The sequence below is a fragment of the Astatotilapia calliptera genome, chromosome 14 (genome assembly GCF_900246225.1).
Source record: "Astatotilapia calliptera chromosome 14, fAstCal1.2, whole genome shotgun sequence".
Taxonomy (NCBI): domain Eukaryota; kingdom Metazoa; phylum Chordata; class Actinopteri; order Cichliformes; family Cichlidae; genus Astatotilapia; species Astatotilapia calliptera.
The window spans coordinates 10,918,133-11,036,395 of NC_039315.1; the positions used below are offsets into that span (position 1 = coordinate 10,918,133).

The 118,263-nt window shown below is 39.3% G+C and overlaps 12 protein-coding genes and 3 long non-coding RNA genes across 17 annotated transcripts in view; 12 read left to right on the plus strand and 3 right to left on the minus strand.

The window, feature by feature from the left end:
* Positions 1-794, plus strand: part of LOC113036388 (uncharacterized) — a 2,670-nt gene extending 1,876 nt beyond the window's left edge. Inside the window, exons 3-4 of the long non-coding RNA XR_003274445.1 lie at positions 245-409; positions 487-794. This is a non-coding gene — a long non-coding RNA (uncharacterized LOC113036388). The remainder of the gene's footprint in view (positions 1-244; positions 410-486) is intronic.
* Positions 795-1,433: 639 nt separating this feature from the next.
* On the plus strand, positions 1,434-2,880 carry LOC113035708 (dehydrogenase/reductase SDR family member 11-like). Its single transcript, XM_026191342.1, has 3 exons — positions 1,434-2,361; positions 2,455-2,523; positions 2,620-2,880. The coding sequence occupies exons 1-3, from the start codon at positions 2,227-2,229 to the stop codon at positions 2,698-2,700; spliced, it is 285 nt and encodes a 94-aa protein (XP_026047127.1). The 5' UTR covers positions 1,434-2,226; the 3' UTR covers positions 2,701-2,880.
* Positions 2,881-9,223: 6,343 nt separating this feature from the next.
* Positions 9,224-13,430, minus strand: LOC113035709 (uncharacterized). 2 transcript variants are annotated; one of them, XR_003274381.1, is made up of 4 exons: positions 13,398-13,430; positions 12,228-12,332; positions 11,348-11,502; positions 9,224-10,663 (listed from the first exon to the last, which is right to left on the minus strand). It is a non-coding gene; the product is annotated as an uncharacterized LOC113035709 (long non-coding RNA). The 2 variants fall into 2 exon arrangements; XR_003274380.1 differs by having other exon boundaries at positions 9,224-10,666.
* A 4,002-nt stretch (positions 13,431-17,432) lies between these two features.
* LOC113035704 (dehydrogenase/reductase SDR family member 11-like) lies at positions 17,433-20,657 on the plus strand. Its single transcript, XM_026191339.1, has 7 exons — positions 17,433-17,611; positions 18,096-18,305; positions 18,569-18,663; positions 19,756-19,885; positions 20,028-20,120; positions 20,206-20,271; positions 20,395-20,657. Exons 1-7 carry the CDS (start codon positions 17,480-17,482, stop codon positions 20,422-20,424), a joined length of 756 nt encoding a protein of 251 aa, XP_026047124.1. The 5' UTR covers positions 17,433-17,479; the 3' UTR covers positions 20,425-20,657.
* A 1,627-nt stretch (positions 20,658-22,284) lies between these two features.
* LOC113035707 (dehydrogenase/reductase SDR family member 11-like) lies at positions 22,285-29,825 on the plus strand. The gene is made up of 7 exons (XM_026191341.1): positions 22,285-22,506; positions 24,338-24,547; positions 28,173-28,267; positions 29,038-29,167; positions 29,287-29,379; positions 29,476-29,541; positions 29,657-29,825. Exons 1-7 carry the CDS (start codon positions 22,375-22,377, stop codon positions 29,684-29,686), a joined length of 756 nt encoding a protein of 251 aa, XP_026047126.1. The 5' UTR covers positions 22,285-22,374; the 3' UTR covers positions 29,687-29,825.
* Positions 28,274-37,842, minus strand: LOC113035710 (uncharacterized). The gene is made up of 3 exons (XR_003274382.1): positions 37,782-37,842; positions 37,316-37,374; positions 28,274-28,941 (listed from the first exon to the last, which is right to left on the minus strand). It is a non-coding gene; the product is annotated as an uncharacterized LOC113035710 (long non-coding RNA).
* Positions 37,800-41,626, plus strand: LOC113035705 (dehydrogenase/reductase SDR family member 11-like). Its single transcript, XM_026191340.1, has 7 exons — positions 37,800-38,079; positions 39,082-39,291; positions 39,524-39,618; positions 40,710-40,839; positions 40,982-41,074; positions 41,160-41,225; positions 41,349-41,626. Exons 1-7 carry the CDS (start codon positions 37,948-37,950, stop codon positions 41,376-41,378), a joined length of 756 nt encoding a protein of 251 aa, XP_026047125.1. The 5' UTR covers positions 37,800-37,947; the 3' UTR covers positions 41,379-41,626.
* A 3,246-nt stretch (positions 41,627-44,872) lies between these two features.
* On the plus strand, positions 44,873-53,038 carry LOC113035701 (dehydrogenase/reductase SDR family member 11-like). Its single transcript, XM_026191336.1, has 8 exons — positions 44,873-44,887; positions 46,839-46,983; positions 49,358-49,567; positions 49,786-49,880; positions 52,236-52,365; positions 52,498-52,590; positions 52,677-52,742; positions 52,849-53,038. The coding sequence occupies exons 1-8, from the start codon at positions 44,874-44,876 to the stop codon at positions 52,888-52,890; spliced, it is 795 nt and encodes a 264-aa protein (XP_026047121.1). The 5' UTR covers position 44,873; the 3' UTR covers positions 52,891-53,038.
* A 1,810-nt stretch (positions 53,039-54,848) lies between these two features.
* Positions 54,849-59,487, plus strand: LOC113035700 (dehydrogenase/reductase SDR family member 11-like). Of its 2 annotated transcripts, XM_026191335.1 has the most exons (7): positions 54,852-55,173; positions 56,697-56,906; positions 57,139-57,233; positions 57,921-58,050; positions 58,168-58,260; positions 58,344-58,409; positions 58,526-59,487. In XM_026191335.1, exons 1-7 carry the CDS (start codon positions 54,943-54,945, stop codon positions 58,565-58,567), a joined length of 867 nt encoding a protein of 288 aa, XP_026047120.1. In that variant the 5' UTR covers positions 54,852-54,942; the 3' UTR covers positions 58,568-59,487. The 2 variants fall into 2 exon arrangements, with proteins under 2 accessions (XP_026047119.1, XP_026047120.1); XM_026191334.1 differs by having other exon boundaries at positions 54,849-55,173; positions 58,344-59,487.
* A 6,048-nt stretch (positions 59,488-65,535) lies between these two features.
* Positions 65,536-69,412, plus strand: LOC113035703 (dehydrogenase/reductase SDR family member 11-like). Its single transcript, XM_026191338.1, has 7 exons — positions 65,536-65,827; positions 67,206-67,415; positions 67,764-67,858; positions 68,544-68,673; positions 68,938-69,030; positions 69,115-69,180; positions 69,295-69,412. The coding sequence occupies exons 1-7, from the start codon at positions 65,696-65,698 to the stop codon at positions 69,331-69,333; spliced, it is 765 nt and encodes a 254-aa protein (XP_026047123.1). The 5' UTR covers positions 65,536-65,695; the 3' UTR covers positions 69,334-69,412.
* Positions 69,413-71,534: 2,122 nt separating this feature from the next.
* On the plus strand, positions 71,535-74,699 carry LOC113035702 (dehydrogenase/reductase SDR family member 11-like). The gene is made up of 7 exons (XM_026191337.1): positions 71,535-71,787; positions 72,718-72,927; positions 73,080-73,174; positions 73,729-73,858; positions 73,967-74,059; positions 74,337-74,402; positions 74,517-74,699. Exons 1-7 carry the CDS (start codon positions 71,656-71,658, stop codon positions 74,553-74,555), a joined length of 765 nt encoding a protein of 254 aa, XP_026047122.1. The 5' UTR covers positions 71,535-71,655; the 3' UTR covers positions 74,556-74,699.
* A 3,833-nt stretch (positions 74,700-78,532) lies between these two features.
* On the plus strand, positions 78,533-86,145 carry LOC113036313 (dehydrogenase/reductase SDR family member 11-like). Its single transcript, XM_026192571.1, has 8 exons — positions 78,533-78,699; positions 79,669-79,815; positions 82,554-82,763; positions 83,312-83,406; positions 85,108-85,237; positions 85,356-85,442; positions 85,529-85,594; positions 85,724-86,145. Exons 1-8 carry the CDS (start codon positions 78,571-78,573, stop codon positions 85,754-85,756), a joined length of 897 nt encoding a protein of 298 aa, XP_026048356.1. The 5' UTR covers positions 78,533-78,570; the 3' UTR covers positions 85,757-86,145.
* A 1,539-nt stretch (positions 86,146-87,684) lies between these two features.
* LOC113036304 (dehydrogenase/reductase SDR family member 11-like) lies at positions 87,685-91,910 on the minus strand. The gene is made up of 7 exons (XM_026192552.1): positions 91,685-91,910; positions 90,346-90,555; positions 89,428-89,522; positions 88,415-88,544; positions 88,209-88,301; positions 88,057-88,122; positions 87,685-87,942 (listed from the first exon to the last, which is right to left on the minus strand). Exons 1-7 carry the CDS (start codon positions 91,814-91,816, stop codon positions 87,913-87,915), a joined length of 756 nt encoding a protein of 251 aa, XP_026048337.1. The 5' UTR covers positions 91,817-91,910; the 3' UTR covers positions 87,685-87,912.
* A 5,172-nt stretch (positions 91,911-97,082) lies between these two features.
* Positions 97,083-99,199, plus strand: LOC113036347 (glutathione S-transferase omega-1). Its single transcript, XM_026192645.1, has 6 exons — positions 97,083-97,104; positions 97,878-97,986; positions 98,087-98,309; positions 98,393-98,494; positions 98,688-98,794; positions 99,049-99,199. Exons 2-6 carry the CDS (start codon positions 97,928-97,930, stop codon positions 99,197-99,199), a joined length of 642 nt encoding a protein of 213 aa, XP_026048430.1. The 5' UTR covers positions 97,083-97,104; positions 97,878-97,927.
* A 1,337-nt stretch (positions 99,200-100,536) lies between these two features.
* Positions 100,537-105,249, plus strand: LOC113036205 (dehydrogenase/reductase SDR family member 11-like). Its single transcript, XM_026192374.1, has 7 exons — positions 100,537-100,793; positions 102,986-103,195; positions 103,517-103,611; positions 104,546-104,675; positions 104,775-104,867; positions 104,954-105,019; positions 105,100-105,249. Exons 1-7 carry the CDS (start codon positions 100,662-100,664, stop codon positions 105,136-105,138), a joined length of 765 nt encoding a protein of 254 aa, XP_026048159.1. The 5' UTR covers positions 100,537-100,661; the 3' UTR covers positions 105,139-105,249.
* The last annotated feature ends 13,014 nt before the right edge of the window (positions 105,250-118,263 follow it).

Below are 118,263 nucleotides of genomic sequence, written 5' to 3' on the forward strand. Positions count from 1 at the left end.
ACCCTGTTTTGATGCAGATTTCACTTGAAATCAGGCAAGAACTGGACTTATTTTTTATAATGTGTTCTTGTGAATTAATTGTGTATCGCATATGTTTGATTTGACTTTCTGCAAGACAACAGTCGTCCACTGGCCAAAAAAGTTTTCCAAATACCTCCACGTGATCTAGCCTGGATTTAGAAAAGAATAGCACAAAAAAATCTGCACCTCCTGCTTCAGATGAAATTTGTGTTTCTGTGTTCAGAGGCAGCGGTGAGAAGGGAGACCTCGGCTCATCCAGCTGGAGAGCCTGACCAGGACGAGTCGAACATTAACTCAGCTCTTCCAGGGCACCCTGCAGACTCGGCTGTTGGCAACAACGAGGGATGACGTGAACGCCAAACAGGAGTCCATCACAGGTCAACTGCAGGTATGCGAGTCAGACCTTCTGAGGAGGGTTTCACTTCTCTCTCTTCTTTATAATTGACTCTTTCCTCTCTCTTTCAGCTCCTTGTCTCAGAGTGGGAGGGGTTTGAAGCACAAAGGGAGGAACTTGTCGTTTGGTTGGCTGATATGGATGTCTGCCTGAGTGAGGTTGACCAGCTGACAGGAAACACCAGTGAAAAACTGAAACAACTGCAGGTGTGGGCTTGTTTTGATATGACATATATTTGATATGATACATACGTCAGAGACATTATCCTAAACTGAACTAACAAAGGACCATGAGTACAACATGAAACGTACATTACATAGCGTAAGGCTGAAGTTCATTGATCATTTTAATCATAAACTTGTTGAAATATTTTTACTGAACATGCAAACATCTGCTGATGAAAATGTGTTGATTTATTGGTCTGTTATGAAGCTATTGCTATTTCTAATGTGTTTTATCACTTTCTGATGTTTTATTAATTAAACAATACATGTATTATTTGTTGTGTTATCTGTAGCTATAGTATTTATATATATTTATTTATAGTATAGCAAATATATTTAATTATTACTGTTTAAAACACTAATATGTGACATGTATTAGTAGTGATGTTGTGCTGAGGGTTAAAATGCCTTTTTGTCTTTTGGTAACTACAAAATGACAATAAACCATTAATATATGTCTATGCTGTGCTAGTATTTATTTTGCCCTACTCAAATTCAATTTATGATGCATTTTATTTTGAAAGATTTAAAATGGTTTTTTAAAGAACCACTCAAAAAAGGTTCTTTAAAATGGTTCTTTTAAAGAACCATTTGAACCATTTTTAAAAAGGTTCTTTGAAAAACCATTAAAGGTGCCCCAAAGAACCATTTCTTGATGGTTCTTTGGGGCACCTTTAAAGGTTCTTCAATGAACCACTGAAAGAAATGGTTCTTTGAAGAACCATTGTTTGAAAGGTTCTTTGTGGCACCAAAAAAGGTTCTTCTATGGCATCAGTCTAAAGAACCACTTTTGGTTCCAGTTGGCACCTTTATTTTTCTGAGTGTAGAGAGGGTGTTGATTACAGACAGTGTTTTCTTTTTTTCTACTCTTGCAGGTGAGCATTCTTACATTGAGTTTCTGTGAACGTGAAGCGTATCAGTCAATGAAAGTAAGAAATGTGGACGATGGGCACATCATAAACATAAACAGGTGCAGTTTTAATTACCGAGGGACAGTAACAGACATGGTTGTGAAGCCTGTAGATATAATCATCAGGTAAATATCTTTTTATAGAATCTTCATCACGATTTAGATAACGATTATGAAGATAACTTTTGCAAACACTGTACAAAGACATTTCAAAGACTGAGGCCATGCCTCTTAACTGGAAGGTTGAATCGGGTTAAGCAGGGATTATACTTTCTTGCATCCGGGAGTCCACTAAGGCCCGCTGCAGTCACAGTCACGTGAATTTCGTCAGACAGCGTGAGGGTCCTTGTAGATGTCCATGTGGCTGCCTGTTTTTTGTGGCGTTACAGGCTGTGGAGAATTGACATTACAGTGCACCAAATATTCATGTTCCATACTTCATGTTTAAGACTTAAATAATTGATGATAAATTATATACACATTTTTGAGACTTTAGACCTGATACAGATTTTCTTGAATCATTCAGCCAGATACTATATGACTGCAATATTAAATAATCAATTTCAGTCAATTAGGCTTTCGTATTAAGTTCTGAGATCTGATCAGAATATGCTGATAAATGCTGATCTTCTTCTGTGGCAGCTTAAGTGGTCATAAAGTTTTTTTCTGCTGCTGATATGATTTTCTACAATGCCACCAAGTACGCTGTAACTGCTCTGACTGAGGGCCTGGGGCAGGAGCTGCATGCAGACTTTGTAGAGACAGAATTTGAACACAGCTCTACAGGGAATATCCTGATAAAGGAGCATAAGGTAAAAGTATTATTCCTACATGTAAGGTACTGTTAAGATGATTATACACATACAAAATATTTGTATTTTATACAAATACTTTTTACTTCTCAGACAGCCTATGAAAGCAATAGATATTGCCAGTGCTGTCATATACGTGCTCAGTGCCCCCTTCATGTTCAGGTTGGTCATTTTCTCTTACTGTTAACCTTTTTTATTGTGACAAATTTTATGTCTGTTATGTTTACTCATAATGAATTCATCAAATTTTTCTTTCAGGTTGGAGACATTCTGTTTGAAGGTGTGTTGCAGGTGAAGCAGAGTTTGTTACCCTGGCAACTACAGTGCAGGAACCCATAATAGCTTTACATTAAAGTGGTGTGATTGATTTGCCTCACTACTCAACTCTGCCAAATTGTAGTCAATTCACAGCAGACTGAAAAGAAAGAAACTCATCCAGCTGTTAACTCTTCTTCTCAAAGCCTCACCTGCTATCTGCTCAGAAGTGCTGTTGACCAACCAGGATTACCCAGGAAAACACTTTAATTAATGACAACTTCCTACTTATTATATTAAATCTTACTTGTTGGATAGTTTTAAACCAGTAAAAGGTTTGTTTTGTTGTTGTTGTTTTTTGTTTTTGTTTTTGTTTTTTTTTACAGTTAAATCAATGTTAACTGGTTAAAACCTTATTGGTTAGACACACACAGTGTGCATTTTCACATCACTGAGAAGAGGCTACTGGTATGAAAACCTTTCAGTCAAACCTAAAAAGTACTCTCTTGATTTGTGTGATATGCAGCAGACAGTGATATTTCGGCAGATAAAGGATATATGGAATATCCTCCATCAGAAATCATTTTCATAGCTTTTTCGTGCAAACTATTAGCAAGAGCTACAGTTACATTTTGGAGTTGGAGTTTTAAGTTGCAAACTGTAGTAGGTGTGTGAAAAGTAAATTTACATTGTGTAGCTGGTTAGATATTTTTGTTTCATATTTTGCCTTTGTCTTTTTTACACGACTGTACTACGACCTCTAGTGGTTAACATTATAATGGAAGTTAAAGCAGAGCTGGTTTGGTTTCAAAAACTGGCAGCAGAGTGCTGGCCAGCCCTTTCAAGTGTGACTTGACCAAATAGCAGGAAATTCTGTCCACGACTGTACTACGATCTCTAGTGGTTAACATTGTAATGGAAGTAAAAGCAGAGCTTTGAAATGCAAAATGATGATGAACTTCAGTGGTCTGTTTTCTTGGGACATTTGTGCTCTTCATTAACAACCAGCCATGGTTTAATTTCCATACATCAGTATTGCCATGTTTATACCAGTGTTATCTTATTATGAGTGAACTGCTTGTTTAAAATGCAATTAAAATGAAAGTTCAATAAGTCACAGTAAAAAACATGAAATAACAGAAAATCACAAATCTGAATATGCAGAGAGGCATCTGAGAAGAGAAAGAGCTTAGCCGTCATGATGTGTGTCGGTCTACCAATCTACAGACAAACTCGACATGTCTTTTCTCCACAAGTCTTCCTCAAACAGAAATCATATTTAAAATAAACCAACTACTACTGCCACAAATAATAATAATAATGATAAGGAGGTTTATTCTGCTGTGTCATGCTGACATGAGACCAAGAAACTGGGCGGGCAGCCAGTTTATCCTACTGTAAATACATTAATAAAACCGGTTAGTTACAATTCATCTTCCATTATAACACTGTAAACCTGACTATGTAAAATGTAACAATTTTTGGTGTAGTGTTTTATTTTATATGGGTTATTTATGGAAGCTCGTCCCCCGTCAAAAATAAAAACTACAACAAACAACAAACAACCTTCATGGTCCAAAATTCAACTTCCTCAGAAGTTTGGATTTATTGGAGTCACAATTCTGGTATAAAGTAATACCAAATAATGCCTTCTTTCCTTCTTTGTTGTTGAGCTGTGTAATGTGAAATGCTTATGACCTTCACAAGTTTTCCATTTCTGCAAATTCACTCACTTTAGTCTTTATTGTCGCAGTCACGGTGTATGGTGCATAGAAGGAGAGTGTGCTGACACAACTATGATATTTTAGTTTGAGATAATAACTTTTGTTTGATAAAGAACTTGCTTTGTAGCCAGTGATTCAGCTGAAATGAAGTGGTTAATCAGTCAATGCGTTCCATTCGTTGGCGTCCCGTGAAGTCTGCACCGGGACTTAAGACGTTCCAATATATATATCTATAGATGGATGGTTAACAGGCACAAGACAGTTGGCGCTCACTGTCACTGAGACTCCTCATCACTCTCTTCATACTTTTGGTGCTTTCGTCTGTGTAGCAGGTTACCGGTGTCTGTGATGGAGCGCTGGCGGGGCAGAGTAGCTCTGGTGACCGGAGCCTCAGTCGGGATCGGTGCGGCTGTAGCGGTAGAGCTGGTCCGGCTCGGCATGAAAGTGGTGGGCTGCGCCAGGGACGTCAGAAAACTCCAGGTTTGTTCTGAACTAACAAACTGGATTTCAACAGAGATTATTTAATGTAAAACTCTAATGAAAAGGAATTTTTAATATGAAGCTCTGTCAGGCAAACATCATATTGGGGCTGTCGAGCAGACAGACCCTTTGTTTTACTGTGAATAAATTATAAATACTTTAATTCTTAAAACAGGTGCATTAGTTTATGATAAAGACATTGGAGGGGAGTTATTATTTCCATCTATGCACCAAACCGATTTCAGCTGAAATGGATGGAGCAATAACAAATTGCATAAGGCAATCCTATTGATGTACGCTTCAAAGAAGAAGAGTTGAGAGAAGCAAAAAATAAAGAAACAAATAAAGAAAAACATAGTTTATGTGGTATATATTGGTCTATATGCATGGGTTTCATCTTGATGAATGGAGCTGTCCAAATCCACAAAGAGCAGTAAACCTCAGGTCAACAGCCACAGCACAGGTCAGCTGATCACAACCTGTACACAAAGAAATCTGCTGGAGCTTATTATGATTAATTTACTCATGCTGCAATGATATATATAAAAAAAAAAAAAAACACCCAGCACGCCCCTGTGGGCGGTTTATCCTTCAAGCTCGGGTCCTCTACCAGAGGCCTGGGAGCTTGAGGGTCCTGCGCAGTATCTTAGCTGTTCCCAGGACTGCGCTCTTCTGGACAGAGATCTCCGATGTTATTCCCGGGATCTGCTGGAGCCACTCGCCTAGCTTGGGAGTCACCGCACCTAGTGCTCCGATTACCACGGGGACCACCATTACCTTCACCCTCCACATCCTCTCGAGCTCTTCTCTGAGCCCTTGGTATTTCTCCAGCTTCTCGTGTTCCTTCTTCCTGATATTGCTGTCATTCGGAACCGCTACATCGATCACTACGGCCGTCTTCTTCTGTTTGTCTACCACCACTATGTCCGGTTGGTTAGCCACCACCATTTTGTCCGTCTGTATCTGGAAGTCCCACAGGATCTTAGCTCGGTCATTCTCCACCACCCTTGGGGGCATCTCCCATTTTGACCTCGGGACTTCCAGGTTATACTCGGCACAGATGTTCCTGTACACTATGCCGGCCACTTGGTTATGGCGTTCCATGTATGCCTTGCCTGCTAGCATCTTGCACCCTGCTGTTATGTGCTGGATTGTCTCTGGGGCATCTTTACACAGCCTGCACCTGGGGTCTTGCCTGGTGTGATAGACCCCAGCCTCTATGGATCTTGTGCTCAGAGCTTGTTCTTGTGCTGCCATGATTAGTGCCTCTGTGCTGTCTTTCAGTCCAGCTTTGTCCAGCCACTGGTAGGATTTCTGGATATCAGCCACCTCCTCTATCTGCCGGTGGTACATACCGTGCAGGGGCCTGTCCTTCCATGATGGTTCCTCGTCTTCCTCCTCTTTCTTGGGTTTCTGCTGCCTGAGGTATTCACTGAGCACTCGGTCAGTTGGGGCCATCTTCCCAATGTATTCTTGGATGTTCGTTGTCTCATCCTGGACTGTGGTGCTGACACTCACCAGTCCCCGGCCCCCTTCCTTCCGCTTAGCATACAGCCTCAGGGTGCTGGATTTGGGGTGAAACCCTCCATGCATGGTAAGGAGCTTTCTTGTCTTTATGTCAGTGGCTTCTATCTCCTCCTTTGGCCAGCCTATTACCCCAGCAGGGTACCTGATCACGGGCAGGGCGTACGTGTTGATGGCCCGGATCTTGTTCTTACCATTCAGCTGACTCCTCAGGACTTGCCTGACCCTCTGCAGGTACTTGGTGGTTGCAGCTTTTCTAGCGGCCTCTTCATGGTTCCCATTCGCCTGTGGGATCCCCAAGTACTTGTAACTGTCCTCTATGTCTGCAATGTTGCCTTCTGGTAGTTCAATCCCCTCAGTTCTGACTACCTTCCCTCTCTTTGATACCATCCGACTACACTTCTCCAGTCCGAACGACATTCCAATGTCATTGCTGTATAGCCTGGTAGTGTGGATCAGTGAATCGATGTCTCGTTCACTCTTGGCATACAGCTTGATGTCATCCATGTACAGGAGGTGGCTGACAACTGCTCCGTTACGTAGTCGGTATCCGTAGCCAGTCTTGTTAATGATCTCACTGAGGGGGTTCAGGCCTATGCAGAACAGCAGTGGGGACAGAGCATCTCCTTGGTAGATCCCGCACTTGATGGTGACTTGTGCTATGGGCTTGGAGTTGGCCTCTAGTGTTGTACGCCACATCCCCATTGAGTTCCTGATGAAGGCTCTTAGGGTCCCATTGATCTTGTACAATTCTAGGCATTCCAGTATCCAGCTGTGGGGCATTGAGTCATAGGCCTTCTTGTAATCAATCCAGGCAGTGTACAGGTTGGTCAGTCTGGTCTTGCAGTCTCGGCTGATTGTTCTGTCTACCAGTAGCTGGTGTTTTGCGCCTCTGGTATTCTTGCCAATTCCTTTCTGTGTCCCGCTCATGTATTGACCCATGTGCCTGTTCATCTTAGCCGATATGATGCCTGACAGGAGCTTCCATGTAGTACTGAGGCAGGTTATTGGTCGGTAGTTGGAGGGGACCGGTCCCTTCTTGGGGTCCTTGGGGATCAGGACCGTCCGGCCTTCAGTTAGCCATTTCGGGTGTCTCTCGTTAACTAGCAGCTGGTTCATTTGTGCTGCCAGACGCTCGTGGAGTGCAGTCAGCTTCTTCAGCCAGTAGGCGTGAACCATGTCGGGCCCTGGTGCTGTCCAACTCTTCATACTGGAGACCCTTTCTTGGATATCTGCCACTGTGATGGTTACTGGACCCTGTTCAGGGAGGTCGCTGTGGTCAGCCCTCAGATCCTCTAGCCACTGAGCATTGCCGTTATATATATATATAGCAAATTATATAGCTGATTTAAGCAGGAGATGCGCATGGATATATATAGCAAGTTATATATATATATATATATATATATATATATATATATATATATATATATATATATATACATACATGGTCTGTTGAGCTAGGGTTAGGGTTAGGGTAAGAAAATAAGAAATTCAGACATATGTAATCAATATTAAACGTCTCTGATGTGGGCCACTGTCCGCAGTGTTGGGAAATCCATACCAGGCTGGAACGAGTCAAGGTAGGTGAGCATCCACGAGAAGACACAGCAGATGCATCCTACTAATACTGACAGGACCAGGAGACTCCAGAAACCGAGCATCTTCTCTTCAGTGCCATCCTCTCCTGTCACCCTCTCTGCCCGCAGCTCTTTGAGTATGGGGTAGATAAGGGCGCAGAGAAACCCTTATTACTCATTTGTATTATAATTCAATTTTCATGAAATATTCATATTCAGTATCGGTCCTTTTATATTAATAACCACGGATCCACCCAGGCTCATGGTGGGGCAGGGCTCTGTCCTGGGATGCTTGAGTACAAGGTAACGTACACCCTGACCAGGTATCCAGTCTGTCAGAATTGTTTTCAATATTTGGTTCAAAAACATGAGTGACAACAAAAATCCAACTAGGATTCTTGCATATGATGAATGAAGTCTGTCTTTGACTGTATTGTCCAGCTGATCCATCAAACCCCCAGCAGGTGAACCTTATTCATGACATAACACGGCAACAATGTAAAAAATGAAACAGCAACAGTCTAAATGTAAAGTGCATTCTAAAGTCCTCTTCAATAAATCATATGCAAAGAGTCATTCAGGACTGTAAAACGTGAACTACAGAACCCAGAGCCTTCATCATTAAATCTCTGGTTGCTTCATTTTCCTATCCTATATCAGATACTTTAAGGTTAGGTTAGGTAAACTTGCATTCTCATGGTGAGGCAAAATGCTTTATGTGTGTGCGCGTGTCATGAACGGCTATAAAAGGCCTATAATTAAAGAACAAAGCGGGGTTTGAGTTCGAGTTGCGGCAGACTGTCACTACTTGTAAATGGAACGCAGCCTTCCTACGGCGGACAGCTAATAACAGGAATCGGACGCGGTCCAGCCAAGTCCACAGCAACCACCATAGCAACCGCCTAGCATGACCTTAAAAACATATTCTGTCTTCATAACTATCAAAAATGTGAAATGATTTGCAAAGTGTGAAAGTGTTACAGCTGCAGAGAGCTATGGTGGTATCTATGGAAGCTGTTTACATAGCTAATAATATACGATGTAACCATGGAGACAGTCACGTGAGCTAGCGGTGCATGTTTACTACAGTGAATAAGGTGATTGCGTGCACACGCTGCAGAGGGTAAAGACATTACTTCAATATTGTTTTATACTGATATATATTTCCCTTCTGTTGACCATCACCTCAGGTTCACCATTACAGTTTCAGCATACAGATGCACACTGTCTAAATATGAACACACTCAAAAACTCATGTCTCAGAAATAAGCACAGCTGTTCATGTTTGTCATTAGAGTTTTATTTGTAAGAAAATTATGAGCTTCATATTGTGCATCAAATAAAAGAACATTTCACAACTCTGAGTCAACAGAAACAGGTAACAGAAATGTCTCTAATGTAGACATGTACAGTGTAGTGTAAGCATTAAAAGATCATAAAGGAAACACTAACATTCATGTGAAACTAATTGTAATAAAAAAAATGAACAGGTGGTTTATAGATGTAAAAGAAAGAATCTGAAAACAACACTTTTTTGGTCTAAGTGATCAAAGTAGAAAACAGAACTGATGTTCAAAAACAAACCGTAGCTGCACTAATATTACACATCTCCATTGTTGTGGTGAACAGACATGTTGCTTTTAAAACCACATGCAGTGTGTGGCCATGACTGTTCACTGAGACCATGAACGCCACTTCGCTGAAGCCTTCGCCTTCTTCTTCTAAATTGGAAGCAGAAGGAGCACAAGCTGCTTTGATCTACTGAAATGAAAAAGCAGAACATCTGAGCTGAAATCATTAAGACAGGAACAAATTCAATGCAGTGTCTCAGGTGGCTTAGCCTGTTACAACTGTTGATACAAGCTAAATACGGTTAACACACAGTGTCAGGGAGCTCCAGTGTGGGAACTAGTGGCTTTAGGTTTGTAGTCATTTAACTTTCATCCATTCATTCATTTAATTCAGGAGGAAGAAATGCCAGGTTGGTGCAGGCTGGTTACATGCATTTGGTCCCATGCTGTCTTTAACTAAATGACTTGGTTCACTTTATGGCTGGGCTGTATGTGGGGTTATATCATGTTATTTGGGCAGGAGTACCTGTCCTCTGTTAGACTTAGAAAGTTTCTCCATAAGTAGAGTTTCTAACTCTTCTAGCACATCTGTGGCTGACAGCTTTTTGGTGGCTCTTTTTACCCCACACTGGTTGTGAGTGTGTAAATAGCCCCACTAGTTCTTTTGGGTTGCAGTTAACTTGGGAGGAAGAGGTGGGTCTGCCATGACTAGAGGAATAACAATTATCTGGGATATATAAATTTCATAATGCATGCATATATCTCTATAAACCTGGCCTGTGGGCTGCCATTTTTACATTCAGTTATTTCTTTGTTGAATCTAAATAATGAATGTGTTACAGTTAAACTGACACTGATCAGTGTAAATGGCTCATTGGGACACAGAAACCTTTAAATTAAACCTGATATCTAGTGTCAAACAATATCAAAGCTGTAAAAGATGTTTACATTCAGAATTTATAAAACTATGATTGTAAATAAATTCAAACAAGTGAGCTTTTCTCTTTGTGCTGAATATCAACACTATGATTTCTTAGACTGTAAGCGTTACTTTAGCACAACCAGTTGTAGAAGCCGTCACTCCAAATGTCTTTGATAACAAGAAAAAAATACCTTTTCAGTACACGGCCTGAAGTTCTTCTCCGACATCTTCTGCAATCGGCTTTGTCTGCTGGTTTGAAGACAATAAACCACAAAAAAGATGATTTAGTCACTTTGTCTGTGTCATGCAGCTCGAATGTGTCGTGTAACGATGTTGAATAGCCGTCGTTATCCCTCTGCTGTGTCAGTAGGATTGTACTGTACAGCATCTCATTGATATGTGAGGAATGCTAATGTAAATCTCCATTTGCACTATTTGCCTATTTTGCACCACTATGCCTCCTTACTTGAATATTGTATATTGTATATTGCATAGCTTTTTTTTTTTTGTTATACGTAAAATTGTATTGTATTTATTTAAATTTTTACTTTTAAATTATTTTATTTGCATTTTTCTAATCACTAGGGTTTGAGAGTAACGCAATTTCTATTCTCTGTATGTCCTGTACATGTGGCAGAATTGACAATTAAAGTTGACTTGACTTGACTTGAAACACGATAACAGACTTACATCATTAAAACATAAAGGACAGGAGATATTTAGATATTTTTATATTTATATTACATTTTATAGCTGACGGATATTACTAAATAGATAGAATTTACTAAATAGCTGGATGAACATGAAAAATATGGCTATAATAACAAATGACCATGAGAGCCAGTAGAATTAATTCAACTGGACACTTAAAAGATGTCCTTAAATGCTCTTTAAGTGGCAGAACAGATGAACAAACAGTTAATCGCTTACTTGAGATGAAATCTGCTCAGCTACTTTGAAAACAGCTAAGTGGTTCCTCCTTTAACAGGATGACTGCTCAGGGGTAAGGCCATCATGCAGTCCAGCAACCTTTATGGTTCTGCTTTGATTCACCAGGAACTATTAGGGAAACCTTCCAGCGCCTCCTGTGAAAGACACAGACATAAACACAAACATTTATTAACATGTTCCACAGTCTTCCAGTTTGATTTTCTCATCCTGTGGACAACAACGTACATGGATGCAGGTTTATTGTTAACTTTTGTAAGGTTTATTTAGTGAACATATCCAGCTGCAGCTCCACTGTGATCCTGGATAAGCACTTAAGGAAATGTGTCAATAAATGGACAAACATCAACTTACTATATTTATCCAAACAGATGGGACCAATAATGCTTCACTGAGTTAGAGACTTTAACGTCTCTTCTATGTAAGAATGTCTCGTGCTGATAGACCTGCAAACTTGACAACAAAGGTTTTTCAGACTGCATGTAGCTGTCCTCTATGTCAGCTCACACATTTACATTTATGTCACACTTATTTCTGCTTTCCCATTTTATAATTATTACTTACATTTTGATTAGATACCTTGAGTTTGTAAATGATCAGATTACATAATTGGAATACAATGTATCCAATTCAGGGTTGCGGGAGGATGAAGCCTATCCCAGCTGATACAGGACAAAGACAGGCTGCCAGTTTATTGCAGGGCTAACACGATATGTGTAACAGAAAATCCACTTAAATGTTTGATATTTCTTATAATAATCATAATTATGACTATTATTTAAAGGTTTCTTTATAAATACATTTTGATTTTTTATAACCTCTAAAACATAAACCTGAGCTGTTTCAGATTCTGATCTCTGACCTCAGTGACCTGGCTGTGTCCTCACTGCAGCTCCCTCTTGGAAGTACGTCTGCTTCTTGTCTACCCCCAGTGTTGACCGCCTGCCCTTGATATCACGTACTGTACCTGAGGAACAAAAAAGGACAAACACTTGCCTTCATTTAAGAAGTACATTCATACAGAGGTAATCTATGGAAACACACTAGTTCACCCTTTGGGAGAAATCAGCTCCTGTGAAACATTTCTGTAAATGAACATCATGTGGAAAATGAATGAAATGAGTTCTTCAGGTGACTCAGCAGTCCCACACTGACAAATGACATCTAGTTAAACTATTAAGCATATTTGCTCTTCTGAAATCTGTGTTAAACAACAACAAACATAAATTAGTAACAAAAATACAGCTGAGTAGAGGCTTTACAAACCACCAGCAGCCATAATGCTAAATTTTAATCTTCAAATGTTTCTGAGCCGTCTTCAACCTGCTTTTAACACATTAAAGTCCCACAGTCAATGCAGCCTGACTCAATCCTAGATGTTCAGCACAGAGACACAGAGGTACCGTTTAAAGTTTAGTGATAACCTGAGTCACTGATCATTTGCAGTATTACAGAGTCTGGCAGTCTTTGCATGATGTCCACGTCACTGTAAGTTTCTAGCTCACTCTCAGGCGTGACAGGTGTGCCAGCAGTAAAGAGTAATAATAGCCTGCATCCTGAGGTTTGTCATGCAGGATTAAAGGAGCCAGGCTTTGTTCACACAGCTAGGATTGTATTTTACACTGACCCTGGGTCAGTATAAGTATCATACAGTTTAAACGAAGCACTGAAACTTGCACATATTTATTATAGATGCACTGAAGCTAATCGAGATATTTGCTGTCAATCTGTGGCTGCGATTAAACACTTTACTGGAAACTTTATTAACTAGTAACTTCATCAGTCATGACAGAAGCTAATATTTCTGTGCTAACATCGTTTAACCAGTAACAGCTTTACTAAGCTAACGTTTACACCGTAACTTTAAGCTAGCACCATAAAGACGGTAAAACACGTAATAATATCTACAAATGCATCGTAAAGCTGTTATATTAGCACTCGGTGTATTACTAAGAGAACCACATTAACATTACTGACACTCGCTGACTTTTAATAGTCATTCTATAAATGCTGTCCGTGTAAATGGTCTTACCTGTAAACACTGCATATCCACCGGATTCCAGCCAGAGTGGATTCTGGAGTCTTCCACGCTCCTGTTAGTGATCCTCCATCTGGATGGATGAGAACAACCTTCTGAACAATCTAGCAGGAGATGGCCCATATCTATGGGACTGGTTTGTGCTAATAACGCCCATTGTATGGACTGATAACAGCCGAAGCGGGTGAATAAAGTCACCCAGTAGCTAGCTGTGCCATTACCCAGCATACATCACTCCCTCCGTAAATGCAATAAACGATACAAAAGCATCGTTCTACCTGTTTTTCAGGTAGTTGTTTACATTATATAATTTATTGTGTTCTGTATACGTCACTACAATGTGATTTGGAAAATGTCTAAATATACCGACAGCAGGCACTTCCGCAGCAATCTCTTCAATCGGAGGACCCTTCACGTCAATTCCCAACGCGAGAGGGGTACCCTGCGCGTCCATAAGTGCAGCAGAGGGAGCCTGACCATGCGTCACACGTTTGACGAGTTGGGAGTGAGAACGTGTTGTATGTTCTCATCCCTGAGGAGAAACTGTTGCATATTTCATTTGTAGCCTCCTTTCAAAACAGTCTGTGAAACATTTACCATATCTGTGTTTTTTTCATCTCAGTGAGAAGTTGCAGCATGTCACCTTAATGTACCTTAATGTAATTTTTACTGACTTTATGTACTCATGAAAACACTGTATAACATTTTACTGATAATTTTCACTAAGGAATAAAATAAAAGGATTTTCAGGGAAATTTCTTTCATTGCAGTGCTCTTGTTGTGGTAAAGGATTTTAATGTGCTGTTTGTAATAGGACATTTAAATAAAAATGTCCTGTGGAGAATATCCAGTACACAAATATTTATATAAGAATAAAAACAAAGAATATATTTAAGGTAAAAGCAAAATATCTGAAAAAATTACAACAATTTCAATAAAATTACTTAAATATATTGTAATTAAGGTAAGTATAATACATTTTTTTTTTTATATCTGCATAGACAAAACACCCAGAAGAATTACTATAACTAACTAGATAGCCAAGGAATTCCACCCTGTCTTTGGTTGAATACATATCAGAAAAACTGTTTCATTTCTTTCAGACACTGCTTACAGTACTTAGCAAATATAACATAAGCTGTCAAGGGGGGGTGGAAATCATGGAGCAACTGGGTAACTGGGAGGTATCCTGGGGGAACTCCCAGGTCTGGACCCCTGCATTACTGAGCTCCTGGACAGCCTGAGTTGCAACCTGGTGGCATCACATGGACAGAAATATATTGTCCCTGAAGTGTTCTGTTGGTTTTCTCTCAGGTGAATCTGGGGCCATTTGGCGGTATCAATTTATGCTCTTTATGTTCCTCCTTGCACAAAGGAGCAGATACCTGTCCAGCTAATGTTTTAAGGACCTACTGTCCTACTGTCTGTGCTTAAGGCTGTACACCCCGGGGTTTTGCTTTGCTTGTTTTCTGCTTTGTAATTCTCTTGCTAAATGTCTGTATGTATTTTTCCTGCTGTTCATATGATTCAGTGTATTAAACTCTGTTCCAAGAATTCTACTCTTTTCCAGAGCATCTTTTTGAGTGTCTTGATTTTAATTGGATCTAAAAGGGTTGGATCTCCACATCGTTGGTGGGAGAAGATTATCATGATGGCTTCAAAATTTGCGACCACAAAAGGTTTCCCTGAACAGAAACACCATAATTCACGGGTTGTTTTATCATTGCCGCTCTAGTGCACCTGTTGTTAATTAACACCAAATGAGATTAACTTACCAGATCTTATCACAGAGCGGTGTAGTTACAAACTCAGCTGCAGGGAGCAATACCAGATGAAATGACTAACATGCCTATTGTTTATTAGTTATTAACCTTTCCCCCTTTATGTACTAGGTGAAGGGGCAGTTATGCTGACGCAAACAGACCAAAGATGAAGAGCTGTTGTCAGCCTGTGAAGTTTTCAGGGACTAGCATTTGAGTTATTGTGGAAAATTTACCTACTAGGCAGTCTTTATGGAGAACACAGTATCAAGTTTATGTAGTGTGCATAGCAAATTCTGTTGGTGGGCTGTTTTGTATAATGAGATGAACCCACAGGTAGAGCAAATAACTGCTACAGTTATGTATGACGCCAAAGGTCATGAAGAAGTTACTCTCACAACTTGGCATCCATCCTTGCAACACTTCTGGTTACTTATTTGGGCAATTATTTTGAAGCAGTATCTAAATTAAAGTTAATTGTACTGGTCATAGGAGCTGCATGTATAGAATCACCAGTGAAATCTGATTGAAGAGGAAACAATGGTTGACTATGCTCCAAAATAAAAGATAAACTTCTACCACCATCTTTGCTGTTGAATAGATATCAATTCAGAGTTCCTTCAGTGCCTCATCTCTCTCTCATTCTGTGCTGATTTAAGCAGGAGATGCGCATGGATGACCAAATTAAACAGAGACTGATTTGCCATAAACATATTAAAAAGTAAAGTGAAGTTTTTCTGAATTTAAGAGCATATATAATGTGTGTTTGAATAATGTGTGTCTGTTTATCAGTCTACTCTTAAACTGTACATGTCTTTGTGTATTCAAAAAGAGATCTCGTTCTCAAAGACAATATATTTAAATGTCGGATTAAATACTCCTACTACTTCTACTACTGCTAATGCTATCATGATGATGGAGTTTTTTTCTGCTGTGTCATGCTAACATGAGAGAGAGACTGGGTGGGCAATTAGTTTGTCTTGCTGCAAAGAAATGAATAAACCAATTATTTACAATTTATCATCCATTTTTGTAAATATGACTCTGTGAAAAAGTTCACTGTTCACAACTGGTTTATAAATGACCAGGTTTATTCCAGTTTAAAACTACGGTGTTATGTTAAAACAGCATTTATGTGTTCAACTTTACAATGCAAGTCTTGTTGGATGTAGTTATTTATTTTTTGTTTACATAAAAACAAAACAAACCTTAGAAACTTGAATAAAGTTCATGCTCACAGGTGTACACACGGGTGATCACACCCACAAACTACACCCTTTTTGGCTCCTACCTCAAAGCACACTGTGTTCTGTTGATCTTATGTGCTGCACAATAATGTTTAATATTTAGTATTTACTGTCATATTCCCATATATCATTGTGATGTTGTTTATTCTATTACTCTTGTTCTCTTCTGCTTGTTTTCTTTTTTCTTTCTCAACAGGTGATCTAGGTGATTGATATATGCATTTTTTCTCTGCCCGTTCTGTTGGTTTTTGTCTTTTTCCCTTCTCCCCCGTCCCTCTTCTCAGCTGTTTTTCTTTCCCTCTTTCTTTCTCCCCTTCTTTCCTCCAGTCAAGTCTGTCCCGTATTCAGCAAGTGAAAATAAAATAAACAATAAAATGTGAATCAAATGGACCATTATGGCAAGGCTGGGATGGTCAATTTGGTAAAGTAAATCCGTTGGGCATCTTTCTTTGCCTTTAGACAATAATTCTGATGGCAAAAGAGCCAAACGGGACAGGCAAAAAAAAAAAGAAAAGAAAAGAAACTTGAATAAAAAACTAAACAATATTCAAAGCTCTTTCCCCTTAAATTTAAACTTCTACCACATTCTTTGTTGCAGCATAGATTTTGATTCAGGATTCTTTTAGTGACACTTTCTCAGTCTATGGTGTTAGAGAGGAAACACCGATGATGGTCACAAACACATTATTATCCATTTATTGGACATTAAAGTGAAGCAACAGGTATAACTTACTCTGTAGACGTTATTGTGGCAGTGCAAGGTACAAAGAACTGTGCAGGGAGTACTAAAACAAGTATGATATGGAATCTTGAGATAAGAGATTTTGTTTGATTTAGCTTGGCAGTGTAACGAATAACAAGTGTTTAATCAATCACTGCTTTCCATTCATTGGCGTGAAGGCTGCACCAAGACTTGCAACATCTTTCTGTAATATATATATATATATAGAGAGAGAGATAGCTCACTTTAAAGGACAGTTTGAGCTCAAGGGTGACTATCCTGGAGACCCAGCGTCCCTCTCTTCATACTTGTTTTTCTTTCTTGCGTGTAGCAGGAATCCAAGCTGTGATGGAGCGCTGGCGGGGCAGAGTGGCTCTGGTGACCGGAGCCTCGGTCGGCATTGGGGCGGCTATAGCCGTAGAGCTGGTCCGACTCGGTATGAAAGTGATGGGCTGCGCCAGAGATGTTGGAAAAATACAGGTTTGTTCTGAAGTGAAAGACTCATATAATTTTTGATATGCAAATCATTTTTAATTGTGTCAGGCTGGAATGAAAACTCAGACTTTCTGCGAGAGTGCAAAGTATATTTTACACAAGATCTTCCAGCTGTGTCAGGCTTACATAAGTCATTTTATTTAACTGTAATTAAACCTGTTTTACAACAGGTCAGTCATTGTCGCACGACAATACAGACTGTGTGTAAAACTTGATTATTGATAGATGATCAATAGATTCATTGATAGATGTGGCACAACACTTTCAATTTCAATTTACTCCATTGCAGAAAAAGAAGGCTGGACACAACTGAACTGATGACAAACATCTGAATTTCAGTTTTATTTTTTTTTCTCGTCTCTACAGTTTTCACTAGAAAATAAGAAATTAATAAAAACGCTGATTTTAATCTTAATTCTTACCTTTCTAATCTTAAAGCTTATCATCTGCCATTTCCTTTTGGTTTCAGACACTGGCAGCAGAGTGTAAGAGCGCCAGCCATCCTGGTGTTTTGGTTCCTTTCAAGTGTGACTTGACCAAAGAGGAGGAGATTCTGTCCATGTTTGCAGCGATCAAAAATCAGCACAAAGGCGTGGACGTGTGCATCAACAATGCTGGTCTGGCACAGCCAGAGCAGTTGATAAATGGCAAAAGCAGTGGATGGAAGAACATGATGGACGTAAGAGCTCAGATATTTTAGAAAACAATTATCTTGACTTAGACGTCAATAATATTTTGTGTGCGGTATGTGGAAATACATTCACTGGAATGTTTTCTTTGCAGAATATTGAATGAAATAAAATTATCACTTTTATGTAGCTCTAAAAGTTGGGGAATTATTCTGTTACAGCAGCAAAACACCAAAAACAATTTAGCCCATTAAAATAATAATAATAATTATAATAATTTTTACTTTTTATTTTTCTGCATGGTTTCTTGCAGGTAAACGTTCTTGCACTGAGCATGTGTGCACGTGAAGCTTATCAGTCAATGAAAGAGAGAAATGTGGATGATGGGCACATCATAAACATAAACAGGTGCAGTTTTATTTACTGATGATCAACGACGGCCATGCCTGTGAAGTCTGATGATTTAAACATCTTTCAAATATCTTTGAATATAATCATGCTCAGATTCAGATTGAGATTATGAGCTTCTGTTGGTAACACTAATGGCAAACAAAGAACAATCAAAAGAACAAGATAAAATATACAAACAATAAGTTCACAGCGAACATGCAGACTTGAACAGAGAGGTTTTAAGTTGAGATTTCAACTGGGGGAGAGAACCAATGTTTCTTATATCTGGAGGTAGAAAGTTCCACAGGCTGGGAGCAGAGCAGCTAAAAGCTCTGCTTCCCATGGTGCTGAGGGGGAAAGAAGGCAAGCTGGATAGAAGAAGAAGATCGAAGTGAGCGGGCAGAAGAGGTAGTGCTTGACAGGTCAGAAAGGTAAGGAGGAACAAGGTTATGAAGGGTCTTGAAGGTAATCAGATGAAACTTGTATGCCATTCAGAATTTCATAGGGAGCCAGTGACATTCCTGAAGGATATGGATGATGTGCTGGTATGCGGGCAGCGCAGTTTTGAACCAGTTGAAGCTTATGGAGGGATTTTTGGGGGAAACCATGCAAGAGAGAATTACAATAGACAGTGTGGGATGTAACTATACTATGATCAAGAAAGGATACAGACTGGGTGGAAAGAGAAGGATACAATCGGTCCGTGTTGCGTAGATGGAAATAGGCAGAACAAGTGAGATCATTAATGTGAGATTTATAAGATAGTGAGCTGTCTAGGATGATGCCAAGACTCTTAACCTAAAGTGAATGGAAACTGTGGAGATTTCAATAGTGAGAATGAAAAGATTTGCCTTTATTCCCAATATTGGGAATAAATAGGCATATTTGTGCACATTTTTGTATATTCAATCCTGGAATTCAGTTCAGTAGATGAGTTTGAGATGAGGAGGAAGAGGGTGACATTTTATTAAGATGCCAGTGGCGCTCACTCGTTTCATTTCTTTGGTAAAGAGGACTCCTCCTCCAAGGATAAAACACAGATGTGATCCTGAAATCAGATAAAAAATATGTTGGTAAATGCTGACCTAGTGAAATGTTCTTCTGTTGTAGTGTGGGTGGACATCATGTCTATCCCGTTCCCGATTTACATTTCTACATGGCGACCAAGTTCGCTGTAACCGCGCTGACTGAGGGCCTGAGGCAGGAGCTGCGTGCAGAAAAAACTCATATCAGAGCCACGGTAAGGTTTTAAAGAACACTGATAAACCCAAAAAGTGCCCTTAAAACCAATTTCAGCTGCTATGAGACACATTTACAATACTTTCCGAAGTCGACACACAATCACACTTCTTTTACCTTTGTTTTTCTTTTGTTTTTTACAGAGCCTCTCTCCTGGTTTAGTGGACACAGAATTTGTATCACGGCTCCACAGCAATGAACCTGAAAAAGTAGCTGCTATGTACAGTGAATTTAAGGTATAATTATTAATCTCACAGTTTATAGATTGTTAATATGATTACTCTGATAAAAGTTATTAAGCATTTTTCACTTCTCTGACAGCCTTTGGAACCAAAAGACATTGCCAGTGCTGTCACATACGTGCTCAGCGCCCCGCCTCATGTTCAGGTTTGTAGGTTTTCTCTTATTTTCAACTTTTTAAATGTTCACTTATTGAATTTAGCTCATTAATATTGTAAATATCACCAGATTACTCAAAATAAGATAATATTTCTATAACTTTCCTTTCAGGTTGGCGACATTAACTTTGAAGCTGTGTAGCTGGTAACACAGTGCAGGCACACAATCCAGCCTCCACAACAAAGTGGTGTGAAACTCCTGACTGCTCAACACTACTCTCCATTTATCCTCTGCTAAGAAAAAATAAATAAAAACCACCAACCATTACTGAGCACATTCCTACGTGATCCTAAAATGATAAAAAGCCAAGTCAAAGTTGAATTTTTCATCAAACAGAACTGTCAAAATGACTGTGAGAAAATTACCAAAATAAATTTTTCTAATGCGAATGAAGAAAGACTTGAGAATGTTTTTGTTCAATTCAGATGCACACTGACCTAAACTGAAATTGAACTCAACAGAATTAACAATAAACTGTTCTTATTAACTATGCCCTAGAGACTGGTAAGTGGCCTTTGTTCATTAATCTATGTTCTCCAACCAGTTGGTGAATGGTTGCTGGAAGTTTTTGGCAGTCACTAGGTAAAATTCGGGGCAAGGAGGTATATTGTGCTGTACTAAAAACTCTGTTGTGGTTCCTTTGTACGGTAGCAGATTTCTGCACTCTCCAACAGTTTGTGTGGATGATGCAAATATTTCTGAAAACACTCACCAAATCGCTGAGTGTCTTGACAATTTGACACTGCTCAGCAAGCACAATGCTCCGTTGTCAAGGATGCAATAGAGAACTGTTTGCTAGTGTTAATTGTGGTTGTAATAAATAATACATTTGTTGTAAATAATTAAATGCAGGTATCTGAGAGAGTACACTTTTAAAGGAGTTGTCAATACAAAACTTAGCCTACCAAGAAATCATATAAGTTTGGTTTCAAAAACTGGCAGCAGAGTGTCAAAGTGCTGGCCACCCTGGTGTTTTGGTCCCTTTCAAGTGTGACTTGACCAAAGAGCAGTAGATTCTGGCCACGACTGTACTATGACCTGTAGTGGCTAATATTGTAATGGAAGTAAAAGCAGAGCTTTGAAATGCAAAATAGTGATGATCTTCAGAGGTATGTTTTCTTGGGACATTTTGTGCTCTTCACGAAGAACCAGCCATGGTTTAAATTCCATACATCAGTATTGCCATGTTTATATCAGTGTTATCTTAATATGAGTAAAGTGTTTGTGTTTAAAATGCAATTAAAAGGAAAGTTCAATGAGTCACAGTAAAAAGCATGAAATAAGAGAAAATCACGACTCTGAAAATGCAGAGAGGCGCTGAGCACATATTATGATGGCACTGGCAACATCTGTTTTTTCTAGAAGCTATCAGAGAAGAGAAAGCATGTCTGTCATTTCTCCACAACTGTTCCTAAAAGAGAAATCCAATTTAAAATACTCCAACTGCTGCAACTAATACTACTGCCACAAATAATAATAAATAAAGTTAATGATAATGAGGTTTTTTCTGCTGTGTCATGCTGAGATGACACCAAGAAACTAGGCGAGCAGCCAGTTTATGTTACTCTATAACCGAATTGCAATTCATCATCCATTATAACTCTGTACACATGACTCTGTGTCAAAGTTCATTTTTATCAGTATAATAATGTAACAATGCTTAGTGTAGTTTTATTTTATTTTATATGGATCGTTTATGGAAATTTGTTTCTACCCTAACCTAATTCTAACTACCGGTAAGTAACAAAGTAACTAATTACTTTTAAAAATAAGTAATCAGTAATTAGTAACTACTTACTATTTTCAAGTAACTTGACCAACACTGCTGATAACACATGAGAACAATAAACGTATCATTTTCAGTTGAAACCCACAAACTGAACGGTAATGTACACTCGTCTTTAGGTTTTTGATAGTTCGTCACTGTTTCTACGTCTAGTTGGTTGGAATGGAGGCGGAGTCAACGGGATCCGTTCTCCCTACCTAGTGCGCGCTCCCGACGCAAAGGAAACTAATTCTGTCAGGGATATCTATCTTGGCACGTCCCTCTCTTCAAACTTTTGGTGCGTGAGCTGGTTAGGGCTGTCTTTGATGGAGCGCTGGCGGGGCAGAGTGGCTCTGGTGACCGGAGCCTCGGTCGGGATCGGGGCGGCTGTAGCCGTGGAGCTGGTCCGGCTCGGTATGAAAGTGGTGGGCTGCGCCAGGGACGTGGGGAAAATACAGGTTTGCTCTGAAATAACAAACTCGATTTCGGAAGAATTATGTTATGCCGGTGTTGTGCCAAAAAGTGATTGTCTGCCAAAAACTGATTTCCGGTATTTGCCAAAAACTGATTGCTCGTATTTAAACTGCTATAAGTAACTTGTTGGCCTATAATATGTGAAACATATGTCAAATGCATCCCTCATGGATGACACAAAGTCATATTGAGCCACAAACAACATTCGTGTAACAAGGTAGAAGCCGCAATCAGTTTTTGGCAGCGACTTTTATAGAACCTTTATTTATGCAGTTAAAAAAAATCTCATTAACATTAAAAATGTCTTTTGTAAGAGTAAGACAGCAGAAATGGCAGCAAATATTACAATAGTTCTGTAAAAATATTGTAAGTGGGGAAAAAGGACCGGATTGGTTATAATGTGAGTACAATAACACAGAGTTATAAAGATACTTGAAAAAACAGATAATCTTTTAATTCTATATATAACCCCTTTGTAAACGCTGTTCACCGAAGTCTATTTACCAACATACGTAAAGATATTACACATAAAAAATACACGGAAACATTGGAAATCACTTTTTGGCAGGCAAATCACTTTTTGGCAGTTTTCTCTGTTAGCAGTAGTTTACCGTTTTCTTGCGTCTTTTTTGTACATCAAGCTAGTTACCGTTACAACATTCACTTTCGGTCACACAGGAAGTTACCAAAATAAAAGCACAAACGTTCAAGGTTCAAGGTTCTTTATTTGTCACATGCATAGTTATACAAGTATAAGTTATACTTATACTTGTAACCCGTGTCAGGCTACATTTCACTGTATAACACACAGTGAAATGTAGCCTGACACGCTCCTCGACATGTGCAAAAATGGGGGGGAGAACATATAGTATATACATTGGGTGAATGTGCAGTAGTAGTAGCAAGCAGGTGAATTCTGTACATTAATATGAATAGACATCTGACATCTGACTATTTTACAGAATAGTTATATTACGTGTTGTTGAGCTAGCTTTACATATCCGCCGTTACACTGTTTGTTATATATTGGTCTATATGCATGGTTTAAAATAAGCTGCACAATACCAGATCCAAGCTGTGTACTATGCAGTAAAATAAAAAAAATGGTATAAACAGTATGTTGGCACTTGGCAGTATAGGAGACGGAAGTCAGACATGATAACTTACATACTGATGAGTTGTGTAAATCCACAAAGAGCAGTATACCTCGGGTAAACAGCCACAGCACAGGTCAGCTGATCACAGCCTGTAGACAAATCTGCTGGAGCTCTCAATAGAGCCTATTGTGACTCCTGATTCCTTTCCACACACTGCTATAACCACTACAGTGATCTTAGGGTTCTCAAATCTGCAAATCCCATTTTAGCCCCTGACTATACTCATATAGTATATTAATAATAATTATATAATGATGTATTGTATTCATATTATTAAATTAGTATATGTATATTCTGTTTAGATGTAGAGGCAGACTCATCCAATAGAGCTATAAGTTCATTTGTTTGTCTATGCTTGTGTTCTCACTATCGTTCAGGTGTTCATTAGAGTTTATGTTTAAATTAAGTTTTCATTTCCATGACTAATTTTGCTATTATGTTAAAGTTGTATGAGGTTGGGTTTCCTTTGTAAAATAATTGAAAACTCCTTATCTTCTTACTTTTTTGCTTTGAATTCATTTCAGAGTCTGGAAAATGTATCTTTTATCTTAGTAAAGAAGTTTAATCCATAATTCAACTTTTACCAGAGTATTTTTACCACAAGAATCTGAATGCAAAGGTGATTATCAAGGTATCGTCTTTTCCTTTTTGTTTTCAGAAACTGGCAGCAGAGTGTCAGAGCGCCGGTCACCCTGGTGTTTTGGTGCCTTTCAAGTGTGACTTGACCAAAGAGGAGGAGATTCTGTCCATGTTCGCCACGATCAAAGAGCAGCACAAAGGCGTGGACGTGTGCATCAATAACGCTGGCTTGGCTCATCCAGAGGCGCTGCTAAATGGCAAAACCAGTGGCTGGAAAAACATGTGGGATGTAAGAACTCAGAGTTATTTTAGAAAGAAAATATTCCTGGTTGGTATGCAATATAATATTGATAACATATGTAATATGTTGTTGTGTGCTACATATGAAAGTTGGATAAATAGTGTGTTAAAATGTCAAACTATGAAAATCCCCATCTGGTTAAAATAAATACACAATCACAATAGATGAGAAAGATAAAATATTATGCAAAACTGGCTAAAGGCTTTCACTTGGTGTTCGCTCTCTCTGCGTAGAGTATCACCTCCTGTTGCAACACACAGTGATGTTTTTGTGTAGCATATGTGTTGTAATAAAAACTGTATTTACTCGCTAAATTATGTCTCTGTATTCACTCACAGTGTCTTTAGGGATTCACTAGCTTAGCTTAGTTTTTACATTTTTTATTTTAATGATATTGAATTCGAGACTCGGTTTTGCATCCTTGAAAACTCTCTAGCTAGCCAGCCTCCTGTAGTCAGTGCAGCCGAAGGTAGAAGGTAGCGCAGGCCCCATTAGGTGTCCCCCGGCAGACTGTCGAGTAGCTGGGGAAACAGGATGGCTGGATGACGGGGAGGAGGTATCATAGCCCCCGGTACACTACCAACCTGTTCATGTGGCTAACTACTTTTCCCCACTCAATGACACACTCGCAGGAGATCAGACTCTAGGAATTGGCGATTCTGTTTTAAGACATGTTGGCTAAGGGTAAATGCAAATTCAGTAAAATATTAAAAATCAACAAAAATCGACTTAAATGTTAAAAAAGTCACAAAGAAAGAACAATACAGTATCCTCATGAGCACCGAAGAGTAAAACATAAACATTAGGTCTCTCTCTTCCGAGTCTCTGTTAGTACATGAATTAATAATTGATCAACAAATCGATTTACTCTGCCTTACAGAAACCTGGTTACAGCAGGATGATTATGTTAGTTTAAATGAATCAACACTCCTGAGTCTCATTTACCATCAAAATCCTCGAGGCACAGGCTGGGGGAAGGTATGCCTGCAATTTTCCACACCAGCTTATTAATTAACCAAAGACCAAGACATACTTTTAACTCATTTGAAAGCCTGATGCTTAGCCTTGTCCACCTCAGCTGTAAAACTCAAAAAAACAGTCGTATTTGTTATCTTCTATTGTCCACCTGGGCCTTACACAGAGTTTCTGTCTGATTTTTCTGAGTTTTTAACTGATTTAGTGCTCTGTTCAAATAAAATAATTATTATGGGTGATATCCATGTAAATGTTACAAATGACAGTCTCAATCAACGTGGTATTTAATATTTTATTAGATTCAATTGGCTTCCCTCAAAAGGTGAAAAAATTGACGAAAAGCACCGTTGAGCAAAGTATTCCTTTAACGTCAACTAGGAATGACTTAATGAATTTATTCACAAATCAAATTTTAACAATTAGAGAAAAAATTACTCATAATGATCTCACAGATCTAACATTATCTACACATACTTTGAGTACCATTTGTATTTATTTAGTCTTTTTTTCCAATTGACCTTTCTGAGTTAACATAAGTAATTACTTCCTCCAAACCATCAACATGTCTTATAGACCCCATTCTTACAAGACTGCTGAAAGACTGTTGCCTATGTACTTCAGGCCTTCAAGCTGGCAGTAGTTAAACTTAAAAAGCCGTTACTTAAAAAGCCATCTCTTGACCCTGTGGTTTTAGATGTTTATAGGCCAATTTCTAACCTTTCATTTCAAAAATTGTCAAACAGCTAATAGATCATATGCAGACAAATGGCTTATTTGAAGAGTTTCAATCAGGTTTCAGAGCTCATCAAAATACAGAAACGCCTTTAGATAAGTCCCAAAAAATTGATTCTGATCATCTGGACGTAGCATCTCAGTGGGAGAAACGTTTCGTCACTCATCCAAGTGACATCTTCAGTTTCAGATGACCCAACCTCATAAACAGTACCTTTGCACAATGACTGAAACCAGCCCACTGAATGAAAAAAATGGGCTGTGAGGTCAGCTCCTGGATTATTACTATCCAAACTGGCATGACCAAAGATCAACAACCGCTGAACAAAGACCATCGCTGAACCAATTTTACAATGCTGTGATTGCAGCCATTTGCTAACTCACTTTTAGTGAATTTTACAAATGATCTTCTTGGCCCCTGACAGTAGTCAGTCTAGCTTATCCTGCTAGACCTCAGCGTTCGATAATGTTGACCATAATATTCTATTAGAGCGATTAGAACATGCTGTAGGTATTACAGGTACTGCACTGAAGTGGCATGTATCATATCGATCAAATAGCATCCAATTGTTCTGTAGTTTCTGTGCCAGGACCAGTTTACATGCTTCCCTTAGGCAGTATCATCAGAAGGCATAGGATGAATTTTCACTGCTATGCAGATGACACCCAACTTTATCTATGCATGAAGCCAGATAACACACCAATTAGTTTGATGTGTGTTAGAAAAATGTCTTAAAGGCATACAGACCTGGATGACCTCCAATTTTCTGTTTCTAAATTCACAGAAAACTGAGGTTATTGTACTCGGCCCTAAAATTCCTAGAAATATGGTATCTAACCAGATACTTACTCTGGATGGCATTGCTTTGGCCTCCAGTAACACTGTGAGGAACCGTGGAGTCATTTTTAACTAGGATATTTCCCTTAATGTACATTTTAAACAAATATGTAGGACTGCTTTTTTTCCACTTGCACAGTATCTCTAAAATTAGAAATATCCTGTCTCAGAGTGATGCTGAAAAACTAGTTGATGCATTTATTACTTTTAGGCTGGATTAGTGTAATTCATTATTATCAGGAAGTCCTAAAAACTTCCTGAAAAGCCTTCAGTTAATCTAAACTGCTGCAGCAAGAGTACTGACAGGGACTAAAAGAGAGAGCATATTTCTCCTATACTGGCTTCCCTTCATTGGCTCCCTGTTAAATCCAGAATTGAATTAAAAAATCCTGCTCCTCACATACAAGGTCTTAAATAATCAGGCCCCATCTTATCTTAATGATGTCATAGTATTGTATCCTTGCATTAGAGCACTTCGCTCTCAGACCACAGGCTTACTTGTGGTTCCTAGAGTATTTAAAAGGTGAATGGGAGCCTTCAGTTTTCAGGCCTTTCTTCTGTGGAATATGGGAGACAGACACTATCTCTACTTTTAAGATTAGGCTTAAAACTCCTTTTTGCTAAAGCATATAGTTAGGGCTGGATCAGGTGACTCTGAATCCTCCCTTAGCTATCCTGCAACAGGTGTAAGCTGCTCTCTTCCACAGCATGTCTTTTATCCTGTTTTCCTTCTCTCACCCCACCTGGTCGCGGTCCCTGAGCCTGGATCTGGTGGAGGTTTCTTCCTGTTAGAAGGGAGTTTTTCCTTCCCACTGTCACCACTTTGCTTGATCATAGGGGGTCATTGTATTGTTGGGGTTTTTTCTCTGTATGTATTAGGGTCTACCTTAAAATATAAAGCACCTTAAGGCGACTGTTGTTGCGATTTCGTTCTGTATAAATAAAATTGAATTGAATTAAAAGAATTTGTTCATCTTGAGTGCAAATAGCAACAAGGAAAAGTATCATTTTGATGCATTGATTACATATATTTGTTTTACCGTTTATTTCACTGCTGGTTTCTTACAGGTGAACGTTCTTGCACTGTGTATCTGTGCACGTGAAGCTTATCAGTCAATGAAAGAGAGAAATGTGGACGATGGGCACATCATAAACATAAACAGGTGCAGTTTTATTTTACTGATGGACAGTGATGGGTATGCTTGTGCAGTTTACACAAACATCTTATAATTCAGTCATTCTTTTGGCAACTCTGCACAATGGACTTTTCTCACAGCACACATTGTATCTCCCCCTTTAAGAACCCTACTATAGCCAATGAGTGTTTTTATTACTGGTAGGTCCAATAAAAATAAATACCAGACTGCTGTGTCAATAACAATATATTAGAACCAAAAGGGACATCTTCATATTGCTTTCATTGGCCAGCTAGCAGTTCAGAACTAAAAGATTTTTGAGTTTACTATGAAAATCATCAAGAAAAATGAAACCAAATCTAATTGCCAGAACCGAGAAATGTTTTGCTTTTTTTAAATCTCAAAACACAAGTACCTTCCTGGTTATACATTATATAGAAACCTTTAAATTACAGCACAACAGCATAGTGATGCAGTGGTTAACACTGTTATCTCACAACTTATCTCACAAATCCAGCATCTGGCCAGTGTCTTTCTCTGTGTAGTTTGCATCTTCTCCCTGTGTCTGCAGGAGTTCTCACCTTCCCACATAGTCCAAAGACATGCAGTAAGTTGGGTTAGTTTAGTTGAACTGTGTCTGTGTCTCTGTGTCCTGTGACAGACTTGGGACCTGTCTGTGCTGTACCCGAGGCTCCTGGACCCTGAATTAGATAAGCAAAAGAAAACAGGTGGATGTTAAACGATATAGAAACTGTTGCCATTGTTGTTATAACACTTGTAAATATCCTCTGTTGCAGTGTGTGCGGCCATCAAGTGTTTCCTAATGCTGACGGACATTTCTACACCGCCACCAAGTATGCTGTAACTGCGCTGACTGAGGGCCTGAGGCAGGAGCTGCGTGCAGAAAACACTCATATCCGGGCCACAGTAAGCTTTTGAAAGACACTGTAACCAGCTCCAAAGTACCTTTAACACTAATGTCAGCTGTTATGAGATGCACACAGAGTACTTCTTGAAGAATCCTCATTAATAATGTCATTTTGCAGAGCATTTCTCCTGGCGTTGTGAAGACAGAATTTGCATACCGCGTCTACAGAGACAATTCTGATAAAGCAGCTGCTGTATACACTAAAAATAAGGTAAAATCATTATTCCTTCATTTCCTACAATCGCTACAGTATTGTTGATATGATTACTATTAAAATTTCATTAAGCACTTTTCACTTCTTTGATAGTCTCTGGAAGCAAAAGACCTCGTCCATGCCGTCACATATGTGCTCAGTGCCCCTCCTCATGTTCAGGTTTGAGATTTTCTCTCATTTTCCTCTTTTTTGTGACCTTTTGAACTTTTCTATTTTCCATTTTAAATATCAGCAGTTTAGTCATAAGATAACATTCATCTATCTTTTCTTTCAGATTGGGGAGATTTTGCTTGAAAGTCTGTAGCAGGTGTCATGCAACTTGGCCTTGAGACCCATCCCAATCTTTACATCAAAGTAGTGTGACCGGCTCTCCTTACTTCTCAACACTGTCAGATTGTAATCAATTCACAGAAGGATAAAATAAAGGAAACTCATCCAGCTGTTTTCTGTCTAATTGTCTTCTTATCAAAGGTCCCTGTGGTACCTTTTTACAAGCGTCCTACTGGCCAGCAAGGAATGCCCATGAAAACACTTTAATTAATGACAGCTTCCTTCTTATTGTAACAGATCTCAGTTGCTGGATAGTATTTAAGCTCTAAGAGTGTTTTTACTGTTAAGCAGATGTTCATTTCAGCAGGTTAGAACCTTAGCTGGTTTGGGGGGGGGGGGGGGGGGGGGTGTCATGGAGCAACCGTACAAGTCATAAGGGCCTAAAGACTGATGAACAAAGGTCACTTACCAATGTATGTTCTCCAACCAGTTGGTGAATGGTTGCTGGAAGTTGTTGGCAGTCACTAGGTAAAATTCGTGGCAAGGAGGTATATGGTGCTGTACTAAAACCTCTGTGTGGTTCCTTTGTATGGTAGCAGATTTCTACACTCTCCGGGAGTTTGTGTGGATGATGCAAATATGTCTACAAGCACTCACCAAATTGCTGAGTGTCTTGACACTTTGACACTGCTCCGCAAGCACAATGCTCCATTGTCAAGGATGCAATAGAGAACTGTTTGCTAGTGTTCATTTTTGGCTCTAATAAACAATACATTTGGTGTAAATAAACAAACGCAGGTATCTGAGAGAGTAAGCTTTTAAAGGAGCTATCATGTCAATATAAAACTTTGACTACCAAGAAAACATAAGTTTGACTTAAAAAACTGGCAGCAGTGTCAAAGTTCTGGCCACCTTGGTGTTTTGGTCCCTTTCAAGTGTGACTTGACCAAAGAGCAATAGATTCTGGCCATGACCAATGTTCCCTCTAATTTTTCATGTGTCTGAGCGACCACACAAACTCCCTAAGCGGTCCCTTGGACCACTGTGAGCAACATTAGACGTGTGCACTGTGGTTATGCCAGCATTGAATCCATCCAAGGTTTATTAAAATAATCAAATTACAGCATTTACATTTATGTTAGACTACTATTAATTAACTGCTTTAGCCCACTTACAATGAAAATTAAAAAAAAAAAAATCTTGTTCATGACCTGTGTAGTATGTTAACACTTTTGGAAGTAAAAATAACTTGAATTCCAATTTTGAAAACAAAACTTTTTTTTTTTTTTATAAAGCTCTGACTTGAATTATGAGTATGGGTCTGTGTTCTGGGAGAGAGTCCTGTAACTCTGTCTGCAAAATACAGTATATAATGACCAATGTTGGACAATTTATTTTTTTAAATAAACATTTCAAACTATTTACAGAACAATCAGCTGTTCTGCATCAAATCTGATGCCACACAAATTATTTGTGTCACTCCAAAAAATAATTTCTGTCCACTATGAGATAAAAGAGAACAACAGCCTGATACCTGCAGGCCTGACAACAGGAGATGTATCACTCCTGTAACACCTGTAACATTCAGCAGTCGCCTCATTGTTCTGACACACAAAACAAAACTATTGACTACACTACACACTAACTACACAAGATTTGCGCTAAACGTCGCAAATCTCTCACGTCTCAAAACACCGCCGTCACTCCTAAAACTTCCCCCTTCCTAAACAACTAAATGCCATGTTGCTTTATCATTTTTTGATTGGTCGACATGGTACATTTTTCGACCAATAGCAATAGGGGTTTTTTTTTTGGTGTTGTTTTTGCTCACAGGCGGAGAGTGCTTTTGAGGTTTTCTTTATAAAACACAGTTTTTACTGTTTCTTCCCGCAGTAAATATAAACAACGATAGTATTGACTATGTGCACGTTAGCATATGCTACTTCCGGTGCGGAAACTCCTGTGGGGAGCTTTGCTTCCGGTGTCCTATTCGCGCCTGGTTTACGGTCCAAAACAAGTTAAGCAAATGAATCAAGTGGCGATTTACATTTCTATAGATGTCTTGGGCATTTACCCAATATATCTGTAAATGATGTTCATCGACTTGTCGATATTTTTCCCCCGCGCCTCAGAGCAAAAGAGAAAAGGGATTCAAATGTTATATTTCTCAGCTGTCCCTCGTTTATCGTGGGTGTTATGTTCTAAAAATAACCAGCAATAGGTGAAATCAAGTAGCCAATTTTATTTTTTGACAGTGCAAAACGTTTGGTGGACATGGTGGACATACAGTACTGCACCTCAGAGTCACACTGCTAGCGATCAATGCAGCGATTCTGTACTGTACAGGAGAGACGTCACGGAGGAGATCGTCTGCAGCGATCAGGACGCAGGACAAAATGTGATGTAAAAAAAAAAAGCATGCAAACTTGCACTAAAAAAATCCGTGAAACAGCGAGGTGAAAGGTGAACCGCGTTACAGCGAGGGACCGCTGTAATTTTGAAGGTAAGTCACAACATACCCTTCATAAATACTAATGTATAGAAACCGTTACCAGCAATCATTCATTTTTTGTGTGGCTTTTTTCACGGTTTGTTAACATGCCGTGTAGGCGTGTACTTGACTAGCTGATATCGACATAACGGGGGAAACATCTGGTTTGACTATTCTTCAGCTGTAGTTTGAATGCTGAACATTTGCCTGTTTAAATCATAAGACCAGTGACTATACAGAGATGTGCTTCTGAATGTGGACGATGTGTCTTCTGCTGCAGTAATGCAGTTCTGCTTGTGTTGAGTGATGTAAACAACTGATCGATCTAAAGGCTTTAAACGTCAAAATTGATCATTAGATTTTTTATGACACAACAGCGGTGAGTGTTCCCACCTTCTCCTCTTTGTAACTTTCCGTTTTCGAGTTTTGGACATGATTTTGGAGTATATCTTTGCAGTAGCGATTGACCGCAAAGTAAAGCTACCGGAAATGCACTACCCCACATCCGGTCTCAAACCAGGAAGTTAGCATTGTCTCGTGCACATAGTCAATTCAGGAAGAAAACCAAACATTGCATATATTTTTTTATCATAACTCCAGTTTTACTTGGCCTATCAACACAATTTAAAAACTGGTATAAAGTTCACACTTTTTCTGTCAGTTGTTCCGTCTGTCCTGCTCACATCTCCAATGGTTGTACAGGTTGTCATTAACGTGGCTTCACTCCACATCAGCCACGCTGCTTTGCTAGCTAAAACACCGGTGTCGTCACATAAGGACGCTGTCATAGCCTGTCAATGACGTTCATTAGCTGCGTATATATATGAATGTGAATCGCATCATTGGCTGGACTATGGGATAAGGTGGCATCGTTCTAATCCCATACGGGATCAGCCAGTCACTTTCTGACTAACACTGCAAAACAGAATTGTTAAAGTATTTTTTTTAAGTTCAATTCAGGTTAGATTTTTTTTTGGTGCACAACGCAGATTTTCTGTGCGCAGAGACCGTGCCAGCAGTGCACAATTGCGCACGCACGCAGCTTAGAGGGAACATTGGCCAGGACTGTACTATGACCATAGCTGGACTGGCCATCAGGCATACCGGGCATTTGGCATCAGGCCGATGGTGATTTTTCATTTTTATGGGCCGGTGATTTTTTTCTTTTCTTTTCTTTTTATTTTTTTGTAACGGTAGAAACAATGAAAGGTGGTGCATTGGCCAGATGCTGGTCGATGTGTAAAAATAACTCAGTTGTTTGGTGGCGGCTATGGCGGAGCTTCCACAGAGGCCAGCATGTGGATGAGGGAAGGGGAGGCAGGAGAAGGAGAGACAAGTGTCAGGTGAACTGAACTTAGAGTAAGAAGTTATGACCTGCAGTCAGTCTGGGTCAGATATAAACCAAGTTTAGGTGGAGTTTATTTTCGTTCTGCTGACTTTTTACAGTCAGTGACAATAACTCGTACTGCGTACTAGCTAGCATGACAGAGTTTCTATACAGCTGGGTGGGTGCTATGATGTTACTGATGTAGCTTGCCATCGCCAGTGTGTGAATGGGTGAATGACTGAATGTAGTGTGAAGCGCTTTGGGGTCCTTAGGGACTAGAAAAGCGCTATACAAATGCAGGCCATTTACCATTTACCATTTACTGATAGTGAACTTTATTTTATTCATAAGGTTAGTTAGTAGAGTTGCCAACCGTCCTGTAAAAATTAAATCGTCCCGCATTCAGAGAAAATTTTGTGTTGAGCTGAAAAGGAACAGTTTGTCCCAGACTTCAGCTACAATAGAAAAAGACACAAAGCTGGAGTTATTCTGTCGTTAAGCTGCACAGTTGCCTCTTCTCCTCTCATTCTCTCCCCCTCTCTCTGTTGTTGCTACTTCAATCATGAAACTGACCAATGATCAGCTGATCGGCTTTTCTCTCTTGCTTGTTTATCTCCCACTTTGCGCCAGAAAGCGGAAACCGGCGGATGTCGTGCTAAACAACAGCAGCAAGTTTAAGATCAGCTGTTGTTAGAATTTATTTAATATTACTTTCTAGTATCAGCTAATGTTTGCTGGCGCCACAGCTGTAAAAGCTGCTGGTCATGATGTCGGTTTGGATATCCTGGTGAGAGGGAAACATGAAGATGAAACCAGGAGATGTCCTTACTGAATCAGAGCTGAACTGTTTCTGAGAGACACATAACACCAGGATCCTTTTCTAAGTAGCTTACAGCTGGTAACTGTGCAGGGGTGGCTCTAGCAAAGTTTTGCCAGGGGGCCAGGTAGGGCATTAACAGGGAAAGGGGGGCACAAAGAAATACTTTTCTTTCTTATTCTCATTTAAAACATCTAGCTCTTATTAAATAGTTATCTGAATCTGGGGCAGGGATAGCTCAGTAGGTAGAGTGGTGGCCCCATGATCGGAAGGTCGGGGGTTCGATTCCCCTGAACAGCTGAGCAAGATACCATCCCTACACACTGCTCCCTGGGCGCCCAATGGCTGCCCACTGCTTCACTGAGTGAATGGGTTAAAGGCAGAGAGGAATTTCCACACGGGGATCAATAAAGTACACTTTCTGAATCTTACGACCAAAGTTTTTATCTGACGTAAAATGTATAGAAACCATACATTTTTTTTGTCCCAGTCCAGCCCTGACTATGACCTCTAGTGATTAATATTGCAAAGGAAGAACAGTAGGATGCAAAAGTTTGGGCAACCTTGTTAATAGTCATTATTTTCCTGTATAAATCGTTGGTTGTTACAATAAAAAATGTCAGTTAAATATATCATATAGGAGACACACACAGTGACATTTGAGAAGTGAAATGAAGTTTACTGGATTTACAGAAAGTGTGCAATAATTGTTTAAACAAAATCAGGCAGGTGCATAAATTTGGGCACCACAAAAAAAAAAAAAAAAAAAAAGAAATGAAATCAATATTTAGTAGATCCGCCTTTTGCAGAAGTTACAGCCTCTAAACGCTTCCTGTAGGTTCCAGTGAGAGTCTGGATTGTAGTTGAAGGTATTTTGGACCATTCCTCTTTACAAAACATCTCTAGTTCATTCAGGTTTGATGGCTTCTGAGCAAGGACAGCTCTCTTTAACTCACACCACAGATTTTCAATAATATTTAGGTCTGGGGACTGAGATGGCCATTCCAGAACATTGTACTTGTTCCTCTGCATGAATGCCTTAGTGGATTTTGAGCAGTGTTTCGGGTCGTTGTCTTGTTGAAAGATCCAGACCCACCGCAGCTTCAGCTTTGTCACTGATACCTGGACATTGGTCTCCAGAATCTGCTGATACTGAGTGGAATCCATGTGTCCCTCAACTTTGACAAGATTCCCAGTCCCTGCACTGGCTACACAGCCCCACAGCATGATGGAACCACCACCATATTTTACTGTAGGTAGCAGGTGTTTTTCTTGGAATGCCGTGTTCTTTTTCCTCCATGCATAACACCCCTTGTTATGCCCAAATAACTCAATTTTTGTTTCATCAGTCCACAGCACCTTATTCCACAATGAAGCTGACTTGTCCAAATGTGCTTTAGCATACCCCAAGCGGCTCTGTTTGTTCCTAACTGTGGAAACAGACAGCTTAAATCTGTGAGACAGCTTTCTGTATCTTTCCCCTAAACCATGATGGTGAACAATCTTTGTCTTCAGGTCATTTGAGAGTTGTTTTGAGACCCCCATGTTGCTACTCTTCAGAGAAAATTAAAAGAGGAGAGAAACTTACAATTGACCCCCTTAAATGCTCTTTCTCATTATTGGATTCACCTGTGTATGTAGGTCAGGGGTCACTGAGCTTACCAAGCCAATTTGAGTTCCAATAATTAGTTCTAAAGGTTTTGGAATCAAGAAAATGACAGCAGTGCCCAAATTTATGCACCTGCCTGATTTTGTTTAAACAATTATTGCACACTTTCTGTAAATCCAATAAACTTCATTTCACTTCTCCAATATCGCTGTGTGTGTCTCCTATATGATATATTTAACTGACATTTTTTTACTGTAACAACCAACGATTTATACAGGAAAATAATGACTATTAACAAGGTTGCCCAAACCTTTGCATCCCACTGTAAAAGCAGAGCTGTGAAATGCACAATAGTGATGACCTTCATTGGTGTGTTTTCTTGGGACATTTTGTGCTCTTCATTAACAACCAGCCATGGTTTAAATTCCATACATCAGTATGTCCATGTTTATACCAGTGTTATCTTATTATGAGTAAACTGCTTGTGTTTAAAATGCAATTAAAGGGAAAGTTCAATAAGCCACAGTAAAAAGCATGAAACAAGATAAAATCTGAAATCTGAACATGCAGAGAGGCACTGAGCACATATTGTGATGACACTAACAACATCTATTTCTTTCAGAGGCAATCAGAGAAGAGAAAGCATGTGTGTTGGTCTACAAACAAACTTGATATTTCTTTTATCCACACGTGTTCTTTAAAGAGAAATCCTATTTAAAATACTCCAACTGCTGCTACTAATATACTGCCACAAATAATAATAACAATAATAATAATAAAATTAATAATAATGAAGTTTTTTCTGCTGTGTCATGCTGAGATGAGACCAAGAAACTGGGATGGCAGCCAGTTTATGTTTATATGTTACTATAAAACCGGTGAGTTGCAATTCATCATCCATTATAACTCTGTAAACCTGACTCTGTGTAAAAGTTCATTTCTATCAGTTGGTGCACAAAAATGGCCGTTTAAAGTTTTAATTGTTAAAACAGGGTTTCTGTATCCAATATAATAACAATGTTTGGTGTAGTTTTTTATTTTACAAAAAAACCTCAAAAAAACAAAACAAAACCTTTCATGATTAAAAATTCAACTTCCTCAGAAGTTCTTAATTTGCGAGTCACAATTCTGGTATAAAGTATTACCAAATCACGCCTTCTTTCCTTCTTGGTTGTTGAGCTATGAAATGTTGATGACCTCCACAAGTTTTCCATTTGTCCAAAATGGAAGGACTGATCCTAAAAAAGCATTTCCCCCTGAAAGTTAAATGTCTCTTTGCTGCTGTATAGAGCATGACTGAGGAATTATTGATTCTTCCCATATTGTCTCTAATCTTAGCGAGGAAATCCTTGACAGAGGCCGAATGGTCACAAATACTTAATATTATACAGAATGTTACAAATTAATTAGCTCACTCACTTCAGTTTTTATTGTGGCAGTCATGTCAAGGTAGTTGTCCCCGGCAGAATTTGTTTCCCCTGCGTTGAGAGCACAGGCTTGGTTGTCCAAATCACAGACAAACAATATAAACACCAAAAAAATTGCTTCTTTTACATGCCTGAATGTGCACAAAATAGGTTTAAATGTTACACAAATTTCTTCAAGTCATAGGTTGTTCCATATTATGTCACTTTTTGCTTGATGCAATGTGCATAAAGTTAAAAGATTAAAAATAATAAAACCAATTTTTAAAAGAGGATTTTTCAAGTGATCCAATTTTAGATGGATTATGCAGAAAAAAATCTAATTGGGCTGAAAGGTCTATTGCTTTATAACGTATTCAGGTTGTGTATCATGTTTTTAAAATGAAATAATTACTTTTAAAAATACGTAATCAGTAAAGTAACTGGATAACCTTCTTGGAGAAGTAATAGTAACTACTTACTATTTTCAAGTAATTTGGTTGGAATGGAGGTGGAGTCAACTGGATCCGTTCTCCCTACCTGGTGAGCGCTCACGACGCAGAGGAAACTAATTCTGTCAGGGATATCTATCTTGGCACGTCCCTCTCTTCATACTTTTGGTGCGTGAGCTGGTTACAATTGTCTGTGATGGAGCGCTGGCGGGGCAGAGTGGCTCTGGTGACCGGAGCCTCGGTTGGGATCGGGGCGGCTGTAGCCATGGAGCTGGTCCGGCTCGGTATGAAAGTGGTGGGCTGCGACAGGGACGTGGGGAAATTACAGGTTTGCTCTGAAATAACAAACTTGATTTCAGAAGAGAAACACTTAATGTAAAACTCTAATGCAAAGGACTTTTTAATGTTATGCAAATATGCAGTTATGTAGCTCTGTCAAGTGGACATCATATAATGGCTGTCAAGCGACAGACTTTTTGTTTTACAATAAATCATTTATGCTGTACATATTGGTCAATATGCATGGGTTAAAATGAGCTGCACAATACCAGATACAAGTAGTGTACTATGCAGCATAATGAACAAAATTATAAACAGTATGTTGGCAGTATAGGAGACAGAAGTCAGACATGATATCTTACATACATAAAAAAAAAAAACCAGTTAAAAACTTTACTGTTTAAACAAGCTTTCTGTTGACCAATGCTTTTTACATTTTTATATTTTTAATTTACATTTAAACTCTATATTGTGTATACTGTGCATTTTGCTATTTATCGTATCTGTGTGCAGCGCTTTGTGACTACCTGTCTATGAAAAGCGCTTAATAAATAAACTTTACTTACTTACATACTGATGAGTTGTGTAAATCCACAAAGAGCAGTATACCTCGGGTCAACAGCCACAGCACAGGTCAGCTGATCACAGCCTGTAGAGAAAAAAATCTGCTGGATCTCTCAATAGAGCCTATTGTGACTCTTGATTAATTTCCTCACACTCTTATAACCACTACAGTGATCCTACGGTTCTCACATCTGCAAATCCCATTTTAGCCCCTGACTATACTCATATATTCATTATTTTCATTCCCATGTCTAATTCTGCTATTATGTTGAAGTTGTACAAGGTTATGTTTCCTTTGCAAAATAATTGAAATGTCCCTATCTTCTTACTTTTATGCTTTGAATTCATTTCAGAGCCTGGAATTTTTCTCTTTTAACTTAGTAAAGGAGTTTAATCGATAATTCAACTTTTACCAGAGTATTTTTACCACAAGAATCTGAATGCGATGGTGACTATGAAGGTATCATCTTTTGCTTTTTGTTTTCAGAAACTGGCAGCAGAGTGTCAAAGTGCTGGCCACCCTGGTGTTTTGGTGCCTTTCAAGTGTGACTTGACCAAAGAGGAGGAGATTCTGTCCATGTTTGCAGCGATCAAAGAGCAGCACAGAGGCGTGGACGTGTGCATCAACAACGCCGGCTTGGCTCACCCAGAGCCGCTGCTAAGTGGCAAAACCAGCGGCTGGAAGAACATGATGGATGTAAGAGCTCAGTGTTATCTCCTGGATTGGTCTGCAGCGATGTTTGTGATTTCTTTCAAAGTAACATCAAGGGTGTCCCACCAGAACAATACATTAAAATAATAAATGTAACCTATCAGTGCTTTTAATGTTGCACCTGAGTAAGAATTAACACTGTGGGTTAATTTACACTTGTGCACAAGAAGAAATGATTAAATGTAAAGTTTTTTTTCTTCTTCTCGGTCTCTTGCAGGTGAACGTTTTTGGATTGAGTATCTGCGCGCATGAAGCATATCAGTCAATGAAAGAGAGACATGTTGACGATGGGCACATCATAAACATAAACAGGTGCATTTTTATTTGCTGATGATCAACGACGGCCATGCCTGTGAAGTCTGATGATTTAAACATCTTTCAAATATCTTTGAATATAATCATGCTCAGATTCAGATTGAGATTATGAGCTTCTGTTGGTAACACTAATGGCAAACAAAGAACAATCAAAAGAACAAGATAAAATATACAAACAATAAGTTCACAGCGAACATGCAGACTTGAACAGAGAGGTTTTAAGTTGAGATTTCAACTGGGGGAGAGAACCAATGTTTCTTATATCTGGAGGTAGAAAGTTCCACAGGCTGGGAGCAGAGAGCTAAAAGCTCTGCTTCCCATGGTGCTGAGGGGGAAAGAAGGCAAGCTGGATAGAAGAAGAAGATCGAAGTGAGCGGGCAGAAGAGGTAGTGCTTGACAGGTCAGAAAGGTAAGGAGGAACAAGGTTATGAAGGGTCTTGAAGGTAATCAGATGAAACTTGTATGCCATTCAGAATTTCATAGGGAGCCAGTGACATTCCTGAAGGATATGGATGATGTGCTGGTATGCGGGCAGCGCAGTTTTGAACCAGTTGAAGCTTATGGAGGGATTTTTGGGGGAAACCATGCAAGAGAGAATTACAATAGACAGTGTGGGATGTAACTATACTATGATCAAGAAAGGATACAGACTGGGTGGAAAGAGAAGGATACAATCGGTCCGTGTTGCGTAGATGGAAATAGGCAGAACAAGTGAGATCATTAATGTGAGATTTATAGGATAGTGAGCTGTCTAGGATGATGCCAAGACTCTTAACCTAAAGTGAATGGAAACTGTGGAGATTTCAATAGTGAGAATGAAAAGATTTGCCTTTATTCCCAATATTGGGAATAAATAGGCATATTTGTGCACATTTTTGTATATTCAATCCTGGAATTCAGTTCAGTAGATGAGTTTGAGATGAGGAGGAAGAGGGTGACATTTTATTAAGATGCCAGTGGCGCTCACTCGTTTCATTTCTTTGGTAAAGAGGACTCCTCCTCCAAGGATAAAACACAGATGTGATCCTGAAATCAGATAAAAAATATGTTGGTAAATGCTGACCTAGTGAAATGTTCTTCTGTTGTAGTGTGGGTGGACATCATGTCTATCCCGTTCCCGATTTACATTTCTACATGGCGACCAAGTTCGCTGTAACCGCGCTGACTGAGGGCCTGAGGCAGGAGCTGCGTGCAGAAAACACCCATATCCGAGCCACAGTAAGGTTTTAAAGAACACTGATAAACCCAAAAAGTGCCCTTAAAACCAATTTCAGCTGCTATGAGACACATTTACAATACTTTCCGAAGTCGACACACAATCACACTTCTTTTACCTTTGTTTTTCTTTTGTTTTTTACAGAGCCTCTCTCCTGGTTTAGTGGACACAGAATTTGTATCACGGCTCCACAGCAATGAACCTGAAAAAGTAGCTGCTATGTACAGTGAATTTAAGGTATAATTATTAATCTCACAGTTTATAGATTGTTAATATGATTACTCTGATAAAAGTTATTAAGCATTTTTCACTTCTCTGACAGCCTTTGGAACCAAAAGACATTGCCAGTGCTGTCACATACGTGCTCAGCGCCCCGCCTCATGTTCAGGTTTGTAGGTTTTCTCTTATTTTCAACTTTTTAAATGTTCACTTATTGAATTTAGCTCATTAATATTGTAAATATCACCAGATTACTCAAAATAAGATAATATTTCTATAACTTTCCTTTCAGGTTGGCGACATTAACTTTGAAGCTGTGTAGCTGGTAACACAGTGCAGGCACACAATCCAGCCTCCACAACAAAGTGGTGTGAAACTCCTGACTGCTCAACACTACTCTCCATTTATCCTCTGCTAAGAAAAAATAAATAAAAACCACCAACCATTACTGAGCACACTCCTACGTGATCCTAAAATGATAAAAAGCCAAGTCAAAGTTGAATTTTTCATCAAACAGAACTGTCAAAATGACTGTGAGAAAATTACCAAAATAAATTTTTCTAATGCGAATGAAGAAAGACTTGAGAATGTTTTTGTTCAATTCAGATGCACACTGACCTAAACTGAAATTGAACTCAACAGAATTAACAATAAACTGTTCTTATTAACTATGCCCTAGAGACTGGTAAGTGGCCTTTGTTCATTAATCTATGTTCTCCAACCAGTTGGTGAATGGTTGCTGGAAGTTTTTGGCAGTCACTAGGTAAAATTCGGGGCAAGGAGGTATATTGTGCTGTACTAAAAACTCTGTTGTGGTTCCTTTGTACGGTAGCAGATTTCTGCACTCTCCAACAGTTTGTGTGGATGATGCAAATATTTCTGAAAACACTCACCAAATCGCTGAGTGTCTTGACAATTTGACACTGCTCAGCAAGCACAATGCTCCATTGTCAAGGATGCAATAGAGAACTGTTTGCTAGTGTTAATTGTGGTTGTAATAAATAATACATTTGTTGTAAATAATTAAATGCAGGTATCTGAGAGAGTACACTTTTAAAGGAGTTGTCAATACAAAACTTAGCCTACCAAGAAATCATATAAGTTTGGTTTCAAAAACTGGCAGCAGAGTGTCAAAGTGCTGGCCACCCTGGTGTTTTGGTCCCTTTCAAGTGTGACTTGACCAAAGAGCAGTAGATTCTGGCCACGACTGTACTATGACCTGTAGTGGCTAATATTGTAATGGAAGTAAAAGCAGAGCTTTGAAATGCAAAATAGTGATGATCTTCAGAGGTATGTTTTCTTGGGACATTTTGTGCTCTTCACGAAGAACCAGCCATGGTTTAAATTCCATACATCAGTATTGCCATGTTTATATCAGTGTTATCTTAATATGAGTAAAGTGTTTGTGTTTAAAATGCAATTAAAAGGAAAGTTCAATGAGTCACAGTAAAAAGCATGAAATAAGAGAAAATCACGACTCTGAAAATGCAGAGAGGCGCTGAGCACATATTATGATGGCACTGGCAACATCTGTTTTTTCTAGAAGCTATCAGAGAAGAGAAAGCATGTCTGTCATTTCTCCACAACTGTTCCTAAAAGAGAAATCCAATTTAAAATACTCCAACTGCTGCAACTAATACTACTGCCACAAATAATAATAAATAAAGTTAATGATAATGAGGTTTTTTCTGCTGTGTCATGCTGAGATGACACCAAGAAACTAGGCGAGCAGCCAGTTTATGTTACTCTATAACCGAATTGCAATTCATCATCCATTATAACTCTGTACACATGACTCTGTGTCAAAGTTCATTTTTATCAGTATAATAATGTAACAATGCTTAGTGTAGTTTTATTTTATTTTATATGGATCGTTTATGGAAATTTGTTTCTACCCTAACCTAATTCTAACTACCGGTAAGTAACAAAGTAACTAATTACTTTTAAAAATAAGTAATCAGTAATTAGTAACTACTTACTATTTTCAAGTAACTTGACCAACACTGCTGATAACACATGAGAACAATAAACGTATCATTTTCAGTTGAAACCCACAAATTGAACGGTAATGTACACTCGTCTTTAGGTTTTTGATAGTTCGTCACTGTTTCTACGTCTAGTTGGTTGGAATGGAGGCGAAGTCAACGGGATCCGTTCTCCCTACCTAGTGCGCGCTCCCGACGCACAGGAAACTAATTCTGTCGGGGATATCTATCTTGGCACGTCCCTCTCTTCAAACTTTTGGTGCGTGAGCTGGTTAGGGGAAGTCTGATTTTTAATAAAATCTTTATCGTTTAAAAACCATGTCTGAACCTTAAGTATAAATGTACTTGAGAAATTAAGCATTAGTAGTATTAATGAAGTATAGCAAGATATGTAAGATAATTGTAAAAATTTTAGAAAAAGAAAATGCAAAAATAAATAGAAAATATATTTATGTAATATCAATAAGTGACACATCACAAATACATGTAAATAATTAAATAAAATGGTGAACCTACTGACTCGTTGTTATTCTTAAGCTGTGGTTTTGATTACTAATTGACTGAGTTTCTTTTATTTTTTTGTGTCTCTGTCAGTATTCCAGCATCGTACATTCTGTTTTATACTTAAAATGATAAGTAGTCTTAGAGGTGGATTCTTTGTGTTTTAGTTGACTGTAGCCTCCCACATGTTTCTCTATGCTGTGTGTTTTTCTCACAGTGCTGTGTCTAGTTGGTTACTTTCGGCTTTACTTTGTGAGTTGTCTTTTCTGCTTTCCTTCGGTTTTGTTTTTCCATGTCCTGTGTTTTTAAAGTCTCGGTTTGCTTGTGTGCTCTGTTGTGTCACACTGTGTTCCAGCTCGCTTTGCTCCTAATGTGCTTCCTGCTGGCTTCTTGTGTGTTTAGTTAATGTGTAGTAATGGCATAAACAAATGCCATGTGTTTTGAAACTCTGTAACTAGACTTCATTGTTTTTTTTAATCCCCTCTCTCTCCTGCGGGTAGTTTATCCTTAAAGCTCGGGTCCTCTACCAGACCCTGGGAGTATGAAGGTGCGCTCTTCTAGGACTGTGACCTTGTCAAATAATGGACTGAATTTTTTTTTCTACTTCTTTGCTACATTTATGAAGATGATTTTAACTTGTCATTAAACAGTTTTATGAAGTTGTTATAGACATTATATTCTAAGGTATGAAATAATCAAGTAATTATTTTGGGGGGAACTTTGTTGTACTTCCCTATCTAATTGCACTTCACGGATATTTGTTAGAAAAAACTTTATGGTGTAAAACATTAAACCTTAAGTATGAAAATATCTGAAAATATATATTTCAGTATTCAAAAAGAATTGCTTAAAATAGTAATATATCTAAGTTGATAGTGAAATCCGGGGGGATAAAAATACACAAATCAGTGGTAAAATAGCTCATATATATTTCTAGTTGCGTAGCACCAGGGTACACTCAGGAGCAGGCACGTGCAGAGGGGGGGGGGGCTGGAGGGGCTTGAGCACCCGCCCCTTTCCTGATGGGTCCCCAAAGTGCCCTTTTGTTGAGGCAACTTTTAATTTATTTATTTTTTATTTAATTTTTTTTATGTGTGTGTGCGTGCGGAGTCCTGTCTGTGCCCCTCAACAATAATACATACTATTAATCACAGTTTTGCTAAATAAAAGGATCTGGCTTGCATCAGTCACATGATCACATTTAAGCAATAATCGCTCCTGACGGCAGAACGCGCTGGTTACGAGCCGGGAACGAGCTCACAAAGAGCACGCGCATTTTTTGCAGTCCGGAGCTGTAGGAGAAACACAAGTTAACTCAGAGATACAGAGTGATGCGACAAAACCAGTAAGTAGGTGTACAGCGTACACTGTAGTGTGTAGCACCCAGGAGTATTGGCTTATTACTTACACGTTGGTAAGTTGTCTTGTCGCAATTTGACGAACTGAAACAAATGAGCGTGCTTTGTTTGCAACAGCGCGACGAACACACCTGTCCTTTTATTAACTGCACAAGTAGTGCTGGTCATAGCTGCTAGCTCACTGTGTAAGGCTGTCATGGGTCTGTAGCTCTGTCACCGTTTTAGTGAACATATTTAGTTTTAAAGTAAGTTACAGAGCTTTTCCTGCCTTTCTGGGGGGGATTATTTTTTGCTAAAAAACGGTCTAATATGCATGTCCACATAATTATGCATTATTATAATATTTTAAAAAACACACGCTGTATTTTAAAAAACATACATTAAGAAGCAGATTATATTAGATTTATATTTTAAATAAGACAAAATTTGGATTTTACAGCAGTAAAATGATTGTATCTCTACAGTTTAAAAATGTAATAAGCTTTGCCCCTGCACAGAGTGGATAGTGAAACAAATGGAATCATCATAATGACATTTTTTCATATTTATTACTTCCCCCTCCTCATTGCTTTATTATTGTAGCTCTAGTAACAAATAATAATGTAAGGCTTCTGGATCAGCACCGTGATGCCCATAGTATATACAGTATTCTGAAGAAGGTCTAAAATGTCACTGTGTGTGCTTGCATGTGTTTGTTTTATGTATATGGATTTTTTTTTAATTATTACTCATGATATAACATTGTCCAGACATGCCTGGTAAAGACATGAGGAGGAAACAGTAGGAGCTGTGTGAGGCTACTAAAGGCAGTGCTATAACATTTTTCTGTCATCATTTTATTATAGATTAAGTGCAAGAGTTGTTAGGTGTGGATGATTAGATTATAGTTTATTGCAATAGCAAGTTGTGCCTTGTTCTCAGATAGACAGCAAGTGGAGAGTGATATATGAGATGATGGGATGGAAGAAAGAAGAGAAGCAAAGAGTGATTCACAGGCAGAGCCTACATTATTTCTCACAGTTTTTTGCTGCCTTATGGTTCCAAGCGCTGTCACCAATCTTTGCATTTTTTTATTATCTCATGACACTTGTTTAATCAGCTACCATCTCTGCTATGGACTTTTTAATGTCTACAGTCTCAGATCAACACAGCCCTGCCCTCAAGCACTATCAGCAGCAACCCCTCAACAGCAACATTGTACCCATCAGGTAAAACATAGGCTACGTTTGCTTTGCCTTGTCGCCACCTCACAACAGTGATATAGTATGATGCGATGCCATATTAGATTCTTGATGAATGTGTGTTGTTGTTATTCAGCCTGGTTCAATGTGCACCTTTTTAACTTTGAGCACCCGCCCCTTTAAACGTCTCTGCACGGCCCTGCTTTTTAGCGCCTCTTACTGGCAGATGAGGTGACCTGGTGGAGCAGTGGCGAGACAGTTATTATTGTGAAGAAGTTATCCAAATAAACTGTAATGCTCGTGGTCACAGAGACTTAAAACTATATGAATACATTCCCTCTTAAGCCATGCTCTTTCTTTGCCGTTGCACAGATTTTGAGTCACGGCTTCTACGTCGTATCTTTGATTTTACGGAGCAAATACGCAGTGGGAGTTACATTTGTGACAGGTCTGTCTGTTCTATTAATGGTTGATATGTTTTAACTTCAGTAAAGTGAAAGATATGCGTTACTGTCAATTAAATGTGAGTAAGGCTATGATCGGTTGAAGTACGGTATGTAATCGCAGTGACAGAACTGATGCTACTGCTTTCTACGGTTTGCAACTGATTTACGTGAACGCCGCATACGCCGAGACGTATGACGTACTGATTGTGCGACGTTTGCGGTTCGCATGTGCTTGACATTTCCAGGGCTCACTGTGCTGCAGGCTCAACGTCCCTTTCTTCATACTTGTGGTGTTTTCGTGTGTGTTGCAGTTATCGGGCTGTCATGGAGCGCTGGCGGGGCAGAGTGGCTCTGGTGTCCGGAGCCTCGGTCGGGATTGGGGCGGCTATAGCCGTAGAGTTAGTCCGGCTCGGCATGAAAGTGGTGGGCTGTGCCAGGGACGTCGGAAAGATTCAGGTTTGCTCTGATATAGAAACTCAAACTTTCTGCAAAGAGTAATTTAATGTAAATCGCACAGTAAATGTTGCTGTTTATTGTTGGCTTTATGCAGAAAATTTGCAGCCGTGTCACTTATTTGGTAAACGCTAATTGTGCTCGTTCTTGTATAGCGCTTTTCTGCTTTACACTTTAGTCGTCGGTTAAACAGCTTGCGCACAAAATGTTAATTCCAACTAACTGTCACTCATGCTACTTTCAACAGAAAGTGATATTATATGAGAAAGACAGAATATGACGACGGTTTTATGTTAAAACGGCATTTGCGCAGATTTCTTTACCTTAAGACTTTGGCCAGTGATTATTCAGATGGCAGAGATTCGAGTTGGTATAACATCTGAACACAGATCCGTAAGCTGACTGTTTATAGATGGTATGCACTGCTCTTTGTGGTGATATGCAGTGGCGGTCCTAGCCTGTTTGGCGCCCTGGGCGAACACTCCCTCTGCCACCCCCCACCCCCCCACACGCGCACTCACACTCTCTCTCACACACACACACACACACACACACACATGAAGAGAGAGAGAGAGATAGAACTTTATTAATCCCTCGGGTGGGTTCCTCTGGGAAATTCGACTTCCATATATATATATATATATATATATATATATATATATATATATATATATATACGCACACACATATATAAATACAGAGACAAATATAAATAAAATATACAAAGGGGATAAATAGAATAAATAGGAATAAAAAATAAAAATACAAGTGAATTGCACATTTCAAGTATTGAGTCTATTGCACTGTTGACTATTTACAAAAAGTATTGCACAAGGTATTGCACAGTGAGGTGAAGAGGCACTACAGCTTAGTTGTTCCCCCCTCCTTTGTCCTCCTGTTTCCCCTCCCTCTCCCCTCCAGAGAGGAGTTAAACAGTTTGATGGCGTGTGGGACAAAGGAGTTTTTAAGTCTGTTAGTTCTTGTCTTGAGAGAGTATGCATAGTATGCAAACGGCTACCAAACAGCTATCATAATTCATCATACAATGAGAACAGGACAAATCAACAATTGACAATGACTAATTAATATTTAAATCTGTAACATAATGTATTGTTTGGAGTTTGGAGTAGTCTGTTACTGTTACTATTTTTACCAATTCTTCTTGGAGCAACTGTAACCCACATAATTTCCTTAGGGATTAATAAAGTATTCTGATTCTGATTGTTTCAGGATACATAACCCGCCATTATCCAATGACACATCTGCTTACCTGTATCCTTCGTTTCTCCTCCTCTTCTTTTCTTTTCTTTTTTTCTAAACTGAGCACCTGATAGCTTTGAACTGTTCTTGTCCATCTTGGTTTTAATTTTGCACTCCAGTATGAACACCCATCCCCCAACTCGAGGATCACCACAACATAACTTAATAAACCTACACCTTAGTTCACAGATTCACTTTGTCTAGGGTTTATTTCTGGGATTTCACACAACCCAGTATTCAAATCAAGAATACATAATGGGCTTGGATTTACAGCATTATGAATGAAATGTGCTCTATTTGGAAGCAGCAGGGCTCTCCTCCCCTTTCGATGTGTTGTGTGTGAGACTTTAAATCATCAAACTGTAAATTATAAATTTTAAATTGTTATTTATCCCTTTACCCCGAGTCTTAAGTGTATATTTATTTTCTTACTCTTCTTATATTTATTGTTTGTTTACTTGCACTTTTGTAACTGGAACCTCGCCGTCTTGTCTCTCTATATACTGGACTGTATGTAGCGGAGATGACAATAAAGTTTACTTTGACTTCAGCAGCAAGCAGGCGCACCGAGGGCTCTCGCGCTCACTTTGAACGTATAGAATTTCGCAAAATCATCGGTGCAAATTATAAGTCTGTATCATAATGTCAGGCGTTTTCGTGTTTGTTGGTTTGTTTTTATTTTGGGGGTGGGTTATTAGACGCTGCTCTAGCCAGCCAGTGAATCCCCCGCTGCCCCGCCCTCTCCTTCCTTTGCCGCAAGCAGCAGGCGCAAACGGAGGGCGCCCTTACTCCCAGCAAATGGGCGATAGAAAACCGATCGGTGCCTATGCCATTCCCAATATGCGCTGGCATGATGTCGGGGCAGCATGAGCACGAGCAATTTTCTTTTTAATTTTTTGTTTGCCGATGCCCGTGATGCCGCCCCCCCACCACGATGCCGCCCCAGGTAACCGCCCGTGTTGCCCGTATCAAAAACCGCTACTGGTGATATGCAAAGTGAAACCAAAATCTATTTATTCGGACTAACTTTATATAGATCTAACATTTGAACGATTTTTGCATACATTAAACACAGATGGGATTCTGAAGTGTGTTATTGTTTCCTGTTTGGTTTCAGAAACTGGCAGCAGAGTGTCAGAGCGCCGGTCACCCTGGCGTTTTGGTGCCTTTCAAGTGTGACTTGAGCAAAGAGGAGGAGATTCTGTCCATGTTTGCAGCGATCAAAGAGCAGCACAAAGGTGTGGACGTGTGCATCAACAACGCTGGCTTGGCTCATCCAGAGCCGCTGCTAAGTGGCAAAACCAGCGGCTGGAAGAACATGATGGATGTAAGAGCTCAGATCCTGGTTTACATTGATGTGACATTCACTAGTGGTTTTCAAGTAAAACATTGAACTGAAATAACAAATGTGACAAAGGTCACCCATCAGTGATTTTACTGCTGTGGTATTGTTTAAACATTAACACTTTCAAACAGTTTTAAACAGAATTCAAAGTTGCTTAAAAACCTTTGTTGTGCAAGATTTCTCTGTTTGTTTTCTTGCAGGTGAACATCCTTGGGTTGAGTATTTGCACGCGTGAGGCGTATCAGTCAATGAAAGAGAGAAACGTGGATGATGGGCACATCATAAACATAAACAGGTGCAGTTTTATTTGCTTGTGCAAGCTTGTGAAGTGAAAAACTGTTGAATTAATAAGAACACACATATGTTTTCATGTTGGCATGTTCTCTATTCAGATTGTGAATATGATATTAATTTTGCAACTCTGCACAATTTTTTATTTTTAAATGGCCGACATTTTCTAACTTTGAAAGAAAGCTACAAGTGAAATGAGGGCAGGACTTTTACATTTTAATGAACTTCGTCACATTCAAGCAGGTAAGTTTACACAATGCTGCCTGTCGGTGCAGTTGTGCTGAGGGGTGTATTACGGATGAAGTTCAACACAGCCAGGCTTTCTTTAGGTTAGCTGGCTCAGCAAAACCTAAAGCCCCATTATGGTAGTAACGGTTGTCACAATGGTGGTTGTCAACTTTCTCTGTTGAGTGGGACTTTGTTTCATGCGCTGAGCACACTAAAAACAGGCGTTTTGTTGACAATAATGTTAAAATACGGATTAAAAATCGCTAAAGAAAAAATATAAAACCTATAGCAGCGAAATTCAACAATTGCAAATAAGACAAAAGGTTAATGCTGCAAATCTTGGGATTTTGCTCAAAGAGCGGTAAAATAAACAAATTTAAGTTTAATTAAATTATTTTATCATTGAGTTCCCTCTTGGTGCGGCCTATTGTCCCACAGGTTAACACAGGAGACATGGAAATTTCTTTATGTTGTCAATATATCAAAGGGAAACTAACTTGATTGCTTGAACAAAGACTCTTGGTGTGTGTTCTGCTGCACTTCCAGCAGAATCAAAGTTAAAAACAAATCACCAAACTAATACATGTACATTCCCACGACAATGCAATGCTTTCTTCAGTGGTTTTCATAAAGTTCAGCTTAAAAACTTGGACATATAAAACATTTTCCCCCAGCAGAGAATCTGTATTTCACTTAAAACATGCTATGAATTAAAAAAAAAGAAAAGAAAAGAAAAGAACGAAATCAGCTAAAGCATGGCGCTACCAGTCAATTTTAGATGAAAACTCAGAACACAACCTGCTCTTACTGTGCTTATTTGGCCAAGTTAGAGAGAAAATTGTGCCTTTATGCTCAAGCCTCAGTTTGCTAAGCCATTAATCTGGCTTCATAGAAAACCCCTCTGGCACCCTTTTCAATGAGGAATATTCTCCAGTTATCCAGAAACCTTGACTCGGATGAATTTATTACATTGGAAAAGCCTGTTTTTTAACGTTTGAGTCTAAGGTTTATTTTAAGCACCTGACTGCTCTTTTTTTGCTTCTCATCCATAAACTCTCTCCATAATCTTTTGCGTGACTCTTGTGTTGGTGGTTAAAGAGGTTTGCCGTGTTAGAGTCTGAGGTGGAGATCGGTTTCCTGCATAATTTGCAGAGCACAGTTTTCTGGTCCATGTCAGACTTTTCATAACCAAACCATATCCATGCTACAGAGCTAGCCCCTCGTTTAGAAATAAGGTCCTCAATTTGTTTTGAGTGGTCTTTCTGTTTGTCATCATTTCAGTTTATTTTGAAACATCTCAACAGGATCTTGAGCTTTATTGTAAAAGGTTTATGTGGAAAATAAACAAGCGGATGACGGAGCCACACACTGGGTTTACCGTCGTAGCTGCTAATGACAACATGTAAAAACAGTCACTTGTCCGTCCGTAGTGTGGTTATTTTAAATATAAGAGAAAGAGAGATTTTTAAGAAATTAATATAACCACTACAGTGACCATCAAAACGATGAAAAAATATGGTCGTAAACAGTTTATTTTGTGACACCATGAAACAAATGATAGCGTAATATGAAAAGATAGACTTTTTCATATCGTCTTCCGATATATATCGTTATATCGGACAGCCCTAACACCGAAGTGATTTCTGTTTTCTGTAGGGATCGGACCTTTTTTGCACTGAAACAGCCATCACTTTGCTTTGACAAAATGCCTGTTATTACAACATTTAGAAATTTGCAAAATAACTGAGTCCAGATTTTAAAGACCTCATTGAGGTCAGTGTTTATTCATCTGCAGGATAAACCATCAAAAAAAATGTCAGACAGTATTTAAAATGTTCATAAAACTGTCCTAAATAAAGTGACATCTCCAGTTATTTTGGCCAACCAGAACCCAAACTAATATGAAAGCTGAAGGAAAATCCAGACTGGAGATCAGTATCAAACTATCAAATCCAGATTTTGGACTTAAGCAATTTTTGTGAGTATAAACCAGTTTTTGCAGCTCTGGACCTCAGCTTCTGTGTGCCACAGAAGTTCTTGCATCATTCAGTCAGACTTGCCTTTTAAAAGAAGAACTTTTAATGTTATTTCTGCTTACCTGCTCAGGTTTGTAATCTGTTTGATGTTGCAGTATGTCCGGTCATCGTGTACTTCCCAATGCAACTACACATTTCTACACCGCCACCAAGTTTGCTGTAACCGCTCTGACTGAGGGCCTGAGGCAAGAACTGCGTGCAGAAAAAACTCATATCCGAGCCACGGTAAGGCTTTAAAATATACCATAACCAGCTCATAAAGTGCTAGTATAATTCATAATGCTAGTAACAGTTGCTATGAGACGCATACACAGTACGTACAGGAGTTCCCTCATGATTTTTTTTTTTTTCTTGCAGAGCATTTCTCCTGGTTTAGTGGAGACTGAATTTGGTCCACGGCTCTTCAAAGACGATCCTGATAAGGCTGCTGGTCTATACTCAGAATATAAGGTAAAGGGATCATTCCTATAATTAAAGTATCGTTGATATGATTACTCAAGTAAAGAGTATTCAGTCACTTTTCACTTCTCTCACAGCCTCTGGAAGCAAAAGATGTTGCCAGTTCTGTTGTATATGTGCTCAGTGCCCCTCCTCATGTTCAGGTTTGTGCTTTGCTCTTGTTTTTATGCTTTTTATTGTGTCTTATTAAGACTTTCCTGTTTAACTTTGACTCATAATAAGACAACGTTCACGTAACTTTTGTTTCAGATTGGAGACATTCAGATGCGAGGGACAGAGCAGGTGTCTTAGAGCTGCACCACAAGACCCTCTCAAATTATACAATGACAGATTTCACTTCTTTACAACATTTTAAAAGATAATGACTTGATACGATCATGAAACAATTTTATGGTGTTGTGTTTTTTTTCACAAATGTATAAAATAAAAAACAATCTTCAGGGGAAATTTGTTGCATTTCTTTTTTCTTTCTTTTTTTCCTTTCTTTTTTTAAATTGCATTAAGGGAAGTCTGATTTTTAATAAAATCTTTATCGTTTAAAAACCATGTCTGAACCTTAAGTATAAATGTACTTGAGAAATTAAGCATTAGTAGTATTAATGAAGTATAGCAAGATATGTAAGATAATTGTAAAAATTTTAGAAAAAGAAAATGCAAAAATAAATAGAAAATATATTTATGTAATATCAATAAGTGACACATCACAAATACATGTAAATAATTAAATAAAATGGTGAACCTACTGACTCGTTGTTATTCTTAAGCTGTGGTTTTGATTACTAATTGACTGAGTTTCTTTTATTTTTTTGTGTCTCTGTCAGTATTCCAGCATCGTACATTCTGTTTTATACTTAAAATGATAAGTAGTCTTAGAGGTGGATTCTTTGTGTTTTAGTTGACTGTAGCCTCCCACATGTTTCTCTATGCTGTGTGTTTTTCTCACAGTGCTGTGTCTAGTTGGTTACTTTCGGCTTTACTTTGTGAGTTGTCTTTTCTGCTTTCCTTCGGTTTTGTTTTTCCATGTCCTGTGTTTTTAAAGTCTCGGTTTGCTTGTGTGCTCTGTTGTGTCACACTGTGTTCCAGCTCGCTTTGCTCCTAATGTGCTTCCTGCTGGCTTCTTGTGTGTTTAGTTAATGTGTAGTAATGGCATAAACAAATGCCATGTGTTTTGAAACTCTGTAACTAGACTTCATTGTTTTTTTTAATCCCCTCTCTCTCCTGCGGGTAGTTTATCCTTAAAGCTCGGGTCCTCTACCAGACCCTGGGAGTATGAAGGTGCGCTCTTCTAGGACTGTGTTCTTCTGAACAGAGGTCTGATATTGTTCCTGGGATCTGCTGGAGTTTCCCACTCTCACATACATTAATCACATAATTTCAGTTTCTGTGAGACACCTGCACAACTCTTCTGAGTTTCCTCAGTATCCACTCTTTTTTGCAGTGCATTTTCTCTGGTTTATTGGAGACTGAATTTGCTCCATGACTCTACAAGGACACTCCCGATAAAGCAGGTGCAAGCGACAGAGCAGCCCTTATAGAACTACACCATGTGACCTTGTCAAATAATGGAGTGAATTTTTTTTTTTATACTTCTTTGCTACATTTATGAAGATGATTTTAACTTGTCATTAAACAGTTTTATGAAGTTGTTATAGACATTATATACTAAGGTATGAAATAATCAAGTAATTGTTTTGGGGGGAACTTTGTTGTACTTCCCTATCTAATTGCACTTCACGGATATTTGTTAGAAAAACTTTATGGTGTAAAACATTAAACCTTAAGTATGAAAATATCTCAAATTATATATTTCAGTATTCAAAAAGAATTGCTTAACATAGTAATATATTTAAGATAAAAAATACATAAATCAGTGGTAAAATAGCTCATATATATTTCTATAATGTCCATTCCACATTACTAATACCTGCAAATAAGTGAACAAACCAATCCTAAAAATATTTGCATAAATCTATCCATGTATTTATCGTTATATAAACTCAACTTTTCCTGTGTCCGTTTAGAAGCACATTAGATGGTGCAAAGGAATGTATAGCCAGTACTGAAATAAATACTAATACTAGATGTGACTCTTAAATTTAAGTCGGAGTTTTACTTGCTTTTGATCAGTTTGTGCAATCTGAATTCCCTTGAAGTATTTAATTACAACAACAGAGCTGATTGATCTGTTTTCCTATGTTTGCACCTGATTTTAATGCAGCACACAAACCTGTTTTAGAGCGTGGGGCGTAGCGTGGCACCAGGGTACACTCAGGAGGAGGAGGAATTCTGCTGTGCCAATGTGCTGCAGCCTCGGTGTCAGTTATGTTTGAGATGTTTATATAAATGCTTTATATCACAGGACACTCGTCACTCACGCTCTTTATACTTGTGATTCTTTCCTTGTTCTTTCGTGCGTGTCTGAACACCGGCGTCCGGGCTGTGATGGAGCGCTGGCGGGGCAGAGTGGCTTTGGTGACCGGAGCCTCGGTCGGGATTGGGGCGGCTATAGCTGTAGAGCTGGCACGGCTCGGAATGAAAGTGGTGGGCTGCGCCAGGGACGTCGGAAAAATACAGGTTTGCAGTTTCTGCGGGGAGTAATTTAATGTAAAGTGACTCTGTCACGAAGTATTGGTTGATATCTAATGCTATGAGGATCATTTTTCAGCAGAGTTAGATGTATTTTTCTCATAAACCTATGTGTTGATTGTGCAATTCACAGTTTGTGTCACACCTCAAAACCACAGAAATGTAGAAAATGTCTTTGGCAGGCATCACTGCATAATCATGTGCCTGCTGTATAGTATACTCTTTGTGAGCTGTTCACAAAGAGCCTCAAGCAAAAATTTATTTGTATTGCACTGCTGCACGTAAGTATTTGAACACTTGGAAATCAGCAAGAATTCTGAATGGTGACCTCATTCATCCTGTCCCCTTAGCAGAAAAGCATGATGTTTCCACCCCCAAATCTTCACAGTAGGGATGGTGTTCTTGGGATGCAACTCATCCTTCTTTTTCCTCTGCAAGTGAAGTTTAGACCAAAAAGTTCTATTTTGGTCTCATCTGACCACATGACTTTCTCCCACACCTCCTCTGGATCATCCAGATCGTCACTGTCAAACTTCAGACGGGCCTGGACATGTGATGACTTGAGCTGGGTAACCTTCCGTGCAATGCATGATTTGAGACCACGTGTTCTACTGACAGTGACCTCTAAAACTGTGGTCCCAGCTCTCTTCATTACATTAACCAGCTCCTCCTGTGTAGTTGAGGGCTGATTCCTCACCTTTCTTATCATCAGTGATACCCCATGAAGTGAGATCTTGTATGGAGGCCCAGTCCAAGGGAGACAGTCGTCTTTAGCCTCTTCCGTTTTCTAACAATTGCTGCTTGGCAATTGCCCCGTAGCCCTTTCCTGCCTTGTGGAGGTCCACAATTTTATCTCTGATTTCTTTTGACAGCTCTGTGGTCTTGCCCATGGAGGCAGTTGGAGTCTGACTGGCTGTAGGGTGGACAGGTGTCTTTAAAAAGCTCAGACAGGTGCTACTAATTTAGATTAATAAGTGGAGTAGACGTGGACTTTTTAAAGGCATAGTAACAGGTCTTTGAGAGCCAGAATTCTTGCTTCTTTGAAAATCATACAATGTGATTTCCTGAATTGTGTTTTAAATGCTGTATCTCACGGAGGGAATGCACCTACAATGTGAATATCAGACCACTCCATGATTTCTAAGTGGGAGAACTTGCAAAATCGCAGGGTTTTCAAATACTTATGTTCCTCACTGTAAATGTTTAAATGGTAGATTGAAACACAGAGCAAACACACAAAGGGAATCCTGAAGTTTGTCATCTTTTCAGACAGAATATGACGGCAGCTTTATGTTAAAACGGCATTTGTGCAGCTTTTTTTCCCTTTAAGACTTTGGTTAATGATTCTTCAGTTGACTTCAATCTGTAAACTTAGAGGTGATATGCAAAGTGAAAACTTAAATCTACTTATTTACACTAAGTTTATATAAATCTAAATTGTGAACGATTTTTACATACATTAAACACACATGGGATTCTGAAGTCTGTTTTTGTTTCCTGCTTGGTTTCAGAAACTGGCAGCAGAGTGTCAGAGTGCCGGCCACTCTGGTGTTCTGGTGCCTTTCAAGTGTGATTTGACCAACGAAGAGGAGATTCTGTCCATGTTTGCAGCGATCAAAGAGCAGCACAGAGGCGTGGACGTGTGCATCAACAACGCCGGCTTGGCTCACCCAGAGCCGCTGCTAAGTGGCAAAACCAGCGGCTGGAAGAACATGATGGATGTAAGAGCTCAGTGTTATCTCCTGGATTGGTCTGCAGCGATGTTTGTGATTTCTTTCAAAGTAACATCAAGGGTGTCCCAGCAGAACAATACATTAAAATAATAAATGTAACCTATCAGTGCTTTTAATGTTGCACCTGAGTAAGAATTAACACTGTGGGTTAATTTACACTTGTGCACAAGAAGAAATGATTAAATGTAAAGTTTTTTTTCTTCTTCTCGGTCTCTTGCAGGTGAACGTTTTTGGATTGAGTATCTGCGCGCGTGAAGCATATCAGTCAATGAAAGAGAGACATGTTGACGATGGGCACATCATAAACATAAACAGGTGCATTTTTATTTGCTGATGTACAATGACGAGCCCGCATGTCGCATACACTGTTGGTTTCATCTACACATAGTTATAATACAACATTCCTGCTACATTAACAATGATAGAAAAACTTACTGTTACGGTTTTAGAATCGTGAAGAGATGCATCCAAATGCAGGATGCAGAGAGGCAGAGGGCAGGAACCAAAGATGCCTCATTTATTCTTAGCCAGCACACAGTCCATAAGAAAAAGTGTCAGGGATAAGAGCTGAGCTAAATCAGAAAAAAGTGATTTAGTTAATCTGTTGATTTATTAAATGATAACTATACCTGAGAAATATGAAAGAAAGCAAAATCTAAGCTGATGATAAAATCACAGAAAACCAAACAGGAATTATGGCTAGAAAATGAAACCCTGAAGGACCAACAACAGAACAGTAAACAGCCAAGAGAATCCAAAAACCTCTTGGCCCACATGGAACACACAGAAAAAATGTCTGCGCTGGAAAAGGTGCACAGCTCAGGAATTATCATTATCAAATCATCAAAACAAAATGATTGTTACAGACCTGATACAGCTCTGTGGTGGGCCACAGATTTTCTTGAATCAATCAGACATGGCTTTAAAGGAATAACTTAAAGATCAATACATGTTGTTTAATGCCCATCTGTGTAAAAGCTAACAAATTGCCTGCTGTTTTAGTGAATGTGGACATCATGTGATTCCCCTTGCTGATGTACATTTCTACACCGCCACCAAGTTTGCTGTAACCGCTCTGACTGAGGGCTTAAGGCAGGAGCTCCGTGCAGAAAACACCCATATCCGAGCCACAGTAAGGCTTTAAAACATTGTAACCAGCTCCAAGGCTGCCTTTACCACCAATATAAGCTTCTATGACACACATGCACAATGCTTCCTGAAGTTCTTTTCAGTATCTACTCTTTTGCAGAGCATTTCTCCCAGCTTAGTGAAGACTGAATTTCCTTTGCGGCTCTATAGCAACAATCCAGATATAAAAGCCAGAGCTTTCTCTGCATATAAGGTAAGATTATTATTTCGGCAGTTCATGTACTATTTAGATGATTACTCGGATTAAAAAAAAAAAAATTTTCATTTCTCTTGCAGCCTTTGGAAGCAAAAGACGTTGTCAACGCTGTTATATACGTGCTCGGTGCCCCTCCTCATGTTCTGGTTTGTGATTTACTGTTGTTTTCATTTTCTTTTAATTGTGACTTATTTAACTTTTTTTGTTTTCTTGTATTATGTGGTGTTATAAAAAGGTAACATTAACATAACTTTTCTTTCAGATTGGAGAGGTTCAGATGTTAGCAACAGAGCAGAAGTCTTAGAGTTGCACCACGAGACGCTCCTGAATTAATAAGACCAATTCTTCTCCTTTATGAAACTGACGACCAGCATTGGGTGTAACATGCTGCTGTAATCAGATTACGGTACATTTTTCAGTAATACAACACAGTTGTAACAATTATAGCACTACTGGCCTTTTAAAGGTTCTTCCAATCATCTGGAGGATGGCCAAATAGAAAGAAAAAACTGTTAATCATGTCTTGCTGTTGCTCTATAACCAGCTGATTTTAGTTCGTGTGTAAGCAGCAGGAAAATTGTAAAATGGGAATCAACTTCTGAGGAGTAAAAATAAGGACATTACTTGTATTTCTTGTTTTGCATGAATTGACAAGAGCACAATGGTAAAAGCACAAACTGCATCCATGATGGAAGCAACTGCATTATACAACTAACTCAACATTAGCTCTTTGCAAATATCTGCACACACACCATGCAAACACAAGGCTAGTTAAAAGCCCAGAGAGATATTAAAGCTGAGTATATGCTAACCCCTGCCCAGCAGCCAGAGCCTCATCTTAAACATCTAACAAATGCAGTGATGAGGTTGGAGGTTCCATTTCTACCCACTCTACCTGTTTCTACAGTGTAATCACAGTGGCAGTCTTTTTTTAAACAGTGTTAGAGCTGGTTTTCAGCGTTTAGAATTAAACGCTAAAAGAAATGCGTATCCACGTAAGTTAGGGATTTGTGTCAGTGTGTGGGGCTATAGCTTAAGGTCATGTTGTTCTTGCTAATTATATGATAGTGTACTTCAGGGAATCTTACAGAGTAGCATCTCACAGGTAATGTGAGTAATGACTGAAACACAGGGGACAGTTTATGATCTGGTCCTTATATAACTTTATGATGTTTGTTCTGAATAATTTCACTAACTTATCTAATAAAATGGTGTTCAAGGAAACTTTGTTGCACTCTGTTATTTTTTTTATTAGAAAATTATGTATCTACATAATTATTATGTATTATTTAAAGGAAATTAAATTTATACATTGTATGGCACAGAAAGGGCTGAAAAATAGCTGAAATATTTGGATACCGTTAATGAATAACATACTACTAATACATGTGAAAGTAAATGTAAAAAGTCCTGAGAATGTTAATGTTATGTTATGTTATTTAAACATATTGAATTTCCCAGAACACACAAACTGAGTGAAGTGACAGAAATGTCTATGTGGCGGCCACAGTAAGAGCTGTTTGAATTCAAAGGGGCGTTCCTCCTTTGGCATTTGATCCATGGCATCCTTTATGAAACGAGAGAAGATAAAGCCATCAACACTCGTTCATGAAAATGATCAACATAATTAACTGCTGTAATAAAATATAAATTTTGTTAAAGTGTTGCCTGAAAAACAATCACCAGCCACTTTATTAGATACAGCTTGCTATTACAAAGTTGGACCCCTTTTGCCTTCAGATCGGCTTAAACTCTAAATGGCAGAGTCAACAAGGTGCTGGAAACACTCCTACTAAGATTTTGGTCACACAGTTGCTGCAGATTTTTTAGATGCACATCCGTAATGTGAATCTTTTAAGTTCCCACATCCCGTTGGATTGAAATCTGGTGACTCTGGACTTCATTTGAGTGCAGCGAAGTCAAAACAGAAAATTACCAGGACATTTTCTGTTTTTCTACGTAATTCTTTTTTACAGCGTGGTTTAAATATTAATTCGATTTTATATTTGTTTTTATACTCTGTCACACTCTGCTGACATTTGTGAGCTACTAGACCTTAATGAGCGATTTCTTTAACATATCACTGACCCCATCTAGGAAGCATAATCTGTTGTGAATCCATTTAATCCGCTTTTGTGCACATGACAGTAACCATGGTGCCCTGAAGAGATGGCAACAACAAGACAACCCCTGTAAATGAAATGGTTTTGCAAACAGTTTTACCAGAGGCCATTGCTCTCTTCTGATCCCTCCTGGATGATTTTTCTCTAGTTTTGCTTTTTGCTTGTGTATTTGTCACTGTTGGGAGCATGAAACAGCAAATCCTGTCCATTCAGGTTAGACAGATTTAGCCCAGCTCCCTCAGGTTGCTGCACCCATACATGCACAGTCTCAACAGTGTTATAGAGAATATCTTTGCTGTTCTGCTATTTTAGCAGTACCATGATAAATGGTATGCATGGGCATGACTGACTGTGTTGTTTTACAAAAAAATAAAAAGGAAAATACGAATCTTAATCTTCAGTGTCAAAGAGCAGATCAATTATATCTTTGTCAGCTAAAGTCAGCTAAAGTAATCTGAATAACTGATATCTGACATGTCCAGTTTATATATGAAGAAACCTTTTCTTCTTAAAGTCAGAATAGATTGGTGTCCCAAGCAATAGAAATGCCTTAAAAGATAGCAGAAGCCACAACAGAGTCATAGAATTTCTTCAGGAGTGGGCCCTCCACTCCAAACGACCTGAGTCTCCGCAGCAGGTACAGCCTGCTCTGCCCTTTCCTGTAGAGGGCGTCTGAGTTATGAGTCCAGTCCAGTCTATTGTTCAGATGAACACCAAGGTACCTGTAGCTGTCCACAGCCTCAATGTCCATACCTTGGATGTTCAGTGGTTGCAGTGGAGAATGCTTGTGCCTGCGGAAGTCTACCACCAGCTCCTTGGTTTTACTGGCGTTGATCTGGAGGTAGTTCAGCTGGCACCAGTCCACAAAGTCTTGGGTCAGACCTCTGTACTCCTTGTCGTCCCCATCAGTGATGAGGCCGACTATTGCAGAGTCATCAGAGAACTTCTGCAGGAAGCACTGGGTGGAATTGTGGGAGAAGTCTGCAGTGTAGATGGTGAAGAGGAACGGAGCCAGAACCGTTCCCTGTGGGGCCCCCGTACTGCAGACGACCCTGTCCGACACACAGCCCTGAGTCCTCACATACTGTGGTCGGTCGGTGAGGTAGTCCAGGATCCAGGTAGTGAGGTGATGGTCCACTCCAGAGTTCACCAGCTTGTCCTTTAGAACCGAGGGAAGAATGGTGTTGAAGGCACTGGAGAAATCAAAGAACATGATTCTCACAGTGCTTCCAGGTGAGCGAGGGAACGATGTAGGAGGTAAATGACGGCATCATCCGCTCCAATGCCAGGCTGGTAGGCAAACTGAAGTGGGTCCAGTGATGAGCTTATTAGGCGCCGAAGCTGAGCCAGGACCAACCGCTCCAGGGTCTTCATCAGGTGGGATGTCAGAGCCACCGGCCTGTAGCTGTTGAGGTCCTTGGGGCGTGAAGTCTTTGGCACTGGTACAACACAGGAGGTTTTCCAGAGCTGTGGGACTCTTCCCAACCTCAGGCTCAGGTTGAAGAGGTGCTCCATCACCCCACACAGTTGGTCCACGCAGGACCTGACGACCCTCGAGCTGATGCCATCTGGACCCGCTGCCTTCTTGCCATTAATCCTCCTCAGTTCCCTCCTAACCTGGGTGGTTGAGAGAGACAGGCTGGAGCCTTGTGTTGAGTGTGTATTGGATGCTGTTGTTGGGGGTGGGGGGGAGTGAGCAGGGTGAATAGAGGAGGTGTGAAGTGTCTGAGGTGGAACAGCAGCAGTGGGGGTGGGTGAGTCTGCAGCCGATGTTGCAGACTGCCTCATGGCTGAATCAAATCTGTTGAAGAAATGATTCAGTTCATTTGCCCATCTCACATCCCTCCCAGGCAGAGAGTTCTGCTGTTTGTGGCCCGAGATGGTTCTGAGGCCTCTCCAGACTTCACCAACGTTGTTTTGTTGAAGCTGGTTCTCCATCTTCTGCCTGTAGCTCTCCTTCCCATTCCTTATCAGTCCCCTCAGCTCTCTCTGCACCCTTTTCAACTCCTCTTTGTCTCTGGATTTGAAGGCCCTCCTCTTCTGCTTGAGGACGGTTTTAATTTCTGGGGTAATCCAAGGTTTGTTGTTGGAGAAACACCGTACAGTCCTGGTAGGTACAGTGTTATCCACACAGAAGTTTATATAGTCAGTAATGCATGTAGTAAGGCTGTCGATGTCCTCACCGTGGTCATCACAAATCACCTCCCACACAGTCGACTCAAAACAATCCTTAAGAGCCTCCTCGCTCTCCTCTGACCATCTCTGTACTGTGCGGGTGGCTGGTGGCTCCCTGCGCACTAAGGGCTCATACACAGGGACAAGGTGCACCAGGTTGTGATCAGATCTGCCCAGGGGAGGGAGAGGTGATGAACTGTATGCCTCTTCTGCATTGGCATACAGTAAGTCCAGTGTTTTATTGACTCTGGTTGGGCAGGTCACATACTGGGTGAAGGTGGGCAGTGTGGAGTCCAGTGAGGCATGATTGAAGTCCCCTGATATTATGAGAAGGGCTCTCGGTGATTGTGTTTGCAGTCTGCTGACCACAGAGTGGAGAGAGTCACAGGCTGCATCCGCGTTGGCCGAGGGGGGGACATACGCTGTTATCGCGATAACATGCGAGAACTCCCGGGGCAGGTAGTACGGACGCATGCTAACGGCTAACAGCTCAATGTCTCTGCTGCAGAGTTGCTCTTTTACAGTGATGTGCCCAGGGTTACACCATCTGTCGTTCACAAAAACTGCCAGTCCCCCTCCTTTCCTCTTACCGCTGTCTCTGGTCCTGTCCGCTCGCAGCAGCTGGAATCCCGGTAGTGTCACGCTTGTGTCCGGAGTTAGCGATGTTAGCCACGACTCCGTTAGCATCATGATGCTACATTGCCGGTACTCCCTCTGTGACCAGGTTAGCGACATGAGCTCATCCATCTTATTGGGCAAAGATCTTACGTTTCCAATAATTACAGAAGGAAGAGATGGTCGATAACGTCTCCTTCTCGGGCGACGGCGCTCCTTCCCAGCACGACACCCCCGTCTTTTCCTCCTCAGCTCGCTGGGAATATCGGGTCTGTCCGCCGGCAGTGCCGCTGCAGGACTCAGCGCTAACAGCTGATCCTTACTGTAAACAAAGGATCTCTGCTCTGGGTCCCCAGACACGGGTGAAAAAAGTAGAAATAAACTGAGAAAAACGACCAGGACTAGCACAAAACGGTAGAACATGGTTGCAGAGTCTAATTACTAATACGTTAGTTATAAAAAAAAATTACGAGAAAAGGAATTGAACGTGTATTAATGATGTACAGAATTCAGATAGAGGTAACTGGCAGTTAGAGTCCAATGGCCCATCACTTCTAAATACAAACAAAAGTAGTTGAATACTCAAATGCCCATAAAGAACCCATAACGTTTGTAAACCACATAGCAAGTAACTTTAAACCATCTTAATCTAAACTACATAATAAAGACAATCCCACAACATAGCCCAGAGTTCATATAAGGTCTACAAATAAAAGTAGGTGCCCTGTTTTAAACACGTTGGAAGGGTACCTTTCACCCTTCTGATGAGAGGCCTCGGGCCGTGACACACGGAATGCTCTGCTTTTTTAGGATCATATATTAAGACCTAAAAAATAATAAGATTGTTTTAAAAATTCATTGCAGCCAGAAGGAAAAAAATCAAGGGAAAATGTTTGAACTAAGAATCAACCTTTTATACTACACTGCTTTAAAAACAAATACAATAAATACTGTGACTTCTGAGTGCTTTTCCAAGAAATGTTGGAAATGGAATGTTTTCTAAGAAGGAACCGACCAATAGGATTTTATACCCATTTATTACTTATCATCAACATGACCTGCTCAAGCGCAGGCCTCACTCAGGAGTGGGAGGGCCCACTCCTGAAGACCTTCTATGACTCTGTTGTGGCTTCTGCTATCTTTTATGGTGTGGTCTGCTGGGGCGGCAGCATCTCTGCTGGGGACAGGAAGAGACTGAACAGGGTGATCCGAAGGGCCAGCTCTGTTCTAGGATGCCCTCTGGACCCAGTGGAGGTGGTGAGTGACAGGAGAACGGCGGCTAAGCTGTCATCCCTGTTGGACAACGTCTCCCACCCCATGCAGCAGACTGTGACAGCACTGAGCAGCTCCTTCAGTGGGAGACTGCGGCACCCACGGTGTGGGACGGAGAGATTTCGCAGGTCTTTCCTCCCCACTGCTGTCAGACTCCATAATAAAGACTTTAACTGATCAAGCACACACATCCATACATATGCAATAATACTAAGTGCAATAATCCTTTCTGTCATCGTTGTATTTTTACTCAGTTGTATATAGAATTTGTATTTGTATTCTATTTTTATCTTATTGTATATTTATTTTATTTTATTCTACTGTATATAGTATTTTATTTTATTCTATTCTGTACAGTTGTGTACTGTATTTATTCTTATTGTATTCTAATTTTTGCCTCATAACTTTTGCACTGTCCACTTCCTGCTGTGACAAAACAAATTTCCCACGTGTGGGACTAATAAAGGTTATCTTATCTTATCTTATCTTATCTTATCTCAGGACTCTGGTGTGTTTGCGTCTGTTCATTGTGCTTGGAAATATTTCATCTGTGGAATAAAGAGTTTGGTTTCAGTCGTTTTTTAATCTGTTTGCTTCTCTGCTCTTGAACCTTCTGTGACAGGAAAACCCTTCTTAGAATGCTGGACAGTTATTAGTAGGAACCATCCAGGTTAACAAATTTGATTTAAAAAGAAACAAAATAATGACTTTAGAGGTCTTTTTTGTCTCTTAAATATTAAACTTAAACTGTTGTTACGCTGCATCTCTGTAGATGTATAGATTTAATCTCAGCATGCTCTAAGTGCCACGTCGGTGTCTGATTTTTAAGAGAGAAATATACTGGGCCAAGGGAAACCATGACAAAAATAAATAAATAGAGACTAGTGTACATTGCAAATGAAAGTGAAGCAACAGCTACGAACTGTTCTGTGGATTTCAAAGTGGCATTTACCTATGCAAATATGTGCAGGAAGAGCCGAAACAGACAGAAATAGTTTAATTTAATTTAATATTTTTGTTACATTTGTTACATGTTGCATTTTATCACTACAGAAAACTTTTTTCTCCTACAGTGTGAACATGACTTTAACGCAGCACACAGAACGGACAACCTTGGTCGTGTGTATATAGTACATCGACTCCTCATCGATGCATTACAGCTGACGCTCCGGGGTCATTCTGCGGCAGATTCTTCATACTTGTGGTGCTTTTCGTGCGTGTAGTAGGTTACCGGTGTCCGGGCTGTGATGGAGCGCTGGAGGGGCAGAGTGGCTCTGGTGACCGGAGCCTCGGCTGGGATTGGAGCGGCTGTGGCAGTAGAGCTGGTCCGGCTCGGAATGAAAGTAATGGGCTGCGCCAGGGACGTCGGAAAAATCCAGGTTTGTTTTGAAGTGAAAACTCAGTTTACGCATAGAGTAATTTAACCTCTATACAGGGCTGGACTGCGTCGGCAAATACCCGGTATGCTCTTATCTGGCATACCGGGTATTTGTGTATATGAGTGACTCGAGCAGAGAAGTAAATTGTGATGTTAAAGTTACCGTTTTGCATAACATTTCCAGCTGTGTCAGACTTACATAACATAGAGAGGCTGGCCAGCAGCCAGCACACCCTGTATTATAGCTCTGTAAATCAAACTCTGTGACTCTATTGTTAACAACTTACGCAAAAGAAAGAAAAAAAAAATACAAGAAAAAAGCCGGAAACATATGTTTCCGGCTGTATTTTTTTTTTACTCTCATTACTCTCATTGATTTGCCTTTGTACAGTTCTTTTGATTTTCTTGTGTAAAGTGTACCGAATGTTCAGTTCACAGCAAGATAAAAATGTTTTTGTAGGTATCATCATATAATCACACTCCTCCATAATATAGTGATTATTAGGCCAATGAAATATGCCCATTGTGAGATGTTCACACTGGGAAGGTCCAGACAACACACACAAGGTAGTAGAACACCTAAACACAGACAAGCTGCTAAGATTCTTTTTGAAGTGAGAATAAGGATTTTAAATGATGGAACTGTGACTAGTAAAGGGAGGCAGCTGACTGATATGACGGAGAAGGAAGAAATGCGAATATCAGAAGAACAACTCACATTGAACTGTTTGGAGACAAAGTTAGAGATGCAAGGCTGAGAGGGTATGGAAATGTGCAGAGGAAGGATAGTGGATATATAGGACAAAGGATATGGAATATAGAGTTCCAGGCAGAAAGTAAAGAAGAAGACCACAGAGAAGATTCATGGATGTAGTGAAGGTTAATTGGCATGACAGAAGAATATGCTAGAGTCAGATGATACGCTAAAAAGAAAATGCACTGTTAGTTATTGAGTTCTGATATCCAGAATGAAAACTCCAATCTACATATTTGCAGTAACTTTACAGCAAAGGCAAAAGGCAAAGAGCAAACACCTGGGAAACACAGTGAAACAGGACAGCAAAACAGAACCCGACGCACACAGACTGAAGACTAGCAAAGTAAAACAGGAAATACACCGACTGAACTTACTGACACAGGCTCAAAAACACGGGCTTCACAGAGAGACAAGGAAACATGAAGCACAGAACAAGAACAGAAATCATGAACTATAAACATAATATAAAAAAGATCTAATAATTCATGGAACAAAACTAAAACCAAAACACTGGGTCACAGACCTAGGACTGTGGCAAAATAACATTTGAATGGCAAATTCATACACTTTAAAAACACATAATGGATTCTAAAGTCTGTCATCTTTTTCTTCTTGGTTTCAGAAACTGGCAGCAGAGTGTCAGAGTGCCGGTCATCCTGGTGTTTTGTTTCCTTTCAAGTGCGATTTGACCAAAGAGGAGGAGATTCTGGCCATGTTTGCAGCGATCAAAGAGCAGCACAAAGGTGTGGACGTGTGCATCAACAACGCTGGCTTATCTCATCCAGAACCTCTGCTAAGTGGCAAAACCAGCAGCTGGAAGAACATGATGGATGTAAGAGCTCACATCTTGGTTTGGTCTACGAATGTTGTAGTGTGTGATTTCTGTGGGTTTTTCTCTGTATCTATTCTTGTACGATCTACTGTACAATATAAAGCGCCTCGAGGCAACTGCTGTTGTGATTTGGTGCTATATAAATAAAATTGAATTGAATTGAATGTAAGATTCACATGAAGGTTTTCCCAACAGGCCATTAAAATGTAACAACATGATGCGTGTGGTCACCGATCAGTGGTCTTAATGCATTTTTGTACCCACTGTGTGTGAGATGCAATAAGTAGATGTGCCATTTGGAGGTGTTGATTCCAGATACATTTTCTTTGTTGTTTATTTCTCTTACAGGTGAACGTTCTTGCACTGAGCATCTGCACGCGTGAAGCTTATCAGTCAATGAAAGAGAGAAACGTGGACGATGGGCACATCATAAACATCAACAGGTGCAGTTTTATTTAATAATGCTTTGTGACGGGTATGCTTGTGAAATTGGTTTAATTATTAAACAAAGGCTATATCTTATAATCTTTATTAAACAGTCAGTCTCTGATTATGACAACACTACACAATGGACCTCACAGTGGACCTTTTGTTAAAGCTGGAGGGCAGGACTTTCCCTTACATTCAACCCAAACACGCCAATGCTCCCTATCTGTGCCATGGTACATAGCAACCTCCAGTATTAGCATCATTATGTTTATTTTACCATGAAGTCCCTTTTTATCAGAGTGACCTGGCAACCAAAGTGGTGCTATAAATTCTAATAAGTTAACAATGACTGGTTCACCTACGAAAGTCTAGGAAGCATCCATGAAAGTTGTCAACACTACACAGAAGACTGTTTTCACAGCAAACAATAGAAAAAGCAAAGAAGAGGGTAATAACAATGGCAATGGCTCTATCCCAATAACAAGGAGCAAATGATTATCTGTTGCATTCAAGCCAAAAAAAGGAAAGCAAACAATGCTGATTAAACCTGTCAGCACCAGGTATTTCTCTCTGGAAATAAAAAAAAAAACGCCAATGAGAAACTCCAAATCGTGTCTCTAAAAGAATAACCTACAGATGAGTGCATGTTGGTAAATGCTGACCAGGTTACGACTTCTTCTGAACTGTCTTCTGTTGCAGCTTGTGTGGGCATAGTGTGATCCCCCATGCTGATCTACATTTCTACACCGCCACAAAGTATGCTGTAACCGCACTGACGGAGGGCCTGAGGCAGGAGCTGCGTGCAGAAAAGAGCCATATCCGAGCCACAGTAAGGCTTTAAAAACACTGCACCCAGCTCCAAGACTGCCTTTAACACCAATATCAGCTTCTAAGAAACACATGCACAAAGTGTCTGAGACAGCAGTATTACCTGTTATAATATACACAAGGTGCTTCTTGAAATTCCTTCATTATCCAGAGAAACCCACCCAAGGGATTAATAAAGTTTTATCTCATCTTATCTTATCTTATCTTATCTTATCTCATCTTATCTTATCTTATCTTATCTTATCTTTTTTTTTTTTTTTTGCAGAGCATTTCTCCTGGTTTAGTGGAGACTGAATTTGCATCACGGTTCTACAAAGACAATCCAGATAAAGCAGCTGGTGCATACTCTGCATATAAGGTAACATTATTATTCGTACTGTTCGTGTACTGCTGATATGGTTACTCAGATACAACTATTAACCATTTTTCACTTCTCTGACAGCCTCTGGAAGCAATAGATGTTGCCAATGCTGTTACCTACGTGCTCAGAGCTCCTCCTCATGTTCAGGTGACTTTCTCTAATTTTAATGCTTTTTTTATTCTGACTTATTGTTTTTCCTCATCTACTATTTAATTGTCAATACTTTGTGTATAATAATATATAAGAACATCTTTCTTTCAGATTGGAGATGTTCTGATGAAAGGCACTGAGCAAGCTTAGGTTTGACCTACATGATTCCCCCTGAATGAACCTACTTTACTTTACTTTACTTTACTTTACTTTACTTTACTTTACTTTACTTTACTTTACTTTACTTTACTTTAATTTACTTTAATTTAATTTACTACATTTATAAACAGTTTGGTTTATTATGTTTGTACTGAAAATTTTCACTGATGTATAAAATAAAATGATGGTGGGGGGCTTGTTGAGTGTTCTTATTTTACTGAAGGAGACCTGATATAAACAACAGTTTATGGTAGAAAACATTTAATTGTCATTTTAACATTATCTCAAAAATATATTTCACTCTGCCAACAATAGTATTAAAATGTAAAGTTAATATATAATACCTGACTAATACACGGGAAAGTAAAGTCCTGAGAATATTAGTTAACAGAGTTACTTAAACATATTGAATGTCTCAGAATACACAGAATGTCTGATGTGCTCAGTGAAGCTTTTCACAAAAAAGCTAAATAAAATCCTAATAACTAAAGTAACATATTTTGAATATTGCTATTAGAGATTTAGTAACTTGCTAAATGACCCATGCACTGATGATTTGTGTCATAATGCAATTATAATGCAATAAAGCTCCTAACTTCAATTAATGACATTTTTGAAGTGTCTCATAGTTACACAGTTACACATCTACAATATGAATCACTGTACTGAGTGTTCAACAATATATATGAAATATAATTGGTTAAAAATACATTTGGCACAGTTCAAATATTAGAAAATGAGTAAACGCTTACCTGATGAATTCACAGAGATCTCTGGGGTACAGTAAGGGTTTCATATGTATTTTAAAATTCATTTAGCATTAAGATTTCAATCTTCACCATAATGATGATTCAGATAAAAATAAACATTTCTTCCCCATGAACATCACTTCAGCTCTTCAGTGGTCCATTTGACTGTTTTTTGAACCTCCGTTAGAGACACCTTGTTGACCTCTCATTCATCCAAGCTCCGTCTCTCATGATGTCCTTCTGCACATCAGTTAACCAATTAACGTCTTTCCCTGATTTTGGCTTCCACAGGGGTCTTTCTCTACATCCACCCTTGATTTTCAGTTATAAGGCAGATCGTTAATATGCTGCGATTTGCATGTTTTTAATAATTTTTTTATTGTGTTTTAAATGATTGTGTTGCATGGGTTTGGTTTCAGTTTTGTTAAAGTTTTGTTTTGTGGTGTAAATTCTTACTGTTTTATTTATTTCATGTTTTTGGGAGAATATTCTGACTAATCATGTTTCCCTAACCAGATTGTCTGATTGACTTGAGTCCTGTTGGTATGGGTTGCCCTGGGTCAATTAGCAGTTATGGTGTGGAGTTTGTTAATTAAGGAGGCCTGTACAGAACCAGGGGAGCCAAGATATTTGGAGAGATGTGCTGAGTACTGAAAGGAGGGGGCTCCAGATATGAGAGGCCACGAGTTGGGGCTCTGCAGAGCTTGGAACTGGACAGAAGAGCCCAAGAGCGGACACTGTGGAAATCGAGGTGGGTCTGATTGGATATGGAGTTTGAAAATAGAAGCTAAACTTGGAGTTGCCGCCATTGCCTGCTGAATGCCGGCGAGGGGGAGGGGTCCAACCTGATCATCATCATGGATAAATATGGGAAAACCAACTAGCTAGATTCAAGACTCTGTTTTGAAAGTGAATATGTAAACATTATAAGCATGTAATCGTGTAAATACCAAAACATGTAAATATTAAATATAAATGGAAATGTGTACATAATTACATCTGTAAACATCATAAACACATCTCTGTAAATCAAATGAAATATGAATTTGCTTCTACACCGTACAAAATCATTCAATTTAATATTTAAGTCCTTGCCCATCTATTCCTTGTGTATGAATCATAACTTTAAAGAATAAACAGGTCTAACTCATTCTGTGTGTGCAGAGAGTTCAGACATATATATATATATATATATATATATATATATATATATATATATATATATATATATATATATATATATATATATATATGTATGTATGTATATATATGTATATGTATATGTCTCCATAAAATGCGATAGAATTAGGTTTTATTTTCATGAATGCAAGTAAACCTATCATAGTATAGTTTTTACTTGAATAAACAAAAGAACCGATTCAACTGTTTTCCAACAGTTTGCTGATGACTTGAACGCAGCACACAAGCATATGATGTGTTTAAAAGCATCGCGTGTTCACGATCACAAGACAGTTGGAGCTCCGGAGTCCGTTTTCTTCAGACTTAGCGTCCCTGGCATCATACTTGAGGTGCTTCCGTCCGTGTAGCAGATTACCGGGCTGTGATGGAGCGCTGGCGGGGCAGAGTGGCTCTGGTGACCGGAGCCTCGGTCGGGATTGGGGCGACTATAGCCGTGGAACTGGTCCGGCTCGGTATGAAAGTAATGGGCTGCGCCAGGGACATAGGAAAAATCCAGGTTTGTTCTGAAGTGGAAACTCAGATCCCGCAGAGAGTAATTTAATGTAAACTAGCTAGCACGGAGTAAATTTTGATGTTAAAGTTGCCGTAATGCAAATAAATAAATAAATAAATAAATAAATAAATAAATAAATATAGCTTTCAGACTTACAAAAGACAGGCTGGGCGAGCAGGAAGCATTAAACTATTATAAACTGACGAAAGCATGTAGTTACAGCACACTAATATATTACATTATTATTTAACCGCACAAGTGTTTTGTTAACAGCCACTGCACGGAACGTTAAGTTTAATATGGCACAGAAAGTAGGAAGTTGGACACGTGACTTTCATCTGAATTGTAGTTTTCCTAAATCAAAATGTTAAACACAACAATGAAATTCGCCTTTTTGTCCTCTTTTTCTTGAATTGCCTAGCTCTAAGCTGGCAGACCATCCTAACACACAAGTCAGCATTTTCGATTTGGTACTCACTGAGGGTTTTTTTTGTTTTTTGTTTTTTGTTTTAGCTTTGATAGAAAATGATGTTTTCAAAGATTAGCTACAACCATCTATTTAGCATATAGTAAATGAAGAACTTGACTTTCTGAAGTTTTTTTTATTTCCTTGATGAAATGCATGAATTGTTTGAATCACACCTCAAGACAAAACCAGAGAAAAGGCTTTTGCAGGCATCATCACATCATCATGTGCCTGCTGTTACAAAATGATTATTAGGTCAGTGAAATAAGCAAAACTCAAAAACGGGCAGAACATCCAAACACAGGCAAACTACTGCTTGTGGGTCACTGAGCTTTGATATGCAAACTGAAAACTCAAATCAATGTATTTACAGTAACTTAATCTACATGTTTGAATAGTAGATTCGTACACTTTAAAAACACAAATGGGATTCTGAAGTCTGTCATCTTTTTCTATTCTGGTTTCAGAAACTGGCAGCAGAGTGTCAGAGCGCCGGCCACCCTGGTGTTTTGGTTCCTTTCAAGTGTGACTTGAGCAAAGAGGAGGAGATTCTGGCCATGTTTGCAGCGATCAAAAAGCAGCACAAAGGTGTGGACGTGTGCATCAACAACGCTGGCTTGGCTCATCCAGACCTGCTGCTAAATGGCAAAACCAGCGGCTGGAAGAACATGATGGATGTAAGAGCTCTGAGTTATTGTAGAAATAAAATACTTGTTTTGATCTGGAAGAACTTTTCGCATTGCAGATCATTGCATTGTAAAAAGTAATTCACATTTGTTGATTCCAGATATTTTCTTTACATTTTATTTATTTTCTTGGTTTCTTACAGGTGAACGTTCTTGCTCTGAGTATCTGCACACGTGAAGCTTATCAGTCAATGAAAGAGAGAAATGTTGACAATGGCCACATCATAAACATAAACAGGTGTGCAATTTTTCACAAACTTGTAATATTGTTATTACCATTATCTGTATTTTACCACAAAGTCTCATTTTACAGAAGGAGAGTGCCTAGTGACTGGGCCTTAGCTTAAGGGGCCCACTGGCATCCATCAGTCTAGTAACTGAATATTTCAATTCATTTTAATTATATTTATATAGCACCAAATCACGACAACAGTCAATTCAAGGCGCTTAATACTATAAGGTAAAGATTCTACAATAATACACAAAAACCCTGGCAATCAGACAACCTCCTGTGAGTAAATACTTTGGCGACAGTAGGAAAGAAAAACTTCCTTTTCACAGGAAGAACCTTCTGATAGGACGAGTCAGCCATGAATGGTTGTGGGTCCATTTAACAAATTAACAAAGTCAAAGAGAAGCTGCAAAACATCAGGATAAAATAACTGCTGCAACCCTATATACAGTTTTGTGGGCAGCAGAGTGTCTTACATCAGTGAGAAATTACTTAAAAAATAACACAAAATAAATGTTGCTTAATGCTCGCCTGGTTAATGCCTCATAAATCTGTTGCAGCATGTGCGGACATCGTGTAGTTCCCAAAGCTGTTCTGCATTTCTACACCGCCACAAAGTATGCTGTAACCGCCCTGACGGAGGGCCTGAGGCAGGAGCTGCGTGCAGAAAACAGCCATATCCGAGCCACAGTAAGGCTGCAGCCAATCTAAAAGTGTCTGAAACACCAATATTACAGTTTTCAGATACACACATGTAGTAGTTTGTGAAGATCCCTCAATATCAGCTCTTTTTTGCAGTGTATATCTCCTGGTTTAGTGGAGACAGAATTTGCTTTCCGGCTCTACAGCAACAGTCCTGATAAAGCATCTGGTGCATATTCTGCATATAAGGTAAAATTATTATTCCTACTCTTCATGCACTGCTAATACGATAACTCAGATAAAATGTATTTCATTTGGATGCCAGTCTAGCTCACTGGGTCAAGCAGGCGACCCATATGCCAAAAGGCCACTATAGGGGCTCAGGTGTGATCTGGCCTGGCCACTTTCTGCATGTGATTCATTCCCTGCGTTTCTGTCTACTCTACTGATCTATAAAAATAAAGAAGAAAAGGCCCAAAATAAAAATATTTTTAAAGCTGTTAATCATGTTCCACTTCTCTGACAGCCTCTGGAAGCAATAGATGTTGCCAATGCTGTTACATACGTGCTCAGTGCGCCTGCTCACGTTCAGGTGATTTCCTCTTATTTTAATTCTTTTTTATTGTGAATTATTGGTTTTCCTGATTTGCTGTTTAAACATCAGCACTTTGCTTGTAATAATATATAAAAAACATCTTTCTTTCAGATTGGAGATGTTCAGATGCAAGGCACGGAGCAAGCTTAGGGTTGACCTACATGATCCCCCTGAATTAACCTACTTCCTTACTACACTTATGAAAATGATGAGTTGTGATATGGTCATGAAACAGTTTTGTTTATGATGTTTGTCCTTAAAGTTTTCACTGATTTATAAAATAAAATGTTTTTGTGGGGGAAATTTGTGAGTGTTCTTATTTCACTGAAGGAAATATGATTTAAAGAGCAGTGTATGGTGGAAAACATACAGTTGTAGGTGTAAAAATATCTCAAACATATGTTTCATTCCTCCAACAATAGTAATAAAATGTAAAGTTATTATATAATACCTCACTAATTCATGGGAAAGTAGAGTCTGAGAATATTAGTTAACAAAGTTAACCCCAGGGGCGGAGCGGGGGGGTGGCTTACGGGGCTTAAGCCCGGGTTGTTTTGTCAGAAGCCCGGGGTATTTTGGAGTGTAATTTTTTCATAGTTAGATGCCTGGCTGACAACTGTATAAAACAAAAAGTACACACAATATTCGAAGCACATAGTGCACACTGTGGGAATTTACGACTGTGCGTGAATCCCCCCCTGATATTGGTATGATCCAAGCTCAGGCACTAAGCGACTGAGCGAGGGGGCGGGGGGAGCTGCTGCCCGTGAGTGCGCTGTTGGAGAGACGGAGCCAGCCATACTAAGGAGAGCTTAAGTTTGAGCAGGTACCAAAGCAAATCATTCGTACAGTACAAATAATGTAAATATGACGGTGCATCACGAAAGATTGATATGAAACTGATCACTTGACCAATATTATTTTACTTGCTCTTCAAGTGAATCAACAAATGGCGAAATGAAAAGCCGAACAAATGCTATTTTTTAGAGAGTCTTGGCTTACCTGTGTTTATTTCATATTTTCAGTTCTTACCCTCCCCGACTAAATCGGTTTCAGTTATGTACTGAAATATAAGAATGGACATTAGAGGGTTCTTTCAAAGAAAAAACTCAGGTAAATGTTATTTTATATATTATGCTTTGTATGTTGTTCAGTATATTTCTATGCAAAACAAGAGGGATTTCAGTACACAGCAGGATATTCACATTTGTAACCAGATATTTACATACACTTTAGGGAGAAAACATAAAACATTTTTACTGTACAACATCAATTTAGAGTAAACTTTTGTTTTAGATAAATATTGAAATATCTTTTGAATTAGTTAAATGTCAGAATAAAGAGAGAGGGATCTGTCTATTTTTATCACTTTGATCAAATTTAGGAGTACATATACACTAAGTTTATTGTTAATTAATAAGAAAACTCCAGACGATTCCATTCTGAGCTGAAGAAGCTTCTGATAGGTTAGTAGAGTCCATGTGAGTAAAGTGGTGGCACACCTGTGGATGCATATAAGGCAAAACACAGAGCCTGTTTCTTTGACATGGGAAAATCAAGAGATGTCAACCAAAACACCAGGAAAAGAATCGTGGAGCTCCATAAGTGTGGCTCAGTTTGAATACAATTTGGTGCCATTTGCAATTAAAAAACACAGACAGTTTCTCTCTTTACTCTTAAAGATAACAAATATGTTTTTATATTTAGCAATCTAAAAAAATAAACATTTAGTCTGATTTGTTGTTACAATTAAAAAAGTGTTTGTGTTTTGATCTGAAGAGTTTGTAAATATCTGGTTTCAACTGTATATTTGATGATTGTCAGCACAAAGAGGGAGAGAGAGGAACAGAGAGGGAGATGGAGAATAAGGACAGAACAGAGATGAACAAGAGCAGGTGAGACACACATGTTAGTCAAATGGTTGCTTACTAAAAGTATCACTGTATCACAGGTCCTCATGTATCTCGTACCTAGTGTTTCTTTTTAGGTTTGCTATTTTTCAAATTCTATATTTATTAAGTTCTGCAGGCTTGTTTGCACAACAAGGCTAAATAATTATATAAACTTTTCTCAATCTAAATATTGTACTTTGGTAGAATTAAATAAATAAGTGTAGTGCAGGTCTATGATGATTTTTAGTGCTACTATCATCTAGTTCTGATTGTGGTTATGTCTTGGTTAAGTCCTCAGTAATCCTGCTTTTGAACTGTTGTAGTCCTGTTTTAATTCTGGATCAGTTCTGGGTCTGGTTGAATTGGGGTTTAGTCCCTGTGTCTTGATACAGCCCCGACTTCGTTCTGTCTTGCTGCTCAATTAAAAAACTAGTTTAAGGTGTCCTGCATGTGTGATATATATATTTCCCTATATGAAGTCATTCTTTTTTGAACAAAACTCAAAACAGAGCCTATTAATCTTTCAGTCATTTCTACACCCCCCCCCCCCCCCCCCCTCAAAAAAAAAAAAAAAATCCCACATGCATACTACCCTTTAGGGCTAAGCCCCGGGTGTTTCAAATGTCTGGCTCCTCCTCTGGTTAACCCACCGTGTGTAAAAACAAAAACTGTGGTGACTCTTTGTGACGAGGGAACAGTGAAAAGTAGCTTCAGATTTCGGTTAACTAAAATACTTTTTTCACACCTTGTTTCATGTCTTAGCATATTCCAACTTCAAACTATAACAACACTGGACCCCACCAGATGGATTATGCAGCAAAGTCTTTTTTTGACTAGTATTCTTCCTAATTGTGGTCACGATGACTCTAACTGAGCCTACTCTGAAAAAAATAATCTTCTTGTTTTTGGAAACATTGGAACAATTGCTGACATGTTTTTTTTCCACTGATGATCCTGTTTTTTGTGTTGTTTGTACTTTTCTATTTTCCTTTGTACTAAAATGGACTTATATGTCTGAAGTAATGTTTCGATGTAGAGGGAGGATAAGCTTTCACCCCTTTCTGTTTTGACCACTAGAGGTCACAAGCATGACAGAGAGATTAGGTACCCTGCTTATGTCTCCAATTTGATTGATGGCCCTAGCCTTGACCTTTTGACCCCACCGGAAGTACTCCGGAAGTGTATGATCCATAAGCGCGATGAATTGCATCCGGTGAGGGGGAGGGTACTCCGGAAGTGTGTATTGGATTCCATATGTGTGACAAAATGCAACCGGTGGGGGGAAAATGTATGTTTTCTCCCTTAGAGGGAGGGGGTCTGTGGAGGGAGGAGAATTAAAAACAGAGAGGGAGGGGTATGGTTCCTGGGGGGATCAGAGAGGGAGGGGTTCCTGAGGCATCGGGGTGACACAGCAGATTTCTGTTGAGTCAGTGCTGTATAGAGAGACAGAGCAGCAGTTAGTTTTCAGTTTTTAGTTAGCAGTTAGGTGGGCTAAGCATTTGACCTTGACCTCTACTGTTAGCCCCTGAGGTCAGAACATGTTTTCCATACATCCATCCATCCATTCGCTTCCGCTTATCCTTTTCAGGGTCGCGGGGGGCGCTGGAGCCTATCCCAGCTGTCATAGGGCGAAAGGCGGGGTACACCCTGGACAGGTCGCCAGTCTGTCGCAGGGCCAACACATAGGGACAGACAACCATTCACACTCACATTCACTCGCACATTCACACCTAGTGACAATTTGGATTAATCAATTAACCTATCCCCACAATACATAAAATACTAAAATACAATGAACTTTTGCCAAAAGTTATTTAAGTGTTATTTGTGATTAAATATCATGATTTTTCTTTTCTTTGTTTTTTTTTTTAGCTTTGTCATGGTTATATAAAACAGAGAGGTTTGGACAGGCAATTTATCTAAATGTTAATCAACCTTTATAAAGCACACCCTCTATTCATACTGGAAATCTGACTTTTGGCAAGAGTTCATTGTTAATAAATGGTGCACAAAACTTTGTGTTTGTTCAGCACACACAGTTCACCTTTGCGCAATTTCTCCCATGTACTGAAACAGCAATTTCTTCACATAAATCAGTCAAATCTAGGAAAAGTTCCCACCCCAGACCTTCACAATCAGCTAAGTGGATTTGCAGATTCATACACATACAGTGCTAAAAACACAAAGTGGATCTTGAAGTCTATAATCTTTTTTCTTTCTGGTTTCAGAAACTCACAGCAGAATGTCAAAGTGCTACCCACAATGTCATTGTCATGCATTACAAGTGTGACCTGATCAAAGAAGGACATCCAAGTTCACAGCAACCTAAAAGCAGCACAAAGGTGTGCACTTGTGCTGCAACACAATCACTGCTACGTGGAAAAACCAGGATTGAAATGCAGGTAAGAGGTCAAAGTTTTAGCAGTTTTGCTGCTTGATCTGCAGTAGAGTAAATGGACAAAGAACCAATATTTCTTTAAAGCACTTAAGTTGACTTTTTTTATTTGTACTGGCAACTTTTTACTTTTACTCCTGTCATCCTAACACAACTCTTTCTGACATTTTCAAAAAAGGCTCATGACTTTAGGTTTAACAAATCTGAGGGGACCTAATATTTCCTGTTGTCGCAGTCAGCAGATGCAGACTGTGTGGAGTGGAGAATAGAGGACCCGAATGCAGACAAAACAATGCTTGGAAATGAACTGCACCCCTCCATACAGTAACAACTAAAAAGAAACTAACAATGAAACTAATAAATAACTAAGTCAAACTAAACTGAATTAACAACAGAAAAATCTCATATTACATTTTTTGTGTGATGGTAGATATCAATAACACCACGAGCTGTTCCAGCTTTAATTTTGGTGAAAATTGGGTTACGGTTAGGTTAAGGTCAAGGTCACAACAAATATGGAAATCAGAAAAAAATTTTAAATTACCCACAATATTTTACAGGTTGTCTTTAAGCTTCAACAATAAACTAGGCCTTGGGGGACTGTCGCTGCACGCTCGGAGCCATAAACATAGATTGCTTTGACAGTAGTAACAGGCAGTAAAAAAGGTGTAAGGTTCACGTCGCACGGTTTACATCATTTAGAATTAGCGTTTTACTTGGTCATCACGTGTTTGTCATTCTAACAATGATGATGTAACGTGTCACAGAGTAAAAGTTATCTCAAACTGTTTTCATAAACCTGACAACAGGACTGGCTGAAAGCCTCCCTGCAGGGCGGAGAACTGTAGCTGTTTGAGAGAAAAAGGCGGACTGACATGACTCAGATGTTTCTCTCTCTATATATAAATGCTCACACGGGACAGTGAAAGATCCGTCGCTCTCTCTCTTCGTATTTGTGCTTCTTTCGTGCTTGTAGCAGGTTACCGCTGTGATGGAGCGCTGGCGTGGCAGAGTGGCTCTGGTGACCGGAGCCTCGGTCGGGATTGGGGCGGCTATAGCTGTAGAGTTGGTCCGGCTCGGTATGAAAGTAGTGGGCTGCGCCAGGGACGTCGCAAAAATCCAGGTTTGTTCTGAAGTGAAAACTAGAGTATCTTGAGCTATATCCAGGGCCGGTGCCAAAAAGTGGTTGTCTGCCAAAAACTGCGGTATTTGGCAAAAACTGATTGCTTGTATTTAAACTGCTATAAATAACTTATTGGTCTATAATATGTGAAACATATTTCAAATGTATCCCTCATCAATGATATCAAGTCATCTTGAGCAACAAACAACATTCCTGTAACAAGGTAGCCGCAGTTAGTTTTTGGCAGTGACTTTTATGTATCCTTTATTTATGCACTTAAAAAAAATTCTGTTGACTTTAAAAATGTCTCTTTTAAGAGTAATCTGGCCAAGAGGACAGCTGAAATTGCAACAAAAGCAAAAATAGTTCTGTAAACATATTTTAAGTGACAAAAGGGAGCTGATTGTAACTGGTTACATTATAACCAGTTACAAAGATACTTGAGAAACAGGTAATTTTTTAAATTTTATATATAACCCCTTTGTAATACCTATTCACCAAAGTCTATTTAGCAACATACGATACGATATTACACGTAAAAAACACACAGAAACATTGGAAATCAGTTTTTGGCAGGTAATCACTTTTTGGCACAATACCGGACTGGTAATCTGGTATACCGGGTATTTTCCCTGTGGGGGGCTGATTTTTTTCTTCTTGTTTGCATTAGTTCAATTTTAATTTTCAATCAGATCTCTTAACGCCTCTGGCCCCTCCTACTTTCCGTGTGCGCCTACGCACCCTAGAACAGAGTTAGTGTTAATAAAGCGGGATACAAACGAAGAAAGAAAAGAGGGAAAAAAACTAAGAGAGAAAAAGAAACAAGAAATAGATACAGCAAAGTGTGTCAAATTAACCAACATGTTAGCAGTGCAGTAGTACCAGAAACAGCTGATATAAAGCCCTGGCATTCACAAGAGCCTGCTGTAGCTCATGGCTTTATTTCTGTGTCTCTATTCTAAACGCACGTAAATAATTTTTGCAAGAACAAATGTCGCATTTTGAGTAGAGAATTATTTTCATGTACAAAATTCATGTACAGAATTCATGTATTTCAGTGTTTGCTATTATCCACATAGACACAAAATAATAGTGTAGTTAAGAACATTTTCGGTTAGTATTTTTAATTATTTGATTGTAAAATATATATTTTTTATGTTGGTTTTAATCTAGTTTAAACCAAACCACTTCACTGGATTTAGCTACATTTGTGTTTCCTGAATGCAGTGGCTAGCGAGCTGATTGGAGACCAAAACAGCCACTCATTTTGAATTCAAGTCTGTAATTAGTTGGGTTTTTGGCATATTTATAACCATGTACAGAAAAAGTTGAGTGTGCAGGGAGCAGAGATGTTGACAGCAGAAGCGACATACTGAGAGCACACAGAGCAGAGATCTGAGCAAGAGCAAATGCCAACAACTGAGCGAGAATGGCAGTTATTGTGTGTGTATATGTATAATAGCAAACACTGAAATGAATTTTCTTTGTTCAAAATAATTGTCTCCTTAAAATGCAACATTTGCAAAAATTATTTATGTGCGCTCAGAATAGAGGCACAGCATTAGCCATGGAGAGCGCAAGAGGAGCAGCAGTCCCAACAAGAGAGTGAGGAAGAAACAGAGGAAGGTGTAGTTAACGAATAAGGTAGAGAGAGGAAGAGACTCAGGGAAAAATAAATGGCTCATGGTTAAAGCAATTTGATAATAACAAGCTAATAGCTAAAAGGTAACTTCATTTCTACATTGCAACTAAGATGTTCTAGCCCAACAACAGCTGTACGAACCTGATTAAAAAAGAAAAGAACATTTTGATAGACCAGGCCTGCATCTATCACTTAGTGTATTTCGATCTCGGCTGTTGCATTTTATATTTTTTAGTCTATATTTATATTTATATATATGTTCACTGTTACCTAGCAAAAAAGAACAGAGGGAGCGGCTGGGCAAAAGTTGAACAGTTTATCTGACTAACACTAAATAAACCTGAAAAACCAGCTTTACAATAATCTATTGTAATGCTATGAATCAGATTATGTGTAAAAGTTCACTGTTAATAGATTTTTAATTTAGTCCAACACACAAACAGAAGGCTGGACACATATGAGCTGATGACTCTAGAGTCTAGACCACAGGTGTTGAAGTCCAAGCCTCGAGGGCCGGTGTCCTGCAGGTTTTAGTTGTGCCCTTCATCCAACACATCTGATTTAAAGGCTAAATTACCTCCTCAACGTGTCTTGAAGTTCTCCAGAAGCCTGGTAATGAACTAATCATTTGATTCAGGTGTGTTGACCCAGGGAATTATCTAAAACCTGCAGGACACCGGCCCTCGAGGTCTGGACTTCGACACCCCTGCTCTAGACAGAACTATTCAAACATGTTTGGGGGCTGAATTTTTTACAGTCTGCAGTGGTTCAGTAGAATGTTTTGTTAAGTAAAAATGCTCCAGTCAGATAAAAACTCCTCCTCCTACTAAAATAATCTTGTTGCTTTTGAGATAGAAAGATAAGCTACTGTGCAGCAGATCTGATGAAACAGCTGATGGCAGGATGTGTTCAGACATGAGTTGAGACCCAGTGAGAAGAATGTTTTTGCAGTTGGAGACAAAAATCTGACTTCCAGTGTTGTACAAAGTTACTGATCAGCTGTGTTATGAAAACTGAAATCCACAAATTTACAGTAATTACAGGGCAGAGTTATTTTGAAGCTAAACCTCTGTCATCATTCCCTTCTTGGTTTCAGAAACTGGCAGCAGACTGTCAGAGCGCCGGTCACCCTGGTGTTTTGGTTCCTTTCAAGTGTGACTTGACCAAAGAGGAGGAGATTCTGGCCATGTTTGCAGCGATCAAAGAGCAGCACAAAGGCGTGGATGTGTGCATCAACAACGCTGGCTTATCTCATCCAGAGCCACTGCTAAGTGGCAAAACCAGTGCCTGGAAGAACATCATGGATGTAAGAGCTCAGAGTTATTTTAGAAAAAATTATCTGCAGTTCTGTTTGAAAGAAGCGTTCACAGGAGTGGTTTCCCAGAAGAGCAATTAAATGATCAGTTTTGAGTCGATTTGTTCATAGTTTTTAGAATATGAAACATGAAACTTTCAATTTAGTCCATATCAAAAACAGAAATTTGGACAGAACTAAACTTACTATCATGCAGAAAATTTTCAGCTGCATTAGGCTTATATTAGACAGAGAGAAAGAAAGTTCATTTTTATGTAAATGAACCAGTATAACCATTTCCAAACAAGTCATCCATTAAATCCCATTCTGCTGAGTATAATCCATCACAAAAAAAGAAAGTCTGATACAACCAAAGTCATGACTCTCATCTGAATTACAAAGTTGTTGTCCTAAAATCCTGCAAAACAACATAGTTTGTTAAAATAAGTGCAATAGGACGAAACTCAGAAAGTTGAAAAGTTCCATGAAAGTAGGCAAACAACTCCCCTGGAGAATTTTGATTTTCTTTGTTGTTTATTTCTCTGCTTGGTTTCTTACAGGTGAATGTTCTTGCACTGAGCATCTGTACACGTGAAGCTTATCAGTCAATGAAAGAGAGAAACGTGGACGATGGGCACATCATAAACATAAACAGGTGCAGTTTTACTTGCTAATAGAAAGTGACAGAACTTTGAAATCTGTCGATTTAAATGTCACATAAATGTCATAATATGATTCTAATCATCATTTAGTCTGATTAAGACCATCCTGTAGCAACATGACTCAACAGACCTTTTTCAAAGCACACATTTGGCTAACAGGAAAAGCAAAGATGGTACTATTAACAATACCGGTACTCATGGTTCTTATGCATAGAGATGATTATCTGTTGAATTCAAGCCAAATAATGCAACACACAACAATGTTTAAATCTGTCTTGCCCAGGCAAGACAGATTAAATCTGTCTCGCCTGGGCATGTCTTTCTGTATTTTCTCTACTGATGTTGTTCCTCTTTGTGTTTCTTGTCTGATAAATCTCCCCTGCTCTGAACTGATGTAGACCTGCAGGAAGCCAAATTCTCCTAACATAGACTAGATTTTCTGAAACCCAAAAACAAGCTTAGAGGAGGTGCGGAATATAGTACCACTTGTTACTATAAGAATTACAATATGGATAAAGATCATTTATGGGCTTTTGGTCCAGTGACACCAAAAACATGTTTCCTTTTTTTTTTTTTTTTTTTTTTGCCTGTCCCGTTTGGCTCTTTTGCCATCAGAATTGTTGTCTAAAGGCAAAGAAAGATGCCCAACGGATTTACTTTACCAAATTGACCATCCCAGCCTTGCCATAATGGTCCATTTGATTCACATTTTATTGTTTATTTTATTTTCACTTACTGAATACGGGACAGACTTGACTGGGGGAAAGAAGGGGAGAAAGAAAGAGGGAAAGAGGAACAGCTGAGAAGAGGGACGGGGGAGAAGGGCAAAAAGACAAAAACCAACAGAACGGGCAGGAAAAAAAATGCATATATCAATCACCTGGATCACCTGCTGAGAAAGAAAAAAGAAAACAAGCAGAGGAGAACAAGAGTAATAGAATAAACAACATCACAATGATATATGGGAATATGACAGTAAATACTAAATATTAAACATTATTGTGCAGCACATAAGATCAACAGAACACAGTGTGCTTTGAGGTAGGAGCCAAAAAGGGTGTAGTTTGTGGGTGTGATCACCCGTGTGTACACCTGTGAGCATGGACGCACTTGTTTTTTTAAAAGGTTCCTTCATGTAATGATCTGCTAGAGGGTGTGGGGGGGCCACTGCCCCGTCCTCCAGGGCATGAAGCAGGTATGGAGGAGATCAAAACTCCAGACATCCAGAGGCCCCCAGAACACAAGAGACCAAGGAAGACCAACAGAGGGGCAGCCGCGCCACTGTCCCAGAAAGAGCTGAGGAGAGTCCCAGATGAGGGCTCACTCAGCAGCCGCGGAGCAGAAGCCAGGGGGGGTTGCAGTGACGCGCCCGTGAGCTCCGCCGGCAGCCAGCCAAAAACACGTTTCCTACTGCAACAGACCGTGCTTCATTCACTTAAACCTCGAGCCACTAAATGAAATGCAGTAATCATTATTTATTGATTTGATTTTTTCTATTGTGGAAAATGTTTGTAGATCAGAATTATCTTGTAATCACATCATTATTACAAGATTTAAGAAGGGAAATAACAGATCTTTGTTTAAGGACTTTACTAGGGCAATGATTACTTTAATTGCTAGTTAATCTGAAAAAAGTACTAGTAATAGTTTAAAATGAATTTGTTCGTTCATGGCTTATAAAACTCCTGTTGCAGCTTGTGTGGACATCAAGTCTTTGATTTTGCTGATGTACATTTCTACACCGGCACCAAGTATGGTGTAACTGCTCTGACTGAGGGCCTGAGACAGGAGCTGCGTGCTGAAAAGAGTCATATCCGAGCCACAGTAAGGCTTTAAAACACACTGTAACCAACTGGAAAAGTGCAGTTAAAACAAGTATAAGCTGCTGTGAGACACATGCACAGTAGATCCTACAGTTCTTTAATCATTATCTCCTTTTCAGAGCATTTCTCCCGGTTTAGTGGCGACAGAATTTATATCACGGGCCAACAATCCTGATGAAGTGGCTAGCATATATGCCTCATATAAGGTAAAATTATTAATCCTACAGTTTGTGGAGGGTTGACATGATCATTCAGATAAAATTAAATGACACATTTGGCACTTCTCTAACAGGCTCTGAAAGCGAAAGACATTGCCAGTGCTGTCACGTACGTCCTCAGTGCCCCTCCTCATGTTCAGGTTTGTGATTTTTCTCTTTATTTTCAGTCCTTTCTGTTTTGAACTTTCCTCTTTAGCATTTTAAATAACAACACTTTCCTTATAATAATTTAAGATGATCATATAACATTCACATAACTTTTCTTTCAGATTGGAGAAATTCTGCTCGAAGCTTTACAGTAGGTGTCATGCAGCTTTTGTTGCCCCAGCAACTCCAGGACCAGGGTAGTCTTCACATTAAGGTGGTGTGATCGACTCATCTGACTACTCAACACAGCAAGATTAATTTACAGAATACGGAAAGAAACAATAAGGAAATTTGTCCAAGAGTTAACTGTCTTCTTCTTAAAAATGCTGGAACATGATGCACTTCCTCTGTCGCATGTTTAACTGTGACCTACCTCTTATGACAGTCTGTGAGGATGTTACCGTCACTGTGTTTTTTAGTGTCTTTGAGAAGTTGCACCATGTGACCCTATATTCTACTGGCATTTTTTTTATTTCTTTATTACATTTAACAAAGTGCTATCAAACTGGTCATGAAAGAACTTTTTGATCTTGTCCTGAAAATTTGACGCTAATATAATAAAAAAATATTTTCAAAAGAATTTGTTGTTATTTCCCCTACCCGGGAAATTTTGTAACAGGGTATAAAAGAGAGTTGAACCTTGATACAGGAGGTGAAATGTGGTTTAATAACATAAACAATACATGAACTGTAGGAGCTTTTTTCACAGGATTGTCACTGTGGAGCCGTGATGCAAATTCTGTGTCCAGTAAAGCAGGAGAGATGCACAAAAAAGGTGGATAGTGAGGAAGCTGAAGGAAGCAATGTATATGTATCTCATAGCAGCTTGGGGTGTACTTTAACTGTGACTGTGGCTCGAATGTGGGTCTTTTCTGCACAAATTCATACAGTAACAAGGTGGTACGAGACTCCTGCATCTTCTCTGGGTGCTGCTTTTAGGTTTTAAAAAATCCAACCTGCGGAGTTATAATTTGGCAATTCACACGTCTAGATCAGGTAAAACAAGATCAAGTGAGAGACACAGTAAATAGTGTACAAAGAGGAACAATATCAGTGGAGGAGACACCTAAAAGAATCCCTGGGGCCAACATAATCACTGTCTGTTTTCTTGTTTTGCTTGAATGCAACAGATAATTATTTCAGTGTCATAGTGCAGTTATTATTATTAATAGCTCGGTCGGCACTTTTCCTGTTACTCAGAGTGCTTACTGTGAATAGTGTTGCCAACTTTACTTGGATGTTTCTTTAATGAATTGTTTATGTAACTTCCCTCTTCAGCGAGGGCAAACCAATCATTACTAACTCATTAGAGTTTGTACCGCTACTTTGGTCAGACTTCCTGGTGGGATAGACATAATTACAGGTTGATGTAAAAGGCAATTCAAAAAAGTCCATCGGGTGCATGGGAGTTTGCCCAACCAGTCTGCATCTGTTTTGTGGACTTGGAGAAGGCATTCGACCGTGTCCCTGGTGGGGTCCTGTGGGGGGTGCTCCGGGAGTATGGAGTGTCTGGCCCATTGTTACGGGCCATTCTGTCCTTATTTTTTTATGGACAGAATTTCTAGGCATAGCTAAGTGGCGGAAGGCTTTCACTTCGGTGGTCTCAGGATGTCATCTCTGCGTTTGGCAGATGATGTGGTTCTGTTGGCTTCATCAGGTGATCTCTCGGCTGGCCTGGGAATGTCTTGGCGTTCCCGCGGATAAGCTGGAGGAGGTGGCTGGGGAGAGAGAGGTCTGGGCTTCTGTGCTTGGGCTGCTGCCCCCGCGATCTGACCCCAGATAAGCGAAAGAAAATGGATGGATGGATAATATAGAATATATATATTCTATATTATTATTATTTTAGTGTTTTCAGAATAAAGGCAATAGAATAAAATTTGGGATATTTAATTTACCGGTAGTAGATTTTTATGCTGCCTGTCCTGAAATAAACCCAAGGGATTTATGTTGAGTAGTTAAATGTATATTTCAGAATTTTTTATTGTTTTATAATTTATACTGGTTGAATTCTTTCCATCATAAACTGTTTTTTAAATGAAATATCATCTATATATTAATAATAAATACTGGAGCGCAATAAATGTCCCCTGAAAATCATTTTATTTCATACATTCAAACTTTTCAGTACAAATGTTTCAGCACCCTGATAAATGTAGTTAAGGCGTAAGATTATATGACACAGCACATGATGCAACTTGTCAAAGAGACTGAAGAAACACACAGTGATAGTAACATCCTCAGAGGCCATTTTGAAAACAGGAAGGCCACAAAAATATTGCGGTTGCCGAGGGAACAACTTCAGTGACTTGTGCTACACAGCTTCAATGTGAATGTCTCCAATCTGAAAAAAAGTTAAATAATGCTTTATTATTATAAGTAAACTTGTGATAATAAGAATGTTGCAGAGCAAAATCCAATGAGTCAAAAAACAGTTGTAAAAGTGAAAATTACAAACCTGAACATGAGGAGGAGCACTGAGCACATATGCGATAGCACTGACGATATCTTTTGCTTCCAAAGACTGTCAAAGAAGTGAAAAAATGCTTAAATTATTTTTTATCTGAGTAATCAAATCAAATACACAAAATGTAGGATTAATGGTTTTACCTTATACGCAGCATATATCCCATCCTTTTTCTCGGGATTTTCACTGTGGAGCCGTGCTGCAAATTCTGTGTCCACTAAACCAGGAGAAATGCACTGAGAAAAAACAAAAATGGAAACTTCAGTAAACAATGTGTATGTGTCTCAAAGCAGCCGATCTTGGTATTAAAGACACATTTGGAGTCAATTGGTGTCTTTTAAATACTCACCGTGGCTCGGATATGGGTCTTATCTGCACGCAGCTCCTGTCTCAGGCCCTCAGTCAGAGCGGTCACAGCATACTTGGTGGCGGTGTAGAAATGCAGATCAGCAACAGGTAAGACGTGATGTCCACACACGCTGCAACAGAAGGTTTACAAGCTGTTACCAAATCAGCATTTACCAAGACTGATACAGTGATCTGATCTCAGATCTTCATATGAGAAAAATCCCCAATCATATTTAGGTTCTGAATTGCTGGTTGGTCAATTAATTAAAATGAAGATGTCACTTTAGGTTTTAGGATATTGTGATAGACATTTTTCACTACTGTCTGGCACTTTTTTCAAATTAACAGTTAATTAAACTAATTATTATACTAGTGAACCCCTGACATGGGGTTTGACTCTTTTTGCTTCCTAAATGTTTTAATAACAGAGAGCTACAGACCTTTTTAACAGTATAACAAATAAAATAAATAGGTAAATACACAATGGTGGCTTTATTCTATTGTCTGATCCAGGATTTGGTGTTGTGCATGTTGGGTAAAAGAAGCTTATGCTGTAGGCAACATGTAATTTGGTGTAACTGGACTAAAAAGTCCATAAATTACCTTTCAGCATAATCCATTTTGTACAGTAAGACGTGGTACTAGACCCCTTGTACTTTCACTGGGTGCTGCTTTAAGGTTTAAAAAAAAATCTAGCCTATGTTAGGAAACTCTCACAAGTCTACATCAGGTCAGACCAGGGGATATGAATAAGATAAAAAAAGAACAATAACAATGGAAAATATGTGTAAAAGGCCTAACAGTGTCTTGCCTTGTTAATAATCTCCATGTCAAAGAGCTAGCAGTATTGTTAATACCACCATCTGTGCTTTTCCTGTTAACCAAATATTTGATGTGAAAAGGGTTTAAAGAGTCCTGGACAATCATGATGGTAATGGTCAAGATATTTTTCTGATGATTAAGTCAACAGACTTCACAAATCCCATCATTATTCATCAACAAATAAAACTGCACCTGTTGAGATTTATGATGTGCCCATCGTCCACGTTTCTCTCTTTCATTGACTGATAAGCTTCCCGTGTGCAGATGCTCAGTGCAAGAACATTCACCTGTAAGAAACCAAGCAGTGAAATAAACAACCAGGAAAATCAACACTTTCCAAATGACTCCTTTACTCTTTGTTTCTTGTGCATAAGAAGCATTAAGTAGTTTTTGGCCACTTGTGTACCTTTTTAACTCTGAGTTTTGTCAAATTGTGTAATAATTTTGTAATTCAGATGATTCATGAGTTCGGTTGAAGAATACTTCCTGTTTTTGGGATGGATTAAACTGAGCATAATGTACCCCACCTATTTAAAGTGAACTTTTACACAAAATGTGATTTACAGTGTGATTAATGGATGACTTGTTGGAAAACTGGTCACACTGGTTTATTTACATTGAAATATTTTTTTTCTGTCTGTCATATATAAGTCTGCTGCAGCTGAAATTTTTCCCCATGACAGTGACATTAAACATCAAAATTTAAATATTCAAAATATAAAAAAAGCAAAATTTTGAATAGTTTGTTTAGATTAAATAACTGCAAAAACCGCAGAAAATAGTAACGACAATATTTTGAATGAACAAATTTCTTGTATTTTTTCAATATTTTTTTTTTACCCACTTTTGTGTATTTTTTGTTTATTTATTTATTTTTTTTCACCTTTCTCAGCTATTTAGTTTTGTGATATTATGAGCTGGGTTGCTTTCCGATTGTTTTCTGTTGTAGTAATTTACCTACTACGGTGATAAAACTAAGCGTTCTTTCTTAGCTTACGGATGAGTCAACGTTAGAGTGATCATTGAAGTTCACTTCAGTGTTCTGCTGGCGAAGCCATTTCTCAACTTTCACACAGCTGCAGATTTTCTAAAACATTTCTGAGCTCTTACATCCATCATGTTCTTCCAGCTGTTGGTTTTGCCGTTTAGCAGCGGCTCTGGGTGAGCCAAGCCAGCATTGTTGATGCAGACGTCCACGCCTTTGTGCTGTTCCTTGATCGCTGCAAACATGGCCAGAATCTCCTCCTCTTTGCTCAAGTCACACTTGAATGGGACCAAAACACCAGGGTGGCTGGCGCTCCGACACTCTGTTGCCAGTTTCTGAAACCAAAAAGGAAACGATGACAGAGGTTCAGCTTCAAAATAACATTAGTGTCGTATAACACTGCCCTTCAAATGTATATGTAAGGTTACTGTAAATATGTTTAAGATTTGCTTTAAGTTTTGAGCTTGTATTTCACAACTCATTTCAGTAATTTGTCCAAAACTGGAAATCCCATGTCTGAACACATCCTGCCCTCACTGGTTCACCAAGCCTGCTGTACAGTACCTTAAAAAACAAAAACTATTTTAACATGAAAACATTCTGACAGTATATTATAACCGAGACCCTCACAAGGAAGATCACTCATTTCATATGTGGAAAACTGTAGACTGTAAACAGTTAAGCTGCTGGATGTGTACAAATAGTCCAGTCCTTCTTCTTGTAGTCTTTGTCATATTGTTTGTGTTTTCTATCATTCAACCTGGGCTGAGTCCTGCTTTTAAGTCCTTCACTTTACAATTCATTTCAAATTGTTATTTAAAAAAAACCTGTAATTTTCCCCACAGTTTATTCTGCAGTTTAGTTACCAATGTTTCTCACCTTGTTGATCCTCAAAGAAGGGTTTTGAAAAGTGCTATATCTATAAATACATGCATTATATTCATTATCATACGGATTCATTTTGTTTGGCTATATCGAGAGAACAAAGAAAGACAGTTGAAACCAGGACTTGCATAATATACAAATATTCTTCAAGCCGTTAAACTCTAAATCCTTCATGTGTCGTCAGTTAATTTTTGCCCAGCTTTCTGTTTCTGTGCTGGACTTAACTGAAAATCTATTAGCAGTGAACTTTTACATTGAATCTGATTTACCAAACAGTCAGCATGCAATATTATAATACTGTATAACGGCGGTAAAAGAAAAAAAACTTTACAAAGACTTATAGTTCATTTCAGTCTTACAGTGGATTATGTGTTGCAAAGCTCGTTCTGCAGGTTTATTTAACTGCCATAAAATCTGCTACTGTCCAGCCTCTCATCATTTTTGCTGTATCAACATAATCATGAGTATGCATATCCCCCAACAACAAACAAAACAAATAAAAAAACACACACAAAAACACTTTTAAAAAAATGCAGCTGTTGCTCTTTGCTGAAAAGGAGTTTTCACTTCAAAACAAACCTGGATTTTGCCGACGTCCCTGGCGCAGCCCACCACTTTCATACCGAGCCGGACCAGCTCTACCGCTATTGCCGCCCCAATCCCAACCGAGGCGCCGGTCACCAGAGCCACTCTTCCCTGCCAGCGCTCCATCACAGTCCAGCAACTTGCAACACACACGAAAGAAATACGAAGAGAGAGAGAGAGTGACGGATCTTTAACTGTCCTGTGCCGGGAAGCATTTATATATCCATCTGAACTACGTCAGCTTGCTGCGACGATAAGTCATGTTTGTGTATTAGGCAATGTAAGGAAAGGGCGCGACATATTTGCCAATTCATTATGAATATGTGTTACATAATCTCTCCTGATGTTTAGACCAGTTCATTCATTGTTAGCATCAATACTATCTATGTTAAATCAATATTACACATGTACTATGTTTATTAAAATGTAATAAATACACATTTACCATCTAATGGCAGTGTTCCATATCTTAAATAAAAATTGCCTTAAACTGTTTCCATAAACACAAAAACAAGATTAATTGCATGCGTCCATGCAGGGGGAGAGCTGCCTCTATAACGTCAACACAAACCCAACCATGCTGAAAAAAATGTCATGGTCCAGGGTCGTTGTGATGGTTTTTTTTTTAGTTTTGATTTGTTATTTCTTAGAAGACTGGCTCCTATTCGTATTGTTACTCCAGTATTCCCCACTGATTCCATGTCTCTGTTTCCTTGCTTCCATTTTTCCTCCTTCAGTCTTGTATACGTGTCAGTACTTTTCTCCTTGTCATAGTGGGGTGTGGTTTTGGGTTCAGCTGCAGCAGTGTCAGGTGAGGTGACTGACACACCTGTTGTGCATTAGCCAGTAAACCTAATGAGGGGGCATCTATGCTGGCAAACCCAGCAATGGTGTGGAGAGCTGTTTGTGGGGTTATGAACCACTCAGGGAGGAATTTGAATGCGCTTTATGCACATCTCTTTTGCTAGCTGTGGTGGAGGTGTGGTCCCTAGCTCAGCTGCAGGGGAGGAGTGGTGCAGTGAGCTCAAGGGGGCGGTACCAGGAAGCAGGTGAGCTACAGGTGGTGGCGATTGACTGATCACGGTGTCTCTTTCCGTTTCTCTATATAGTGAAAGCAGTCGAGTGGAGACGAAGAGAGCCGGACTGGAACAGACCTTGTTCCTTGAGTTCAAAACTGTCAATAAAATGCAATAATAGTAAGCACAATCATTGTGTGTCGTGTACTTTTCCACTAACATTTTTGATCCATGTGTGAAAGCTAAAACAAAGGAAGACTGTTTGCTGCCTCGGTCATACAGCAGATGCAGGCAGTAATATCCCACTTTTAGTTCAGTGGTGTCGAAGTCCAGGCCTCGAGGGCCGGTGGCCTGCAGGTTTTAGATAATACCCAGGGTCAACACACCTGAATCAAATTAAGGTGTGTTGACTCAAGCAAATAAAGGGAGGAATGTCAGAAGGAAACAAAAGGGGCAGCATTGTTGCAATGTCATGGTTAGTCATGTTGATGTTGATGTTCAAGTTCAGGTGGCTTTCATTGTCATTTGAATCATGTACAGTGGTACAGTACAGAGTGGAATGAGACAGCATTCCTCCAAGACCCCGGTGCTACAGATGAAACATAACAGACAAACACAGAACTGCGTAAAGTGGAATGTGCAAAATTGAAAAATAGAAAAGGCAAGACAGTGCATGACTATACAGAACAAGACGATAGAGACACAAGACGGTGCAATGGAACCACCAAGACACTATTTGGTCCAGAGTGGCCGCTGTGTCCCGCGCCACCAGTCATCTTTGTTAAATGGTAAGTGGACTGATTCTTATATAGTGCTTTTTTACTCTCCCAGAGTACTCAAAGCGCTCTATACAACATGCCACATTCACCCAATCACACCCATTCAACCAAGCACTTTCTTCTACTCTTAGTGCTTCCTAAATACATTCAGACACATTCATACTCTGATGGAAGCATCGGAGAGCAATTTGGGGACTTAGTATCTTGCCCAAGGATACTTGGATGACTGGAGGAGCCAGGGATCGGAGCAGGTCACCTGCTGATCGGATCCCTGGCTCCTCCCGTCTGCATGTCAAGTAAGGGAGTGATGTATTTGCAAAGTCATTATGAGCATTACATAATCTGTCCTGATGGTTTAAATGTAAATGTAGACCAGCTGAGTCACTGTTGACATGAGTATTGTCTATTACAATAATGATCTTTATATGACTGAATCAGAAGAGCACAGCCTGTCACAGTGGACAATGTGGTTTCTCTTTACTGCAAATTCATAAGAAATAAGGTAATAAATACTTTGTAGAAAGCAGGGTCATGTATGCAATATGTGTTTTGTAATAGATTAGTCAAGGAATTATTTCTAAGATTGTTATTTTAGCCTACACAAACACACTTCAGCCCGAAGTTCAGAGAATTCATCCAGCAGGTGATTCCCACACATGCATCACAAAAAAGAATGTACACTAGTAGTAATATACCTATACTTTTTTTGCCCCCCCCCCCCCCCCCCACACCCCCCTCTCCCCCCACCCCCGCGGGCATTTCCCCCCTCCCCTATCCCCCTCCGCGTCCGTGTGCGTGTGCACGTGCGCGAGAACGGACTTTTTGCACGTGCATGTGGGTCCTGGGGTCATATGAGTTTACATGTGTTTAATAGTAATATTTAATGAAACCATTATGTGTTTTAATTAAACTCTTTTTAAAGGATTGTATAGGTCTCAGAGTTCTGTTATTTAGACATAGATGATTTAATTTAACTACTTTAGGGGTATTTTAACTAGTTAGGAGACTTTTGCATTTTCTTCAGTGCTATTTAGGAGCAAATAGTTTTCAAACAGAGGGCCGCAAATAACAGTGATACTTCTAAAAACCGTGTATTCCCACACAGCATTTAATTTAGCTAGTTTAGGAAGATTTCACTTTTCTAATAGTTTCACAGGCTAATAGTTTTTAAATAGACCACCACAAACAACATGTATCCCTTTAGAAATAAACTGTGATACTTCTAAACGTACATATTCACACTAGCGCTGTATCAACCCCAATGTGGCTTTAATGCAACTAGTCTTATAATTATCTACTAGTCTGCAACAGTTAGACTCGATGATTACACATAGGTGATTTAACTATTTTAGGGGCATTTCACTTTTCTAAAAGTTTCACAGGCCAATAGTTTTAAATAGAGCACCACAAACAACATGTATTCTTTTAGAAATAAACTGTGATACTTCTAAAAAACACATATTCACACCTAGTCACACTCTGTAACAGTTAGACAGAGGGGGTGCAGTTAGGCTCCCAACAGTCTGTAAAAAGGTATGAAGCAACAAAAGAGGCTCCCTTATCAAGAGCATCCCAGCACCCATCTCAACTGTAGTTCCATACATTCCACATTTTTTAATTACAAACAAACAGTTACTTCCATTATCTTATCTTATCATGTCAGAGGCCAACAGAAACCTTGTCCAACAGAGTCTCCAAAGGCTTTCCACCTTTCTTCCTTACATCGTGCTCGTTTATCTCTACATCTCAGAGGTCAACTGAAAGTAGCCCCACCTATATAAAAACACCCCATCAGACACACAGTATTTTCCTCAGCACTTCACAACTGCCGCAAGGTATATCGTTTTAACTTTTTATTTTTTCACCTGAATGTGCGTTGGAGCCGACTTTGCTACCCGCACAGAGCGTTTCTGACAGTCGGGCGCTGCTTATACAATAGAGAAAAGCAACAATACAGAGTGTTTCTCTGCTCCAAGAAATCCGAGGGCCTTTCACAAGGTAAGCATGTCTGTTATACCCAGGGCATAAATGTCTGTATGTCGGTGCTGATTATTCAAACCCTGTTTAAAATGTGATACATATGTTGTCCGAAAACAATTCCTCTAAATTTGCAAAGTTACTGATTTAAAAAATATATATTTTCGAATTTTTAGTTGCATGTCAAACATATGATAGACTCTTGAGCATATTCATATAGCTAAATTCACAATGGTATAACCGTGCTAAATAAAAGAGGCCCAAGCACCAATGCACTCTAATCCACTCTGCTAAACTGTATGTTGATAAGTACATGAAGCGTACCTCTACCTCTACAGCTGAAAACAGTTTGTATCCGCACTCTGAGGGTCTGCTGAATTGTTTTTAATACGGCACCTTTTGACGAACAGCAGATGATGAAATCCTCTTTATTGTAGAAACTGTCCCTAAGCTATTGTTGCTCATACTTACTGAGGTCCCTAGCTACTTCCTTACTATGTCAGTAAACTTCTTTGAAAAGGAAGCTGTTGTAGATTTAAAGAAACATCTTAATTGAAGTAAAGGCAAAAAAACTGGAATGAATTTTATGTGACTGTTTATATTAAAGCCAACAACAGGTGAAAATCCAAAAACGGCTCCAATCCTTGGTATTAATGATCTCCCCCCTCTCTCTCCCTCTCTCTCTCTCTCTCTCTGTGTGTGTGTGTGTGTGTGTGTGTGTGTGTGTGTGTGTGTGTGTGTGTGTGTGTGTGTGTGTGTGTGTCCTCACAGAAGGAATGTCACAGCAGGAGCTTTTTCTCAAACGCATTACCAATCAGTTTGTTTTTTTTTTACAAGAAGTGTAGCTCATACAATGGTATAAATGTATTCTTTGCGATACTTTATGAATATGAAACTAAAGATTTTGAGTTCGTGCACATTGTGAAGCAAGAATCTAAATATTTGTGTCACAATAATTTCTATAAAAGCGTGTTGTTTATGGGGATAATGCAACAAATCTTTTGTGCGTCCTATTAATGATCAATGGTAATTGAAGAGGAACCCTGGCTCAGGACATTTTCATGACAAGTGACAGCGCAGACAACTACTAATGAGAGAACATGTTTTATCATCATAAACACGGTGATATGAAGCATCGTTAAAGTGTCACTTCAGTAATGTTGACTCATGTTTTTAATAATGACTTTAAAACACTAAACTCTAATTTCTGTGGTTATTTTAAGTTTAAAGTGCTATTTTAAGCACGATTTTGAGTTCGTGCACATTGTGAAGCCACAATGTGCACGAACTCAAAATCTTTCATTAATGTTCCAGAAAATACACATCAAGGTCAATTTTCAGACTGACACACCTCATTTCTCTACAGGTCTAATGTAGGATTTCAAATGTTAAAGTTCATGATAATAGCCTACACAATCAGAAAAAGAGAAAATACGTGTGGCTTGTTTAGCTTTCTGGGAAAAAGAGTCCTCTTTCTAAGAACAACACAGACTTCTCATACACGCACATCGCAGTGTATTCAGAACTTCAGCCGCACTATTCACTCGTGAAAATCTGAGCTCAGTCTTCACAGCCCGTCTTCTTTTTGTCTCATTCATTACTTCAGGTGCCAACGCGTCTGCTGAAAAGCATCTCGCTAAAGGTAAGACTTTAAGATATTACTGCGTTAAGTGAAGCCTCTGAAATGCAGTAAGCGCTGTTCCGTTCCCTGAACCGTTCTGCTCCCTGAGTTCTGTCGTGTTCCCTTACCTAGCTTGTGGTGAGGGTGTAGTTGCAGTTTTACAAAGCCATGCATTTTAATTAGGTCAATATTGATATTATTCGTGACGATTAAAAGCATGCGACTGAAAACGACTTTAAAAAAAAGTCAGAACAAATAGTGACACACTGTGGCTTCTCTAAAAACACACAGATGTCAGAAAATTACTTCTTCCTGCTAAAGAAAGGGTACAAATATGTAAATATACAACATCCATTTAAAGTCTACATTATATATACAGTATATAAATATTACCATGGCGGTATTTGTAATGTTAATGAAGGTGCTCTTTTCACATTTTTATACACAGTTCGTTTCCAAAAATCTTGGGATGTTGTGTAAAATTAAAATAGGAATGTATTGTAATGATTTAAAATCCTTACATTTAACTATAAACATGGGGCCCACCTGCTAATAACAAATATAAAATTCACTTTGCCCTTGTGGAAGCACAACATGTTCCAAACTGACAACTATAAAATTCCTTTAATTTATTGTACATTGTGTGAATTTTGTGCTTTCCTAATGGGAAAGCACAATGGATACATTAAAACAATTCAGCATTTTAAAATGTTGCATTACTGGCCTGAAAACACAAGTTAACTTCTTCTCCAAGCTGTTTTTTCTTATGGATGAAGGTTTTTTGTATCCCTCAGGTAGCGCTGCCCCTGGCCCAGTCCCTAAAGACTACATCAGGGTTTACAGCATGAGGTTCTGCCCTTTTGCCCAGAGGACCAGACTTGTGTTCAAAGCCAAAGGAATCAAGTAAGACTACTCTTTATTCTGCTTTACTTTACGAATGGAAAGTCATGACAATCCTAACCTTTACTTAAACACGTATGTGCAACCTGTTTTTGTGTTTCAGGCATGAAATCATAAATGTCCATCTGGCAGACAAGCCTGAGTGGTACCTTAAAAAGAATCCATTTGGGATTGTCCTGACACTGGAGACACCTGCTGGTGAGGTGATATACGAGTCACCCATCACCTGTGAATACCTGGATGAAGTTTACCCTGAAAAGAAGCTGTTTCCCTCCTCTCCCTTTGCTAAGGCTCAGCAAAAAATGATGCTGGAGCACTTTTCCAAAGTAGGTCACATGGAAACTTGCACATAAATCTTTATATTTTGTTTTTTAATCACCAAATAATCAGTTTAATGTCAGTGTTTTAGAGGATAGGATATTTTTACAGGATCTCATCAGGGAGAAAGAATGGTCAGGATGTCTCCGGACTGGAAGCTGAACTGAAAGAAAAGCTTTCCAAATTGAACGAGGTAGGTGACACAATTGATGCTTCTAGTTTCTTTACACATAAACATATAATTTGAAAGACTGTGTGTGAATGAGTGTGCTTGCAACTTTGTTTGCCAATCATAATCACTAATCAAAGGATTATTAAGATTATCTATACTTGGTTATTTTAGAGTATTAAATGCAACTCTAATAAATGTAACATTCAATTTCTAGGACCTCGTTAACAAGAAGACCAAGTTCTTTGGTGGCGATTCTATAACAATGATCGACTACATGATGTGGCCGTGGTTTGAGAGGCTGGAGACCTTTGAGTTGCAACAGTAGGTTTTCCAGATCTTGTTGTTCCATAAAGGTTTACCTCTTCCATGTGGACTTATTTTTCTTCCTTTCAAATGAAGAAATAACAGTGCCCAATCTGCAAAACTGTAACACAACTAAAGTAACAGTTTAATATCTAATTTGAGCTTTTCTTCCTTTGTAGCATCTACTGAATATCTTATATTTATTTCCTGTCTGCTGGATGTTTTGCAAACAAATGTGGGTTCACATGCTGTAATTTACTTTTGTCTTCTAGCTGTCTGGATGGTACACCTGAGCTGAAGAAGTGGACAGAGCGCATGCGGGAGGATCCAGCTGTTAAAGCCACCATGTACAGCGTAGATGCCCACAAGGCCTTCTACAAGACCTTCCTTGATGGGAACCCTGACTTTGACTATGGCCTGTAGAAGTTTGTGCTGACTGAACAAAAATATAGCTGTCTTTATATATTACTGTGTCAAACAAATCAGGTCTGTTTTCAAAATTCTGATGTGACATGTGTAAAGAGTTAAAGAGTCTAAAAAGTGAATGGGAGTGATTTTCAAATAAAAATTGTCCATGAAATGACTGGCCTCATTCTGAGTTTCCTATTTGTGCTCTAAGATGTATAAAAACAGTTAAATAAGGAGTGATCGTTAAAAGGAATTTAATATGATTTATTGCTTTACATAATTCAATTAATCTATTTAGCAATTAGACACTGATGGACCACCACAGAAGAAGAGCAGAAGTTGAGTGTGCAGGGAGCAGAGATGTTGACAGCAGAAGCGACATACTGAGAGCACACAGAGCAGAGATCTGAGCAAGAGCAAATGCCAACAACTGAGCGAGAATGGCAGTTATTGTGTGTGTATATGTATAATAGCAAACACTGAAATGAATTTTGTTTGCTCAAAATAATTGTCTCCTTAAAATGCAACATTTGCAAAAATTATTTATGTGCGCTCAGAATAGAGGCACAGCATTAGCCATGGAGAGAGGACCAGCAGTCCCAACAAGAGAGTGAGGAAGAAACAGAGGAAGTTGTAGTTAACGAAAAAGGTAGAGAGAGGAAGAGACTCAGGGAAAAATAAATGGCTCATGGTTAAAGCAATTTGATAATAACAAGCTAATAGCTAAAAGGTAACTTCATTTCTACATTGCAACTAAGATGTTCTAGCCCAACAACAGCTGTACGAACCTGATTAAAAAAGAAAAGAACATTTTGATAGACCAGGCCTGCATCTATCACTTAGTGTATTTCGATCTCGGCTATGTTGTCATAGCTGTAGATCCTAGTAGTGTGGATCAGTGAATCGGTGTCTCATTCACTCCTGACATAAAGCTTGATGTCATCCATGTAGAGGAAGTTGCTGACATTTGCTCCTTTGCTTCAGACGTTATCTGTAGCGAGTCTTGTTAATGATTTTGCTGAAGGGGGTTCAGGCCTATGCCGAGCAGCACTTGATGGAGATTTGTGTATTTGGCTTGAGGTTGGCCTGTAGCATTGTTCGCCACTTCCCCATTAAATTCTTGATGAAGGCTCTTATGGTCTTGTTGGTCTTTTACAGTTCTAGATAGGTCAATTGAGATTAAATTAGTTTTCATTTGATGGATATGAGTAAATAGATTGTAGTATAATTTTCAAGAGAAGCAACAAAAAAACCGATTTAAATGTTTTCCTACAGTTTGCTGATGTCATGAACGCAGCACAGAGACGACTGTTTTTAAGCGCTCTGGGCGTTCATAGTCATGTTCACAGGGTTCACAGCTCACGCTTTTGTGACAGGTCCATGAGAGCTCTGGGGTCTCTGCTGTAGACTCAGCATCCCTATCTTTATAATTGTGGGGCTTTCGTGGGTGTAGCAGGTTATCGTTGTCTGGACTGTGATGGAGCGCTGGCGGGGCAGAGTGGCTCTGGTGACCGGAGCCTCGGTCGGGATTGGGGCGGCTGTAGCGGTAGAGCTGGTCCGACTCGGTATGAAAGTGATGGGCTGCGCCAGGGACGTCGAAAAGATTCTGGTATGCTATAAAGGGAAAACTTAATTTCTGCATTTAATGTAAAGATAAATACATTTTGGTTGTTAAAGTTACTATTATGCAGGGGAAAACGCTATTCTTCGTTGTTGTTTTTTGTTTGTAGTTAAACTACTTTTGATTTACATCTACAGAGTTTTTATAAGAAGCTAGCAAAAGCCAGAATATTAAAATTTAAAACATAACGGTGAAAATCCTCTTTTGTGCCCTTTGTTTTCTTGAAATTTACAACTCTGTGGTTAATGATTCTTTAAGTTGGCACACAATCCGTCAGCATACTGTATGTAGATGATATGCACTGTTGGTTGTTGAACTTTGAAACATAATGATGTTGTCAAAGATTAGCCACAATCAACAATCTTAACAAAGTGCAGCTATAGCAGGGCTGGACTTGTAATCTGACACACCTGGCATTTTCCCGGTTGGCCGACACACTTTTGGAGAGATGGACCGGCCAGAAGGGCCGCTGCGCACCGGCGTACAAGCACTGACAGCAACCCATTGGCTCATTTTAATTACTGACACTGGATTGCCCAATAAAATTTCCTTGCTCGCTTGTAGAAAAAGGTAAGGGTGAAATAAGTGTCGAAAAGTTGGAGCTGAAAAGCTGAGAGAAAACAACAGGGGCGAGATAAGACCCTTTTTGGGGTGTGAAGTTTTATCAGATTACCCCTAAAAATAACTATAATAATAGTAGTATTATCTTCAAATGTTATATTATCATAACTTTTCTATTGAGGACAGAACAGGATAAAATGGAAACAAATTTTATGTCCAGTGTTGTTCTCTCATGATGTTACAGTCTCTCTGTTACAGACTTTAGTTGCTGCCAGAAAGACGATAAAGAAATAGTTTCATGGCACAAATCAGTGATGCAGATTTAAAACACACTTCAACTGAAATAGAGTAAAAGTTCAGACTGTATATAAATCACTAGAGATTATTAGCTAATTTTACCCTTCCGATCCACTAGTCTGCTGGGATATCACAAGTTAAGAAGCTGGTGTACTTATTATTATTTTTGTTTGTTAAATATTTCTGTTCCTATTCTGGTCAAATTGGGCTTCAGTGTTTGTGTACAGTACAGCTCCAGCTCCAGGTGACAGCAGGTCAAAATGATGTAACCTGTCAGCATCTAGCAACAGCCTGCATTCAGTTTAAATATTGCTATAAATTCTTATGGATCAGTCTTTTAATGGCTGTAGCGATTAAATTCATCAAAAATTATAAAGCTGTAGCTTCTGTTTTACCCACACGTCTACTCAGTGTGTTGTCCTGTTATCGTGGATCCCCCTGTTGCTCTTATAATAATTATTTAAAGATTAGATTTTTGTCATTTTCTAATTTCTAGATGAGTGAGGAGGATGGAGAGAGAGAACAAGGAGGTTGCAGAAGAAGAGGAAGAATGAGGGGGCAGAAAGTGAAGTTAGTGGGAAAACAAAAGTTATTTTTCACACAAAGTAGTTTTTCATGTATTTGATGGATGCTTTCTAGTAAGGTACTGAAAATGTCAGTGGACATTCTAAACAGAGCATAATGATATGAATGGTAGCATTTTACAGGATTCATACCACTTTAAACATGGCTAAACAGGGTGGCTGGCCGCCACTACATTGATGTGACATCTACAAATCTATTCTGTTCTATTGTTTCAATATCAACAATCAAACAAAAGGGAATATATATATAATATGTGTAGGCAGGATATATACATTTATTTATTCATTTATTTATTTATTTTCTGAGTGGATCATGGCGGGCTGCCTGGACCAAAAATGCCAGGACCATCTTTTTTTGTCCCAGTCCAGCCCTGAGCTACAGTGACATCTCCCAAGAATAAATTAAGAGCTTGAATTAGTAAAGTGGGTTTTTTTTTAATTTCCTTGATAAAATGCATGAACTGTTTGAAACACACCTCAAGACAAAACCAGACAAAATGCTTTTGCAGGCATCATCATGTGCCTGCTGTTACAAAATCATTAGTAGATCCATGAAAGAAGCAAAACTCAAAAATGGGCAGAACATCCAAACACAGGCAACTGTTTGTGGATGATATGCAAACTGGAAAGTCAAATCAGTGAATTTACAGTAACTTAGTATATTTGAATAGTAGATTCATAAACCTTAAAAACACAAAGTGGATTCTGAAGTGTGTCAATTTTTCTTTTTGGTTTCAGAAACTGGCAGCAGACTGTCAGAGTGCCGGCTACCCTGGTGTTTTGGTGCCTTTCAAGTGTGACTTGACCAAAGAAGAGGAGATTCTGGCCATGTTTGCAGCAATCAAAGAGCAGCACAAAGGCGTGGACGTGTGCATCAACAATGCTGGCTTGGCTCATCCAGAATTGTTGCTAAACGGCAAAACCCGTGGCTGGAAGAACATGATGGATGTAAGAGCTCAGAGTTATTGTAGAAATATAATATTTGTTGTAGCGTTTTATCAAAAGTAACATTCACAGGAATAATGTCCCAGCAGAACTTTGAACTGTAAAAAAGTGAAACATGTCATCATCTGTCACTGGTTTTAATATTGTAGCTGATCAGTGTGCATTAACCTCTCAGTGACTACAGCTCTTAAACTGACTCATTAATAGTTTTTGAAGCTGCTTATAACCGTTTTTCACCCACTGTATGCAAGAAGCAACAAGCAAGTGCATCAACCAGAATGTGCTGATTCCTGATATTTTGTTTTCTGTTTTTTTTTCTTGCAGGTAAATGTTCTTGCTCTCAGTATCTGCACACGCGAAGCGTATCAGTCGATGAAAGAGAGAAATGTGGATGATGGACACATCGTAAACATAAACGGGTTCGATATTTTTATTGGTGATATCAACCTGTATCATTATTATTATTAAAATTATTATGTTTTCACTTACAACAAAGTCACATTTTACAAGAGGGAAACTACCAGGTGGCTGGGCCTTAGCTTATGGGGGCCCAAAAGAGCTACATCAACAGCAGAGGCCATAGTTAGTCAATTCTGGTCAGGGGCAGAGACCCTGGCGGTCTGATCCCCGTTTGCCAAAACTGAGAATTTTTTGCCAAAATTCTCAGATGGGGCTAGTGAACAAGATTAAAACATACTGACTCAGTCTAGTCGGGCTCACCACAACCTACAGCTCAGGTTCTGCAGCAGTGCTGCTGACTCCAACTGAGGAAAGAGCCAGACAGTGGAAGGAGAGTGGGGTCTGGGCATCTCTGCTCAGATTGCTGCTTTGCAACCTGGCCCTGGATAAGCAGTAGGAAATAGATGAAGGGATGGATTTACTTCTTAACTGTCCCAGAATCTCCCAGTGCAGCCTTGATTTTAAAAGCAGAGCCAGAAACAGAATCAATGCAGATATCTAATTCCACTTATTATAGACTCTTTAGTCTAATGACAAGTGTCACTCATGCAGTAATAAAGGTCTGCAGCTCAGCATTTTATCAGCATATTAGTATTACTACATTTAGGAAGCAAAATAACTGACACCTGATTTAAAGATCTCGTTGGGGAAAAGGTTTTTTAGTCTTCATAATTAATAAGCAGAAATCCCATGCAGTATTTTATGGTGGCCAATCAGCAATCCAGAACCTGAATATTTCCAGTTAACTATCAACAAAACAGCTTTGTAGGCCTCGTGTTTCTTACATCATTGAGACATGACTTTAAAAGAGTTACTTTACTTGCACATTAATGCATGCTGTTTAATGCTGCTGTTTAATGCTCACCTGGTTAACGGTTTATAAATCTGTTGCAGCATGTGCGGACATCGTGTAATTACCAATCCTGATCTACATTTCTACACCGCCACAAAGTATGCTGTAACCGCCCTGACAGAGGGCCTGCGGCAGGCGCTGCGTGCAGAAAACAGCCATATCCGAGCCACAGTAAGGCTTTAAAAACACTGTAGGCAGCTCCAAAAGTCACTTTAAAACCAACATTACTGTGATGAGACCCTCACACACAGTATCCACTCTTTTTTGCAGTGTATTTCTCCTGGTTTGGTGGAGACAGAATTTTTGTCACGGTTCTACAAAAACAATCCTAATAAAGCAGCTGGTGCATACTCTGCATACAAGGTAAAATAATTATTCCTACACCTGATGTACTGTTGATGTGGTAACTCAAATAATAAGTCATTAATCACGTTTCACTTCTCTGACAGTCTCTGGAAGTAACAGATGTTGCCAATGCTGTTACGTACGTGCTCAGTGCCCCTCCTCATGTTCAGGTGATTTTTCTCTTATTTTTATGCCTTACTCTTTTTCTGTATAAATATCATTTTATATTAAAACACTGTTCTCCCTTCAGATCGGAGATGTTCGGATGCAAGGTACGGAGCAGGTTTAGAGTTGAACCACATGACCTCCCTGAAATTATGCACTTCTTCACTACATTTATGGGAATGATGATTTATGATCTGTTCACAAAACAGTTTTGTTGTTGATGTTTGTACTGAAATTTTCTACTAATATATAAAATAAAATGAGAGAAAACTGGCTGGCTTATTTTCCTGAAGGAAATCTCATTTAAAGAGCAGTGCATGGTGGAAAACATACAATTTTATACAAAGTATATAGAAACTCACAGTGCGACAGTATCAGGCTGTGGATAGCGATGGTAATGGGACACTCGAATTCAGAAACACTTGATTCCACCCCTTTGTGTTTTGACCACTAGGGGTCATAAAAGGTGCAGGTTAATATTTATTGCTAGAAGATTCGCTCAGAGAATCTGTCAGATTAAAATAAACTAGATTAAATTAATGCTGAGAATGCTCTCTTGGTCTCTGAGTATGTAAGTTTATAAAAAAATAAAGGACAAACTACCAGACAAAAGATTTTTGACCTGTGTGTTAAAATGTCAACATGGATGTAGGATTAAGCTTTACTGAATAACACAGCGTGGAAGATTTTCTGATGAAAGGCAAGCCTGCTTTAATCTAAATCTGTACTTCAGTCCATGGAGAGCTGCCAGAAGGACTCTCAGTCCAGAGGAAAGCAAAGGTTAGCTAAGGACTCCCGCCTCAGTCCACCACCTTTCTCATGTCAGTGTATATATATTCAGTTACACTGGACATACATTTGTATGTATGCACAAATGCAGCTGCAGGTCCTTGCACCTAAACACAAAGTGTAAGTCAGGAAATTGTCCCACTGTTTGGCACTTCACTCTGCTGTGCATGAACGGACTGTCAGCAAGTCAATACAGAGAAACACAAAACAAAGAGACCCAAAATAACCACATGGAGACTTAACACAATAAGCAGACACAAAGCAACTATAGAGGCGTATTACCAAAAAGATACACAGAACAATGCAGAGTAACCACAAATGAATACAATGTCTGTATCAGAGTGCCAGCTTCTTTGAGAAATAGGCCGGAGTTCTTCTTCCATCAGCAATGTGAGCCAGGTCATTTTCTGTCAATCCTCCACATGTGTGAACACAGTGGATTATTGGCTTCTTCAGCCAAACAAATCCACAGAACACGATGTTCTTTCATTATCATGTCTTCCCCCAAACCATACATTGTTCGTTTGATTTTCTGCTTGACCGCCTCCCTGGCTATTCAAAGCCATCGCCACAATAGTAACCAGAGGTCAACACATGACCCGCGCTGTGGGCAGCAAATCTTTCTTTTTTCGGTCTTTTCATTGTACAATTACAGCTTTACGGTGAGGTTCAGTTCTTTGTTTGCATGCAAGGACAGTGCATGTATTGTTCTGGTTCACTTTCACTGCTCTGTGACTGTACACTAGCTCAGTGGTCCCCAACCTTTTTTGCGCCACGGACCGGTTTATGCCCGACAATATTTTCATGGACTACCCTTTAAGGTGTTGCGGATAAATACAACAAAATAAAACTAGTACCAGTACCGAAAAAAAGAACATTTATTCATAACACACTTGAAAAGACCAAGGAAAACCGAGTAAACAATAAAAATGATAACAAAATAACGCTGAAAACCGATAAAAACCCTGAAAACTATACATTTCACACCTGAGCCTCAACTCTCGCGGCCCGGTACCAAACGACTCACGGACCGGTACCGGTCCGAGGCCCAGGGGTTGGGGACCGCTGCACTAGCTGCATGATATCAAACAGCAAGAAGATTTAATCGGTGAGTTTATTTTAAATGGGATTGTAGTGTTAAAAGTTAAAAGACAAAATATGAAAAACAGCAAATACTGAAAAAGGAGATGTGATGGGTGTACTAACAGTGAAGACAAGGTTATCTCTCAGTTTGTGTATTTAATGTGTGACTGTTTTATTCGTTATATATTTTTTTCAAACATGTAAATAAAACTAAAATATGAAAGAAAAAAAAATCATAAAAAACATCAAGTTTTCATGAATATCTTTATTTCTACACAATGTTTATGCTCGAAATTTTTTATAATTTTGGAGGCCTACATGGAGGAAATTATCCAAGAATTCGCAAGACTACAAAAAAACAAAACAAAGATCTTTTCTGTCACAAAATGTGAGCTTTCTTCTGTGAGACCCTGCTGCACATGTTACCCACAACCCTTGAAATATATATTTGACCCCTTGGGAAAGTCTGAAAGAACTGCAAAGTGTCTAGTATCAAGAAGAGCTTATGGAGTCGGTTGCATTTACTAATCAGAAATATTCGTGAGGGTACATTTTTATGTATAATGCCAATATTTAAAATATTTTTTTTTAATGATGCGAAAATTTTACTATACAAAAAAAATTAGCCTTCAGTGGTATTTTTTTAATCTGTACGTGCAAGTAACAACCTGTAATGCATTTTGAAATACGAACATAAACCCAAAAAACTCATAAACTTGATGAACTGGAAAATTCCTGCTACTTTTTCTTCCCCCGCTGTGAGAAATGGCTTTATCACACATCCAACTGTGTTAGTCGCTCTGCCCATTTCAACTGTGGACTGCATCTGAAAGCTCCTTTGAATATTTGGATGGCTTCCAAAAAGTCCTGGGAACTTGAGCTGTAGCATAAAAATCTGCACTTTTACATCACTCCCACTGTTTGCAAGATATGTAGATGTCCATATTGTTTGTGAATATTCTTCTTCTAAGAGCACATTTTAAATGATTGAGTGATTGAGGGCTAATTTGGAAATATGTTGCATGTCCAGAACCATCCAGATAAAGTCCTCTTATGCAAGCATGTGACGGTCAGCTGATCTGTAGGATTTGCCTCTACAACCCTCAATGGTAAGAGGTGAAAATAATGAGGTTCTAATCAGTGTTGAGAATGTGACCCTGCCTTCAACCACACATGGGGAGGCAGCTTGACCAAAGTCCTCAGTCACCTTGGAGAAAAGAGCATGCATGTATATATTAAGCTTCTTCTTGACAGATTTTTTTGCAGTATGGAAAGAAAAGCAGGGATTTTTCTGCACTGAGGAATTTTTCACCCCATCCCCCTGACAACATACAACTATCAAATGTTCAGCTAACAGGAAAATGCACGTTTCTGTCGAAACCTACTCCCAGTTCAGTATGCTAACCATACATGGTTCAGCCACCCCTTAAAGAAGCGGTCCAGGACCCCAGGGCCATGAACAGGATGGGCGATAGTATAATACTTGAGTTGTTTGGTACCGGGCCGCGAGAGTTCAAGCTCGGGTGTGAAATTCATGGTTTTCAGGGTTTTTATCGGGTTTTTAGCGTTACTTTTTAAAATAGTTATCGTTAACTCGGTTTCCCTGGGTCTTTTCCCATGTGTTATGAATAAATCTTCTTTTTTTTTGTACCCATACTGGTTTTATTTTGTTGTATTTATCCGTGACACCTTAAAGGCCGTGAAAATATTGTCCGACATAAACCGATCCATGGTGCAAAAACGGTTGGGGACCACTGCCTTAAAGGCTATTTCTGACCCAGAAGAAACTCAGGAGAGTCAGGTTAAGAAGGTCAACCTTAAGCCTTTCAGCTTTCTCCTTCTGATTAAATGTCTCCAGCTGAGATAAGATGTGCATGCAAAATTACAAAATGAAGATTATATTATTTTATTAGCTAGATAAGAATAGCTCTTGGTATGTTATTCAAATTTATATCATTTTTACAAAGTTTGAAAAATTGTTTTTTTGCCATGTGGAGCATTCACATTGCTTTGTTTCTTTGGGAGTTAGAGCTGCAGTTTTCTACCATTCTCCTAAGGTTAAATGAGATGGTATGGCTAGCAGCCTGTTAGCTTGTTAGCTTAGTATCGCCTGGTGTTGTCCAAGGGCAGTACGGTCGACCTCCACCTCTTCGTGGTTCGGTATCTGCAGAATCACCTACTCCCAGATTTTTCTGTGGAACGAATAAAATTATTTGTGGAAAATTTGCCTATTCACTGATTTTTTGGAAAGCATAGAAAGCATATCTAAAGTAATTATTTTCATTAGGGTGATAGTATATTTGGTGTTTGAGCTATTAAAATAACCAGTTATAAACGTTTTAGATGGGATTTCAAGTATTTGCAGATCTCAGCTATTTGCAGGCGGTTGTGGTCCCTAACCCCCACAAATATCGGAGGTCGACTGTAATCCATTAGTTTTGTACAGTCAGTGGTAATCATATCCTCTGAGCAGCTAAACTAAATCTCACCAAATAGCACATCAGATTTGAATAAATTTAATCCGTGCGTATTATATTCTAAGTTGTGGTTTTAAGCTAACATTCACTGGTGCTAGCTTCTCATTGAAGTTGGTAGCTTCTGTTACATCTTTACTAATTTTGCTGTCAGACATACATACGTTTACACTGGTAGATGCTTGTATTAAACACTACTTTTATCCCTTTTTGATATCACAGTGTAGAGTGTATATCCCAAATATACTCATTTTAGGGGCAAAGCGTTAACTGTAAGCACAAAGGACAGGGGGATGCCAGACAGAACAAAGTTGCTTTAGAGCCTTTTCATACTGTCCTGAAGACCAGTTGGCAACTGCTTGGCAACCACTAATTGCTAGGGAGATGTACTGTTGTATTCCCTGACAGGATGGAAAGTGGCTGCTGGAAGATGCTTTTGCTAGAAAACATCTTGAATTATTATTTTATGTTAAAATAGAATACTGTTATTTAATATTTTATTTATTGAATAAATAAAGCGAAACACTGCCACACATTCATAATCAACCAATAATTTTATTATTGACATGCAGGGTAAATTATTGCAAAACTTGATTCTCATATTACAATTAAATATGATTATGTCGATTCCAGCAATTAAAGCCAGAAAACAGTTTACTGTGATATGTAAATATTCTAACTGTAAAGCATGTCTGGTCATCAGGAGCTAATCTAAGTAATTAAAGCTGTGTTTGTGTGTTTCTCCATCTATCCTGCTGTGCCTGAAAAACACGGCTCATTGTTGTTGGTTAGACAGTCTCATTTTCCTTTTCTTCTTCCTGGTGAATTGTGCTTTAGCTCTCTCAATAGATAACTGAAGTGGACTCATGTCAGGTGGTGCTAAGGTGGTAGCAAAGGGGTTTTTAGATCTAAGCTCTGCTGTAGTGGCAGCTTTGAATGGCATGCTTAAAAATGTGACTGGTTCAGTTTGTTTAGCATCAGAAAATGCATCACTGAGAGCTGCAGCTTTCTTTCTTGGTTTTCTCTGCTGTCTGGCAGCTTGCCGCTGCTGTTTTGTGTCGACAGTGGGCGCAGCTGTGGCAAAAAGCCTCCATTCACTCTGAGTTTGTGTTTCTTCTTCTGCAGCAGTGGTTTCATGGCTGTTGAGAGGAACACGAGTGAGAATAGGGAGCACATTTTCAAACTTGTGAGAACGTGGGATTTCCAATGAAGAAGGCACACTGGCTTTCCTCTTGTTGTTTCTCAGCCCTCTTTCTTTCGACCGTTGCCTTTTCAAAATACTAAAGGAAGTGTTCAAAGCTGTAACTTTGACCCTTCCTGTGTAAACATCCAGCCTGTGGGAAAGCTGGTAGTCTGCGGTGGGGATCGACGGTGTGGTGTGAACCCCAGTGAGAGGGATCACTTTCAGATTGTCCAGAGAGGAATTTTGCAGGGCAACAGGAACAATGGGGGAAGCAGAGCTGCCTTTCCTCCTTTTCTTTCTCCCCTCTGTGTCTGTTTTGTCCTTTGACCTGTTCCTTTTGACTTTGGAGATAACAATGGGGGCACTGGCAATGCGGACAACAGGTCGCTTTTCAGTGTCGCTCCCAAAGTTTTGTTGCTCAGGCTGCGCTGGTGGGGTTATGGTAATGATGGTGGGGACAAGGCTTAAGTTTTCTGTTTTGTTTGCTACAAGATCTTTGGGAGAAGAAAGAAGAGTTGTTTCTTTGCTCTTCTTTCTCTTCTCCTTTCTTTGCCTTCTTGTTTTAGCTTTATGTGGAACAGTAGTGCTTATTGAGGGAGTGACTTCTTCTGTCAGCACAGCAGTGATCGACCCTGCCGGCCTTTTCTGGACTGTTGCAGGTGATGTAATGGAAACCGTCTCCTTATCCAAGGCTGGTTCATCTTTCATGACTTCATTAGGGGGTTCGTCTTTTCCTCTGAGCTCAAATTCGCTCTCATCAACTCTTTTTGTGCTCCTGCTCGACTGATCATATCTTTGTGACTCATTGATGAAGTTACTCATAGGCTTGACTTCTGCTTTGCTGCCAGAGGGTGAAACAGCAGCCCCTTCCTCTGCTTTCACACCTGCCTCTGTTTTCACTTTTCTCTTCCTCCCATTTCCTTTTCCTTTTTTCTTTTTGTTGGTTTTCTTTTTCTTCCCTGTGTTCTTCCTCTTCTTCTTCTCTGAACTTTGCTCCTCTACCTTATCAGAGTTGGTACTGGAGCTTTGCGACGTGGAGACAGTAGCGAGAACCTTGAGGAAATCCTCGGCGGCGGTGACAACGTTTCTGAGCGACGGCTCCTCGGGACCCAACATCGTAGACTGAGTTGCACTCTCCAGTTTCTCTTCTTCATTGCTTTTCTTAGAACCTTTTGACTTGGGAGGAGCTACTGTCAGCTCATCAATGATGTCAATGCCTCCAAAGTCATACGGCACCGCCTCTCTCATCACAGCAATGGGGAGCTTCTTGTATCGTTTGCACCTATGAGAGAGAAAACAGAGAGGGGAGGCAATGTGTCACGTATTACGAAAGTAAAATGGCTCAGTATGTTTAAAATCTACTTAAAGGTTTACACGAATACTTACAGACCATACCAGTGCCGCTCTACACACTGCTCTTCATAAGCAAACTCAAAGCAAGGGACACCGATGACATTAAAAAATGCCTGACCAACAACTCGGGAAGATGTATCGTTGACTTTCCTCAAACAGTCTTTCAACCTGCAGAGAGAGTAAAGGGATGATTTGAGTTCTCTATAAGAGAACTACAACTGACTAAATGACCAGCCAGTACTATATATTGTTAATACAGCAATGTATCTACTGGGCTGGCATTACTATCTAAAATTAGCCAGGAAGGTTTTAGTTTAAGAGACCATAATGCCTTAAACTAACAGTCAATAGAGTAATATTAACATCTGGCAACATAATTTATCAGCTATTCTACATACAGACCTGCCAAACATTTAATGTGTTAACTGCTCCTTATTAAGTTGCACTCTCCAGTTTTTCTTCTTTATTGCTGAAATGAAGAAGAGCATCACTGAAATAAAGCTTTTACTCACGCATTATCGCAGTCACAGTGACAGATGGAGTGCCACTTGAAATTGGTGTAACCGTAGTTTGAGGAGAAGGCGTGGATGACATGAGGGCAGTGGTCGTGAATACGACAGCAGTTGTCAGTGCCTGCAAACTCTCCTGTAAAAGAGAGGTCGGCGTCATTATATATTTCAGGTATTGCACTCGGGAGTCAGACACCTTGAATAAAAACTTTTCAACCTACCCAGCTGGTCATAGCTATCAGCCATGTTCCCGGCTCCGCACCACAGGGTCCCCGGATAAGTAAAGCCTCTCTTGGATCTCTTCAGAACCTGCACCTGCACAGTCGAATCCTCCTCTTCCACCCTCTTCTTAAACTTCCTGCACATCAGCTTGGCTTCATCCATGCGCGCAAAACTCGCCTCCACCTGCCGCCCGCCACTCCGTCTCTTCAGCACCAACCTGCACTCGTGCATGAAAGATTTCACCTGCATCTGTTCCACTATCACGGAGCAGTTCAATAGTTTCCCGGCTGGACTGACTACTGAGCCCACCACCTCGGCTCCGTCTGACACCTGGTAGAGGAAATTCTCCCCCACCGTGGACATTTTTGCGCACACGGTGCCGTTGAGCGTGGAGAACATTTCTTTGCCCTCCTTTTCTGCATCCAAAGCGCCACTCAGGAGGTCGCCATTGACGACGTTTGTGTCCAGATAAGACAAAAATACGAAGAAGACCGACCACATGATGCGGCGAGTGGCACTTTCAGCACCACGCGTAACGGAGACAGCTCCTCGCGATTTCCCGGCGCTCTCGAGCAGCCCACCCAGTTTTAAGGCGAACCTAAAGTGGTACGATTATTGCTACGATGAATGACTGGGAGGAGTCAGCAGGATTAACCTCTGTAGCCCTGGCAGAGTAGCTCTATCTGTTAGACACAGTGAACAGGTATCACCCCACCCTGCGCCCCTCACCACCTTAATCATCTCACTTAACCCACGGAGGGTTAATTAGTGGGTGTGCGGCGCGTAAACCTGCACCTCTAGCTGCAGAGAAAGAGATGACTGCAAGTAACCTCCCACCCCTCCCCGCTCAGCACCACCCTAGAAGGCTGAGATATAGGACTTTGGGAAAATGCATGGAGGCGGTTCTAGCTCACGCCCGCTTCCCATGGTAACAGGCATGGGGTGACTGTGCCGACCAAGCACACTGGACATTATTCAAATACCACAAAACAAGCGCTGATTTGGTGATGACCTAAATTACAGTGTAGGGACAAAACTCATTTACGCAGGAATGTGGAAAAAGGTTGCCTCTGTCGCACGCATTCTGCACCGGGTGACTGAAGGGCCCCAGAGTCTGACGGCCGACACAGAAAAGAAAAAAAACTCATTGAAATAATGGAGGTATCAGATGACTGCTTGGCTTCCAGTTATCCCAAGAAGCTGACACGAGTTGCCAATCATTCAAATGAACCCAAATGTAGAACTTCAAGAAGCTTTTGTATTTTTTTCTCCAGTAATGAAGAACTACAAAAACAAAACAAAAATTAAAAATTACATTCCCCCAAGAGCAGATTATCAAAGAAGTACGTGTGTACTGTAGCACAGTCTGGATTCACTATAATAATGTAAGATGCCAGTTTTCCTTAAAAAATAAACCCACTATTTTCCATCCCAGCTCCATGTTTCTGTTCCTTGATCTTACTATAGCTTTGCATGATTGAACATCCAAAATAATCCTTATTATCTTAATCCAAGGAGTTGCCCCTCAAGCCAAACACCATCTTAGAAGAACAATCTTAGCTTATATCAAACCATTACTGACATTAAGGGTATCTCTTCTCCTTCTCCATCATACAGAGCCAAGATCTGAAACAAATAGTTTGAAACTGTGTTTAGAGCAGTCTGAAAGCTGAGCCTTTGGCTGATTGGGGTTACCTGTGCATATGCTGTCCTCTAAGTGATAAACACAAGCCCCTTCACATGACTAGTAGAGTAATTCATGCCTCTATTACCCCTCAATTAGACTGCTGTCACTTTGTTGACTCTGATCAGCTGTTATTTTTTCCCCTGCAGGCTGTGCAAAATGCTGAAGCTGCAGGAAAGATACATCATGATCAAATCACACCTGTGCAGCTCCTGGCTTCCAGTCCATTTCTGTCCAATTGTATTACTTATTTTTAAGAGTTTCAGTGTTCTGACATCATATGACTTAACTGAACTTTTACAGCCTTGTATTCCTACCAGCACCTACCAGATTGTTCTAACTCATTACGTGAAGCTTTAGCCATATTTAATGTGAGCCTCAGTCATTATAACAGGATAAAGTATGTGTGACAGGAAAGCAATGAATAACATAATTAGAGTTACTTTTAAATTTGGGACAAAAGAGGAAATGGGTATTTTTCCCTGATATTTCCACTTTAATACAGTATTCAATTTTTTGTGGTTCAAGAATTTAGTCATATATCTTATAATCCTTCACACAATATGATATAGTATATTTGACAGGTGAGTAAAAACTTTCATTTGACTAATAATATATCAGTAGTTGCACTGCTTATTCACATTATGTGATCACCTCAATATGGGAACAAATTTCATATGTGAAATTATTGTTTATTCATGTCTGATATCAACAAAAACCCTCCTAATATTTTCCCAAACTAAGAGAATGATGCACAGCATATTTCTACAACTGAGTTTTCCTCACGGGGAGGGAAAAATGTTTGGCAGGGCAAGTTTCTAATCAGCCCAGTGTTATATCACATGGCTGGTCTTACTCTGAGCTCTAGAGGCGGAGATCCAGCCCACTCAAGGCACTGAAATCGGATTTCTGGAAGGTGGAGAGAAGTGATGTAAAATCACCAGAGGCAACATTCGACCAAGTGTTGAGTGGGGCGGGGGTGTTCTCATGAATTAATGTTGTCGCTGCAGGAGGGGTTTGGGAAAAATAAAGAGCCTAATAGTCCCGCTGCTCACTGTGCGTTCATGTAGAGTCAAGTAACAAGGTGAGTCTGGATGAAACATATTGATAAGTTACACTCCACTTACTGACAGCCACAGACAGATCATCTGCAGACCAGCAGTGTCTCCCGAAGATAAGAATAAGTGCAGTTACACCAATGTTAGAATATATATTTATATATAGTAGTGATAAACAGGGAATAGAAATGACAAAACAAAGCTCATGTTGTTTTCTAAATCAAGGAGACGAGCCCAAACAATCCCATCAGTAACCACTCTTGAAGGTAATAAAATAGAGTTGGTTCACACCTATAAATATCTGGGAATCTTAATTGATGACTCGCTTACCTTCAAACCACATGTAGAGAATCTTGTGAAAAACCTGAAGTTAAAACTGAGATTTTATTTTCAAAATAAGTTGTGTTTCTCTTTTAATACAAAGAAGCGGCTTGTTGCTGCAACATTCTTGCCTGTGCTGGATTATGGTGATATTCTATATGTGAATGCTTCTGCTCAATGTCTTCGAATGGTTGATTCTGTGTTTCATGCTTCTCTGAGGTTCATCACTAACCGTAAATTTCAGACTCACCACTGTGAGTTATACTCTCAGGTAGGATGGCCTGCTTTGGTAAGTCAGAGGAACTCTCATTTATACAGTTTTATATATAAGGCAATACTTGGGTTGCTGCCTTCTTATATATGTTCCCTGCTTGTAATGAAACATGCTGGTCGGTATTCTCTTCGTCCGCATGGCTACTTGTTGCTTTCTGTTCCATTTGCCCGAACTGAACTTGGTAAAAGAGCTTTTGTCCATTTAGCACCCTCGGCTTGGAACAAACTGCAGAAGGAATGGAAAATGACTGAATTAATTTCATTAAGTGCTTTTAAATCTAAACTACGAATCCTTGAGGCCAAGTCCATAACATGCAACTGTTTCAATTGGATTGATTGTCATTTTAACTGACTTTTTTTTATTTTTTTATTTAATTTAATTTAATTTGTATTCTTTCACTTATTGTTGCATGTGTGTTGTTGCTGCCTGTGTTTGAGTAATTTCTGTAACTGTGAGACATCTGCTGCTGCCTATCTTGGCCAGGTCTCCCTTGAAAAATAGGTTTTTAATCTCAATGGGATCTTCCTGGTTAAATAAAGGTTAATAATAATAATAAAATGAAAGGTAGCTGTGGACAGCAATGACGATGCAAGCTGAGGCTGGTATTTCTCTGCTTTTGCTGCTGCAGCAGGCTGCAAACCAGAACAGCTCATTCAGACTCTCTGTGTGTTGCAGAGCTGGGAAAATAAATAAATAAACAAAGTGTAGGTGTTTTCTCATATTTTTTTAGGTTTCCCGATAGACTGGTGGCGACATATAACTACAGTCATGCCCACAGGTATTTGTTCGTTTTCATAACTCTCAATACCAATATGGATTTGAAATGAAGCAATGCAGATGTGAGTAAAATGCAGACCGTTACTGTTAAATTACAGGTTTTGACAAAAATTTTGAATTAACTTAAATTAACCAATACCCCACCCCACCCCCCCAAAAAAGAAAAAAAAAACAGTAGGGACTGTTTTTAAAAAGTGGGAATAAAGTGCAGATTTTTTTTTCTTTTTTTTAAAGGAGAAAACAGAAAAATAAAAGCTAAAAACCATGGCATGTATAAAAACAAAATGGAAAAAAAATAAACAAATGAAATATGCAATATTCATGAAGAGGATGATAAAATATAAAGCAAAGATTAATATTGTCATCATAATAAAATTCTATAACATAATTAGCAGTACTGATATTGAACAAATATTAAATTATAAAAAAAATGAAAAAGGGCAGCATGGAACATTTAAGTTAGCAAGTGTGACAAACCAGGCTGCACGCACGACAAAAAAAAAACAGAGATGCATAGGGATGCCATCCAAACTATTTTATTTTAAGTAAATAAAACAGAAAAAAGAAACTTTGCACAAATGGGTGTGTGTGTAGTCAGTACCATCAGTGGTGTAGAGTGGTGTGGAGTCCATAGGTGGAAAAATGGTGTATGTAATGTTGTTAAATGCAAGAACCCAACTAAAAGCAACCACAGTCCAACAGGGTGTCTCAGGGAAATGAGCTGATGCATATCTGGGTTCTAATGGCTTTTTGTGCAGTCCTGGCACACTGAGCCCATGTTGCCAGTGTCACTAATTGTGAACAGGAACTCAGCCTCTCCAGCGCCTGCAAACAAGACACAAGTAGGCCAAAAGGAAGGCAGGGTGCAGTGGGTTGTCACACAAGTAAAACTTTATTTAGACAGCATATTAATAGACATTGCATTTGACAGTGGACTAGTAAAAATTATTTAAAAAACAAAACAATAAAACAAGTAGAAATAAAGTGAAATGATTATTAAAATTAACAGTAGTGCAAAAGGAAACCCTACAGATTGGAATCTATAAACTAAACATGAATCATGTAAATTGGTAATTCTGATATCTAATATCTCTACACTTCATATCTATGGTTGGGCCTCATGTCACCAACAGCTGCTGGGTACTATTATTTGAGTCATGCTGCCGCACTATCTCTACCTTTCTTGGCATATTTGTGGAAACTTCACATCTTCTGCATGTTTTTCCAAGCCAGTGGGAATCTTTCTGTTATCTTCTCAAAGCAGCAGCTCCTTTTTAAGTGTTTTCTAGCAAAGTCTAATCTGGGTTTTCTGCCCATGAGTGTAAACAAGGGTTGAAGGAACGTCCTGATGGATGTTTTGTTCTACAGTAATAAAAGAACTCTGTGAGTAAGAAACAAGAGCTGTGAAAGAGATTCAGATCTTTTTTCTGGTTGGAAATAGAATTCAAACTGTAAAATATGCAGAAGTCACAGTGACACTTATGTCATAACTATGACACAGACAGAACTGATTATAGAAAAA

Excerpts from the sequence above, each read along its gene's own strand:
- LOC113035708 (XM_026191342.1), top strand. The coding sequence starts at position 2,227 with ATGATTTTCTACAATGCCACCAAGTACGCTGTAACTGCTCTGACTGAG. Across the intron at positions 2,362-2,454 it reads TCCTGATAAAGGAGCATAAG|ACAGCCTATGAAAGCAATAG; the intron begins GTAAAAGTATTA and ends TTTACTTCTCAG. Across the intron at positions 2,524-2,619 it reads AGTGCCCCCTTCATGTTCAG|GTTGGAGACATTCTGTTTGA; the intron begins GTTGGTCATTTT and ends TTTTTCTTTCAG.
- LOC113035704 (XM_026191339.1), top strand. The coding sequence starts at position 17,480 with ATGGAGCGCTGGCGGGGCAGAGTGGCTCTGGTGACCGGAGCCTCGGTC. Across the intron at positions 20,121-20,205 it reads CTATGTACAGTGAATTTAAG|CCTTTGGAACCAAAAGACAT; the intron begins GTATAATTATTA and ends CTTCTCTGACAG. Across the intron at positions 20,272-20,394 it reads GCGCCCCGCCTCATGTTCAG|GTTGGCGACATTAACTTTGA; the intron begins GTTTGTAGGTTT and ends CTTTCCTTTCAG.
- LOC113035707 (XM_026191341.1), top strand. The coding sequence starts at position 22,375 with ATGGAGCGCTGGCGGGGCAGAGTGGCTCTGGTGACCGGAGCCTCGGTC. Across the intron at positions 22,507-24,337 it reads GGGACGTGGGGAAAATACAG|AAACTGGCAGCAGAGTGTCA; the intron begins GTTTGCTCTGAA and ends TTTTGTTTTCAG. Across the intron at positions 29,168-29,286 it reads ACACTCATATCCGGGCCACA|AGCATTTCTCCTGGCGTTGT; the intron begins GTAAGCTTTTGA and ends GTCATTTTGCAG.
- LOC113035705 (XM_026191340.1), top strand. The coding sequence starts at position 37,948 with ATGGAGCGCTGGCGGGGCAGAGTGGCTCTGGTGACCGGAGCCTCGGTT. Across the intron at positions 39,292-39,523 it reads GCTGGAAGAACATGATGGAT|GTGAACGTTTTTGGATTGAG; the intron begins GTAAGAGCTCAG and ends GGTCTCTTGCAG. Across the intron at positions 41,226-41,348 it reads GCGCCCCGCCTCATGTTCAG|GTTGGCGACATTAACTTTGA; the intron begins GTTTGTAGGTTT and ends CTTTCCTTTCAG.
- LOC113035701 (XM_026191336.1), top strand. Across the intron at positions 46,984-49,357 it reads GGGACGTCGGAAAGATTCAG|AAACTGGCAGCAGAGTGTCA; the intron begins GTTTGCTCTGAT and ends GTTTGGTTTCAG. Across the intron at positions 49,881-52,235 it reads CACATCATAAACATAAACAG|TATGTCCGGTCATCGTGTAC; the intron begins GTGCAGTTTTAT and ends TTGATGTTGCAG.
- LOC113035700 (XM_026191334.1), top strand. The coding sequence starts at position 54,943 with ATGCTTTATATCACAGGACACTCGTCACTCACGCTCTTTATACTTGTG. Across the intron at positions 55,174-56,696 it reads GGGACGTCGGAAAAATACAG|AAACTGGCAGCAGAGTGTCA; the intron begins GTTTGCAGTTTC and ends GCTTGGTTTCAG. Across the intron at positions 58,051-58,167 it reads ACACCCATATCCGAGCCACA|AGCATTTCTCCCAGCTTAGT; the intron begins GTAAGGCTTTAA and ends ACTCTTTTGCAG.
- LOC113035703 (XM_026191338.1), top strand. The coding sequence starts at position 65,696 with ATGGAGCGCTGGAGGGGCAGAGTGGCTCTGGTGACCGGAGCCTCGGCT. Across the intron at positions 65,828-67,205 it reads GGGACGTCGGAAAAATCCAG|AAACTGGCAGCAGAGTGTCA; the intron begins GTTTGTTTTGAA and ends TCTTGGTTTCAG. Across the intron at positions 69,031-69,114 it reads GTGCATACTCTGCATATAAG|CCTCTGGAAGCAATAGATGT; the intron begins GTAACATTATTA and ends CTTCTCTGACAG.
- LOC113035702 (XM_026191337.1), top strand. The coding sequence starts at position 71,656 with ATGGAGCGCTGGCGGGGCAGAGTGGCTCTGGTGACCGGAGCCTCGGTC. Across the intron at positions 71,788-72,717 it reads GGGACATAGGAAAAATCCAG|AAACTGGCAGCAGAGTGTCA; the intron begins GTTTGTTCTGAA and ends TTCTGGTTTCAG. Across the intron at positions 74,060-74,336 it reads GTGCATATTCTGCATATAAG|CCTCTGGAAGCAATAGATGT; the intron begins GTAAAATTATTA and ends CTTCTCTGACAG.
- LOC113036313 (XM_026192571.1), top strand. The coding sequence starts at position 78,571 with ATGCATTACAAGTGTGACCTGATCAAAGAAGGACATCCAAGTTCACAG. Across the intron at positions 78,700-79,668 it reads AAACCAGGATTGAAATGCAG|CAGGTTACCGCTGTGATGGA; the intron begins GTAAGAGGTCAA and ends TCGTGCTTGTAG. Across the intron at positions 85,595-85,723 it reads GTGCCCCTCCTCATGTTCAG|ATTGGAGAAATTCTGCTCGA; the intron begins GTTTGTGATTTT and ends CTTTTCTTTCAG.
- LOC113036304 (XM_026192552.1), bottom strand. The coding sequence starts at position 91,816 with ATGGAGCGCTGGCAGGGAAGAGTGGCTCTGGTGACCGGCGCCTCGGTT. Across the intron at positions 90,556-91,684 it reads GGGACGTCGGCAAAATCCAG|AAACTGGCAACAGAGTGTCG; the intron begins GTTTGTTTTGAA and ends TTTTGGTTTCAG. Across the intron at positions 87,943-88,056 it reads GTGCTCCTCCTCATGTTCAG|ATTGGAGACATTCACATTGA; the intron begins GTTTGTAATTTT and ends ACTTTTTTTCAG.
- LOC113036347 (XM_026192645.1), top strand. The coding sequence starts at position 97,928 with ATGAGGTTCTGCCCTTTTGCCCAGAGGACCAGACTTGTGTTCAAAGCC. Across the intron at positions 98,310-98,392 it reads TGCTGGAGCACTTTTCCAAA|AGGATAGGATATTTTTACAG; the intron begins GTAGGTCACATG and ends TCAGTGTTTTAG. Across the intron at positions 98,795-99,048 it reads GAGACCTTTGAGTTGCAACA|CTGTCTGGATGGTACACCTG; the intron begins GTAGGTTTTCCA and ends TTTGTCTTCTAG.
- LOC113036205 (XM_026192374.1), top strand. The coding sequence starts at position 100,662 with ATGGAGCGCTGGCGGGGCAGAGTGGCTCTGGTGACCGGAGCCTCGGTC. Across the intron at positions 104,676-104,774 it reads ACAGCCATATCCGAGCCACA|TGTATTTCTCCTGGTTTGGT; the intron begins GTAAGGCTTTAA and ends TCTTTTTTGCAG. Across the intron at positions 104,868-104,953 it reads GTGCATACTCTGCATACAAG|TCTCTGGAAGTAACAGATGT; the intron begins GTAAAATAATTA and ends CTTCTCTGACAG.